General features: G+C 50.3%; 4 protein-coding genes across 19 annotated transcripts in view; 2 read left to right on the forward strand and 2 right to left on the reverse strand.

Moving 5' to 3' along the window:
- Window positions 1-6,968: 6,968 nt before the first annotated feature.
- Window positions 6,969-104,438, reverse strand: NR6A1 (nuclear receptor subfamily 6 group A member 1). Of its 4 annotated transcripts, none has more exons than XM_074890914.1 (10): window positions 104,299-104,438; window positions 30,227-30,457; window positions 25,604-25,659; window positions 23,483-23,640; window positions 22,376-22,603; window positions 21,435-21,689; window positions 16,676-16,797; window positions 14,294-14,446; window positions 14,052-14,141; window positions 6,969-13,357 (listed from the first exon to the last, which is right to left on the reverse strand). In XM_074890914.1, exons 1-10 carry the CDS (start codon window positions 104,363-104,365, stop codon window positions 13,269-13,271), a joined length of 1,449 nt encoding a protein of 482 aa, XP_074747015.1. In that variant the 5' UTR covers window positions 104,366-104,438; the 3' UTR covers window positions 6,969-13,268. The 4 variants fall into 4 exon arrangements, with proteins under 4 accessions (XP_074747015.1, XP_074747017.1, XP_074747016.1 ...); XM_074890916.1 differs by lacking the exon at window positions 14,052-14,141 and adding an exon at window positions 84,918-84,977 and having other exon boundaries at window positions 22,376-22,600; window positions 104,299-104,436; XM_074890915.1 differs by lacking the exon at window positions 14,052-14,141 and adding an exon at window positions 84,918-84,977 and having other exon boundaries at window positions 104,299-104,436.
- Window positions 104,439-105,169: 731 nt separating this feature from the next.
- On the forward strand, window positions 105,170-113,770 carry OLFML2A (olfactomedin like 2A). Its single transcript, XM_074891426.1, has 8 exons — window positions 105,170-105,295; window positions 109,616-109,879; window positions 110,016-110,123; window positions 110,811-110,996; window positions 111,176-111,437; window positions 111,571-111,804; window positions 111,959-112,144; window positions 112,365-113,770. The coding sequence occupies exons 1-8, from the start codon at window positions 105,242-105,244 to the stop codon at window positions 112,964-112,966; spliced, it is 1,896 nt and encodes a 631-aa protein (XP_074747527.1). The 5' UTR covers window positions 105,170-105,241; the 3' UTR covers window positions 112,967-113,770.
- Window positions 113,771-122,432: 8,662 nt separating this feature from the next.
- Window positions 122,433-124,359, reverse strand: RPL35 (ribosomal protein L35). Its single transcript, XM_074891491.1, has 4 exons — window positions 124,236-124,359; window positions 123,863-123,999; window positions 123,318-123,399; window positions 122,433-122,653 (listed from the first exon to the last, which is right to left on the reverse strand). The coding sequence occupies exons 1-4, from the start codon at window positions 124,236-124,238 to the stop codon at window positions 122,504-122,506; spliced, it is 372 nt and encodes a 123-aa protein (XP_074747592.1). The 5' UTR covers window positions 124,239-124,359; the 3' UTR covers window positions 122,433-122,503.
- Window positions 124,360-124,445: 86 nt separating this feature from the next.
- The window catches only part of SCAI (suppressor of cancer cell invasion), a 44,896-nt gene continuing 27,448 nt past the window's right edge, over window positions 124,446-141,893 (forward strand). For 4 of the 13 annotated variants that reach the window (XR_012631864.1, XM_074891477.1, XM_074891487.1 and 1 more), the window contains exons 1-3: window positions 124,446-125,060; window positions 125,219-125,263; window positions 140,451-140,582. Coding sequence is in view for 12 of the 13 variants with exons in the window: in XM_074891477.1 (XP_074747578.1) it covers window positions 125,008-125,060; window positions 125,219-125,263; window positions 140,451-140,582 (230 nt within the window). In the remaining variant the exon portion in view is untranslated. Of the gene's footprint in view, window positions 125,061-125,218; window positions 125,264-134,292; window positions 134,353-138,015; window positions 138,155-138,668; window positions 138,771-140,450; window positions 140,583-141,893 lie in introns of those variants that run through there. The other 9 variants (XM_074891483.1, XM_074891484.1, XM_074891480.1 and 6 more) reach the window with 9 other exon arrangements.

The raw sequence follows: 141,893 nt of genomic DNA on the forward strand, positions 1-141,893 counted from the left end.
AGCGGAGACCCTCAGCCACCACTGGCTGCGCTCCCAGAGCCCCTCAGCAGCCAGATCTGTCACTTCTGACAGCAGCATGGCCACGGGGCCAAGGCTACGGTGAGGTCTCGCTCTGCTGCCCACGGCGTGCAGAGCCTCCGTCCCCACGCCCGCTGACGGGGACGGGACGGGAAGCGGAGGCCCACGCATGGCTCCTGCTTCCTCGCCAAGCCCGGCCGCATCCCCAGCTCCGGTCTCGGCCGCCGCCATGCCAGGGAATGGCGGCAGCGGCCACCAGATGGGCAGGACGGACGGGGGGACCGCGGTTCTCCCCACGGACACATACTCACCACAAGGCAGCCGCGCGCCCCCTCGCGCGTGGGGCCGGTGTGGCAGGACGGCCTCACTCGTGTCACCAGCCACCCGAGGACCCTCCACGGGGTGCTGGGCACTGCTGCCCCCTCCACAGCGGGTTGGGGGATTTATGGGACCTGTGTCCGCTGGGAAGGTGTCGGGGCTCTGGCTGCGCACACACCGCCCTGGGCAGGACACCGGCCAATCTCCTCCCCGTGGGGGCCAGGCTCAGTCGGGATGGACCCACTTCGGTGCCTTATTGGCTTCTGTGGCCACGTGACCGCGCTGAAAAACATCATAATTAAGCTACAAACCGCTGCCCATAAACTAGCATTAGAAAGTGACAGCGGAGATAAGTGGGACCCCTGCGGCAGATAACGCGCCATGGGAGAGAGACCCCGCGGGGAGGTGGGGGGCACCGGTGGGCGGCAGCAAGCGTGCCAGCACCCACGGCCACGCTGATTTACGGCCCGGGACGGGAGGGAGGGGGCTGTGGGTGCGGGGCAGGATGCCTTCGGGAGGAGTGTGAGCCCACCACACCCACCAGCGCCGGGACCTGCAGCCGGGGCCTCCCTGGCCCCAAGGGTCTCCTCTGCCGGGGAGGGCAGGAGGAGGCTCCTCCACGCACGGGGCCCCAAACAGCACTTGAAGGAAGACGGTGCCCCTGGGCCAGGGAGGTGACGGGGCTGCCAAGCCCCCAGCAGTGGAGCTGGGCACAGTCCTGACCCACGGGTGCTGTGGTGGCCACAGGGCTCGGGTTTCCAATCACCTGGTGAAAACACAATGGTGGCAAAGCCCAGCGCCGGGGCAAGAGGCCACGTGTGAGACCTCTGGTCCTGCCAGAGCCGGGATTTGTTCCCGCCGCTGGCCCTGCGCCTTGGCCGCCCATCACCCTGGCGTGTCCCCGTGTGCTTGTGCTCAGGGTCCCGCTCTTTGCCATGTCCCACAGTGACGACAGCCCCGAGGACAGGCTGGCCACCGCGGCCCCGAGCCCTGTGCTGGTGCAGTGAGGGCTCTGCCCTGGCCGGGCGGCTGCTGGCAACCGGACCAGCGCGGCAGAACCTGCAATCCCGGGCTCAAGAGCCAGGGGAAGGCTTGTCCCCCCTCGGCACCATCACAGCCCTGACATGGGGTGACGGTGACGGGCCCTGCCGTGTACCCACGCTGAGCAGGGGGGAGCAAGGAGCCCCCTGGTGCCGCGGCTGTGGGGAGAGGAGCGGGAGCAGCGAGCTGCGCAGCCCTGCTTGTTTTTTCCTTGCTCTGCAGCTGAAGAGAGGAGAAAAACTAATGAAAACAGAGCTCTGGAAGAAGCGCCAGGCCCGGAGCGGCTTCCGCCCCAATCCCCAGCAATTATCAGCCGCATGCCAGATGTTCCGACGCGATGCCAATGTCAGAGAAAATAAATCTGTGGCAGGTTCAAGGTCCCTGCCGGGCCGGCACGCAGCGGCTTGCGGCTCAGCACCGCGTGAGGCGGGGACGGAGCTGCGGGGCGGCCGCAGCCACTTCCTCCCGCCGGGCATTGTTCCCCCGGGAAGCCCCGGCCTCGTGCCGGCCGCTTGCTATTTTTGCAGCAAGGTGCTTTCAGGGGCAAATACGTCCCTGCTGGCCTTGGGCACTTTCCTTTGCACAGGCCTTGCCAAGGCTGCGGCCCAGCTTCTGCAGCGGGTGCGTGGCCCGGGGTCAGGGCCGGCGCAGGGGCCGCGGTGCAGCCCAGCAGGTCCCGGCTGGCGGCGGGAGGGCGGATTTGGGAAGGCGGCTCCGGAGCAGCCGGGCAGGGCGGGCACAGGGGGCTTCGGTTCCGATGCTGGAGCCCTTTGCAGGGGCAGCACTGAGCCCTTGCCCGTGCTCCTGCCCTCCTTGTCTGCCTCGTGGTGGGTTTGGGCTGGGACACGGGACCAGCGGTGCCCAAGGAGAGCCTGGATACCCCTGGCAGCACGTGCCTGAGCAGGCAGGAGCAGCCAGCACAGGCAGAGCCTGCACTGAGGGCTCCCTGCAGCCCCAGGGGCCCCTGGGGATGGGGAGGAAGTGCAGACAGGGGTGACATTTTGGTGGCCACAGCACCCAGGAGGGAGTGATGGGGTGGCCCTGGGCTTCCAGCCACATGGGTCCCTGGGGATGTGCTGGGGAGGGGACGGCTGCTGTTCAGGGCTGGGGATGGGCCCCAAAGCTGCTGCCCTGCCGCAGCGCTGGCAGGACCAAGGGACCGGCGCAGCCTCCGCTTTGTGCTGCTGGCGGACCCAAGCACCGGCACGTCAGTCACCAAAGCCCCGGCTTTTGGTCCAGCAACTGTCCTGGCCCATCCCATCCCCTCCCGGCCGGGCCGTGGGTCTGGCTCAGCCGTGAGGCAGCTGAAGCCCGTGGAGCCGCACCACCCGCCATGGGTCTCAGCCGTGCTTTGGCTCCTTGCTGGTGTGTAGCCTTGATGCTCAGCAAAGCATATCTCCTCCTCGGATTTTATCTTCATCCACTCAGCTTATCGGCGGCGGGGCAGCCCTCCTGCCTGCGCCACGTTCCTGGAGCGTGCCTGCAGCAGGTGTGGTCAGCACTACTGTTTGCCAGATCTGGCTGCCTGCGCCGCCGGCTGCCCGCAGTCCCTGACTCCGGGGCCTGTGCCGATAATGCGTGCGCGGCGAGGACTTTGGCGATAGCGTTCCCGATGACATTACCTTGTCCCCCGCATTCTTCCGATGCCACGCACGCCTTCGCTCGGGGGCGCGGGCGGGCCCGGCGCATGGCGGCGTGTGCAGATGCTGCGCAGGCAGCGCCGGGAAGCGCTGGTGGTCTCTTCCCGGGGGGACTCATTGACATATCAGTCACATAGTTCTGCATAATTGGGACTTGGATGCAGCCTCTCTTTATGTTTCCTCTTGGCAGTTGCCAACAACATGAAGCACTCCTGGGTCAAAATGACAGCCTTTTGTTTACTATTCCTGCTTATGTGCCTCATTTTCTTCAAGGATAAGAGCTCTTTATAGGAATCTTTATTGTGATGAGGTTAGCAGAGAGAAAGATTTCTCTCTAGCTTTCTCTCTTTCACAGCTGATTAGCGGGGTTGGCCCATGGGGACAGAGACGTGGAGCTCGAATCCAGCGCTGGCCTCGGGGTCCCCCGCCACGAACCGCATCTGCTCCCGTGCAGTCGTACCCCCCCCCAGCCCCGCCAGCACCCAGCCCCGTGCAGGGTGCCCAGGCCGGCCCGTGCCCCCGCAGCACCGCTCCCCTCGGCTTCGGGTGGGGCCACAGGGACGGGGTGTCACCAGCCCGAGCAAAGGTACCGCGAAATCCAGCCACCCCCAGGAGCTGGGGCAGGAGCTTACCAGGAGCACAAACCTCTTGAGCATGCAGTTACTATCCCAGCCGTGGTGGTCCATCCTTTGAGCTCCCCTGATCGGTGGTGATCGACCCCGTCAGAACCGCCAAGAGCAATTCTTGCACCTGAACTTGGCAAAATGAGCAGTGAGAGACGTGTGATGCTCCAGCAAACGGTGACCCACCGGTCTGCTGCGTGCAATGGACTGGTTTTCAGGTTTGAACTCCGGAGGGACAGTGACTGGGCAAGAGATGAGGAGAGATGTGAGGGCGGTTGGTGACAAGATGGGGAGAAGCTCAGGGAATAGATGGACACCAGTGAAAATCCTTCCCCCGCCCTGGGCGATGCCCCACGGGACCATCCCAGTGGGTCCTTCACACACTGCTGGGCTGACACCAGCACCGTGGGCGCGGTGACCCAGCCTCACCTCGCAGCCCTGTCCCAGCCAGTGGCCGTGGGGTGACACTTTGGGAACAGCAACTCTTTTTAAGAGGAAAGCAGCCTATCCTTGAAAGTTACTTTCTGAAGGTCAAGAGTGGGACTGTGACAGAGCAGCCTGACAAACGCATCTCCCAAAGTCCTTGGGCCCGATAATGTATGTCCCGTGCAATGTTGACACTAGTGATCCACCAAAGATCAGGTTAACAAGTTTGACGTTAGTGACAGCGTGATTTGTTCAGCGCTGGCTCTGAATTCATAGAGCGGCTGGCCTTCGGTGATAAACTATTGCACCGCGCGCACGAGGCTGTGGCAGTTGTCACCAGCCGGAGCACCGAGATGAAAAGGAAGCAGAGCTCTAATCAAAATACAGTGGTCAGTAGAGGTTGAGCTGAAAATTAAAATGTGCTGGTACTTTTCCCTCTCCAGCCTTGCTTTCCAGGCAGCCCTTTCTGCCAGCGCGGGGCGAGGGGAGAGGCCGCCCCATCGCCTCCGTGTGGCTCCAGCAGCTCCTCTCGCTCGGTTCGAAGGTGAGGACAAACCCATCGCCCCACGTGTGCGAAGCGTCCTCTGCCACCTCCCGGGGAGCCCCGCCACTGCTGACCTTCAGGGCCCCCTTGCAGGGAATAAATCCAGGGCGGCAGGGCGTCAAAGCCGCCCGAGCTGCACCATGGAGGAGAACTGCTGTAAATAAGGAAAACCAACACACCAGAGAGGGCAGGAGACGTGAGAGGGCTCAGCAGAGGAGCGGGGCAGTGCGGCACACGTCAGGATTGAAGTGAGGATGAGATAAACCCTCTAGAAGGAGGAGGGAGGGGGTAGGCACAGTGCTGCGGCAGCACAGGGAGCGGGGACCCTGCCTGGGGGGACCGGGGACCCTGCGGTGAGCAGGGGCAGATGGAGGTGCTGGGGGAGATGGAGCCGGTCTGGGGGCAGCACCAGCAGGGAGCAGCACTGGGGGCGGTGAGGAGCCGACCAGCCGCTCTCCTCCACGTCACCCCAGCAGCCCTGGGAATGCTGCAGCCTCTGAGCCCTCCACATCAAGCAGATCGAGCTTCCCCATGGCTGGCGCCTGCCGCCGCAGGGAGAGGAGCAAAGCTTTCCTGGTGGGAAAGGAGATTTTCTGCAGAAACACCCAGAGATGGGCTCCTGAAGCAATTCCCTCCTGGAACTAGGTCTTCTCCTCCCTCTCCCCTCTGCTCAGTGCCTGCTCCTGTGATGCCCTGGGGAAGGGGACGTGCAGGGGCTGTGGGACAGCGCGAGGGCTGGAACGAGCATCCTGCCCAGGAGTGAGCTGCGAGCTGGGGACTAGACCTCAGGTGAGGCTGAACGTGCTCAGTGCCCCTTTATGGTCCGACACGTTTACTGCATCTGCTCTGAGGGATTATTGCCAGGAGAACGCTCCAGCGTGGGGGAACAACTGCTTCACCTGGCTGCAAACAACGGCCACGGGCCCGGGTCAGGGCAGAGCACGGCTCTGCCATGTCCTTGGCTTGGCTCAGGTTTTGGGACGGCTCAGGTTTTGGGACAGCTCTTCCTAGCTTCCCCTGCTCCCCAGATCAAGGCCCCTTTTTAGGTCTGAACGAGCAGATTTCTGCTGTCTCTGGAGAACAGACACTGGGGAATTTCCCAAGCACGGACGCCCGTTGCAGGACAACCCTGCCCTCGTCCGTGGACCCACCAGCTCCATGCAGGGCCCAGAGCCGCTGAGTCTTGCCTGTGAGCGTGGCCGGGGAGGGCTGAGCTCATCCGCCCGCCCTGCCCAAGGAACTGGTATTTCCCCAGGGGGACACACACCCGCCAGGGGGACTGAGGGCAGAGACACAGCAGTGCTGCTCCTCAGCCTCCCAATAGGGACGGCAGAGCTGCCGGTCACTCCCCCTGCAGCCGGGGGTCACACCAAAGGGGAAAGTGATGGAAAGAAAACACCCCAAAACTGTCCAGCGAAGGGAAGCAGACTTTTGGCCTGCACCCCTCTGCCCTGCGGCTGGGGACAGGCTCTGCCCCCCACAAAAACTGCGTGTTACAATCCATCAGCTCCGTGTTCAAACCCAGGAGCTGTCAGTGATGAAATCCTTCAGCTTCCGAGGAATACGGGGAGGGCTGTATCCCTGTGTGCCAGAAGGCAGACACTTAACTGCTGTTTCTTTGCCATACAATCTCCCACTATTAAAATAAGTGGGGAAAAAAAACCTCCTCAACGCCCTTAAGCACAAGAGCTCCTAAACATTAAAAAGGAAGAATTTCCATTTTTATGAGTTTAGCAATGCGGAAAGTGCCGGCAGCCCCGCGGGAGGGAGCAGCGGAGCGCAGGGGCTGGCTGCTCACTTGGAGTCGCCTTTGTGGCAGCGCGGCGTCTCCCTGAGTGGGCCTTAAGGCGCTAATACACGTGGAAATGTAAATACGAAAAGTGCTTCTTAGTCTTTTAACACGCACCCACCTCAGTGACACGAGAGACAGTTAAATGATTCCTGCAGTTCCTCTCTGGAGCATGCTGGTCAAGGATTCCTGGTTTGTTTGCTTCTTTGGATTATTCCTCCTGCCTGCAGCAGCCATTACCGCTCGGGTCTCCTCCCGCTGCCGGCACAAACCCTCCTCCTGCTGCATCCCGCGGCGACAGCGACCCACTTGAACCACAGTGTGTTCTGGCCATCCTGCACAGGAACCCCCTGGGGACATGGCGGGCACCTTGGGCTGCAAGGGTGCAGCGACCAGGAGGAGAAAACCCGTCCTCTTGCCTCCTCCTCGGGGCCCATCGCACGGCCAGGCTCAGAAAACCTTCATGTCTCGCCTTGTCCCCCCGCCCCGAGGCGCAGGACCCCCCCCAGCTCCCGAGGAAGAGCTGCTGCTGAAGGGGGAAGGTGCAAGCGAAGAGCAGACACCAGCGGTGCAGAACAATTCACATTTATTAGTTCATACAGCTAACACTCGCTAAACATGCGTTCAACACTTATTGGTCACATTTCCACAGGTAGTCAAGTCACAGAGCAGAGCAGCGGGGCAGGGGCAGGTCGGGCTGACACAGACCCACGCTGGCCCCGCCGCACAAGGGGGACCGGCCGTGCCCTGGCGCACCCGAGACGTGCCGGCAGAAACATTCATTTGGTCGTAGCGTAGTGACGGAATGGCAGCTCCCGAGAGGCGCCGCACGGGGCCCGCTCCCCCTCGGGTGCTGCGGGGCGAGGGTGGCGGCAGCCAGACACACTCCTCCTGCCCCGGCCCCGGCTCTGAGCGTGCCAACGGTCACCGTGTGTCATGCCGAGGCAACATCCTGCTTCCCTGATTTACACAAGGGATCGTGGGAAAAATGAAGCGTTTTACCGGGAGCAACCAGTGCCTGGAACATCAGCGGAAGGACCCGGAGAGCGGGACCAACCCGTTTGGAAACGTCCCGCAAACCAGCCATGGGCCGACACAGGCACAGGGCAGCAAAGCAGAGCCGCTCCCCTCTGAGCTGCCCAGGACGTTGGCGCGAGGCCTCTGCGAGGTCCCGGGCTGCAAATGCAGCTTCTGCAGCCCATCTGCCCCGGGACAGAGCTGCAACCGGGCCCGTGGCTCGATGGGCACCAACAAAAACCAAACCAAAGAGCCCCCGTCCTGCCGGGCTATGCAGGGATAGGCGGCTGCAGGACACTGTGAGCGGTGGCTCGGTGTGGCAGTGGCCACAGTGGTCACCGCCATGGCCCAACGCTTCCCGGGGGCCGGGCGGGCTGGGAAGTGAAAACCATCATCCGGTGCAGGAACAGGAACCACCCCCAACCCACGGGAAGGGACACAGAACTCCAGCCATCACGGCCCCTGTTCTTGGCTGGCAACAAACACTGGCAGCATTTTGTTTTTCACACAATCCCTTTGAGATGATAAACAGGATGTCACACGAGGTAGTTTTGTTATGGAAATTGAGTCAATAATGTTATCAACTATTACAAGACATTTTATAAATTGAAAGAAAACAATGAATCACAAAAGGCTTTGTTAAGGTTGATCGTCATCTGGTTTCAATTTCTGTTTCTTTTTGCCCTTGGGGGCATTTCTTCCACTGAACCATGCTGCTTCTTTCATAGACTTGTTAGAGGTCAGCTGCACAGGAGCTCTTTTTTAATTTTTTTTTCAAGGGGAAGATATTGCCTGGATTGGCCTCACCAGCTTTTCACAGGGCTGGCTTAAACTCAGATTTGCAGCTCCTGGCTGGTGAGACTGCGGGGAAGGTGGTTTTGGCCCTGCAAACTTTTGCTGACTCTTGCGGCTCGGTGCCAGCTCTGCCCGGCCTGGACGGGGCCTTTTGGGTGCTCCCAGCAGCTGTAACTGAACCAGTTTCACACGTCAGTACCTTTCTCAAGCAGCCCGACCGAGCTACGACCTTACCAGCCCATGATGGGGAAGTTGTGCTGACTGGAAATGAAGATGCTCTAATTCATAAGCAACAAACCGAGCACAGAACACCGGAACTGGCGGCCAGGGACGTGCTGAGAAATTCCCATTTTCCCCTTTTCCACGAGCACCGCCGGGAGGCTCTTCCCATCAGACCCCAGCTAAGCCTTCAGCAGGCAAACTGCCCACAAGACAAACCAAACGTTCTCCCCCCAAATCTCCATGTGGGGGCTTTGTTCAGCTTCTGATGGGTCCCCCAAACAAGTCATGAAAGAAGCAACTGTTGCAACATCAAAACTAGGGTTTCTCTGGGTCACATTTTAAATACTTATCCCTGAGCTTCTGTGTATTGCAAACAACACACCGTGAACCCAGAGAAACGCCACAGCTTGACACTGACACCCTATGTATTACCCTTGATTCACACATCATCTACAACTTAAACATTAGCTTCATACTTAAACTAGTTCCCCAAGTTTCCCCCTTTCTCCTGCCTTTTATGTGGCAGGGATGATTGCCGCTTATTATCCTGAGAAATAACAACATTTTCACAGACACCAAGCTTCATAGCTTCAAATCAAAACCAAGAAAGAAGAAAGAGTGAACGGTAAATAGCACATTCACAGGAGAATCTTTTTTTTTTTTTTTCCTCATTTTAAAAAACGTAGTAAAGAGAAAAGAAATTCAAGTTTTTTAAAAAAGGTTGGTTTGAAGGACAAGACTTAAACTCCTTAACCCGAGGCGGCTGCGGTTCTGTGCAGAAGCCTGAAGAGCAAGGGCAGGTTCTGCGCGCAGCTGAGGGAGGGACGGGCAGCGAGCGGCACCGGACGCGGGTTCGAGCTTTTGCACGGGCAACTAAAGGGCAGGGGCCCGGCCACCGGCCTCCCCCGGCGAGCGAGCGCAGCCCTGGCGCAACGCCGCAGGCCGGGAGCCCTCCTCGCCCTCGCAGGCTCGCTCGAAGCAACACCACAGCGCTGGGACAGTGGGTGTCACCGGGCCAGCAGCTCGCCAGTACTGGTTGCCCTGCAGCTGGCAATCTGACCGGCTACTGTGCACTGATCAACCCGAAAACACCGTGTTCCCCCTTTGGTCTTTGCGTGACAGGAGACAGCAAAAGCTCAGGATTTAAGAATTACAGAAAAAATCCAGAGCTGCACCCCAATGACCCAAAGCACCCAGTGCCTCCGCGCAGTGCTGCGGGCTAGCAGGCATGAGATGAGGACGACGAACGCCACTGGCATTATTAATGCTTAGAAAGTAGCCGACGTGCAGGCAAACCCGCCGGAGAGTTCGTCCCCACTGCAGCAGCTCTGCCGTGCCCAGAGCCCCCCAGTTCTGAGGCACCTGGTGTCTCCCAGCACCCCGCTCGCTCTCTGCTGCCCAGCCCTGGCGCGGGGCCGGGCACGCCGAGGACCAGGACTCGCTGCTGACACCTCAGTGGTGTCAAGGCCCAGCTCAGGGGACACAAGCCGGGCCCAAGGGCAGGCAGTGGAGGAAAACCCAGGTGCTTTCCAACAGCTTTTGTTGAGGTGCTGGGGTCTTGCCCCCCGAGCTGGGACTCGGCCCCATCAGCCGGCAGCAGCAGTTTCTGCTCCGTTCTCGGAACTGAGGGACAAGCTTCAGGCTGTAAAAGAGCAATGGGGGTACCTCGGCAGAGTCCCTCTGAGTATGTGAGCCTGAGCACTTCAAATTTATGTCCCAAATCTCTGCTCAGATTAAAAGTAACTCTTCAGCTTTCCATCTGCACAAATGCTATGAAGGAGAGGAGGGGGTCAGCCAGCCAATTTATCTTTCAAATCGGGGATAAAAATTGACTTGTCATGGCAGAAAATTCTACCAAAGACTATTATTGTTGATTGATTCCTCTATGACAGAAGGTCAGATAAGCAAGAGCAGATAGATACCAAAGATAATGAACTTCCCCCTACTAGCATTAAGCACAAATAAAATATGAGTCCCTGTAAACCGAATGTTACGTGAAGAATGGAACAAAAATTCCAACCTTTCCAGGGTGTCCTTCAAACCAAATTCACAAATACATCTAGTGACTGACCTAACGTCTCTACATCTCTAGCTACATTCCTACTTCTCATAATACCTGAGTTTGCAATGCAACACATTCACTTTACCCTGTTTAAAAAATACAAGTCGTTAGAGGACTTGGTGCAGAAGATATTAAGAACAACTGTCCGGTGAGCTAGGTTCTGCTTCGGTATACCGGCTTCTTCCTTACTTGTCAGTTTAGTAAGGCTTTTCTACTCCCTACAACAAATGGGTTATTTGTTAATGGATACTGCTGCCAATCAACCTTTGAAAATTTGCTTTATGCAACAGAAAGTAGAACATTCTTGTCCATTCATCAGCATAAATGAATTTAGGTTGTTTTGTTGGTGGTGGTGCAGCATTAGCCTTGGGAGTCTGTTTTGGATAAGCACAGAACACCTAATAGATTATTTTGGTTCGGTATTTGGCAGTAAGATGACCACTTTTATGTACACTAATTAAAACAAACTCTTATTCATCAACAGATTATAATAATTCAGTAACTGTAGAATAAAATTACTCCTATGCAATTTTAACAATTCATTGAGTGTATAAAACAGCAAGCCAGAAGATAACCCGTAATAAAAAGATCATATCAAGCTATTTGGAAATTAAACTTAAAAGCTGAGAAATACTTTCTAACTTACAAACAGATACACTAAAATCTTCCCATTTACACTTGAGGTATAGGCTGTATGCAGAAGGCTTTCCTGAGAAATACGCGCTTGTCTCATTTTACAGTCAGAAAGTAAATGAGATTTACGGAACCACCTTTGGATTGTGAAGCTCTATCAAGCTGAACTGCTGCTGGGCCCAGCAGCTGTTACCCGTAACATCCTATTTAAATAATGAAAAACGAGCAGCTAGTGGACTTCTAGAAGAAGGAACCCGTCAGGCTGGCGGCTGCCCGAGCGGGTCGGCAAAGGCGGCGATGCAGCGGGACACGGCACGGCCGCCGACCGACCGCAGGGTGTGCCGAGCCGGGGGGACACGGCGCCGCCGGGGCTGCAACCGAGGGAGCACCCGCTGGGCGAAGGGGAAGGAAAGACTTTGGTGAATGAGGTTTTTCTCCTGTTCACCGTCACATTCATCTCACAGCAGCTTCAGTCCCCTGAGCAGTACTCGCTGTGCGCCGCAGCCCTCACCAGCACAGGACAAAAGTAGCAACTGGTCCCTCCTAGCCCGAAGGAACAGAAGTTGTTTCTCAAAATATTTTTAAAACAGCATTCAAACGCTTGCTGATGAACCCTCTTGCTACATAAACATCAAATTCATATCTAAGGACAGAGAGAAGGAAATCCAGCCAGGGCGAGGCGGCTGCCTAGGAGAGTGACTGAGTCTTTGAACATTAATTCTTAATGAAGGAGATGAGAACAAGAGCATCTCATCCAACCTCCCCACCACCACCACGAGCAGGAAGCCACGAGGTTACTCATGAGAATACCCAAGTTTAGACAAACGCCAGCACTTAGCAATTACTCAGAGAGCTAACCAGCTGTCATTAAACCAGTTCTCCACGCCGTGGAGTGGTGTGGAGGTTGCGAGATGGGAAACCCAAGCCTTGCAAGACCTAGGACAGAGCAGTTTACCAAGAACTGCATTAACACCCTCTTCCCTGGTCAGAAGGGATCCCACAAGCAGCAGAACGGTCCTGGCAGGATATGACTATGGATCACACATTCCCTGAGGCCAGTAGAGAAAGCCATGCCGGAGGACACCGGAGTCCCGTACCCCGCTACACAGGTCACGCTTAACCACAGGGTACGTTAACTCTTCCCAGAAACGGGCTGCCTGGGATTGCTGCAGTGCAGAACCCTCCTCAGCAGTCAGATACCACCTTGGAGGAATGCACTAAAAGGGGAATCCTGCCTCTTCTCCAAGTGAGGTTTTTCCCGCTTTTGTGAACCTAAAATGGACGTTAAAGAAGTGATGAGAAATTACTTGCAGTTCTCTAGCAACAAGAGTACCTTTGTGTAACGCCAGGAGCCTGCTCCGAACTGCAGCCACACAATTCCAGTCGAGTGGAAAGGTGCTGCAGTGATGGTGAGAGGCCAGGCTGGGGCTGGGGGCAGAGCTGCTCCTGCAGCCCCCGGGAGGGGCCAGGCAGCTCGGGAGCCCTGCGGTCCCGCTGCGGCGCGAGTCGGGGAAACCGTGGGAGCTACCACCTGCATCTGAAAACTGCCAGGGGAAAAGAAACCAGCGGGCTAGACAGACTTTTCCTTCTTCTCCACTCCCTGCCTTTTTTAAATTATTATTATATCTAAAGAAAAAAAGCTTGGCACTTCTCTAACACCTGCTTCTCCAAAATCGTCCGTCTGGGATACTAACAGCTCTGTCAATGCGGTGAGGCTGTTTGCTCTCTACGACAAACGCTTTTGGATAGAAATCATGGAAAGAGCAGTGCGCGAACAGCATCTTCTCCTTGAGGTAGTCTTAGTCAACTCGGTCCCCAGCCCCCAAATACAAAAGAACTAACCCTAACAAACACTGTAACATTAAACATCTTCACATTCTGTAAACCGCTGGAGAATGCATCTGCTGCATTCATACAGAACCATGTGCATCGTGTTGAAGATCATACATTCAACTCTGTCGTGAAATAAATATATAGGAAAAAGAGTAAAAAAACAAAAACAAACAAAAAAGATTCTTGCTACAATGGCAGGGACGCCCACCGCCCCGTCTCCTGCCTGGATCGCGTTTGCCCCTCTCCCGGGGTGAGCCAGCTCCCTGCCTGAGGCACAGCGTAAGGCACCGGCCGGGGCCAGCTGGGCTCACTCTTTGCTCACGCTCGTCTTGCAGGAATGTAGAACGGCCTTAAAAAGGAGAGGCAGCTGCTCCAGGGGGACGTTCACCATTTTTCCTGGTAAGAAGAAAAAACAGATTTAGCAGCCACTCCTGAATCAGATTTCAGAGACACCTAAGCCAGCAACGCTGGAGATGGTTTTACCTTGAACCTCTCGGAGAAACAGTTAATCATCCTACCGCTACATTAGATATTTGATATTCATTTGGACATAACAGGATTTATTATTTACTGAATCGAAAGCAAAATAAACGGGCAAAGTCAGATCAAAATGATTTCTCCACAATGAAGCAGTATTTATAGAAACTGGGAAAGACTAAATCCCTCTCTCCTCAAACTCCCTTGTTGATCTCAATGAGTAAATTACAAGAGCTGCTCTGTGATTATTATCTAGTTCATTACAATGGAGTAGGATGAAGCATACGGAGCCTTGACACAGGGAGGCAAGTATCTCCCTTTGCCATAACATTCAGGAACAAACAATATTTTAGTAACACCAGACCTTGTGGATCTAATTAGTGACACAACTGCATGTGAAAATTCACCTGCGGATTTCAGAGGTCCAGACGAGCTGAAACCTGGGGGCTACTCTGCAGAACTGCTCGCCGCCCTGCTTATCACCTGCTCCTTAATTAGGTGGCATTGCAGGAATCTCCTTATGAGAGACCTACTCAAGCCAGGATTACGCCCTTTTGAGACAAAATGCCTCCGAGTTGGGAGTGAAAGGAAGAAACTAAAATGAGAACCTGACCAAAGTACTTAAAGGGTGGCAGGTCAGAGCAAGGTACGTCTCCCTGGGAGTAGGACATGATGCCACGTCCGCCAGTGTCACAGGGACGACCTGCAAAGAGCCGGCTTCGATCGGAAAAAGTCCCACACAAACATCCTCCACCAGAGTCGACAAGAATTTCACTGTTACAAATTAATTTTCTTTTAAAGGCAAATTTCGTAACTTGCACACGATCCCAGTGGGAGATGAGCTCAAAAAGTTACCTGCAATATATCGTATCTCTGGCAAACACATCATTAAATCCGGAAAACGGTTTGGCTGGTGTGGGTATTTGTACTCCGTGAAGTCCTGGCAAACGTACCAATACCGCTTGTTCAGCTGCTCCAGCTGGGACGCGTTAGTCAGACCCCTGATGTCTGAAAGGGAATGTGACGAGAATAATGAAAACATGACAAAAACATCCTACAAGAGCGGCAGCCTCGCACTTATTGCCATTTCTGCCGGAAAGACAAACTGATTGCTAAAACTCTAAGCTGGGTCCCTGCTTCGGAGACTGGCTTCGAGTGCCCAGTTGGGCAAATACTAAAACTTCCGTCTCCCCTCCGGGCACGCCTGCAGCACGGATGGGCCTTTCCACACATGTCTGGGTACAGGATTTCCTTCCACGGAAGACAGGGATGAGAACAGTTAATGGCCTAAGCTGCTCATCTGCAGAGCTCAATGGATGCTCTTGGAGATAACAGCTCCAGCAACCTTAAATCCCCGCCTGCCTGGTGTAAAGTAGCTGTATGTCAAGGTTTAGTCCTCACAGCGGATTCAGCGTAATACTTCCTCAGACAGAAACATGTTGATTTTAGCTATATCATCTTGGCTGAGGAAGGCGCTCAACTCTATAATTCAAGGTATCATCATATTTCTCCCCATCTGCTTATGAATTATGTCATATGAGCTTTATAAACTTGTCAACTTCTTACTTTTAAATTTAGCTTTGCCGATGTCAGGCAACACACTCAAAGGAAAAATGGACGTTTCCAAGCTCTCAAACTGGCAGGAAGTCCCACTGCCACCGTCGAGCATGATCAACGGCACCGGCACGCTGCTGGGGGTCCTGGGAAGGATCCAGCGCGCTGGAGCCAGGAAGCTCCAGACCCTCGGTGCAGGCTCAGTATTGTAAGACCATCTGACGGAAGAGGCATTTATCTACTGCCCAAAAGCTGACTTTTAAAAATAATTCTCAGGTATTTCACATAAAAAATTGCAAACTTCAACTAAAAATAAAAGAAGACAGGAAGTTAATGAAAATACATTTTGGAAAACAATGGAGACAGCTCGAGAAGTGTATTATCCAGCGTCAGGAAACTGCCCAGGGAAGCAAACCGGAACCTCAGCCCGGCACAGATTGAAGCGTCAGCACTATCTCCTGCTGGAAATGAGTGGGGGAGGAGAGAGCCTGCAGCACATTTCCACAGACTGCAACTATCTTTCACCGTACAAAAGACTTTGGGGACATTTATTTCCAAAATTACAGCTGAACACCATCCATTAAGCATTTGCCTCTCAACAGTTTTTTTCATTTACAACATGAAGAAATGTCCTGCGAGGCCCCACAGACGCGGGGCCACACCAAATGGCTGGGAAGGGGGATCCACAGCAGTGGATTGAGACAACGTACAGGACTGGAGACAGGGACAAACACCACTGAGGAACAAATCCCACCTATTCCAAACTATTTCAGCCCACTACAATTGTTAGGAAATGACCAGGATCTTCCAACACATTGAAGAATCACTCTGCATGGATTTTGAAATGTCCAGGTTCTTGCAGCAGCCTGGACTGCCGGCTTTAACACACTGGTTCATCCACAGGACGATGCAGTCCCTTCTCAGGCAGAATTCACCGCCTGCACATAAATACTTCATTCATGATTACTTTTCGCTTTGAAGAGTTAGCAATCTAAAAGTAGGAAGTCAGCTAGGTGACCTAAGTATTTATCCTGAAGGTAAATATTTAAAGACTCAGAAAAGCTCTAAAAGAAAGGGAGGACTCGTTTTACAAATCCACTCTTTAAAGCAGAAAAATGAACAAATACAGGTTGTTATGCAAATAGTCAACATTTACTTCAGAAAAAAAAGTCATGCACATCAACTGGTTTTAAAGTGTCATTTAGTTAATCACAGAATAGTTTGGGTTGGAACTGACCTTAAAGACCATCTAGTTCCAACCCCCGTGCATGGGCAGGGACACCTCCCACTAGATTTTTTAGATGACACATCTTTGTCTGATGAAGTTTGTTAGCAGCTGGTAAGTCATCACCCACCCAAACCTTTCCCAGAAAGTTTCCACCAGCCTCTCTGCTCTGTTCTTGTTCTGGCATTGGTACCCTTGGTACATAAGTAAAATGACACACTTACTGTCGTTGATGCCTATATTTAAAGGTAATAAAAACTTTCTAAGCAAATGAATTCATTCACTTGCAGGATTTCACTCTGCACAGCGGCAAATGCAAAAAGAGAGGTTTCAGAGCTCGAGCCTCTTCGTGGGTCTCGGACCCCCGCCTCCCATTTCTCATCAGGGAAACAAAGATTGCTCAAACCATTCCAGAGAATTTCTCCAGTGGGGCCGATACCTTCTCTTCATCGACTCACCTTGATTTAGAAAGTTAATGGCTTTCATACACGCGTACTCCTCGTTGCTGACCTTCAACTGGTTAAATTTGCGAAAGAGGTAGATCAATCGCTCCATCACCTCCATCCCCTCTTCACTGAATCTGGAGGATAGAGATCACACATCAATGTATACAGGGCACAGTCCACACAATAAAGGCAAGAAGCTTATTAAAATAACTTCAGAGATTTAAACATCTTGCAAGAGAATTAAAAAAAATTGTCATCAAAACCACTTCAAGTCTGCTGGCACCATTAAAGTAGAAGGAGGAAAATGACTCAGTTACAAACTTAACTGCTAGATATTTTAGCAAAAAAACATCTCTCAGGGATTCAGTTCATCACCAGCCTGCTCTGACAGAGGAAAAGGTTTGATGGAGCCAGGAACATGCAAAAAACTTCTTGTGTGCTTGCAGGCACGCTGCTTTGCCTCTCTACGCTTGTATTTCCCCAGATTTCAACAAGGATTGTGCCTTTGCACTTCACTGGGCTAATGGGAGGTTTAACTAGGCAGTTTGGGGAATGAGATGAGATTTCACAGAAATGTGGAGTCTTGTAGGACATGAAAATATCCTGCAAAACACCCGTTGTCCTGCCAGATGCAGGGGCTGGTAGGTATTTCCCCTCTGCCTGGTGTTGCACTGTGCCCATCTGTGACAGAAGGCGGCTCACAGCCGCATCACGCAGCACTGCGCCTTACTCCTGATGGATATTTTTGCAGGTTAAAAGCACCTCTAGCAATCCTTGGAATACTTCCCCCGTTCACAAGACAGGCTGCCTGCAGCAGTGTTTCACATGTTGTCCCCCTCCCCACCTCCCACCCTTCTTCAATTTGTGCTTCCCACCACCTGCAGCAGCCCAAGGGCACCTGCACTGGCCACCAGCAGAAACACCAGCGCATCCCCGGGGGCCTGGGGGTGTCCCCAGGAGCTGTGCAGCCACACAGCACCCCGTATCCCCCCCCCCGAGAGAGCTGGGAGCGGTGCTGCTTTACAGCAAACTCTGCAGCAAACACCCAACCCCACATCCACGTTGTTGGCTTTAAACAAACCCCTCTGGCCTACAAAGCTGATCCGTTCGTTTTAACCTCTGCCTACAGAATCAGCGCAATCCCCAGGCCATGGCTCTGCACAGCACCTCGCAGGGGATCAGCTGAGCAGCAGCACCCGAGCAAGGCTGCCCCGGGACTGCAGGAACATGGACCCCAGACCCCGCTGTACAGACACCGCCTCCCGGAACAAAGGCCATTCCCAACAGCAGAAGTGTCTACAGCTTCTCCTATCTGCAGAGCGCTGTTGGAAACAGCCTTGTTTTAAACCCTGACCCACACACAACAGCGGCGCACGCTTCATTTATCTGGCAGACAGGTGAGGAAGCTCACCTCCCGAAAATTCCCGGGAGTGACTCACAGGGAGCCTGCACTTCCACACAGCTGTATTTATTGCTCATTCATTATGGTTTGCTAATTTTCCTTGGCTGAGAGCTTCTGGAGTGAGACATACTGCAGGAAGGCTGGGATCCCTCTCACAAATACAAGTGTGCATGAAACTACAAATAACCGATGTTAAAGGGAGTGAAACTGCAGGCTATGGCCTAAGGATGAACCGTGCACTCTAAGGAACACACACCATTCCCTTCTAAACTTTCCCCCTCAAACAGGACGTGTGGGATGCACTGCACTTAATAAACACCTATCAAGATCCAGAAAAGCACTGCTGCCAGTGCGGACCGTCCGGGATCCTCTGCTGGGATCTGGATCCACCGCCCGCACCAGCCCTGGAGCATCTCACCAGGCACAGCCGTGCTGTTTCCGACTCTGTGCCGTCGGCTGAGAAGGAGCCGCGTGCTCGTCTCGAGCGTCCGCGCTCGCCAAGGGACGGAGAAGGGCAGGAGAGGGCACGCTGATGCACAGGGCGTGTCAATCTCCCCAAAATCTCTGGGGAAATTGCCTGATGGAGATTTTGTGGGTGCAGAGCGAGGTCCTCCTGCCGAAGGGAGCGCTGAGCTGCTTTCTCAGGAGCGCTGCCCCATGCACAACAGGCAGGAGTGGAGCTGGAGGGCGCGGAGGGCTGCTGGTGCCCGCAGGCACGCTCCGGACCTTCCCACGTGTGCCAACGGCCTCTCGGGAACACATCTCACTGCAATACCCCCCGGTTTCAAAGAAACCACATATTGCAAAAATGCTCAGAAGTGGGACAGAAGTGTTTAGGGAAGCTTCAGCTGCGCTCTGGCATTGTACACCACAAAGAATAAGAGCACAGCCAGAAAGCCATCTTTGAATAGAACAGAAATAGAACCATTTTCACTGAATAATACCTTATTTTGGCATGTGTGTTTGTTTACTTCAAAGTTATTTGTAAAATGCATGGTGGATTTTGACCTCAGAGAAGTGAAAACAAGCTATCTGAACTCCAGGTCACTTCTTCAAGAAAGTAATATTGTAAGTGATGAAAGCCTTGTCGGCTAATCTAAAGTTGTACAAGTTTTCTTGCTCTCAAGTTGACATAAAAAATCGTGCAGGTGCAAGACTGTAAAGCTCAAGAAGTTAATGAACACAAAGACCACTCAGTTGTCTGTTGGGTTTAATTGTTTTTAGAGCATGCACATTTTTACCAGCCACTCATCACTTCATAAATCCAGGAGAGCTCTTCTCTCATTCCTGCAGTTGAACTGTCTTACTTTTCTGTGCATACTTTCCTCCCCCTTTCAAACAAAGCTGTTCTGTTTTTCACAGCCCTATTTCTCTTCTCAGGACTGACTCCTCCACACACTTTTCCTTGCAGTTTACACCAGGCAAATTTCTGGCTGGGAGTTATCGGGATCAGCTGGGGAAGAGGGGGAAGGGAAGGCTATCAGGAGTGCTGGGGGAGGTCAGGAATCTATTCATTTCAGATTCATCTCCAGAAAAACAGCACAATAAGAAAACATTTGATCTAGCAGACAAACAGAACATTTAGCCAGTTGTTAGAAGTGATTAAAACACAGGGGCTGGGGAGCTCATCCTGTGCCTTCACTCCTCACCTGCCTAAGCATCAGCACTGCTCCCATCGATTTACTAAATAAGAACAGGATTTAACCCCAAAGCGCCAGACTATCACAGCTCGGTGAGATTTCTTCAACCAGCTGCGAGACCTAAGGAACTTCAGTTTGCAATGATTACTGACCAACGCCAGAGGGAACGGGGGCTCTCTGAGAGAGCCCACAGGTCGGGCACCCCTCCCTAAGAGCTCCTCTCAAATCCAAAGGGCCACGGGTGCATCGGGCAGGGGGGCTGACACCCCCGGCCTGTCCCGCTGCCGCCTGCAGACAGCCAGGCTACGGCTGAACTACCATAAAGACAACCAGGAGGGAGCCACGCAGCTTGAGACACCTCTTCCACGTCCTGCTAAATGGCTTTTTTGGGGTGCATTTTCCCATGTTCCTAATGACAACTAATGATACTTGAAAAGCTAAATCAGAAGAGACTGCAGAAACATTCCGCTCCCAAGAACACCTATTTTCATCCAAGTGCACAGATCTTCTCTGAAGGACTTCTGAGGCGACCAGCTCTGAATTGCCACTTTCTGAAGGGCGAGGATTCCTCCTTTGTCTTGTTTTCTTACCTCTCGCTCGTATTTATCGCAAACCCAAAATGAAACAAACACTTCTCTTCTGAGGCTCTGACCAGGACAGCAGGAACAAAAGGATGGCTGAATGCAGGAACAAGTGTTATTGTGGTTTTCTATGACTCTCACTGTGCCTGGCAGGAGCAGCACCAGATGCACGATGAATGGCCGGGCAGAACAGTGCCGTGGAGGAACCTGCCCAGGAAATGAGACACCTGGGTCCTGCTCTCGGCTCCTCCACAGTCTCAGCCAGCCAGCCCCTCCGCTTGTCAAAACAGACGCACAAAGGAACCTCAAAGAACCGTTAGATTCTGCGATGGCCGAGGACCACAGCAGTATTTTAAATCTCTGCTCATCAGACACTTAGATCCCCTGGTGACTCTTGCAAAATCGCCGAGCCTAGCGAGGGCAGAGCGCAAAGGGGGCAGATATTAAAGGGAGGGTGGGCAGCAGTTTTCGTAAATCCTACCTATTCTGACGTAACATCGTGAGTCTGCTACCAAAAGGAGGATCGGCCTGGCACCAAGACTACAAAACAAAACACCCAAACCAAAAAAACAACACCCTGACCAAAATGATAAATGAAAGGCAGGTTCCTCAGAGCATCAGATAGCACGTACTATGGAAAACACATGAGCTAAGTTGCAACATCTTTAAATTTATGTAATCAAAACAATGAAATAGCAATTAATAATGAACACTTTGATAATACAGACAACCAGCTTTGTGAACAACCCTTCCCCTGGCCCAAAGGGTTTCTAAATAAGACCCTCCATCCTGTATCTCAGGGTTACCCAAAGTGTTGGTTAGTTTTACTCTCATAAAAAAGGCGGTTTGTAGGGCTGTGCTGGAGGACGACAGCATTGCCAGGGGAAATTCAAACAGTACCGTGCACCTTCCCCTGCAGAAGGAAGTCTTGATTCAACACTGACTAACCATGGTGTACTTTCTAAGGCTGGAACAACCATTCCCTGAAAGTCAGAAAAGGAAAACAGCAGCTGGTGGGGTGACCCATCCCAGAAGAGGTGGTTAGTTGGTCACAGGGCCAGAAACATGCACCCAAACGCCATCCTGCCGACAGCTCCTCCATCTCCAGATCTCACTCCCTCACCCTCGGGCTCAGCCCAACGTCTCACCTGTGCAGCTCGTCGTCAGAGGGAGAGTACTTGGAGGTGACGTCCGCAAGGTCACCAAAGATCTGCTTGCTGTAAACAGTCAGCGAGGAGAGCAGGATCAGCTCCTGCCACGTAGAGCTGAGCAGGCAGGTATAGTCCTTGATGGAGAGTTCGCAGAAGAACGGCAGCTTCTTGATCCAAGCAATCTGCCTGAAAAGCAACTCATCCGCCAGACGACACAACAACGCAAACAGCTCTGCCTGAGTCACTTTATACCTGCAGGCACAGTTAATATGAAGGCATAAAAACAATTAACAACATTGAATGATGTCATCTGATGAGGCACTTGAAGAGCAAGGAAAATACCACAGGAATTTGTCTTCAAGTGCCCAACATGCTGGTGCCCAGAGGGTCATGTGGTGGCAGGAGTCGCGATGGCCAGCACCCAGCCTGCCTGGCCGGGAGCTGTGAGGGGATCCCCCCCCAACCCCTGGGGTCACCCACCCAGCCAGCACCCAGCCAGCCGGGTAAGGGGCAGCTCTCACCAACGGATGGACTATCCAGCTTTTTTCCACCCATGTGTACTTTTCCTTATTACCCCGCTTATTACGGGGCCTTTCGTACAGTTAATGCAGTCTCAGGGCTGACACCCATCGCTCCCGCGCAGGCTCAGCCCAGCCACATAGTCCAGAACCCCACACAAGGTCCGTGCGTGCCAGCTCCAGCCCCAGGTAAGGGCACAGGCCACCCATGGGACAGGGGCCAGTTTGCTGCTTGCGCTACAGCTGCATCTTCTCCCAGGGGCCACGCTCCCCGCGCCGATCGGGCCGTCAATGCACGCACCCAGCCGCCCCCCTCGCCGTCAGCGGCACGAGCTGCAGACGCGGGTGCAGGCAGGGACAGCTGGACCGAAAGGACAGGCAGGAACAGGCAGCTCCTTGCCCCGCACCGCGCACGCTCACCCGTCCTCGATGAGCATCGGCGTGCTGAGTGGCTCCAGATCCTCCGCTGACACCAACTGATTGATGAGACTGTGCGACTGGGGGTCCAGGCTGCGCGGCTGGGGGGGCAGCAGCGCCGAGTGGGCAGAATAGCTAAAAAGGTGCGGGAGGTACTGATAGTGCGTGGACACCGGCGTCCCGATGTACTGATCCCTGAGTGCAGCGAATCCATTCAGCTCCACAGACCTACTGGAAAAGGAAAAGCTTTTTAATATACCCCCAAATCTCCACCCGATTCATTAAAATGTTGCATTCAGCTCCATCAGAAATGTTAATAAAAATAGGAAAAGAAAACAGAATGGAAAATGCCTTTCTATTTAAACCCTACACTGGAAATAACGGAGAGAGTGCAGACCAGACGCCTCATGCTTGCCTCACACCGAGCCAGGCTCAGCCCTAGTTCCACGAAACGGGGGTCTGGGAAGCGCTGCTAAGCAGCCAGTCGGAGAGTAAAACAGCAACCCAACTGTACAAAGTGTTTCCACCCCAGCTTCCCTAAAGGGCCAGAATTTAGGATTGTAAATTAAGTATTTACACAGCCAGTGAGCACAAGTATCTCCTGGCTTCAGATGCAGCTGGAAGCAGAGGGAATGCAAGCCTGAGATTCTCGCCCTGTTTACAATCAAAGGCTGCACTGGGAGGTGAGCACTAACAGTAACTGGCATTAATATAACTCCATCAATTAGTAACCTAAATGGAGTCATTTATTTTCAAAATCTGAGCAGAGTGCAGAAAAAGAGCTTATGCAGAATGAGCAGTGAAAGGTAATCAAGTTTCCATGATCTGCAGAAAAAACTACCAATCTGAGTTAAGAGACCTATTTTAAATATAATTTTAATTCAACATTGCCTTCTTTTTCATTTGCTTATGAACATTTCACCTCCCAGTTCAATTCTTTTCAATCCAGTGGCTGTCTTTCTTAAAACACAATTAGAGATGTACGAATCTGCAGTATGCTCAGTCTACACAAAGATGCACTTTATTTTTCCTATGTTGGCCCAAAGTATCACTCAGGGAAAGACAGTCAAGATCGCTGTAATATGGAATTCTTCCAGGGGTCATTCCCACCTTGAAGACGGAGTAGAAACAGGTGAAGGCTGGTTGCTCTCAGAAACTCCATTTCCAGGGGAACTATGGTCACTGTCTCCGTTGTTGCTCCATGACATGTTTGCCTCTCCCTCAAATTCTTGCCCAGACATAATTCTCTCAATCTCTTCCTCTGATATCTGTCAAAACCAGGATTGTTATGGTTACTTCAGCTGAGAAGAGAAACAAGGCAGAGCCTCTGTATGCGAACACTTTGACCGTATGGTCACATCCAACAGAGCTGAAACCTCCCCGCACCAGCAGAAACGCTTCGCCGCTCCCACAGGTACGTGCGTGAAAAGTTCTATTTACAGCTAATTGTGGTGGCATCCAGTACAATTCAAGTGACCATAACACAGTAGACAGGAATGGACACATGAAAAGAGGATGTCAAATACACACAGCAACGAGCCGTAAATCAGCTACTGTCACACCGTGAACAACCCGGGAGTAGTTGAGGCCAGTTCATCGGGAACATCGCTCAGTACTCGGCGAGGTAAAGGCAAGCGGAAGGTGGGGTAGGCTCCGGTTTGATAAAGCAATTGAGAGAGGCAAGGTGACATATATAAAATAAGTCAGTAAAACATTTACAGGGAATCACTGTTCACAATTTTTCCCCAGGTAAGAACCAAAGAAGTAATCAAGCACCTAATACTTAACAAGTATTAGAGTAATATATATGAAGCTAAAATGGACTAAAAAAAGAAAATTGAGTTCACTGAAGTATAAATTTTCAAGAGAGCTCTGGGCATGCTCCTGGAGAAATGTTGCATTAGTAGTGGGGAAAACGCAACATAAAAGTTTTGGGGCTTTTTTTTAATTCTGTGCATGTCCGTTAGCCAGGCTGTCACAAAATATGGAAAGACCTTGAGTTAACACACTGCAAGAAAGTGCAGTGAACTCTGAACATCATTTTCAAGAGCCAAACATTGCTTAGACAGTTTATTCCAGTCTTACAAATGCATCAGAAAAACTCGTTGGCTTACCCAGGTACAGAATCTGAGGAGTGCCATAGCTAAACGGGATGCAATACAACAGCTAAATTTATTTCACCCCAGGAAACAGAGTTGATGGCATAACCTATGGTCCACCGCTGACCGATCACGCACGCCTCGGGTGAGCGGGGGCCCACCCTGGCTAGCAGAGGCTGCCGTTTTACCACAGCTACATCACTCAGGCAGTAAAAATTGTTACCTGGCCAGAAATGAAATGTTTGTTCTTCGATAGACCCACACAGGTTTTAAGAATCAGTAACTAATGCTGTTGTAAAGATGATGTCAGCAGAAAAGGTTCTATCATTACCAAGAGATGGTTTTGTTGTCTGGGCCAGGCTCTGATGCTGACCACCGGCACGGCCACGCTGCCTAATTCCTGCCTTTTTCTCAGTTCATGGAGGACCTTATTGAGCAGGCAGAGTGTCTGGTTGCTTGGCTTCTCGTGGTTTGGGTTTGGACTGGGGGGAGTAGTCTTTTCACAGGCACACAGACCCACAGAAAATGCTTTCAGTGTTATTTCTATTTTATTAAAATAAACAGTAAACTTTTAAAAGACCTCTTTTCTAGAAGCAAGCTGGAAATAGCCATCATTTCTCACGCGTGCAGTACAAGCTGTTGTGCTGAATTACCTCGCGCTTTACAAGTCATCTCCAGACAAGCTGCGCCATCAATCAGCGAGACATTTACTGGGTGCCCCACCTGCAACAACTGAAGGAATTGCAGCAGGCAGCCCGCAAGATTTACTGGGAGCTGCGGAGGGATGGACGTCCTTGTGTGGCTCACAAAGGACAGAGGGCCGTGACGGGCAGAGGCTGCCCGTGTATTCACACAGGCACCCCGGGACTGCGCCGTGTCCCCGTCGGGGACAAGCCAGCACCGAGCTGTGTTTACAAATCTACTGGTCATCAGATGTATTCCCGATGCTGGTGGGGAGCCAAAGCCCTGCTACGCCCGCAGAGGCACAGGCAGGGCTGGGAAAGGCGCAGCCCAACCCTGGCCCACGGCGAGCAGCTGCCACGGCCCGAGCCCACCACCACGAGAGGAGCTGTGTGTGAGGGGGAGAGCAAAAGCCGAAGGGAATCCTGGAGAAACAGCCGGACGTGCTCACCTGGACAGGTCCGATGCTTTTGTTTCTGCCTCCTGGCATGCCATCCTCTCTGATTGCTGAAAGAAAACAACCAAACCTTGGTGAGGAACACTGCTGTTCAGTATTCCAGAAATACATAAGTATTTAGTATTTTGAAACAAATCTGTATATCTTGAAAGATTGATTTTGTCCATCAAAGCAGTTTACATCAAAGCAGTTTACACAGAAACCTCCAGTGCTTTCCAGTGCATGAGGCACAGACACCCCAGAGGGCGCAAACACATCGATGGGGCTACAAGCATTACCCAGGTTTAGTTTCTTCATGTGATCCTTGAGTGACAAGTAATGAAGGAATAACAATCCTTTATCACAATGAATTCCAGGGTGATTTGAGAGATAGCACACAGAAAGCAAACCTACTTCACCTCCAGAAATAAAGCCACGAATACCCACGACTGCTGGAAAATGAAATGTAAATGCTGGCGTTTCTAACACGCAGCCCTGTGCACGCCGCGAGCCAGACCCCACCTGGAGAGACACCAACCAGAGCTGCCGACAGCCCAGACAAAGCGCTTCACTGGAAACTACTCACACCGTGGCCACTTCAGAGGGTCACACCTACAGCTGCCACGGAAAATGGAGGGGAGATGTTTTACCCAGCCAGCTGCATGCAAAGCCCTTCTTTAAAATTCGAGTTACTAGACTGAGCTACACAGTCGCATTCCAGGGCAGCCTAGTTTCTCAACACAGAGCTGCATTTTTAAGGCTCTTTAAACAATTTCTAGGGAGTTTCAGTGAAGTCCAATTAAGAGGATTATCCTGGAGCTGCCTCTCTACCTTCCTCTTCCCTCTGCTTTTCTCTTTATGGCAGAGCAGTTCTGCAGGAGCCGCCAGCATTCAAGGACCAGCCCTGCTGCTCGTGCGCCGCCTCTCCCGAGCCGGGTCCCCCTGTTTATCGGGTCCCAATCTCTTTCCCACTGCGACCTGGCCAGACTTGGCAGGAGGTTCTCCCCAGCTGCACGGTGACCTTGCTGCTGTCGGCCAGCCTCACCCTGCTTGGCACACGGGGCTGCAGAAGGCCCGCCCAGAGCAGAAAATGACACAAAATTTAAGGAAAAAATTCTGTACCAGAAAAAGCCGTGCTGCTGTTTGATTTCAGATATCCTCAGCTCAAATCATCCTCCTCTGCCTCGGTGCCACACTTGCAACTCCGGGGTTACACACCCGGGTTCAGCTAAGGCAAGTGTCACAAGGCTGAGCTACACACACCCTGCACTTGGACCTAAACTGCACGTTCCTGAATCGTAACCACCGAGGCAGGCAATGCAAACCACTACGCAAAAGTGTCCTGACGATTTACAGCTCCGCCAGCGCGTGACCAGCAGCACAGCGATCCCTGTGGCTCCCTACAGCAACACCTTACGGGGTCAGCAATACAGCTTCAACCCTTCTAATACAAACTCCACCACCTCCATCCAACAGCAAGTATTTTTATTTAAAATGCCAGATAGCATTGGAGAAGCCATAAACACAGGATATTAACTAATTCTGGTTACCTTTTACATCGTGCAAATCTGTTAAGATATAGCAAAACGTGCTCATTTTAACAAACAAGGCTGTTTATTTTCTGTGAAAGCTCTTTACAAAAAACATTGGTTTCTCATTAAAAAAATGTGACTGATGTAAAACTAAGCCATCATGGTCAGCTCTCTGATACTCCCTTTAGGTTTTTTTAACTTAATGGGATTACAGTAGCAGTTTTCCAATTTGGGGGGAATTTCTCTAGTTTTCCAAGATATTTTACTGCCAACTGTGGTTCAGAAGGCTTCTCAGCTAATTCCATTACAAGCCACAGACATGCATTGTCTTGGTCGTTTGGTTTCAAAGTGTAATGGCAGCAGACATTAGCTTACATCTTCCTTTTCTATGCCCGCACCGTTTTGCAGAACGCTGTGGAAAACACCTCTCCACAGAGTTTACAGTTCCTCTCCACCGCGGAGACAGCGTTGGTCGCCATCAGGCTAGTCTTTATTCTCTGGTGGCCTTCTGCCTCGCCCAGAGCAGGGCTGGGGCTCTGCCCTCCCACACCAGTCACCCCAGCAGGGCTGCCCCCCCACCAAACTGGTCTGATGAGCCCCCTTTCAAAGGGGCAAGGCCTTGGGTGAGCTCCTGCACTCTGACCTGACCCGTGCCACCTGCAGCCCCTCCGTGCCACGGGCAGTTGGGCTGTGCAGGTCCTTGGAGCCACGGGTGCCATTTAAACCAGAGCTCTGGCCGAGGCGTGTCCCAAGTTCACGCACGTTGGCTTTAAGACTGTTGATATTTTTCAACAGCTGGAGGTTAAATGAACCCCACGACTCTTGACGCAGCCACTGTCGCTGCCGCTGTTCTCTGCTGGCCTGTGGCTCGATGCTCTCCGGGCTGCCTTGCCAGACTCCGCAGGCACAGCATCCAACTGCAAGGTTTACACCGTGCAAACTCATTTTGTTTATTTTCCTAAGTTCTTATACCCATTCCTAGCTTAAATGGAAGAAAAACCCCCACACCTTGGAGATGCTCAGCACTACCTCGCATCTGCTGCCACACTCGACTCGGGTATCAGCAAAGACCAACACGCGTCCTGCTGCAAAGCTCAGCCTTTGTGGGCCAGGTCTAGTCCCCACTGCCTGCAGCTCGGCCTCTGAGCTCCCCCATCTCCCACACCACAGCACATCCAAAACGCTTCTCTTAAATGGGGTTTTTGGAAGTCTTGCTAGTGGCATAACCTAGCCAGGGTCTGCAACAAAACGTACTTGTGTTTTTGCAGTGGTCCACCAAAAAAAGGCTTCGGGAGACCTGGACGGTTCCCAAACCCAGCTGTGCCCTGCTGAGCGGCCTTGGCGCAGGGCCGCAGGACGGCGGGTGCCCTCCCAGCTGGTGGCCCTGCAGAGGCTGAGCTCTGCGCCTTGCCTGAGCTCAGAAAGACCCACACCTAGGCCTAGCTAGGAAGTGACTTGGCGATTCGATTATGCTGTAATTCAGGGAGAAAAATGCTCCTTAACCTAACGGCCCCGACTGCCGGTGCTGCCTGCGCTCTCAGCCCTCCTCCTCCTCTTCCTCCGCAGAGACGCTGCCTGGAAGCAGAATTCATGCGGTTCCTCGGGGAAGGCAGAGGCAGCGGGCAGGCAGCGGGCCGGCAGGTGGCGCTCCGCCCCCGCGCGTCAGCCGCCGAGCGCCTGCGGCCAGCACCGGCAGCGCGGGCAGGCAGCGGGGCAGGCAGCGGGGCAGGCAGCGGGGCAGGCAGCGGGGCAGGGCCTGCGGGGCAGGGCCTGCGGGGCAGGGCCTGCGGGCAGGCAGCGGGGCAGGGCCTGCGGGCAGGCAGCGGGGCAGGGCCTGCGGGCAGGCAGCGGGGCAGGCAGCGCTGTGCCCGTAGGTAAAAGATGAGCGGGGAAGCAGCCTGCCTTCCCCATCAGATAAAACTCCCAAAGATAATTAGTAATCAAAGCAGTCAGGAGATAAGCTTTCCATCTCGGCCCCAAGATACATTTTCTAAGGAAGATCCTGGTGGATTTGCGGTAAATTTATGGAAGTTTTAGTGCTTTTGACAGGCGGCTTTCGTAAGAACCATGACAGTGAAGGCGTCGATAGCTACATTTAACAAACACGAGATGACAGTTCTGCTGGGAGGCCAGGAAGGGGTGTCCCCCCCGCCCCATCATCCCACCTGTGCATCCAGGAGGGAGCACGAGCAGCCCCCGCACTACAGCAGCACCCGCTTCTGCTCAGAGTCCTGTCTGTTCCATTAAACCAAGAAATCTCCACTTTTAATGGGCCATTAAACCAAGAAATCTCTGCTATTAATGGCTAACATTTCCAGAGATTAAAAAGTCAAAAGATTGGAGGGAAGAGTAGAGACATGACACTGAAATAAATCCCAGTCTATTTTCTTAATATTAATTTTCTGAGTAAATGAGTAATTCTGAGAAAATGAGTAACTTTCTGATACACCTAAGATTTTCCATCCTGAAGATGATACCGTAGCATTTCCTCACCTCTGCACAGGTGGGGACTAAGAGCTGGCTGTCCCTAACCCAGATCACACATGTCTCCTCAGTGACCTCGTACCTGGCAAAACCACCTTCAGCTCCACGTGTCATCAACCAGAGACGGGCAGTAAGTGAAGACCCTCACACCTCATCCCTGGGCAGCAACTGCAGGTCTAAGCTCCCAGGACAAGGAACAGGTAAAGCCTGACTCGGATCTCTTGGGATTTTAAAAGCCTGTTTAAATGTATTCATTTTTGCCACGTTAGTGTACTGAAGCATAGAAACGGTGACCACCTCGCTCAGGATAAACGCAAGGACAGATCCACCGGGAGGGACAGTAACAAGCTGCTACTTTCCCTGAAAAAAAGGATCACAATGATCAGTTCTCCAAATATTTATATGTGCTTGTAATTCATACAGATTTTTCTTCCAATACAGTAATGAAGTAGTTTAGGAAGAATATTTTATCCATGCATAATTTTGCTGAAGTTTCACTTTTTCTTGTCCAGAATTTGAGAGGCAGAACTGCAACACAAAATGGTGGCAGAGGAAGGCTGGCACGCATTGCTAACACAGGCCCCAATCTACCTCCACCAGCAAAAAGCCCATTTTTCTTTACCTTTCCGGTTCATCCCCATCTGGAGGCATTTGAGCAGCCGGCAGTACTGGCACCTGTTGCGCTGTTTGCGTGACATGACGCAGTTCTTGTCTCGACTGCATCTGTAAACCCGCTTGTTGCAGATGCTCCTTTTGAAGAACCCCTTGCAGCCCTCGCAGGAGATGATCCCATAGTGCAGCCCCGTAGCTCTGTCCCCGCAGATCAGGCAGGTTCGCTGATCCACCCGCTCATCTGCAAGAGAAAAGGAAAGGCCTCACGGTCAACAAAACGGCTTCAATTCAATATATTCATAAGACACTAAGTCCAGAAATTCTCAACAGCGGCAAGAAGAATGACGAAAAGCAAACCCCAAGCCTGCTTAAAAACCAGCCTCTCGGAAACGCCCGTAGTCCCACAGCTGATCAGAAATGAGTGTGGCTGGGGAACAAAGCGCCGTTTAGACTGCAAGGAGCCTGTGTTACAGCCATGAGAGGCCACATCGCTGCAGAGCCTGCCCCTGCCACGAAACAGGGTCTCCCCCCTCCACGGGCAGGTCACACCCCATCACCCAGGGGCAAAACGACTCCCCGAGCGGCTTCCCTGGCACCACCTTCTGAATTGCCTTAATGAAGAACAGAGATGAGAGCAAAGAAGTGGATGATGTTTACTCATCAGCGTGGCACAAGCATGCTGCGTTGCCCCTGAAGTTTATTTTATTCCCAATTTTCAGGTTTTTCTCCAAAGGCTCCACTCGGTGCCCGGTGGGGCCAGCACCCACTGCGGGCACGCAGGAGGAAAAACCTTGAGTTTCTGTAAGGTCAGGGGTGAGGAAGAGGCAGGGGCTGTCAGGCTCGCGCGGATCCATCACGCAGCACTGGAGAGCAGCAGAGCATGGCTGCACGGGGAGGCTCCATCCTTCGCTTCCCCACACTGGGACAGGACCCCTGGAGCAGGCAGAGAGCGTGGCTCCCCCTGGCAGCCTCTGGCTCCCCCCGGCAGCCTCCATCCAACTTCATGCTGCTGTTAGCAGAGAGGAACAGGAACTTGCAGGGGAAAAAGGGTCTGAAGTGCCCCACCTCGACTGCACAGACCGGGGTGTGCAGATACAGAAATCGTGCTGGGCGGACACCCATGAACACAAAATACTGTCACACCTCGTGCATTCCTGTCACACCTCGCGCGTTCCCGGGGACAGGCAGAGGGACCCACTTGCCTCCTCCTGCAGCTCCAGCAAAAGCCTCACGGCACAAGTCACCGCCCAGAACCCAAGTGAATTACCTTATTTGTTCTTACAGAAACCACGGTACGGTTAAGCCACAACGATGTGATTTTACTGCTCCTTTTCTAAATCTTTGGAAGGGTTTTGGATGGCTGAAAATGTAAATTGCAGGACTCCCAGCAACAGGAGCCGTCACATTAAATTCAGTATCTTAAGACTCCAACATTGCCTCGGTGACAGAGCAGGGACGATGCGCAGCTCACGAGAACCTGCGACCAGGCAGTGGTCTCCAGCGATCTCCGTAGACACTGATGTCAAACGGACAGGAGAAGGTTCATGGTGGCTGGAGAGACCCCGGCAGATAACCCAGCTGGAGCCACATCACCCTGCCTCTGCACAGGGCGGCCTAAACCCTGCTCACAGAAACAGTGAGCCAGGCTTAAAACAATGCCAGCAAGTTGCACGAGCAGCTTTTCCTCTGGCAGATGTTTAGCATAGTCCAACAGCTTAACCCCTCACATGCCAGGCCAATCTGCCTTCCCCGCCCCAGGGGTTTAACCCGTTGGTATCCCAATAGTCGCCAACAGAGCTGCACTTTGAAGATGGGCGCTACTCAAGTGCGTTCAGGGGTACACACAAATCTGCAGCTTGCTTTCCCAAATGTCAAATCATCATTACCCAGATGACGAGATCCCCCTGGCTGAGTGAGGCGGAGGTCCCAAGGAACAGAAAGGACATCGCTTTGCTTTGGAGCAACAGGACTTGAGGAAGCACACTTCTGTCTTTCACTCGATTGCACATTTCCTAGGGATGCTGGTTAAACCAGATTTCTGGTATTTCTTGGCTTGAACGCACGACTGTGCAATCTCCAACGGGCAGAAATACCCACAGCTAAGGCAGGACCCAGGTGACAACAGTTCTCTGCAGCTCCCTGGGGACAGATGCTGCACATGGTTCTCCACGCCAGCCTCGTGTACCCAGAGTTTAAATTCAGTGTCTCGGTCCCTTCCCTCTGGGGTTTGTGTGATACATACATTTAATCCCATTTAGTTAAAGACAAGCTTCTTAGGAGACACGAGAAGTGCATACACTCTCCGGGACCTGCCCTGCGGACGCAGGCTGTGCTGTGTAGGAAGTTATTCCTCTGCGGCCCAACTGTTCAGAACACAGAGGAGAAACTTCTGCAGGCCTCACACGACAGCCACAATCAAATTAATGGGGGGCTCAGGAGCATGTGGCAGTGCTTGGGGGAGGCACCCCAAGGCAGTCAAGGTTGTCTCTTGGGAACGGGAAGGTGGGACAGCCCAGACCTCGCCAGCGGAGCTGGGGTGCAGAGCAGCCAGAGCTGCTTTTCTCTTCCTCCGAGACAGCAGCGAGCTGCAGAGCGAAGGCACTTGAGGGCCAGTGCTCCTTTAGGTACGTCCAGGTGACAGGAGCAGAAGAGAGTGACCCACGTGGCGCCCTGGCACATCAGCAGGGACAAAGGCTCTTTCCAGACAGCACCCACGCGGCCACAGCAGTGACTTGTCCAGGTGAGGAGGCAATTACAGCGATGGTCCGGCGAGGTGGCTGAGGGTCACACGGTGCTGGAGACGACGGGTCTCCACGGGTAAAGGAAAGAGCTTGAGAAGATGAGTAACAGGAGGTGGGGAGAGGGCAGTAAGAGAAGGGAGACAGACAGACCAGGTCAGAAAAATGTTGAGACAGTATAAGGGTCAGAAAGAATAAAAAAATCTTGAAGAACAGGAAGAAGGAAAAAAAGCACAAATTCAAACCAGAGAAATGATCTGACATGATTACTCTAAAAAAGCACAGCCAGAGCAGGAAGGGAGGAAGGAGCAGGAGATGGAGCGGGGCTTGGCCGCTGCCTGCACCCGCCGTCCCGCGCAGGGAGCTCACACCGGGCAGACACACAACCGCCCTGGTCTGCAGCGTGCCTGGCGTGTTACCCACACCCCGGTTTGTGTCACCCGTGACATGATACAGACCTTGAGAAACCCCAACCTTAGGATGGCATCGGCTTGTGAAGATGAGCTGGTTCAAACCCACTTCAGCATGACAACACCAAGCCTGGTTTTCCTCACTTAGATTTGACCGGGGAATTTTCTGAGAAAAAGGTGTTTTTATCTGCAGGATTTTTGGAGTGGCAGGAGGCAGAAGTCACAGTGAAGTCCTCTCCAATCTTGATAACGCCTAAGCAACCTGACAAACCAGTGTGTAGCTTTGTACTACTGGAGAACATGTGAAGGCAGTAGAAATAAATGAGCAAAACGCATTAGGATCAGAAATGAAACCAGTTTTCAGTTACATGAGCCAAGCAAAAATCTAAACCAGCTGCTCTTATTCACAAGCAGCTTTCTCCACAGTTTAAACCCAGTAGAAACCACAACCAATCTGTATTAATCTTTAAAAGGCTTGCTAATGCACAGCACGCAAATTTGCACTTTTCTGCAAATTTCACTGCCATTGTTATAAAACCTTAAAAATAAAGGGATGAATAAAGGAAATGCAAGCTTTAACTAAGGAACCGTTCAGGGTGTCATCACCACAGTAAAACATTCCCAGTTTTACAGGACAGACAACCTCAGGTATGTGCTCAATGAAGACTGCAGAGGAATGCTGGTAGGGATCAGGACTGGGGCTATCTGAGCATCTCCCTGAAGGGAGGCAGCTAAACCTGACTTTGTAGTCAGCAGTTGCATAATCTCTACCTTCGGCTATCTGATAAAGGCTGGGAGGGGGCCGGGGGATTAGCCTGGGACAGAAGACTCCTCTATCCGCAGGGTTTAGCTCAGACTCAGCTTAACTCCCGGCCCTCCCCCTGCTCCCACCAGCGGTGCCATAAATTGCGGGTGCTGGGGGATCCCGGGGTCAGCAGCCCCGGCCGGGCTCGCTGCTGGACACGCCGTGCCACGGCCGGGCAGGCTCGGGCAGAATTCAGGAGCCACGAGCCACACGGCAAAAGGCAGAGGAGGACACGGTGGATTGTGGCAGCACCATGGCGCGGCACCCCAGCCTGCAGCGTCCCGTGGGGATCGCGGGGCTCCCTCCTCACCCAGCACAGCCGAGGGTGCGAGCGAGGGCTCATTGCCAGGAGCAGCTTTTTTGTTGGGGGAAGAATAGGGCCATCGCCTGGCGAACATGGGGAGCCTGGGTGATCAAAGCCAGGAGGAATCCGAACCCTTCCCTCGCCGTCCCCGTCACCCCGCTGGCATGGTGATGGCGAGGTGGCGTGAATGGCCCCATCGCCACAATCCCTGCAGAAACTGGTAATTGGGTGCGTTTCCAGATTAAAATTCACCGTAGAACAGCGGCACACACCGTGAACAAAGACACGGACCTCCAGGGACTAGAGAGGTGCCCGTACACCCCGTAAACTGCCGCTCAAACGAAACTGGTAGATAAAAAATAATCACCCGCAGAAAGTCCATGAGTTTCAGAGGTTTAAAAAATCCTGTAGGAACTGTGACCAGGCCCAAGCCGCTGCCCCTGCAGCCCGCGGGTTTGCTGGCTCCTGACCTTTGCTATTTTTCACCCTACTTAATGCAAGCGCCTTGTGCAGGCGAACGGTGGGACAGCCGGGGCAGAATCGCAGTGAACTTACAGAAATGGTAAAGCACGGGCAAATTTAAAGCAGTTTTGCACTGGGGGTGCTCTGAACCCCCTCAACCTTGAAATTTCACTAGAATGTCAGAACACACAGTAAGTATAACAATTTTAAAGCGAATAAGCCCTCCCCTCCTCCCTGGCTCTGTTACCACTCGTCTCACTGATTCCTCTGGTTTTAAAAGCCATACAAGACAACACAGATTAGCAAACAAAGCAACTGATAAGAAGTTTTTTCAAATACCTTGCTCATGTTTTATTTCAGAGAGGGCTGAGGAAGCTCCCCCCCACCCCCGCCAAATCTTCCTGATGGGTCTTACATTTAACGAACTCATACACGGGATATTCCGGCTTTGTTCTCACAACCCATTGTAGCAGGGGCCACTAAATCAAACAGTTGCTGCTACGACAAAAGCACTCACAAAAATCTCAACCTCATCTTGAACCCTGAAGATTTTTATGGCTACTCCCTCGCTAACCCCTCCCCAAAGCCACATTAAAGGATGTATTGTTTTCAAAGGTCATGGTAGGTTTCATACCACATTTTAATACAATGTAAATTCTCCAAGAATATTATGATGTTACACAAGAGTCACAGAAGACAGAGTGAGAAAGAGAAGAAATCTTTCCTTGTCTACGTTTTATAAGACAAATGGTAGAAGCAATACACTTATTTTTTAAGACTTGCTTTTCCCTCAGCGAAACGAGTAGTCGTGATAATTTTATTTAAAAGAAAATTCCTATGAATTTCCAAAAGGAAATACCTTAAAATCCTGCTGAGGCACACTGCAAAGACACGTACGGAAAACACTAAAGCGCATGAATGAACATATGAAATACAGAGCAAATAAATTAAAGTACGGGGACACACGGCCAGCCCCCATCACCGCTCCCACCTGTATCACTCCTGCGGACCAACTCCCCGAGGAGGCTCCGGGAAGCGCTTCAGAGCCCGGGAGCGGCCAGGCAGCGCGGCCGCATCGCTGGAGGGGCCCCGCCGCCGGCTTCACCTCGGCAGCCCCCCACCGCTGCGAGGGATCGCCCCCACCCCTGCAGATGAGGTTTAAAACCGTAGAGCACCTACAGCTCCCTGCGCGAGATTTACCTTGGAAATAGGGCCGCGTGTCGGTGCAGCCAGCTTGTGCGACTTGTAATACTGGTGCTTTATAACGGAGCAGAAACAAAGACTTTATTTCCTAGAGTGAGGCCAAAAGTGAAGGCACAAACCCTCACCCAAGCCCCCGGAGCGGATGCTGCCGGGATTTGATCCTGCTGAAAAGCAAGAGGGAGGATGCACAAAGCTGCAATTTGCAAAGCTTCCCATTTCTACAAGAAAACGTGATTTACAGCTAAGAAAATCTTCCCTAGCTGAAAAAAGATTACAGACGACACTCACCACTGCAATTCATTAATATATTTAACATCTTTTCAACTGCGTATCAATTATTTGCTTCGTGATTAGCTCACCCTGTCACACACCCCCCCCCCCCCGCAGTACCCCTTAGCTGGGTTTCAATCTCGAGCAGCCAAACAGCAGCTGTTTGGGGAGGGGGAGCAGAAGATCTCACACACGTGTTACTTAAATCCTAACAAAATCTCGCTCGCCTCTCATGATGTCTCAAACACAAACAAATGTGTTAGGGTTTCTTTTTCTCATTATCTTTCCCAACGATTTTTTTCATTGTCAATTTTCAGTTTCAAGAAAACCGTCTTGTTAAATTCAAGACACAGAACTGGAGTAATTCCCCCCTCACTGCTGAGTGCTGCATTGTCCAAACAAGCCCACCCCCAAAACCAGGCGCGTTTGCTTAAGGGGCTTTTCTTTAACTTATAATCGATGAACACAGGGATTAAATTTTCTGTTCGGTGGCCCCTCCCTGGGACAGCAGCCACCTCGGCAGCCGAGCCCACCACCGGGCACACAATGGGCCAGGGCGTCCCGCTCCCGCTCCCCCATCGACCCCGCAGATGGGGGTCCCAGCCCCACGCTGGACACGGGCGAAGGCACCAACGTCCTGCCTGGCCAGGCCAGGCTCAAAGAGCAGATTGTGCTGCCCCGGATCAGGCCGGCCACGGTGAGAGCCTGAATAGAATTAACCCTCTGTGAACTAAAACAAAAACATTTGTGTGCCCAGCTGGGATAAAGGTTAATTTAAATGGACAAGCCTCCTCAAGTCCTTTAAAAAAAAGAAGAAAGGGAAAGAAAGAGGCTGCCTGCAACCTTATTCTCTGTACTGTAAAAAGATGTTCTACTTAGGGAGACTTAAGAGAGCATGGTTGCATTTTAAAAAGCACTGAGTATTGAAAAGAGAAACGCTGCGACAGGGAAATGGCCAGCGCATCTCAGCTTTGCTCTCCCTTTCCAGTAATTAAATCCAAAACTCACAGCCTTATTCCACACTGATTTTGTTTCTGCCAAAGAAGAGTTCAGTCAGAAAACCCTCATAAAACCCCCAGAAATCATTGGTTGCTCTTTTTCTTGGAGGTATAAATCAAGCGCGTGCAGCTGATGAAACCCATCACCCTTCCCTTCCGCGGGCTGGGACCGATCACCATTTGCATATCAAAAACTCATCTGCGAAATGCAACTTCTCCCGGGCGGGCTGGGAGCCCCTCTCCCCTCCTCACCCCAGCACCCAGCCCCGCGCCCCAGAGCACCCATGTCCCGCGGGACCCACCGCCGGCCCCGCAGGAGCCGGCCAAGGGGCGAGGGCCGCGGCGAGATGGTCGCCCCGCTCCATTGTGCGGCACAGGGAGGACGGGCGACGGGGCCTGATCCTTCACTCCGGCCAGTTGTTGCACAAAGAGTTTGGAACAAAAGCCCACGGCACCAAAATGTGCCCCCGGGGGCCGAAAGGGCGGTTCGCAGCGGCTCTAACAGGCATGAGGGTCCCACGGCCCGACCCGCGTTCACACCGTTTGCAGATCGACTCCGAGTTTACAGTCGCTCTCCAGAGCGATCAACTTTCTCTAATCCAATTTAAGGAAAATAAAGCTTTTTGCATGGTCCCCTGCCCTTGCTCCAGCACGGCCACACGCTCCAAATTGCAATCCGGTTTAGACTCTATTTTTTAAAATTGATACATTACAAAGCAGTAAGGTTAAAAACTTGACCTGCCTGCCTAAAAATAATTCTCTTGGACCTGTTTAAGTTGTCTAGATGTGCAATGACTGAGAATGATGAAGAATTAAGAAAATTAAGATTAAAGCAACAACAACAACAATAAAACCCATCAGTCCCTGCCTACAAGGAGGCAGGGCCTAAGCACAACTAAAAATAATGACTTTCTAAAATGTTCGTGACCCAAACATGCAACGTGCTTTCCTTAAATATTTTGGCCTTAGTCTGAAGAAGAGCTTTGCCGCTGTCTTCAATCTTAGGGGAAAAAAAAGCTGTAAAATATCAGTGAACTACTATTAGTCCCAGGAGAGATGGAGCTACGTTATCAAGTGCCTACATGACCCCGATACTATCAATAATTAACAATACTAAAAAAAGCTCTTCCAGATGGTCAAAGGGATTAGGAAGTTTAAAATATAAACAAATTAAGCCACAAAACAAATACCCTTTTTTTTTTTTTTTTTTTAAATTGCCTAATCCGGTTCGCAGCTGAAGGCGGCGATGCCCGGCCAGCACACGGCAGCTCGGAGCCGCCTTTTAAAAAAGGAAAAAAAAAAAAAAAAAGGAAAGAAAAGGAAAAAGCCTTCACGAGTGTTTCCCTACGGCAGCCCCGGTGCCGCTCCCGGGCCCCGCACGCCGGCCCCGGGCGCTGGGACGGGGCGGCCCCGGCCGCGGCCCCAACCCCGGCCCCAACCCCGGCCCCGGCTCCGGGGGGGCGGAGGCGGCGTCCCCGGGGCCGCGCAGCCGCCGCCGGGCGCGGCCCGCGCCGTGGCCCCGCACAAAGGCCCCGCTCACCTTCCATGCAGGTCGAGTCCCGCTTCATCCCCCCGGCGCCGCGCTCCTCAGAGCCGCCTCATGGCGGCGGGGCCAGCGGCGCGGGCGGGCGGGAGCCCGGCTCGGCCATCGCCGCCGTCCCGACCGCGGGCCGGGCCTATGCTAACGAGCCGTGATGTCAGCGCCGCCTCCGCCGGGCCCCGGGCCCCGCCGGGGGCGGGCCGGCAAGGGGCGGCCTCGCCCGGGGTCCCCGCCAAAGGCCGGGCCCCGGCCCGGCGGCAGGACGCGGCGCTGGGCCAGCAGCCACCGGCCCTCGGCGGTCACTGGCCCTCAGCGGTCACTGGTCGTCAGCAGCCACCGGCCATCAACTGCCACCAGTTGTCAGCAGCCATCAGTCCTCAGTGGTCACCGGCCCTCAGTGGCTACGGACCGTGAGCAGTCACTGGGCCATCAGCAGTCACAGGTCATCAACAGCCACTGGCCCTCAGCGGCCAGTGGTCCTCAGCAGTCACTGACCCTCAGCAGCCACCGGCCATCAACTGCCACCAGCCCTCAGCGGTCACTGGCCCTCAGTGGCCACCAGCCATCAACAGCCACCGGCCCTCAATGGCCACTGGTCATCAACTGCCACTGGTTGTCAGTGGCCATCAGCAGCCACTGGCCATCAGCGGCCACCAGCCATCAGTGGCCCTGGGGTCTGGAGCACGGCCACAACTTGGCGGGGTTCTGCCACCGACCCCCAGGCGCGGGCAAGAGAAGGGCCCGCTGAGGGATCAAAGCAACACGCGCGCCAAGCAAAAACCAGGAATTTCTAGAATTAACATCATTTCCTCAAAGCAGTACCAACTACTGGCCAAAACCTTCTGTCCAGTTGTCATCCCGCCAGGCTGTCACCCACAGCCGAAACCAAGAAAATTCCCCAAACTGACCGATAGTTTAGAAAACCGACACTGGTTATCGCAGCGCTGGGTACATGGGGGATTCCTCCTCCGAACATGCACTCCGAGGGACAAAAGCACACTCATTATATACCTTTAAAAACGAATATTTGTATAATTTCTGAGAAATACCCACCTATTTCCAGGAAATCTAATGTGTATGTTAATACGCTGCGAGGCTGCCTCTGCGCCAGCGCGCAGGATGGGCCCTTCGGCATGCGGACTAGCAAAGCTTATCCAAAGGGCCCGTTCTTGGTTAATTAACTAAATTGGTTCAGTCTTTGGTATCAAGGCGATGGGCAGCGGTGCCAGCGCCGCGGGCGAGGAAAGGCCCACGCGAGCACCTCCCCGTGCCCGCACGTGGCTGAGCGACCCCGCGGCACGGCCCGCTCCGAACGGGGACTGGGACTCCCAGTTCCCACGAGACTGGGAAGTCGGGCGCTGCCGTGGCTGCGGGGCCTGGGACTGGGGTCATCGTCGTCGTCGCGTGGGTCTGCACCAGCCAGCCCACGGGGACGGGACGCTGGCGGCCGGATGCTCACTTCAGCTTCCTCACCAGAGGAACGCATGCGCTTTGTCTGTGATAACACTGAGATTTCCTGAGGGTGAACAGCCAACACGGCACGAGCCCACGCTCTGTTTCACAGTCTTCGTTTACAGAAACGCGGTCGTTGCCAGACAAGCAGCAGCACCGCCAGCTCCAGCATCCCCCTCGGCCATGCCCAACACCAGCGCTCTGGAGGAAAGCTCAATAAACTGCTGCATAACCAGTTTTCTACCCTCTGAGGCTGCTTAGCACAGGCTTGGTTTAGAAAAGTGATTTCAGCATCAGTTTGTGTTTTTTCATCAGCCTCACAAAAACTGCCTTTAAGATTAGTACCAGACCAACATGGAAAACAAACCCGGCTCTAGAAAGAAATACCCCTGCTGAGCCGCGCTGGGAACTCGGGGTTTCTGCCTCCCGCCTGCAGGTACGCTCTGCAGTCAGCGCTGGCAGCGCCCGATAGCATTTTAAAGTTGGGATGGAGCGGGGAAAACACAAACCACTGCCTGAAGAACAGCAATAGATGGGGAAATAAAAGTTAGGTGTGCCATCAGTGGGGAGAAGGGCTCTGCAGGTCCCCGGGAGGAGCGGTGTGGCCGACGGGGACGAGGGAGCTGGGCAGCCCCGTTCCGGTCCCCTGGACCAAGCAGCGGCCTCAGGACAGCTGAGGGACAGCCCAGAGGGGAGGCCTGGTGCCCACGCAGCCGGCAATGGACGAGCGCGAGGGTGGGTCGAATGGTCGGAACTGATCAGTATGATCTACACCAGCTTGTCAGCGAGCTGGCGTTCGCTTTCCTGATGGAAATAGTTTCAGCAGCACTGTTGTTAAAATGGAGTTAAAATTGCACTGGCCACAGCTCCAGCAAGAAAACTGCACTATAATGAAAAACAAGACGTGAGACATTGCGTCTTTTGTCTTTTCCCAATCTCTCTCTCACGTAAGGCACAAATCCATGCTGCTCATCCTCCCCGAGGCAGATCATCTCTGCCTCTCAACTGGGTGGCTCTGCACACTTTCATAACAATAAACCCGTGGCTGATTCAGCTGCCCGCCTCAAACCAGGTTCCACCATGGCAGCCCTGGTAACGGTGAGCTCTCCAGCCGACACAGCCGCGGGCTTCCATCCACCAGTGAATGTCTCCGTGAAGCTCTTCTGCCCCTTCACCCTCCTCCTGGGATGAACTCAGCCCTGGATATCACGCAGTTCCCGTGTTCTGCTGCAACCACAGGATGCCCCATGACCTGTCCCAGTTGTCAGCTGGGCTTGACCAAGCCCAAACCAGTGCTCACCACACTGAGGCATTTAAGGGACTGGCCCAGTTCACCCTGTCCTCCAGATGTCCACACCGACTCCCTTCAAAAGCACAGTCTGCTTCTGTTCCTCACACTGAGGACCGCGGGGCTCAACCACGCTCTGAGACATGGCTGACAAAATAAACAAGGTGCAGAGGCAACAAAAGAGGTCATATTTCACTCGATCCCGAGCCTGAAATTTTATTGCTTTCTGGTGACATCCAGAAATGCAAATAACCCCGTGTGCACGCGAGCAGAGCTCAGCAGCGTCCTGGGCACCATGCTCCAGCTGACCCCGCTTGCACAGAGGGGTCGGACCAGGCGGTCTCGGAGGTCCCTGCCAACCCCAACCCTGCTGCAATCCCACCTAGTCCTAATCCCGTTTTTAACCCCACATTTCTGCAGGAGCAGGTGCATAACGCGGGAGCAAGATGTCACAAACCAGTCCTGCGCTGGGCCAGGTCTCCGGTTTGCTTATGTTGTAAATCTGTAAAGTTGCAGCGTGGGTCCTTGACATGCTCTTCGGATTGACCTCTCTTTTTTGACTTTGGAGGTTTCCAAAGCAGGGCGGTGTGAGGAGCCCGCTGCCCGGCCCTCGCAGGCATGGCCGAGGGAAGCCAGGCCCTGGCCGCGCTGTTTACACAGCTGTTTGCGATTGTGCCGGCTCCCAAAGCTCCGCATTCTTCATCCCATGCGAGCGCTCCGCTCGCTCCCGGCGCCCCTCGGAGAAGTGTGACCAGAATGCAGAGCACTTATTTTGTAACACCGCAGTGTGATGTGGACACAGCCATCTGAAATAAAGCAACTTAATCTCAGGATAACACGCCGACACGAAGTTGCTCACACAACTGCTGTTGGGACTCAAAGCAGAGCTACACCCAAAAAAAAAAAAAACCAAAACCCTGCTAATTCAGAAACAACTGCAAGTACGGACAAAACCTGGCTGGGTGAAAGGATAATTGGCCAAACAACCCAAACCTTCCAAATTACTTAAAACTCACATTAAATACACACGTCACAGTTTGTCCATAATAAATCCTTAAGGGCAGAAAATAATTGCAGAGATCTGGAACTGTTCTGTAAAGTGAGAGGCCAAACTAGGAACAGGCAGAGGGCAGCAGGCAAAAAGACGAGAAAGCTTAATTCCATTGTCTGAACCAAGCAGCCTTAGAGCAAGCCTGGTGAAAGGGAAAATAAAGTGACTGGTTCTTACTTTAGCCTGAATCAGCCAGTTCCCACCCCAAACAGAAAAAGCTGACACTATTGTAACTGACATCTAAAATGTTAGAATAACACCAGTTCATAACAGAAAAAGCCAAAACTGTTGCCAAAATCTGGGCAAGTGACACTGCTGTCTGCAAGGAATTTATTATCTCGACGTTATGGCCATGAGGGACGGGCACGGGAAGCAAGAGGACCCAGGAAGCTCTCCGGGGTGTGCTGAGCATTGGCTCAGCCCGTTACCAACATGGTCACTTGTCTGTGAGCAAGGACGGCAGAAACGCTGCCATTTGCTGCCGTTTGTCCCCAGCGCCCTGTGGTGCCAGGCCAAGCCGGCAGGAGACAGTGCGGGGGAGATGGCAGGTTATAAATGTGGCAGGAGAAAAGGAAAATATGCGTAAGAGTTGTGCAACACTTCAAAGAGCATCCTGTACGAATGCAGGTGTGCTCTGAGAGTTTTTTCAGAAGAACATTCTCCCTATTTGCTTTTGGGAGCACGGGTGCTCGGCCCAGGCTGCCTGTGAGAGGCGACTCTGCTGGCAGGAGCAGGGCGGGCACCACCGGGCACTGCCCCTCTGCCCGGGGGCTCCCCGGGCACACGCCGTGAGGCCGTGATTCCGGAGGGAAGGGATCCTCAGAAGTTGTGACTTTTTCAGAAATGTAGAGCCTGAGCAGTGTCATGAGCCAGCGCCGAAACAGGTCAGACACGTCCAGACCAGGGCAGCGACGTCTTCCAGGAGACTGTCTGCTGACACCGTCACTTGCCACTGCCAATCCCTAAAAACTTTCATGAAAAACCCAAATTTGGGCAGAGCGGGGCTGGCAGAGCCTCGTGGCCCCGGGACGGGGGGCAGACCTTTTCAAGCTCTCGCCCTCCCACCCACAGTCACCGTTTCATAATTCTGCGGGCTCCAGCGAGGCTTTGCCCATTTTCATGACAATCGGGGCTCTGTTGTGTCAACGCAGTTTGAGACATCGGCCCCTTTGTGGCACGAACAAAGTCCAGGCTGCGGATAACAAAACTGAGCACATCTCGGCACTGAAGGCGACTAAACCCAGAGCTGCCTCCACACACCCAAGCTTGCCATGGACCAAACTAAAATACTGAAGTGGATTTGATTTCAAGCAACAAATAGCGCATAAGGAAATACCAGACTCCTGGCTTTGTTTTTATTTTACCAACACACGGTGCCGCTGGCAGCACCCCCGTTCTGCAGCGCCGACGCTCCGGAGCCCAGGCTCAGGCACAGCAAGCAGGGAACGACACCCAGCGCCTGCGCGCCAGGACAGAGCTGGTTTGCAAACGTAGCTGAATAAATGTTATAAACTCAGATTAACGTATCTCAGCAGCCTCAGTACCGCAGACGTTACCACTTTCAGCCACTGCAGCGAGAGAACTGGTTCCAGGTAAACACATGCTTTCCCCAAAAACTCTACTCCCCTCACCCTGTGTATACAGATATTTCAGAGAAACTAAAAAAATTAAAATGAAATGTTTAGAGAAGCAATGGAAGGAACTGCAAGAAATGGTAATAAATATCTGCCTGACTTCTGAGAAATCCTGTGGTAACAGTTTAATAACAGATGGGGGTAATTCCTCTGCTCCCCAGCGTTAAACGCACCAGGAATGTGCTGTTAATAATTCTGGTGAAGGTATTCACTTGGTGCACATAAAATTAACCATCTTCCTCCTTCTTACTAGTTCAATAGGTCATCGCGCAAAATGAATCCTTCTATCAATTTCTGGTTTTATCTGTTTATTTGTATTTTTATTCACTTGGCTACTGAATTTGCCGTCGCAGTCTACTGAATTGCTTTCAAGAAGCGTTTCATTGCATCTTGCTTGACGGGTGACAAACAGTGGAGCCCAGCTCTGTGTAACAGGAGAGAGCAGGGGGGAGGTTAAGGGCTCCTTAGAGAGGTCGCCTTCAGAGGAAAAAAGGAAAACAAATGGGATTGTAGGCATGAGGAGTATATGGTTTTACTGCCTTAGTGGGCAAGTACAAGAAAGGAGAATTGCAAAGGGAAAAGCTTTACATTTCTATGAGCAAGCAATCGAGCTCCATTCTAAACCCTCCCCAGAAAGCGCTTCCCTTCCTACGGGGTGACTCTATCCCATTCTGGGAGTGCGTCTCCTGGAACTCCCAGTAACCCAAACAGGGTCACGCGGTGCCAGGTCATTCTGGAAAATGGGGAGAAGTCCTTGAGCTGGGCGACAGCAGGCCTAGCGCACCCTCCTCCTGTCCTCCCGCAGACAGTTCGTCCTCCCGCGGGGCCAATATTCAGGCACAGAACCCCCGGAGTAAAGACCGGGTGCAGCAGTGGGGCTTCGTCTCAGTAGATCCCACCTGCAGCCCCAGCGCACCCCATCGACACCAGCGCGTGCCCGAATGAGCAGAAATCTCTTCATCCAAACCTACACGGGTCCGTGCCTGGGCAGAAAATGTTTAGCAGGGTGTAGGAACGTAGGTCAGAAGGCAGAGAGTATCTCCTGGATTTGAAGAGGTAGGAAAAGTTTTCTGCATTCAAGTGGTAAACTGAAAAGCCAAAAGATGATTTTAGGCCTGACTTACATACATTGCAGTCACACCAACTACGCTGTCTGCTGCAGTTGCTGGTATTTTTAATAATAATAACAACAATAGACCAAAGTTTGTTATTACAACTGTTGTTATTGTTATCGTTCTGAGCATTATTTCCAAATAGGCAGCAACAATTGCTGGTATCTCCAGAAAAAAAACAAAACAGTGAAAGGACGTTTCCTCAAATTTCAGGTCAGATGGCAAAACAAAAAGGAAAAAATCTTCAGAACTGAAGGTGCCGATTCTGTGCCTGCATCAAACACAGTTATGACTGCAGTTGCTAATTAGCTGGTTTAGAACACTGGGCATGTGGGGCAAATCCTATTTGTGAACTAACCGACTGCTCTGTGCCTCCTGCGCCTCAGTGGGACTTGGCAGAGGGGACGGGGAGGTGGCACGTTTCTACGGCCCAGCCAGCAGCGCAGAGAGGGCCGCGAGGCTGGGCAGGGGCAGCAGCAGCTGGGGCTGCACACAGGGCTGGCTCCAAGCGAAGAGAAATGCGGGTGTTCTACGGGAAGAGAGAAAACATCGACAGCTTCTAATCCTTGGGACTTACAGCGAGTTTAAAAAATGCGCTACCCTGAAGCATCACTCTGCGCTCAAGTGAGATGGGACCCTGAGTGCGGGGGGCACAGTGCACCCCACACACCCATGCAGTGGGGCTCAGCCTGCCCCATAACCGCTGCCAGCCTCCAACGTGCTATACCCGTGGCTACAGCACTGAAGGGCCAAGTTTTCCGACCGCTATCTCGCACCCGACAGGAGGCCCCAGGCTGACGGCTGGACAGGAGAGGGCAGCAGCCGACAGACGGACGGACGGACGGAGGGACGGCGGCGGTGGCTGCAGCGGGGGGCAGGGGGTACCCCGAGGGGCACAGCAGACCCAGCTGCATCATACAGACGGTGATACGGCAGCTGCGGAATCTGCCATGTGCCACTTCAATCATACTGGAAAGCCAAGCACTACACAGACATAAACCCAGATTTTAAAATCAGGTTTTACTGTCCTCTGGAGCAGCAACCCACCAGCGCTGGGCTGAGCTCTGGGGGCGAGAGCTCTCCTGGCCACCTGCGCTGCCATCGAGGGCTCTGCCATGCTCTCACCTTCCCTGGGTGCCCCACAGATGGCTGAGACATAAATGAGTCCCATGAGCAGGCCGGTTGGCCCTTTGGTTTTCTTTTTACAGCAATTAGCTTTTCTGTTATTAGGAATAGCTATTTAAAGTGCCTTTTTTTCCCCAGTCTTCTTTGAGTATTACATTTAACTTGTTGAAGCTTGTAATATTATTTTCTTGTTTCACAAGAAAATGAAAAGCTGAACAGAAATGTCCTTCCAGAATTTACAAGAATGAGAATAAAGGTATGGAGGAGCTGTCTGGTATACCCTGACAGTACCCGCAGACTTCCCTTTTGTTCCCAGGTAAATGGAATACATCCATTCAGAAATCAGCATATTCCATGGAAAAAAAGAACATCACCAGAACGCCCAGCTTCTGTGAGAACCTCTGCCAACACCTCCTCAGCTTGAAGACTGCATGATTTACACCCTTCAACGCATCTCACCATAACCATCTATAAATCACAATTACTTCCTGAGATGATGTCAAGTTTAAATGAAATTTTAAAATGTCAAAATCTATGGAAAATATTTTTATTAGAAACACAAGGACAATTAAGGAAAGTGAAGATGACACTGGACAAGGCAGGCAAAACTCCTGTACTTAAAAAAACCTTGTGTAAATTCAACTTCCTTTCCAGAGGGAGTCGAAGCAGTAGGGAAGGACACCCAGCATGGCAGAGGTGGCACAGTGACAGACCTGGCACTGTTTTACAGCCGAGAGGGGTCAAGGCCAAGCCTAACTGCCTGTGGGCATGATTTTTCATGGGCTCTGAATCCCCTTCCGTTGTCCAGCCATAATGTGAAGCATCCAGCTCAAAGCTTCATCAGGGGCCCCTTAAGAAAGACGCTTTCATCACTTTTAAGTTTCTGCTACTGCAGATGTCAGGACAATGTTCTCATAAACCACACAGGTTGTTCTGCCTGCAAAGTGGGATCCTTACGTGTACAGCAGGCAGAGTGATTTCAACGTGATGCCACAGAGGAGGCCAGTGCTCAAGGAATTAAATCTTTGTTTTCTGTCCAGTCCTTTGGAGCAGGGTGGAAATCCGGGGCACTTCTGCATTGCTCCCGCCCTCCTGCTAATATTGCTCTCACTTTTGAATAGCACAAGAGCTGGATCCTGAAAAAATAACTGTTACCTCCCTGTCATCCCTCTGCTAAATCTGATCCTAGTCCTTTCCTTCTGAGAAACTCAATTTTCACGTCACCTCTACCAGCAGCTCCTAGGCCTCAGATACCACCCACCCCGCCGAGCACGAGGTCCCAAATTAAGATGTACGTGACTGCAAATAAGAGCCAATTTTACCAGACTAACACTAGGGGAAAAAATCTTCCATCCTCCTCTCCGTTTGTGAAGCAACACAGGGCAAACTATTCACATGCTTATTACCGACAGATAGCGAGGCTGCCACAGAGCAGGGACTGCTTCTTTGGGTGTAAAGACTGAATCGAACATGCAGTATTTAAGACAATTAGGTTTTCAAAGAAACTACACTAAACATTGCTTTCATGTGTAATCAAATTATGTTAAAGCAAACCTCATAATTTAAACCATTCCATTGGTCAGCTCCTATTTGTTTTCCCTGCACCCTCATTTTTGCTCCAGATCTGTCACATTACATTAACACCTTTCCTAGTCACTGCCTACAGAAATAACAGCCTTCGACATGCCTGCACAATCCATTTGTCCTGCTCTAATTACTTTTTGACATAGCCTCTTTTGCTGTTATCTTGCCTCTTCTGACCTCTGTCTGTATTAAAGCCATTTAAAACAATCTTTAAACTCGGTGTCTATTGTGATGTGTCTTATATGATACTACTGGAGTATCAGGCAGCAACGTTTTGTAGATCAAATATTTAAATCTGTGGTAACAAGATAAGGTACTTGAGGAGGAAAGCTACTACATATTGGCAACAGCTACGGCTGGCTGTTCACAACGTGAGTCCCCAGGACTGCAACACATTTTCAGGATGAAATTCCCGTAGCCATAAAACTGCTCTACGTAACTAGGTAGCTCAAAGATAAACAGGGTCTTCTGTGAACTAAGGAATGTGCCTTCATTTCACAAATGGGGAGGAAGGCAGGAGAAACTGAGAAAAGTGGTCATCTTGCACAAAAAGAACCCCAACAACCACCAAACGAATGGAGCAGCAGGAAGAGGACTAGGCAGGGTGCACCAGCAATGGCAGTTCAGAAGGAAGCCTGACAAATCACACTCTCCTCCAAACCCAGAGAAGAAACCAAGAATCCCAATATCCCTCTGTTTTCATCTAGCCCATTCAAAAAATGTGTCCTCATTTTCTTTTGTGGCTGATTCACAGAAGATGAGCCTCTAATTTCCAGCTACTTCCCCAGCTGAAGCAGCAGAGGATCTGCTCTGTGCCAAGTGTCTGCTTTGGAGTCAAGAACTTATTTCACATGGTGGAACTAATTTGTTGGATATGAAGTTGATCCCTATGTACATATGTCTCACGATACAGTCTAACTATCTCTTCACATGCTATTTCCACATCATCCAGCCTCATGTTAAGTTAATTGGTAGCTAGTCAATATTTTACTCACATTAGAAGATACTTCACAAACCTACATTTGCTCTGGTTCATTTACAGGGTAATTATCCAGTTCACACAAAGTTTGTTCTTCCAGATACAACCAGTACAGATACAAGCACAGCTCTGCCGGGAAAGCACAGCTCTATATTTTGTCTTCCAGATGACAGCACTATAAAACCAACGGGGGACAAAACCAGAGTCAATTAAAATACATTAAATGTAATGTAACAATGCTATGATTTGTCAGAGCCATCCAAGAGATTTTATTTCTCTGAATTCCTCTAACTCTGTCCTCAGGACATTAAGAGCCCATGAATGTTGTGGAAAGCTCTTCCCACGACACTTCCCTACACAGATTTTTATTTTCCCCTTTTTCTTTCCTGTCAGCAGCCCTGACCACAAAAGCCTGTCTCATTACAGCCTCTAAACATAGAAGGGGCCCACGGATCCAGGACCAGACCAGTCTGCTACTGGGCTGCTCATAACATCCCTTTTTGTGGAGCTCTCGAATCCTTACGTGCTGCTGAATGACACCATCAGGGGAAGCGGCGGGCCGGAGCGGAGAGGGGCAGAATTCACAGCTCTGCCTTTGTGTGCTTGTGGTGACGGCAGGGCAGAGCGTGGGCATGGACCAGGGGCTCCAGGCTTTATTTCTGCAAGATTCTGAAATGCGCTTTTTGATGGAATCATTTTTTGGTTTGTAAAGTGATTATTTTCTTCCTTCCTCATTTTTTCACATCTATTTCTCAACCTTTTTTTAATCCAGCTGTTTGAGCAGACCTGGGATGTCCATTACCCAAACAGTAATAACTACCGATTATCCTGACCTCGCTCGCGTCTGTATTAATAGTGTATCTAAAATCAATGTACTGGTCCCACGTTGTTGCCATGAAGAAGTAACGTGAACATGAGCAGGGCCGTGCTGGGCCAGACTGCGCCAGCGCCCCGCAAGCCCCGGCCTGGTCCCGGACAGTGGCCAGAGCAGATGCAGAGTAAACAACAAATTACAGATAATAAAATTGACCCTGCTTGCTTTTTAACTTGTTTTTTTAAGTAAAATTTACATTTATTTTAGAGAAAGACATTTAATTCTCTAAAATAATTCTCCACGTCCACATCCTTTCGGACCACCACCAGTGCTCTCCCACATCCTCTGAAACACAGCGCTGGCAGTAAAGCCAAATGGCTTCTCTTTACGCAGTTTGTCACCGTCTGGAGGGTTTCTCAGCCTTCACAGTTCTTTTCAAAACAACCACAGATGTTTTGGGGGCATTTGTGAATTCAGGGTGCATAAAAGTGGTTTATATTTTTAATTGATCCTTTTTAACCATAATCCTACACCGCACCCTGAATTCCCCGACAGGTTCCACTACCGACAGCATTCTTCCATTATCGTTCACTTTTTGATTTTGTTTTTTCATTTCTGACCTGGGTTGTGACACCATTACTGCACCACAGTGTTCCATATTATGGCCTGAAAGCTCAACCAGGTCTGCCAGGGTAGAAGCTGCAGGGACAGAAGAAATTAGCAGCAGCTACAGCTTAAAAGCAACAAGTAGCGTAAAATGTTCTTGATCAAATTCACATATTTGCAATTCATAAATACAAGTTATCCAGCAAATTGTATCTAGAGCATCCATGGTTAATTGGCTGATTTCTTACAGTCTAAGCAGAGGTTTATCTTGAGAAGAGAGCTCGGTGCATTTTAAGCCTCCACAGGTAGCAATTCATACACCCTGCTGGAAACCAACGGCCAGGTTGCTGGGGGAATTGATTCCAGAGGTAAGAACAAAACCATCCCAAATGAAGTACCCTGGAAGAGGCGGAGATGCTCACAGAGAGCTGTAGCTGCTTTGCCATTGATTTCAAACAGAAAGAACCCAGCCCGAGACTGGCATTCGCCGTCAGGTTCTGCTGGATTCAGGACGAGGTCCATAAAGGCTCAACCAACTTTCCAAAGTCCTACATTTCCTTCCACCAGATCCCCAAATGATGTGGAAACCATCTCGAACAGGAAAAGGAGGAGTCTGAGGTGATGCTGTGCTGGAGCACAGCTGATGGAACGGCTTTTTAAATAATACCGAGCTTGCGTGACGTCTAACAGCAGGAGCAGGTTAATGCAAGTTAATTACTGAAACAGCGTGTGTATACGGGACCAAAAGCCACAGACCACCAGACCTGGGACCGAGACCATAGAGATTTCCAACTTTTATGCCTTGCAAGTGAAGAGGCTCTGAGTTCCTCTGCACAGCCGGCAAAGAACAGCACCGCTTCCAGCAGCCGGCTCAGAAGCAGCTGCCTGGCAGAAGTCAGGGACCTTAATTTCTTGTGTGGGAGCCTCGTACTTGGAGGATATCCTCGTTAGGACAGGGATTACTTCTTAACAGATGCCTCTAAATTACCTACTGAAGGAATCCACCTTTCTCCGTGACTGCCCAGGGACAACAGCCCCTGAATTAGTGGGGTTGATTTCCCCTCATTAAGCATGTCCTGAGCTGCACTCTGCTGGAACGACTGTCCTCCAGCACTGCACACCCAAGAGAAACACTACAGCCTCACAGGACCCACCGCGGCTACCCTGCTTTTCCTCGCTTTGCTGTGGTGGGAATGTGAAAATGGCAGATTCCCTAACGCAGACAAACTCTGCCGGTTCCTCTCGGGGCTGAGGAGCGGGTGCCCGCGAGGCACAGCTGCGGCAGCGTGTCTGGGTGTGCTGCGGCGGGACAGGCAGACAGAACTGCCCTTCCACGCCTGCCTCCCGCCCTGCCAGCTGAAACCCAGCCGGCCTCGCTGCCTGCCCATGATTTCTATAAATACTCCCACAATGCAGCGCACCCGGGTTTCGCCAGAGGGATCCTCTCCAACACGAGGTGCTGTGAGACATGTGAGATGATTTTAGAGGAAACGTGTATGATGCGGATCTGAAATTAAAATGATCTGCCCCAACAACAGATCCTGGATTTCAGCATTCGATTTTTGAAATTCCAATCGTATCATATTTTCATGTTGCTTTTTTTAAGATAAGCCTACTAGTTTTTAAAAGTTAAAAATTAAAATCTGCATTAGCGTTTTTATCCTATATCTTGAAAACAAGGCAAATAAAAACCTCCCAGTGCTTACCACCAGGCATCTTATCAGCAGAAAATACGGGGCTTATTTGTGCTGTGTTGTGATGACTTTGCAGCACACATACTACAGAAAACAGACTTTGCTACTCACAGGAGACACTCTCTAAATGTTCAGATTCATGTATCTGAGCGCAGCGAGGGTGGCATACCACGTGTAAGAAATCACATCCAGCAAGTTTCTCCCCCAAATTTAGCAAGCTACGCTTGCACTACACTTGTACAAGCACATGCAAGATGTTACATAAAGGCCACACCAGAATTAAAACAGTCAATATTTGGTTAAATCAAGAGTTAGGCTTATAGAGTTCTATAGATATGAATGGCACTTAACAAAACAGAATATAAATACCCACAGGGCAGCGACCCTCCTATTTAAAGCAAAAAAGACATCCATCTTGTCCTGTGTGAATTGCCATCCTGGATATAAGCCTTGCCGAAATGTAATTACGTTATGGCTTATGATTTGTAACAAAATATAAACATTTTCCTCATGCCCTCAGACAGCAATCACAGAGGAATCCCTACACCCACACCTTAATGTACACTGTCGTGTAGACTATAAAGTGCTCTGATACAGCCTCATCCACCCACTAAATTGCTCCAAACTTTTCCTTGCACGTATTATCTGAAAGTCCAGGGAGAAGCTGCTTTATGCGATGGCAATACAGGGAGTGCAGGGTGACAGTCTAACATGGTGTCCTGCTGAGATCCAAGAATAGCAGTGCCTTAAAAGGCAGCGATGTTGAGATCACAAGGAAAAGAGAATTAGGGCACAGCTGTGGAGTTCTGTAGGCTAAAACATAGACTCAATATGTCAGAGAAAATTAAATCACAGAGCTACATGTAATTTCTAGTCTCATTTATAACTTAGCTGTAGCTGTGCAGAACCTGTACTTGGGCCACACATGTGAGTTGCTATGTTTCTGCACACAGAAATAAAAAAAAAGAATTAATTTAAAAAGAAAAAACCACAGGTTTTATATGCAAACAGCAATACAAACACCTATGCTTCGAACAATGTTTACATGCTATTGCTGCTCAAACACAGTTTGATAGCCAGTCTTCTGCCCAGCTCTTGAGGACAAACAGAAAAGCTACAGCACCACTCGTGAAACAAGCAGAGCTCGCAGCTTTACCCACAGTACAAAACAAAGAACAACTAAACCAACACATTAGCAAGCTAAACATATCTGAAAAATGCCTGTGTTTTCCTGTGGTTATCAGGCAGGGGGGAAAGAGACCCCTCCTCAAAAATGAAGGCACCAAAACTTTTGAAGAGGCTTTTTCCCCCTTGAAGAAGCGATGTTCTTTCATTTTTTGCAACAGTATCTACATATAAATTTGCTAGTATTTCTTTATGCTTGAAGTCCAGTACTAGCTTCTCCTCTAAAAGCATTCACTGTCCACAGAATACAGTGCATTATCCTCTGTCAGTATCTACTGTTGCAATCTGTGTCCAACTAATTAATTTTGCAGGATGCCAGGGTCTGTAAGCGTCGGCGTGAGAGCCGTGCTCCGAGCGGGGAGGCTGCCTGCCCTCTCCAGTGGCTTCTCCCCCGTTCCAGACAAACCTCTGACGACACCACCACAGAGGTAACAACAGAGGGTTGTTAGATGGTAGGAACTGCGGATTTGGGATGAAAAGATGGCCTTTAGGCAGTGCAGGACAGCCTCTCCCGACCAAACTTCGTCCAGCCAGGGAGCAGCTGAGCAGTGCCTCCCCCAGCCCAAGTGATCAGGCTTTACCTGGCAAGACTTAAATTATCTCTTTAAAAGGCTCTGAAGGCCAGGGACACATAGGAGAGAAGAGAGAGGAGAAGAAGAAGCTGGCAAGAAGGGAGCAAGAGACTGATTGGGCATGAGGCATACATGGAGAGCTTTCCTAAATAACTGGTACTTGAGCGCTAACGTGATACAGAACAGCAAGAAAACAGAGGTGGGAAGCTGCACGTAATTACGACTTTGTTTAGCTAAGTATATTTCCTGTGGAGCTTACAAAGCACGACTGCATGCAAAGCATGCAGATTTGTTGATATCAGCTATCCTTTGTCCCTAAAGAGGTAAATTATACATCTGATTTGTATACAGAACTGAAAAACTGTTAAAGGTTATGCTTGAGCTGCAGACAGAGCTGTGGACCAACAACCTACAGGAGCCAATTCCCATGAATTCATGGAGAGAGTTTACAAAGGGTAGAGAGTTCAGCAGCCAACAGACAGGGAGAAGCTAAAACAACCCAGCGCGGGACCCACACGAGCAGCCCGGCCGGGGTCCAGCCGGGGGACGGCGTGCAGGGGGACGTGACCCGCCGCCCCATCGCCCAGGGCGGGACTGCAGAAAAGGAGGGACGTGCCGTTAGAGCCCTCACAGGGGCCACGAGGGACCCAGAGCGCAGGGCGCGAGCAGGAGCAGGAGCAGGAGCAGGGCAAATCCCGTTTGCAGCGATGAGGGTGGGAAGGCTGTTCTGGAAGCTGCTGCTCTCGGGAAGGGTTAACAGGCAGCCCTCGAGCACAGGTACTGCACACTGGGGTACACGTGCACGCCGCAATTTAATTAATAGAGAAAATGCCTAATGTTTGAGATGAATTGCTCTTCCTAAGCAGAACTATGCATTACCTACTTTACAGCACAGCCTAGTTCATACATATGCAATGTTTTTCACAAATACCGCACGTGGTGCAGAAAACAATCCCATAAATGAGGATGCAAAATGAGGTCACTAATTCTGTCAGAATATCTTTTGAAGGAAGGCTCGTCGCAGCCACACACGTTATCCCCGTCCACGCTCGAGTCCTTACGGTGACCTGCTGCCCTCCTCGCGTGGTGGGAGCCGCCAGCCCTCTGCGGTGGGTTTGCAGCGCGGCTGCTCCCGGCGCTGCTCGCCCTGACCCACTTTCCTGCAGTATTTCTGCATAGCGACAGAGGTCCTAGCAGGACAAGTGTCACCTCCCAGCCCACGGGATTCTCCATTTCCTACTGCTTCGACTGGAAGAATGTGTTCAGCATTTACATTCAGGCACACACAAACACGCCATTACACGTAAATGTATGTAAAATGCATAAATCCCAGGAAGAGAAGGAATCAGAGCGACCAAAAATCCTGTTCTCGGTTGCAGAATATTCCTCTGACGTAGAAACAGGGCTGTGAGAGCGGCTACACGAACACCCATCCGAGGGATCCTCCGCCCTGCTCGGAAGAAGCCCAGCCGTTCCCTTCTGGCTAAAGCTCTTTTAAAGGGACTTTGCTCGTTTCTCTCGAGCTGATCTGAGCATTCCCCGAATCAACCCTGCCCCTCGACTTCAACCAAAAGAAATACTAATATACTGAGCCAACCAGAAAATTATTATTCCTTCATTACACCCAGCCAAAGCTCTGACATTGTGAGGAAACGCGTTTTCCCACCCCAAGCCCTGCACACCTCACTTACTGTCCTATTTCCTATTCCCTCAGTCCCTACAGAATTACAGTGTTATTGACTGCAGATGTAGTTCTGATGTCATCTGAAGGCTTTTGCCTTCTTTTTTTTTAGGTGAAGTGTCTATATTTCCTCTGTTCTGAAATTTTGTGCTGAAACTATAACAAGCCAAAAATCTCTTCAATGGGAAATTTCACAAACAGAGGATTATGACTTCAGCTACAGAATAAGCAGCAGGAGCAGATGGAACTCTTCAGAAACAATGATTCCATTTTCATGCAAATCTCCTTAGTAGTTAAAAAAAGACGAAGAAGAAAAAAACCACCAAGATATCAGAATGGTTTCTAAATGGAAGGTTTTTGAATGATGCTAAAAGCAAAAGGCTGGTAGCTCTCCACAATCCCAAGCATTTTAGCAGCAGCCAGGAAAAAAAAACCATGACAAACTAGAACCAGGCTCTGTACCTCCTTAGAGTCATGATAAGAGAAATGGAAAATGGAGTGAAAGTATATTTTAGTTTATAAATGGAAAATGGAGTGAAAGTATATTTTAGTTTTTATGATTTTCAACATCATCCTCGGCTTTGTGATAATGCATACTTCAGAGCTAATTCTTATGCTCTTTAAGAGCACAGGCTTCATTCATGAAGCAGCATGACAAAATTTCTTTATCCACTTGATGACTACAGAAGGTGACAGCCACCGAGAAAAAGACAGCCACAGGGACACTGTCAGAGTGCTAACCTGCAGCGTTCCTCTCTTTCAGTACAAGTGCTCCCCTGATTACAAGAATATAGACATGCATTTTTCATAGCTGAAATATGGAAACTGAGCCAATTCTTTTGTTATTAATACTGGCAGCATACCCTAAAAAACAAGTACATGCACAGGGTTAGCAGACCCCGTTTCTGGCTCTTCCACTGACTTAGTTTTGGTCTTATGCCTTCATTTTTCCCTCTTGTTTACTTCTCGAGTGAGAGAATTCAAGCTACTCCCAAACTCTCAGTGTTGTCAGGATAACTGACTTTGCACAACACGTAGTGTAACTGTCACTGCGCCATGCCGTAGTATAAAACACTACGCTGTTTTGTGTACAGAAAACATTTTAATGGTAGTACATGGGAATAAAGGCCCACGTCATTCCACTTTTGAAGGCTACTTTTTTTAACTGAGGTTTTAAAGCAGAGAGGAAGCTATACGCACAGCGAAGCAGGAATGAAATCCGCTGGTGTTTGTTAATGGTTCCCCCCTGCACGATGAACCAGGGGAACGCTGCAGCCAGGCCTCTTCCCGCGCCGTGTCCGGATGCCAGCAGCGAGCTGCTGCCCCCAGAGAGCCGGGCAGCTCCGGCCCCCGCGCCCGAGGAGCGGCCAGCTGCGGGCACGGCTGGCAGGGACAGCTCCACCCAAATCCAAGTGTCCTTCCTGACACGGTCCTTCCCAGATGTCGCTCCTGAAGTTTTGGAATGAGTCTTCATAAATTTCTATCAATTCTGTCAAAAAATTTCTATCTCCCTCAGTTTCATGCTGATTTTTTTAAACATGAATTTTCTCCTTCCCTTTTCATGCAAAAGAGACACAACGTTGGCTTTAAGTAAGACTGCAAAGAGTGTTAAGTAGAGGCCTCTGAACCATGTGGTCAGTACCAAGAATACTTCTCTTTAATCCTGTTCTACCTACAATTATCCCTTTCACCATGCCACTGGCCAAATCTTTTCACTTTGAATTTGCTCTCAAACTGAATCCCCTTCCTTCCTCATCGAGTTAGATGGATTTAAGTAATGACAGCTACCGAAAGGACAGAGCACATACAAAGTAACTCAAAAAATGGGCTCAACAAGGTTTATTTTCAAGCTTTTCCTCGCTTACCTCTTAGCAGAAGGATGTACAAGTAGAAACAATTTCCACAGTTAATCCCTCTTTGACCCAAATTAACTTTTTCTAAACTATTTTCTTAAATACTTTGTTTTATAATCTTGTCTGAATGAACTCGACAATAGGCACGTTTCAACTACCCAAGGAAAGGAAGAGGAATGGTGATGGGGAGGGATAAGAAGATAACCTCGCCGGTGTGAGCAGCGCCACGCCACGCAGCAGGGCAGTGGAAGAGGGAGGTTGTGCCGTGCAGGACTCCAGGCTCCTGTCTCAGAGCCAGGATCTGCTCACGTGGGCACAACGGCTCTTGGTTTTCCATGACTTAATTCGCACTCTTCGGAAGTGAGGGCTGAGGAAAAATAGTGACCCGGAACTTGTACTACACTACGAAAAGGATGGCACTTCCACTCCAGACTGAGCAGCAGTAACTCAGGCTTAGCACAGCCCTCAACTGCAGGAACTATTTTATAGTGAAAAGAAGCGCTGGCCTTCACGCTGAAGGCTGCTGTAACGTGTTAATGAAATGTAATCGGCCAGCAAATGGACAGTAAAACACTGTATCATTGTGAATTTGTCTGAAGGTGTCTCTTATCAGTTAAGCCCCTTTGCTTTCTCTTCACCCCACTGTCAAACCGCATCTCTGCTAAGAGCCAACTTTCTGGTTTCTAAATATTCTCACGTTTCTCACATACACTTCACCCCTCAGCAAAGTTAACACTGATGCGGATGACGACCGCAGTGAGCCAGCGTGCCCCGGTCCCGACGCCGCTGCGGTGACGGGGCAGCCAGCGTTCATCAGAAGTGTTTACAAAACAGCAGAGTGCCCTGCTCACAAATCCTACAGTCACATTAACACTCTGGATTTCTCTGTAGCTACAATAAAGACGATACAGAGGCAGAAAAAGACGAGTATCCACCATTTAAGCTCTCACTTCCTTAAGGTATCTTTAAGGACTTGAAGTATCAAGAGAAACGAGACACGCTTGACCCAGACAGATGAGTGTCAGGGTCAAGTGTGTTGGATCTGAGCAAACTTACAGGAAGATTTTTCCTTCCTCCTTCCTCTGTCTTGTCACAGCCTCTCTCCAGGACAGGAACTGCCAGAAAGACTCAAGAATAACTGGGAGAAGCTCAAGGGAGTACTGGCATTACCTCTCTTTCAGATGCCTCTACAGATGTCCACTGCTTTTTCCTTTTGACTTGGGTAAATTTTATGCAGCAAAATATAAGACAAAGTTGATTACAGCACTGTAAAATGGCCTAAGGGTCGAAAACTGTCAACCCCCGCGCTCCTCCTCCCAGCCCCATCACAACTGACAGGGTCCTGCAGGGCCCAGCTCCTGCTTGCAGGAACAGCCACGGCAGAACATCCTCGGCTGCGGTGCCCTTGCCTGGGGAGCTTGTTCTCCACCACGGCTCCAGCAGATCATTTCCAGTGGAAAATGATGTTTTCCATAGATTTAGTGAAATGTGGCTCTAACTTAGCAATCACGATGTACATCCAACTGAACAGGACCTAGTGTTTCGATAAGGAGAGCAACATAATTAGGACGAGCTTCAAAACATTCAAGCAACTTAACCATTTGAAGATCACCTCTGACAAGGGAGACAGAAAAAGGCAGCTGGAGACTGGGATACGATTATGTTTATATGCTATGCCAAGACACCATTTCTTTTTCTAGACCCTAATATTCCATATCTGATGACTTTCATATTATTTCTGCAAATCTTAAAATTGGTTTACCAGAGGACTTCTGACTCTTAGTTACCAAAGTTTTAAAATTATCACAATCTTGTATCAGGCAGACAGCAGTAAATAACTGCTAATTCAGGATTTCTAATGTCCCAAGAGCACTCGGCTGGAATCCAATCTAGGCTATAGATCTAAATGTTTTTCAATAAAATTTGACCCACTTGTTTGGGTTTTTTTAAAGCAAGTCTTAAGAATAAACATTAGCAGAAAACAGAAGGATATTACATTAAAAGATTTCATTACTCAGGCACCGCATGGAGCCTGGGAAATACAGTAGGTCTATGAAGCCATGCACCGGAGTCTGTAAAAGCTCCTAGAGTTCGGTAGCCATTCAGATGGCTCAAAAAGACCATACAACCCTCAAAGACACTCTTGCAGTTTAATTTTTTATTTTTCAGAAATAGGATCAAAGATACTGTATGCTTTTCAGCCAGCACGACCCGTAACTGACCACTCAGAAGTGCATTCACACCCCAGTATGCACAAGAACACGTATTTTAACAATAGTATAACTGCGTTTTAGAAGAATTGCCGAGTGACTCAAGAAGTGAAAGATAATCTTTGAAAGAGGAGACAGGAAGCTGCCTGGAAACTGGAGAAGTTACGAGAATGATTATTGTGGGCAGAACGGACAGCAGATAGGAGCTATCTCCTTCACACTCACGACAGGAGGTGGGAACCTCTTCATCCACATCAATAGCAGCTGTGTGACACTGATACAAGCCTGGGTCACCATTAAAGCAGCATATTAACCTTTTTTTTTTTTTTTTTTCAAATTGCTTCCTTTTGGACAAGTTCCATGTAACTGTCATCTTTCATTTCATTTTCATTTTCCATTTCTGCATTCATCCAGCCCTTGAGGGTGAATTCTACAGAAATCCATGCCAAGAATGCCCAGAAGAGACCTCTGACCCACCCCTCCCCTGCTCCATGTCCCAGGAGGGGCTGCTAATGCCAACATCACGACACGTCCAAAAATGCTCAACAAACCCAAGTTCTGCTAGACCAACGAAAGGGCACGAACCACGTTACTGCTGCAGCACCCTCCTTCCAATCTGTCACCTGCGGCCTCACCAGTGTGTGCTCACTGCCTCGGGGAGCTGGGAATGTCGAACTGCCGAAGCAGGGGAATCCAGAATCAGCAGTAGGGTGACACAGTCATTATTAGGAGTGTTTTAACAGCAGCAAAACACAGAGAGAGAACAACCATGTAGTGTTAGAGAAGGAGAACCTTTCCTATGGTGCGTGTTTCACCTATGGAGTGTAGGTTGGAAGGGACCTCAGGAATCATCTCGTCCAACCTCCACTCCAAGGACGGTGCCGGTACTTTGGTCTCCCTGTGTCAAAATGTCCTCAGGGGAGAAAGAAAGGTCAACGACTGAAAAAAGCAGAAGACTAAAAACACTGGAAAAGAATGAGAATGAGAAAATGGAACAAAACATTAACTTCTCTCCATTTATCTCCAGCCTTGCGTTCTCACTGAAAACACTTCCCAAAACCAAAGTTAGTGCATCCTCGTTACACAATTCCGAATTCCTGAGACATCTGAGTGTCTCACTTTACCGTTCCAGCACAGGGAGAGGTTACAGACAAGTCCGAGGGAACTGCTTTGAGGTCTGTTAGTCTAAAACCACCAAAACTAGCAAGTTGGTGGAATCAATTTATCGTCAGGTGGTCTCATCGGAGAACGTGCTTAAAGGCATTTTATTTCTGCCCTGCAATAAAACCAGCAGCCGTTGTTCTTGCCGCGCTCCACGGCAGTGTCGTTCCTAACAGGGACACTGGCAAACCAGATGGAAAGTCCCCTCGGTGGTATGGATCGTTCAGAGGCCGCTTTACCAAGGGGATGGGGCGGGAGATGTCCAGCCGCTCTGGAGGGGTCAATCCCCGTGACACTTTCCAGCAGCCCACAGCGTACTCGAGAAGCGCTGGGACCTCACTAGGAGCCGTTATTGCCGTTAGGTATAAATACGAAGTTGACTCACATGAAATAACGGAAAGCTGCGTTCCCCTGCTCTGCGGAGGGGCCGCACCGGGCCGCGCTGCACAGTGACCCAGTTTCCCGGTAGCCCCCCAAAATCAATCCCCAGGCCGACGGGAGGCTCGGGGGATGCTGACGAGAGCAGCCCCCGACTGTCTGCCGGGATTAGGGCCCGTGTCACGGCCCCCGGGCGAACGGGCACCGTCCCGGTGGGCCCCTGCGTGACCGGATACCGGAATCAGGGTGACAACCCCACAAAAGGGTGAGGGCGCGGGGTGGGGGGGGGCACCCAACGTGTTGCTTTGGCGTCGCGGGAGGCGCGGTGCGGCGAATCGGTGCGTCTCCCCGGGGCTGGAGTGGAGCGGGGGGGGGCAGGGTGTCATTTTGGGGTGTTTTGATCGCATTGTGCGATGGAGGGAGAATATAAATCCCTCGCCGGGTGGGGAGGGAACGCGGTAGCGCTCCCGGGGCCGCCCGCCGGGAGGACGCGGGTGGTGGTGGGGGGGGGGGGTTTGGGGGGCGCGGAGGCGGCGCCGGGCCCCTCAGACAACGCCGCCGCCTCCCGGCACCCAAACAAGCGGCCCCGCGCCCCGGCCTGCGGCCCGCCGGCGGGCGGGGGGTGGGAGAACCCTCCGGTGCGCGGGCGCGGGCCAATCGGAATGCGAGCCCGCGCCGGGACAGCGAATCAGCGTCGCCGTAACGCTCACATGACCGGCTGCGCCCCTGCCCGTCATCTGGGCCCTATATAGCGGGGCGGGGGGCGGCGGACGGGGCTGCGCGGCCGGCGGGGGCACCGGCGGGGCCCGGCGGGGGAACTCCGCCGCCTTTCCCGTGGCCGGGGCCGCGCCTCAGGTTCGGCGGGGGAAGCTGCTGTCCTGCCCTGTGCCGGCAGCAACTTTTTTTTTTTTTTTTTTTTTTTGGTGGGGGGGGGAGAGCGAACCAAGCGCGGAGCCTTTTTCCCCCGGAGCGCCCCGCCAGGTAAGGCTTTAATTGCAATTAATTGCTAACGCCGCCGGGGGTGGGGTGGGGTAGAGGGGGGGGAGGCGGGGGCCGCGCTGTGTCCCGACGTGCTGTTAGGGAGGGGGGTATTTTAATTTTTTCCCCCCAGTCTCATTTCTGCACGTGTTCCTTTGTTCTCCGACCAGAAGCGTGGTTTTTTTTTTTTTTTTTAAATATATATATATATATATACACACATCTGCTAATGTAACACAGCTGGAGGGAGCCGCTCCCTACGGCTGCCCGGGGAGGAAGGCGGGGGGGGTGGGGGGGAACAGGCGATATTCCCCCCCCCTTACACACACACCCCGTTTCCCCCCCGAAGAAGAAGGAGAAACTCGAGCGATTCCCCACCGCTGGAAGTTGCTCCCGGGTCTGGGTCGGTAACCAGACACGCGTGTCGCCCGAGGGCTGGCGGGGAGGAACTGAGCCAGACGGGGACACAAAGGAGGGGGGCAGCCCCCAGACAAGCCGTCCCCGCCTCCGCGGCAGCAGCGCCCGGCACCGCCGAGCCCCGCGGGACGCGGGGCTCGGCGGTGCCGGGCGCTGCTGCCGCGGAGGCGGGGACGTGAAGGAGGGAGATGCCCCCCCACACACACCCCCGGTGCCCCGCTTTTGTCTGGCTCCGCCGCCCCGGGGAGGCTCGGTCCTCCTCCGGTGGCACCTGCGGGGACGAGCGGTGGGATCCCGCGGGCGGGAGATATCGCGACCGGCGACTGCTTATAGCGACAGTTGTTGTGGGTCTGGGGTGCGGGGGGGGGGGGGGCTGCGGGGTTTGGGTCTGTGGCCGTGCCAGGCTGAGCTTTGCAAAGAGGGCTCGCTTCCACGAAGACTTCTTTCACTTGACGTTAATTACCGAAACCATTAGCCAGAAAAATTTAAAAAAAAAAAAACAAAAAAACAACGTGCCAGAAAATGAACCCTGATTTGCAGTATTGCTCCAGTTCCTGCTCAAACCATCACACCAGAAATGATTCTTATCGTAACTTAGTCTAAAAGAAAATTAGTGTATTTGCTCCCCAGACCATCTGCAGTTACTAACTGTGACGCTGGCACTGGGCTCTGTGTACAATAAAAGACTCGGTCAACATACACTTAGAAATCTGGTATGTTCTAAGAAAATAATTTAATTTTCATAAACTTCTCCTATCGGTTCCTTTACAAAACCAACTCATTTTTAAAGCTACGAGTAGAATTCCTCAACAAGTTTAGAAAGTTGAGGAGGGGATGATTTACCCTCCTTGTTTTGTCCAGGAATGCGAGAGAGCATATTTTAAAAGTTAATAAGTATTAAAAGCCACGAGGAGCATTAAAAGTGTATTTCAAACTCTTGTGCTTTCCGCAGCCGAGGCGCCGGGGTACAGACCCGCCAGCCAGTTAAGCATTTGCAGCCTCCACGCAGAGCAGAGGTTATTCACATGGCTGTTCGAGAAACTCCATTCATATATCTGACTACCTGGATTTGAATAGAAACCAGACAGCAATTCTTTCGTCCCAGCCACTATTCGCCCCGCTGGACAATAGAGATTTGTTAGCACACAGGCACAAGCCCTGGGACACAAAGCTGGAGGCAGCAGAGATAGGGGGGCTTCAGTGCACAGGAAATTACAGCTTTTGATGCACTGTTGGCAGGTCTGCCGGTTCAGAAAAGCAACATGACTGTGCCATGTTTAAGAGCTCCTTACTGCCATTTTTAACCACCTAGAATGTCATAAAAGCTTTATGGTCACAGTACATAAAATCATGAAGTCCATATGGTTACTTTTCAGCTGTGGTCGCTGCCCCGTGTCTGGAAGGCAGAAGCATGATCTGGCTGGAGATTTTAATTCACGTGGGGTGGGGGGATGGGGGAATTAAAAGAATTTTGAGGACAGAAAACCTCAAAGTGTTTATGAAAAGCAGCGATTTGTCTCTGAGGCAGCTGATGTCTAGCCTGAGATGTGGTGGTGTTATAATGGACTTCATTTTAATGGTGGCTGTAAGGGGATGAGGCTGGACAGCTGATTTCATCATAAAAGGTTTGAGTAAATTAACGCTGTGCATCTCCTGTATCAGTTGTCTAGGAGGGCATTATTCAGTTGTGTCAACTTGGCAAATACCAAAATAAATAAGAAAAACAAAACCAAAATGTTCAGTGTCTGGTACCTCCCATTTCCCCTACTTTCCCCCCAGTCTAGAGTTAAAATGAGAACTCCTCAGAGACTGGGCTTTAATCCGCTGATTGGAGCCAATGAGCAGAAATTATCAAGATCAGAAAACCAACCAGCAGGTTTTATTAGATGAAAAGCCTGCCCCTCACTGTGCACGGCCCCTCAGCTGAGGGACGGAAGTCAGTTCGAGCTTCACCCAAAGAGCAGGAAGGTTTGGCCTGTTCCTCCTCATTTTCCATAGATCTTACCTACCCTACCAACTTAGCACCAGATAAAATACCCAGTCCAGCTGGATATTTAGACTCCTAAAATTCGCCCAGGGATGCAGCATTAGAGAGCAGCCAGGAGTGTCTCTACATGCGAGTACTGCTACAAGCACAGCAGGAGTGACTTAGCCCTCTGCTTCACCCAGGAAAAACAATGAAATTGAGCGAATTGTGTGTTTTTGTTATGAACTGCAGAGATACAAAGTATCATAAAATACAGAAAACAAAGGCAGAGCTGTTTGCCTCTCTTAAGCGTTTTTTATCAATGCAATCCTTGTGACCTCAGAGAAAGGGGAAGAATTTTAGAGTGAGGAAAAAGGGTCCATCTTTGAAGGCACCTGGGCGATGCCCGGGCAGACTCGTGCTGATGCTCTGCACTGGCCTGTTAGGCAGACAGGGGACTTGCTTCCATTGCTCCTTTGAGCAACATAGGGCAAAAAAAGACTGGATGACTAAAACAACACAGTTTTTGAAAGAAGTTAAATCCTCTCTAAGGTGCTACTTGTAAGATTAAGAAAATATCCATGTATGTGAGGGACCAGCTCATAATTTGCAGCTGCTGTTTCAGAACATGAGAAGTAAAAATGTGAATGTAAATACTTTTCACAGGAGTCAGTTTTGTCTGAATAATTATATAATTTCCTTGAATTCTATTCCTGATGTAGTACAATGGCTTGGGTGTATAACTTCTCAGTAAAACCTAGGTGATAAGAATCAGGCTAGATTACAATCAAGCTATTTTGATTTAATTTTTTTTTTCCATGCTGGTACTTACAAACCCAGAAGGACTTACCTAAAATAAACATTTGAACAACAAAATTAAGGATATTTTTAATAAAGGTTATTGATGGCTTTACCTACAAAGAACTTTTAGATTAAATACCATGGTATTCTTAAAATACAGCAACCTCTTCTGTTACCTGTAAGACTGCTAATGCTTGGTATTCATCTGTAGGCTGATTTTAAAACCTACCCCTTGAAAGTGCTGCCTACAAAAAAAAATATGCTGGAAAGTTAAATTCTGTCCTTGCAACTGGGTCTTAGAGTTTGAATACCTGTTAAGCATATCACTTTGAATGGAAAACAGACCATTAGAGGTTGGCAAAAAGAGCTTCTGCCTAATCAAAACAGCCATAAAAGGAATGGCTGGGCATAACCCGCCCCTGTAAACATCTGCATACTCAGCTCGGACCTGGGAGCAATCCCGTCATGCACATGAGAAAAGGATGCCGAGGCCTGTTCTCGGGTGGTCAGTCTTTTTAAACTGCACATAGAAATAACAGATAATTCAAAAGTCAGTTTTCCCAACTCCAGTTATGGCTATTCCAATAGAAAGTCTATAAAGACTCACAAAAAAGAAGAAACCTGTTAACCACTAACAAACAGACTTGGAAGTTGCAGCTGATGCAAAAGACCAGCGTGTATATAATCTACTCATTAATATATAGTATTGCATTACAGGGTTAGTTGCCAATAAAAACGCATCAGGTATGCTGAAATCTAGCAATGCACTTGGCGATTTAACAAAAAAAATGTGGAATCCTAAGAATTTCATTTTATCTTAATAATAGCAAGCAGATGCTGTAATCATTTCAAAACCACAGTATTGATTAATATCACTCAAAAGTTTCAAACATCAAAAACTCAGAAGACAACAATTGGGTATTTCTATGTTAAGGACAACATGAAAGCACAGGGTTTTTCATAACAAGAACACAGACAGACAGACTGATGACATCACCTTTTTAAATACATTTCAGTCATTCCTACTTTCCCTGTATGGCCTGAAAATAGTTTGGACCATCCGCAGCTGTCCTGAACCAGAATACAAAGGAATGAACGCAATCACCATGAATGAGCATTGCACAAAACCGCAAATTTTGAGTGCACTGAAGTGCTGCATCTCAATACCAAAACCCCGTCTGCGTTAACACTAGTTGTGCCACCTAAACACACGCGTGTGTGAATGACCGCCACAATCGGCTTGAGCAGAGGCGTTCTGCCGCCGGGTACCAGCTCCCTTTCAGTCTCACCTGCCTCCCACTTGCACGCAGTTTGGCTTTGCAACACCACGTTACTCAGACCTGCGGTTAACCCGTGTCTGACACAGAAAGGCCAGGAGCGCGCTGAAGCGGAGGGGCAGGGAGCGGCACATGGGGCACCAACGTGTCTCTCCACGGGACGCTGCCGTCAGCTTCCGAGGGCTCCTCCGCAGCACAACTCACACCCGCATCACCTGCGTGTTCCGACGGCAGCACAATGAACCTCAGGAGTGACGTGGTCATTTCTTGCCAAATACAGGGACATTGAAACAGAGCTGGGGAGGTCCAGCAAACCATAGGTTGTCACTCTGAAACATTCCTGTGTACATTTACTGATTCTTAATTTGGTAACCTAAATCAGTTTATAGTTGTCTTGAAAAGTATCTTGTCACATGAGCATTTGGGGCTTTACTGCTTGGTTTCTTTCAGGGTTACTGGCAAACCATCCATTTACTTTAGCACAACAGTGCACACCCGTCTTTCCTCAGGTGTCCGTAGTGCCTTCTGTCAATAACGCTGCAGCCCCAGTCTGATGTCACGAACAAAAAGGATCGGTCTGGTCTATGAACAGAAGTGGTCAGGGTTTAACCATATATACTGTAATCTCCAGTCTCCCATATTCCCTTACAGTTACAGCTGCACACATGCCAGTGCCCGGGGGTGTCAGCAGTTTCCATTTACATAATCACGGTGCCTTTAATCTGGGCACCGCTAAGTCTTGTGCTTCGAGCTGATCTGACTAGTCCAAGGGAAGGAGAGAGCTCTTGCCTAGCCAGATGACATTGTACCTTCCTGAGAAAGTCTGGGAAAGTCTTGTCAGGGCAGCAGCGTTACAAAATATGGTTATACAAGGGACATGAAAACTCTCCTCTGGAACTGGATGTTATGAATGGCTATTCATATTCAGATTTATTTCTTTAGGTGGAGTCTCAAATTCAGATTTTTAAGATGATCAACATGTTTGCAGACAAGGTGCACATGATAAATACAGATTCTAGTTATAAAACAGAATGCATTCAAGTTTGCCATATATTTTTTTCTGCTAAAGATTTAAATATCATGTGGCTTTAGCTTTCTTTCTGTTCACTGAATATCAAGGTCAATTAGGAATGATGTCTGGCTAGTACTCTCAGAGCAGATTAGACAGTTGCATCAAAAACTAGGACCATGTATAGGTCATCTGTTACTGTGACCTAGATTTCTGAGAATCTGTTCAATTTGTTTTATTGAAAATGTGGTACTCTCTCAATTCTGTTTCTCATAGCAAACCTCTCTATAATAGCAGAAAATAGCTTTATTAGATACTTACAGACATTGCTTACTACTTCTGCTAAGACACAAAGAAAATCAAATCCATGCAGCGGACCTGTGCCTGTCATCCATTTAATTTTAAAATAACTTAAGGTTCTGAAAGGCTTATGCCTTATAATCTAAAGCATTTGGTCCACATGCCAAATACTAAGCAATCTGAAATACATAATAGCTTAGCCTCGGCTTTGTTTGCCCTATTTAATTCATTTTTTTCCTTCAGTAGCCAGTGGATAGATGCAATATTTCTGCAGTCTGCTTTGGAAATGAAGAACATACTGAAATATTTGTGTAAAGTGAGGCTATTTTGTTTGTATCATCCGTGTGAGCTTTGTGGTGCCCTCGAAGGATAGGTGGTTTGGACTGCTCAGCCTGAGAGCAGAACCAGACTTCCCTCCTAAACCCCCGGTGTTTACTTACTGAGTATAAAGATTCTGCTATCTGAATTTTGACACTATTGGAGTATATCCACCTATGCTTTCTGGGTTGTCATTCTGAAACCACATAAAAGCAGATTTCCATTTGCAACATTTTACGGCAAATTTCCTCTCCTCTCACAGCTCTTAATTGTTCCGGTTAGAAAGCAATTACTGAAACATAGATCATGCAAACACACCAGTTTGTTGGTGTAAGTATTTGGGAGAGGGAAGGGGAGAAGGTGTGTCTTCAAATACTAGAAAATATTTTCTAAACACCAATGAGTTCAGTGTAAAAGGAAAACTATAAAAATAATGAAGTGATTGCAGAACCTGCAATCCAAAGAACAGTATGCCAACCAAATTTTAGAATTATCATCATCATCAGTCTCTGTAGCTTATCATGCTGTGAGAGCTGTGGTACAAAACACATCTAGAACAGTTGTGCTCTCATCACACCCCAGGAGAAAAGATAGGTAATACAATCAAACAGCAGTAGAAAGGGCACAAAAAAAAGTGCCAGTAGATTGAGATTTGCAGATTAAAATCTCCAGTATGTTACTGCCTCATAAATTGTACTTAGTGAATCCGTTCCAATTTTTTCAAAATTCTAAAGCCAGTTCTACCAAGCCATCTGAATTTCATACTACTTTCATATTCAAACTTTTATGTGCCTCTCACAGCACACTGGGACCAATTTATTTTGTAGGCAAGATAAAACCCAGCAATATTTGGGTGACGTTATCCAAAGATCATTCTTCTAAATGAACATAAGTACATTTTCTCCTTTTTGTTTCACATGATGGCTTCATTTAAATAGGCTAAACGTATAATTCAGAAAAGAATGGCTGAGTCCTGCTCACCTGGGGGTCGTATCCACATCCATCCAATATTTAAAAGCACACAAAAGCAAAGAAATTAAATATATAAGAGGGGGGGAGGAAGTCTTTCTTCCAACAGAATATTTGCCTGGTAACCAGATATCAGCATGAACCTTTTTTCCCCCCCAAAAAATCATACTTAGTTATTCTACAAGGGTCTTTGAAGATGCTTCTATTTTATATTTTAACACCTGAAGAACAGTTACAAAGATGCTGCTGCTCTCTGGCCGAGCGGCATACACAAGCAGTCGAAAGAAAAGCATCACAAGCATTGCTGAAGTTCTCTGAAGTCAATGCTGTGTGTGCACGCTGTAGTTTAGATCATTTGTAAACAAGGCTAAATTAATTCAGTGTAAAAATGTGAACAAACAGCAGTGAAACGTAGCGGAAATTCATCATTTGCATGGATTAGACCATGTGTAGGATGTAATAATGTTTTTTCCCTGACAGCAAGGAGCGCTATACATTAAGGCCTCACACAGTACCTGCTGTGACTAAACAGGAGACCAAACCCAGAAAATGGGGAGCCAGGACCTTGCAAAAGTTCAGTGAGATCAGAGCACTTGTTCTGCGTGTAGCACCGTTCAGCTCACGAGGAAGACATACTTCTCATTGAAAGAATAACGCGCTTCCAGCTAAGCCAGATGTTGGCAAGTGATGATAAATCTCACAACGGCTGGGAGGAGGAGGATGGGGAGGATGACAGGACGGATCTTCACCTGTCTTTTTCCTGCTCATTACAATGACATCGTAATGTCATTTTCTCTTCTTCAGTTATTTACAGTTATTGGAAGTAAAAATCTTTACTGTACTGACTGTATCATGAGATGGAGTCTTACAAGATGGCAGCATAAAATTGACCCAGAGGTGCCATGCTGCAGAAGCTGAAAAAAAGTGAGATTTGAGAGGTGTTTCTTTTGAGAACTCCAAATCTTGAAGTCTGTCAGATGAGAATTGCTGGGTTATAAAGCTAAGAAACAGAAACTAATTATCTTCAAAGGGAAAGTTATCAATGAATCGGGAGGAGACATTATGATTATGAAAAGCAAATCCCTCATTTGATCCCTCTCCATCCTTACTGCTTCCCAAGCGGAGAACCTAAGCTTTGTCCAGATAGAATTGCTAGCGTTCCAAACAGTGAGTCAAATAGAAAAGTCCCAACTAGTATATGAAAAAAATCTGTATTTTTATATTGTTACATGTGGTCAGGGTGTGAACAGGGGCATGCTGCGGTAGTTGAAATGGGGGTCGTGTCACTGGTCTGGTGTCGCAGGAAGCACCTGTGAAACGTCCTGCTCAGGAACGGACCTTCCCTTCTGTAGCAGGGATCGTGTTTTAGTAGGGTCTTTAAAGATCAAGCCATAGAAAAGAAACAAACCCCTGACATTTCTCTCCTGATTACTTTGCAAGATTTTTTCCCACGTTTGTCAATTGCACATGTGGGTTCTGGGCATTTCTTCAGTATCTCACATTGAAAAATTAAAGGGATTCCTTGTAGAACACACGTTCCAGGACAGGCATTTAGGATGAGTCCACACAACACAGGCTTTGCAGCCTGCACTGGCTCATCAAAAACAAAGGAGACCTTAATCCCAAAACCCAGGATTCTCTTTAACATTATCGTCTCCAGCCTCATTATACGTTTCAGAAACAGTAACAAGGGAATCTCAGCTTGACTGTTGAGACTAGTATGAGAACAGAAGGCATTTTCTGCCCTCCCTACCCTGAAAGAGACTGGCCAAGTCCAGCTAGTTCCAAGCTCAGAGCAAAAAGGCAATTCTCTGCAACAGAAGAACTAATTTTTGTGAAGACTGTCATACTGATGACTCTGCCAGCAATTTCTAAAATGCTAAAAGGCAGAAAATAATCTCAGTAACAGAATCATCTGCAGTTAGGATCATCTCCCTCCTTTCCGAAACTGAGGCACAGGAACTATGCCTAAATTCACAGCTAATGGGAAATGTTTTTGATCTTCACAGAGACGTAGTTGCCAGCCAAGTAGAGCAGTCAGCATAGGAGTATCTTCTGAAGCAGTACTTACCCTAAATTCACCACCATAATAAATATAACACGTCCTAGGTCTAGAGCAACACAGTGTTTCAGTGATGAAGAATTGTTAGCATGTTTAATATACCAAAGGAGACAATGTTATTTATATCTCCAGAAGCTGCTTACCCAGCATTAGATGTGTCAGGGCATAGTACAACTGCAGGAATTCATCAGGAGGACACCTGAGATTCCTCTCTATTAAAAATTATGGATCTAATAGACAATAATCTTCTTGGCAACAAATGTTATCTTAAAAGATGGGGGATAAAAGTTCACAGGGAACCTGTGCAAATTCATGAAAAGAAAAATGCACTCATGGTTACTGAATGCACAGAAGCCTGTCTCCAGAAGTCTGTGTGTGTGTTGAAAAATGTCTGGAAGACAGGAGACGATTAGTAGGAAATATGCAAGTTTCTCCTCCTTATATCCTTTTCTAAACATCCATTAGCCACTGTTTTGATTTTATCTTAGAGACAGAAGTGCTTTATTGATTGCACCCAACAGCTACAATTCAATCGTGGTCCCAAACATCAAGGTAGTTTTTTTTCCAACAAAGACAATTTCTGAAGTTATGTGAAATGAGATGAAGATACACTATTATTAAGACATCCTGGGCTGAAGTAATTTTTGTTCCATGTACACTGCAGGTACAAATAGCTCATAAATGCAGCTTGCTCCAAAAACCACCCCTGCTGGGTCTGCTCAGAAAAGCATCCTGTACACCACCCTCGGGGTGCTGGAAAGCTGTTACTGTCCTGAGGAAGCTCCTTATCTCCTCCCCAGTTTGCCTGGGTGAAATTGTACTTAGTCCTTTGGAAAATCTGGTGAAGAGGCAGGCAGGTCTTGCGACATTGTGTGTCTGATCCCTTCACCTTACACAAAAACAACTTTGGAGACAGGTTAGCAAGCTGGAGTCTAATCCAGTATGATCAGTCCCGTGTAAGTAGGTCAGCGAGGAAGCTTCTGACCATGGTAATGTCTTCCAGCCCCAGCCGCCCTTCTCACTACAAGCAAATTTGACAGCTACTTCCTTTAGCAGCTAACGGGAGATGGAGGGTTCAATTCCGAGAGCTTGTGTGTTTGTTCTAAAAAGGTAAAGCACATTTTGTTTAAAAAATACAGCTATTTCACTATTTCAGTGGCTTGGAAAGAGTTCGGTAAAGTGCTTAAAAAAATAGAGGGCATCCGATTACTCAGCCTGGGATGTCAGATTGCAAGAACATCCAGATAGCTTATTCATAAATGCCTTATTTTAAAATACTACCATGTTTGGCAAAAAGAATAAAAACCAAAATAATTTCACTTCTGTGCTAAAGTCACTAGCCGAGACTTAGCCCAGTATTTTCCAAGAAGGAGGAGGGTCTAATATGATTTGTTTTGTTGCAAAATCACTTCCCTGTAGTTCAAAAAAAGCTTTCCACTCTTCCATATGCTCTTGAAACAGAAGTTCACACATCCAGTTTCTGAAGAGCAAGTTAAATCATTTCTCCCCGCTAACACCCATCTTCAAGGGTCTGTTTCCCCCCTACAAAGCCAGACCCCTTCCCAAGCCCACGGCAGCGTTGCTGTGCTCTAACTGGCTCCTTTGTGCGTGTAAAGATCGTAACCGACAGGACAAAAACTCCCTAACCTTCGCTGGTTTGCTTCCAAGAACTTTATTCTCCTGGTGACAGTCTTTCTGATGATGTAATTGCTCTACACTCACCTTTTCAGAAACCTCCAGCTCAGTGATGTCCTTAGGGCAGCCTGTACCAGAACTGGACAAAGTATCATCTCAGCAGTTACAGGAGAACTAAATGCAGATGTAGCAGCCTCAATTCCTACGCACTATTTCATTGTTTGCACAGTAGTAAAAGTCAGATTGTGCACACACATGCAGTTAATTAGCTACTATGGCAAGTACTGCTTCACACAGTGGAGCCCTTTATGTTCACACATGGTCTATATTCCTTGTTCCCAAACATGTAACTTTGACTATACCAAAGCATTCATTTATGCTTGATTTATCTAGAGCTCCAAATTTATGTCACTTTTCCATCTAAAAAACCCAAAAGGTGCTAACATCTGATACTGTGTTTCTCCCAGGCCAGTAACAGCAATGTTTTAGGACATGGCAAACAGTCACTCTAAGACTGTGCCAGCTTGATCAAGTTCCCACTCAGAATTGCATTGAGACCTACCCGTTTGTCATTTTTTAATCTTTTTAACATTTGCCACAGCAAATTTGTATCATACCAGTTTAAGTTGTCATATGGTATTAAGTCAAACGCCTTACAAAAGTCTAGGGTATGTTGCATCCACAAGCAAGCTTGTCAACTCAAAATGACATCAAAATAACTTGGTAAGTCCTCCATAAATCACTGGAAACTGGTATTAACAGCATTTCTCTCAGGTCCCAGGAGAACTCTGCATTTATTTTCTCAAGGATCACCATCACAGCACTATATGGAAGAGATCGGTACCTTTGTTCCCTGATTTCATGTATTCCCAAGACTTGTCAAGTAGTAGTCCAAGGAGCTTTTGGACAGTTAAAAAAAAAAATCTGCAGTGTTAACTGTAGAAGACTGCTGAATCTGAAGTGTTTAGCCATGGCATTGCTACTTTCAGTGAAACAACAATAACTAAAAACACGTCCTCTTGTCTCCCTGTTGCCTCATCAAGGTGTATTTGCATGCTTACACTGCTGAAGTCATTTACATCTACAAAGAAAACACATTTTTATAGTACAGCTAAAGCTTGTTACAGGACAAAGTAAACATGCTTGCACATGGCATTTCCATGGATGCTTCGAGGCTGGCGCTAAGACAGTGTGTCGTGTGCTGAGCACAATCTTAGCCCTGATTTCCATACGCCGGGGCTGCACGTCTCCCTCGTAAGAGTCACAGCTATAGCTCAGGGGGTGGAAGGGAAAGCGTAGCTCTTTTACTACCAGATGCATGTATTAAATTTATTTAGTGACACTTTAGGGCAGTGCCATTAGGATTCCTGCCCTGCTATAAATAAAAGCCTTATTGTGAGGAACTAATAGAATGATTGAATTAGGGTCTAGGAATTGTTCAGGCACCATAAATACATAAAGCACCAGAAACATCCACAAAATTAACTAAATCCTGTGCCCATACCTCAGACAATTAACAGGTTAACCTCTCTGTTTCAGGGTTTGTATGCATATTTTGAGGAAACCATTTTCTTCATACAGAAACCAATCCTCTCCACTATAAATTGAAAGAAAACCTCATGTGCTCTGAATCTACAATATTTTCATTGTAAAGTTCTGCTTCAGCAATCCACTACCTCCCCAATTCCCATCATTCCACTGATGACCTCACAGGGATTCCAATGTATGAGGCGTTCCACGTACAGTGCTAACAGAGTTGGGCTTTCAGAGACCCATGTCCTATGGTTGACTGCCTTGAGCATCTAGGGAGGGTGTCGGGTCCACTTATTGCTTTTTCCACGACAAAAATAATAATTAGGCAATTACAATAGAAGTGGCATCTATCAACTACAGGCTGGTTTCAGTGCTTCCTAGGCAAAAAGAGTCCAAGAGGAAGGTATATTGAAGATTCAGTGCAGATAACTTCTGGGGTGTGTCAGACCAAGCTAAGCAGGCCACCGTTGGCTCGGGCAACAGTCACTCAGTACAGGCTTTTCTAACTGCCCTCTGCTCACCCAGCTCAAAGCTGTTGCAGGTGCTTTGCTCCCCACTGTCGAGGCTTCCATTAAGCATCAAGACACTTCAGTAGCAAACCAAAAGAAGGGAAGAAAACAGATGAAAAAATACATGACCTGTTTTGTGATAAGACACAGGCAACAACAAGAGAGTGCTAGGACTATGTGGAAGAGAAATCCTGTCTCCATGCTCGTAGCACTCACTGTTACAGCTTTCAGACGGCTCTTGCTGTAACAAGGCAATGAATCCTCTCGAAGTCTCCTTACACTACATAGCTATATACATACGTAGGTGCATACAACACACCCCCCAAGAGAGAGAAAGGACTTGGAGAGGGAAAAGAGAACATGGATTCTGTATGCAGTTCTAGGGGTAAAACTTCCAACAACAGAACAGTTGTGAAGATTTCAGCTTTGTCTATCCTGAGCCTTGTACATACTGGCCAGTTACACTGTTCCAGAGAATTATTTTATCATTTCAGAATCTGTCCAAAAATCTAGCTGGTGGAGAGCTTTGAATTTTGCAAGAGGGAAGGAACGTGCAGACAGGATATAAAAATAACATGTACAGTTTGTTTTTAACATTCTAAGAAATTCAAGCTCTCAAATCATGAAGTGAAAAGATGAAAGTTACCAAGTTGAAGGTCAGTGGGGGTACAAAAGGATGAAGTAGTAGTGACGTGAGGAAAAAGCCTTTTTCACAACGTAGTTTAAATATAAATACACTGTTTTGGTTTGTTAAAACCAAAATTCCATGCTTGACTTGAACTTTGTTTCCTTGATTTATGTTATACCTACCACATGTAGTTACCCCTCACACTGGGACACTCATGAGGCTTAACACCCGAGGCTGAGCACTGCTTGTTATTAATTCAAATTTTCTTTGTTCTTTCCACCAGCTCCTACTCGAAAAAGATGGCAAGAAAAAGGTGAGACTAATTTTCAGAGAATTCTTTTGATTTTCTGTATCAGTTGATGTTTAATGATACCATTACAATCAGTCCATCAGCGCAGACTACAAACTGTATTCTGGGAGCAAGCTCATCTCTCAAACAGCTTACTCAATACAGTAGATTGTTTCAAGTACTTTATTAGACAATACCCTTACTGTTAAGTTACACATATCAGCTTGGAATATTCAGAGACACTTAACAGTCCCTATGACAAGAGAAAAATACTCTGAATTAAAAGCAAGTCTCTAGAATATGTGATAGATTATCACCACTAACTCTAGGCTTCACTCACAGCAAAGTTATTTCAGATACAGCAGCTGATTTCGTTTTTAACAAACTAGCTGCAAATAATTCCTCTCTCTCAAACCATGTAAGCCAGGTGGAAAAAGTGGAGATAATTAGACAGATGCAATATAGAGATTTAAAAAGTATAGATCCCTGTTTCCACTTTTCAGGGTAAAGATAATGCAATTCATTTATTCTAACCAGTATGTCCTTCAGCAGACATTTACGTATTCAGTTTGAAACTTGCAGTTAAGCTGTTCCAGTAATGTTCTAGATCATACTAAAAATGACCTGAGGATCAGGACTCCTCGCGGGGCAGGGTTTCCCACACCCTGAACGCCAGGCTGCTCCGTCACTACGGGCAACGGAGGAATCTGAGCAGAAGCCCCGCGCTAAATGCCTCTGTCAGCTTGCCCCCGGCGTACAAACTCACTGGTGGTTCAGTGATGCCCCTTCGTGCTTTCAGCTGCCACAGACAACTCTGGAAGATTTTCCTGTGAGTTTCTTGCAGCACGTAGGGCCACAACATCTCGGTAGTGCTGAGTATCAGACAAGTAAGCAAGCAGAGGGAAGAAACCCTTGGGTAAGGCATTTACTCTGCTGCCTGCCTACCCGACAGAGAGGCTGGGAGCATCCTCCCAGCTGCAGCCAATACGAAAAAGGTTCTAGGGCCAAGTTAATCCAATTGGAGTCGAGCGACTGAAGTAGCATCGTGACCAGTCCCCATCCTGCTCTCCAGCACGTAAGATGTTCGTGCCATTGAAGGGTCACCTTAGTCCAGCTGAGGATCTGTGTGCCTTAAAGCAGTGGCACAAAGAAAGCCTGTAAAAACCCACGGTCAGGAAGAGAGGGGATAGGAGCTGTAGAAACACAGACTTTACGTACTCTAGTAAGAAGTAGATCTCCCCTGCTCTCACTACTTTTGTTGGTTTGCAGTTATGGGTGCCCCCCACACTTTTTTTTCTTTTAAAGTGAACTTTATCAAGAAATCTGAAACATTATGAACACCCCTAGCCTAGCTATTTCAAATATGCATATCCACAGGAGGAAAGGCTTTTTCAACTGCAATTCATACTCAAAGCTGTTGTAAGAAACACTAAGTCAACTTCGCATCCATAACTGTAGTGTTACACTTCTGCAATTCATTAGTCCTCATGGTTCCATTCCGTAATTAAAATACTTGCAGTTTAAGACTTTACAATAAAGAATGTGCAGTCCTCAGCAGTGTTTCCACTGCTAGTCTATGGAAAACATATGCATGGAAAATATGTACAGTGCATGTATGCAGCCATCTTTGGATAGCTTCAGTGAACATTCAACGCTGTCGGTGAGTTTGAGAACTAAAAAAACCATCGACCGTTGACTGTACCTTGAGGTTTATCACAAACCCTCTGTTAAAGGAAAGCTTGAACCTTCATAGTTTTTCACATATGGTTGCCATTAACAGGTCATGATTTACAGATTATATTAAGAGCTACAGAGGTTGAGTTTTTCCAGTTCTACTTTCTCCAAAAATGAATTGGTATATAAGAAATGTTTGTTTTCTCTTTAAAAAACAAAAAATTAAAACTTTATACTCGAGTAGAATTTCTGCAGAACAAAGCATCTGAGAGTAATGGAAGGTTTTGTACGGGCAGCACAAAAGCAGTAACGTATCCACACCATATGGTCTACTTGGAAACAAATCTGAGCATGGTGTATGTTCAAAATAGCAGAATACAGGCCAGATCAGGAGGGAAACCTCATTTCCATTTGGGCTGGCAACTTGAGCTTCGTTGGAAAAAGCTTTGGAATGTCAGTTCATTTGCTCACAGGAACCTGCGCTCGATTTCAGCAGCTGCTCACCGGGAACGCTGGCCGAGGACCGGATCCCTCCCAGCAAGGTCCAGCTGCTCCTGCGACTCACGCTGTCGCTTTACAACTAGGCAAGCAAGAAAATGTCCTTCCTTTCAAAGGAACAGGAAGCCAAACGCCCAGGCACCTCAGCAATATCTACACGGCCCCCTTCCTATCCCATCTGGGTGATGAGATGCTCTAACAGCACATGCCTTCACAAGGGTGCAGGCAGTGGTTTTGCTCCCACAGGGACTGCAGAACACATAAGAGAAGACTCAAAGCACATGTCAGGGAATGCTGTCTTGGGCTGCTCTAGAAGAGATCTCGTACAATTTTACTTCTGTAGACAGTCACAGATGGACAGCACTTAATAGATACCTGTCTCAGGAGCAAGAGAAAGCACAGGCTCTTGAAAGTTAAGGCTGTTCCCTTCAAGCACGCTTTGCACCTTTATATGCTTGTAGCATATGACCTCGTGGCATTAAAATACCAAACCAGGCCTTTGTCAAAACACATCTGTAGAAGGTGGTTCAGCTGATAGTTACCTCCCCATCAGAGCCTTCCCACTGTAACGGAGGTCTGACTGCAGCCAAGAAGACGACTCAATGAGGACATAAATGCTTTTGAGTAGGATGTCTGTCATACTGGTGTAATGTGAATACTTCTGGGATGAGGCCCAGCCCTCACTGAGTTAGAGGACAATGTGCTGCTTGAGAATTTTTGGAAAATAATTTAAATGCACGAATAGGTTCAGTGAATGCATCATTTTCAAGTCCTTGGGGTACACAGAGTCAAGAACCATATAAACTACAAAACAGATGCACCACAGATTCTTGTGGTCAGGAATAAGTGGAATAATCAAGCAAAACAAAATCACCTTTACCAAAAAAAGGCAATTTATACCATATTTTTAATGTAGTTTCTAAATTGAAGAAAATTTTTCTACTACTCTCCCTGTGAAAGTGTACTTCCCAGGAGTCACCAAGACTTTAAGAAGCCCTGAAGTAATTCTATGTCCTGAGGTCAAGACGACTGCAATAGTGACTATTCCAGGTGAAAACACGGTAGGAGCGGTGTGGTCTGAAGGGCCAGCGCTGCCCATCTTTAGCGTCTAATGGCTGCAATCAACATTCATTGCTGTCGGTGGGTTTTCATTTCTATCAACTCACTGATCAATGAATGCAAACTGCGGACCAGCTAGCTAAGAGACTACGCAGTCATACAGCTTTTTGCTGAAGCAGTGCTGTATTCAAGTTCTGCCTACCAATACCCGTGTAAAGCAGGTCCATGGCTCTGCCGTTATCTCACCAAAGAAGTTCAGGACACGTCACCCAGCTCCTTCGTGAGCATAGGTGCTCTTTGCCACCTGACAGCCACTGTGAAGATTAACATCCTACAGAGCAGTACATTCTAGATAAAATAAGTAATCCTTGTAGAAAAGCAGACACTATAATGGGGCACAAACACAGCTTGAAGCATTGCAGACACATTGTTTTGTGAGAACAAGCTCCTCTTCAATTTGATATTCAAAGAGCTTCTGCAGCAGTGCAAGACCGATCCTGCCCCCCAGCCCCTCGCGCAGTGCGTTGGGCCCTCATGAATCGATGAAGCCTGTTTGTCTGCCAGGGGGGTGGTGGTCTAAATACAAGAAAATCACAATCCATCCTCAGCGTAGACTGAATTAGTCCTCCTGGTCATTTATCAGCTTCAAGAAAAGGTGCTCCCATGTCGAGCATGTTACAGAGAATACAAAAAGCCTGCTGTTTAAACACGGAAGCCTGATCAACAACTGCTGGACGTGTTTCTGTACAGGTCTGTACTGCTTACTAAAGCACATTAAAAACAGTATCTTGCACTAGGTATATTTTTGCTGTGAAGTGGGGTTTTTTTGAAGAAAATTTTGCATGTGCCAACTCAGTAACTTGGAATTTTCCTCATTTACACTACAAATTTGAACATATGCGTGACTTCCACCACAGCTTTACAGCACAAAGGAAGGTTTAACTTGAATTCTGTAGTCGGAGCACTGATATCCTTTTTTGACACCTCTCCTCTTCCTAACCCTGAAAACCAGCCTCTAGCCCACAGCAAAAGGGATCTGCAAAGGCAGCGCACCAGAACAGTTCCTCCATGCCTACAAACCACGCTCCTGTCAGAGGCTGTACTCCACAAGCACCTCCAGCCAGGTGATCTCCATCCCAGTATTTTCAGCCTTCGCCTTTAGAGCTGAAAGATGACTGTGAGCTGCTACTATGGCAGCTCTTCTTCCTGAAATTAAAGCCAAGACAGGCCCATCTGCACCAGAAGAAATGCAAAGAGAGGCTGCACTTCCGTACTGACAGCTGTTCACCTGGTCATTAGCCCCAGCCACACTTCACCATTCATGTTTCAGCCACCCACCAAATTCATTCTTCGTTTTACCGTGTGTAAGTGACAGCGATAGAGCCACCTCCATGGACAGTGCCATTACAGTCCTTCACAGCACCCCGAGCTAACAGCAAAGCCAGCCCACCGCTACTGAACAAGAACCTTCCTGGTCTGGGAAGGGGTCACATTTCTGAGGACAGTGGGTGAAAACAACGGCCTCTTTCTGTCCCTCTCCTCCTGGATTCCCAGCGTCTCTGTTCCCAATCCACACTGTGCTGATGACACACACTCCTGAAGGACCACGCTGGACTCTGCAGTGTGATCCTTCTCCCTAGAAACCCTTCCCTGCCCCACTCCGCTTCCCTTCCCTCCTTCAGGGCTTGGGATCTGCCGGTGCTCTGGGCAAGGGGCAGCTGTCAGAGCTGCTGCCTCAGCTGAAGGGGAATTGCAGGGCAGAGCAGACCCAGGGCAGTGAATCAAAAGAAGGAGAGCACTTCACAGTGGAGGCAAGCTTGGGGAAGCCCAAGTTAGTTCCAGCCAGCTATGCACACTGGAAGGCATTGAGCCCTACCACGTTATTTTAAATACTGAAGCAGAGTTATTTTTCCTAGACACCTTAGAAGTTATTTGGATAACTTGTGGTTATCTTATTTAGCCCAGGTTAAATACAAGCACTAGAAGCATGATGTAACTCTTCCTGCATGGGGATTTTTAAAGGGGTAGAAGGGGGCAGAACAGCTGACCAACTACATTTTAATAAAGATGACACCTAACTAGATAGTGAAAGTAGAGATTTACCAAAGGACTATCAGTAAAGTGTAAACCTACAGCTTTACCTGGTGATAGGAAATGAAGCTTCCTCCTGAGTGAGACAAGCTGTGGACCAACACTGGGTCCTATCAGGTGATCAGTGAGAGATGACAGAAGAATTAGTTGTGGGGCTTTGGATTGCCAGGGATAAGAGTGGGAGGGGGCAAAGCAGAAAATTTCCAGTGATTTAAGGTGATGCTGCAGAGCACACTCTTCATTGCTGTGGTGGGCAGGGCAACCTTCAATTACAGTGGGAAAGATTCAGGTGAGAAGAGCTTTGTGCAGGAGAAGTGCAGTGACAGGGCTGGAGCTGACTGCCATGGGCAGGCAGGGACCCTCCTGCCCTGTGGGTGTCCAGGGAGGATCAGGCACATCTGTCTGTAGGACAGACGTAACCATTCCTGCCTTGAGACAGAGAAGAACCACCTCTTGAGCTGTCCTGCAAATATTTAATGGTTTCCATGACACACCTGTGCCAGGAATGCCAGTCTCTGCAATACAGCAGTCAGACCACTGCACAGTAAAGCACAAGGCCCCTGCCATGCCCCCCCCCACTCTCCAAAATGCTGTGCTCAGCGAGGCTGTGGCTCAACAGGGAAAGCAGAGGCTGTTTCACTCAGCAGAGGTATCACAGTCAATGCACTGGGCAGCAAAGGGTCCAAGCGCTTTTCTTACACCTTTACTCCCCCTGTTGCTTATGGGATTGTTTTAAAGAACTGCCTGTTCAGACATGCTGTGCTGATAACCCACAATAACTGTCTCTAAGCTTGCTGTACAGTTCAAGTCAGAACAACTTACTAATGACTTCTAAACTCGAGTTAAGTGAATATTCAAAATAAATCCCTGTTTGCTTGTTCTGCTAAACTTGTTTCATTTCATACAGGAACAGCTTCACTGAGTTCAGCAGTTACAAACTAAACAGACTGAACTCTTTGTAAAACTGGGGCTTTGGAGAAAATCTCCCCTCTCCCCCAGTCAGAGGGAAGGGCTCTGTTCAGTCCCTTCAGTCACCCATAGCAAGCGTTTCCACCAAAACCCTTGGTAAGCATGGTCGTTTGATACAGAGAATAAAAGCAAACAGCCTGGAAGCACGCCTGCCAAATTGTTTAAGCATTATAAAAACTAGACAAATGACTCATTTTTGATGTGGTTTGACATTTTGCCTTTGAAATTTCAAATTTTTCAGCATTGGAAGACTCATTCAAAAGTGAGACTGCACAATTTGGATTTTTTCCAGTGGCATCTTACATGATGTACTAGAAAGCACTTGTGTATTATTTTAAAGAGACATTTCAGCCTACTGGTTTTCCCCACATACACCTGTATGAAAATACAAAAGTCCTGACAGAGGTGTTCATCTTTACTACAAGGAAATGTGAAAATAATTCACCACCATTACTCTGAAGATGTTTCAGACAAACAGGAAAAACTACAGGAGAGGAGCCATCCCCCTATTTGCTAACACATGACAAGCAAAAGGCTTAATTAAGCAGATACTCCACAGATCAAAATGCTCTGGATGCACAAATAAGCCTAAGAATTCAGTTTTCTACTCTGTTGTGAAAATCCTTATGTTTTTTGCTTTAAGCTTGTTTGGTAATGAGACAGCAAGGGAAAATTTACTGGAAGAAGGACAGGTTAGCAGACATGTTTAGAATTTTTCAAAATCCATGCTTAGGAAGTTTTAGATGTTTCTGGCACCAACTGTTTGCTCCCTACCAGAGATCGCCACCCCACAGAACTGCCTGCCCCGGATGTCGGCCAAACCGAACACATCAGGATGACGCTGAGCACCGGCACGGTCAGTGCTGCCACCACAGAAGTCAGACAGCTGGGGCTGGAGGGGTCCGAGAACTGCCCCTGCAGGAATTGCCAGGGCTCGTCTATCCACACGCTGAGGCTCTGGCAGGGCCGAGCGTGCTGCAGCGCTTTCAGGACGTTGCCCATCCATCCACCCGGCCCCTCGAGCAGCCGGCGGGACCCCAGCAGCCCACCAGCATGCCCTCACCCCGGCCACTGCAGCTCGGCCTGCCCACCAGCACTGACAGGTCGATCAAAAGACAGGAAGACATCAAAAGAACTCCAGGAGCTCAGTTTATTTAGTTTATCAAAAGTTTATATAAATATCTTCATAGGGAACAGAAGTTTGACAAGCATTTTTCAGCATAGCAAAAGATTACGGACATGAAAGCTGTAGCTAGACAAATTCAGACTAGCAATAATATACAATTATTTAAGGGGAAGAGAGGGTCATTCAGTTCATGTTAGACAGCCTGGCTTTTAGTATTTGGCAGATACATTCTGATGTGAGAATATTGTGGAAAATTTAGTTTTGTTTTAGTACTTTTTAATGCATAAGAGGCCTGAATGCAGCAAATCTGAGCTGTCAGGCTACAAAGGTTCAACAGAATATTAGACAATATATCTTCATAAGCTATACATGTGTCTAAGCAGCAACTTCAGTTATTCTACATACAGGTGTGAAATTACTTGTTTCCATGTAAAAGTGATCAACTACATGAAAACCTAGCTAGATGCCTACAAGTGTGCTTTATTAATCAACAGGCAGATAGCTACGCACGTGTTTACAACTCAGAGCCTACTATACATTCACTCCACATGACTGTTCTCATTATAAAAGGAACCATATGTTCCCCCTGTAGAGGAACCACAGTTCTCCAAAGCTTCAAAGTTCTCCAGTAAAAGTAAGTGCAAGCCCATCAGCACAATGACATACGTGTAAAGGACAGTGTCCTGATTCTGGAAACCTTTTAGCAGTTCTGAACATCTGACCATTATTTTTAAAATGAGCTGTCAGTAGTCTGCTGCATTTGAAAAGTCTGAAGACTTTCCAAAAAATTACATGAAACATTGCTTTAAATGAAAAATTTGCACAGAGCTCATCCCTCTTATGAGCACAATTGTTTTGAATTTATGCCTGTAACTTCCACAAGTCTGACAAGGGCTTGTTGCCATCTAGTGGAATATAATCGACAAAATGCATGTGGTCCTTGGACACAGCAAATACCACTAGATGGAGTATTAAGAAAGAATTCTGAATTCATATTTTAGGTGTCCAGCAGCTCAGATTTTCAGAGTCTCAAAAAGTTACAGGCCCAGAATTACAGTGAAATTGAAGAGGATTTCACCAACTGCTTTCACCTTCATCAGAAATTCCAGGCTATAAATTTCCCAAGTATAATACTGAAACACTTAAGATAGATACTTTTATGTCAACATAATTTGGCAGCACCTCAGGTGTTTCTACCATTAACATACAGGCATCTACTTTACAGCTTTCACTGATACATCTCTGGTGGCAAAAGATCTTAATGCAACCTACGTTCTCCTGGTGTCAAAAGGTACAGACCTGGTTTGCGCTACTTTCGTGAGAAAGAGCTGATCAGCTGTCAGATACAGGAATCCCACCTCCATGAGTAAGTGTTAGCTCTAAAACTCTGAGAAGTCTCTACCATGAAGCATGAATTCATATCTTTGGCTTATCTCAGAATGAGAAATTCCACCTCATCATGTGGCAACAAAAGGGGTACTTACTGCCCATGGAGTTCATAGGAAGGACAGGAGAGGAGGAACTCATCTGCTCCACATCTGTAGCTAATGGGAAAGTGAAAATTAGAAAGTTGTGATGTGCATGTTACCAAGAAGTCCTTAATTTTGAAAACTTTGTTACATTTAAATTGAATATGCGTATCTTTGACCACCTGAGGAAGCTGCTTTGAGAAGCAGTTAATTTTTAACAGTGTCATCCTTCCCTCTTTTAAGATATTTCTCACACACATTATCTGTAGATCTACTTTTCTAAGCAGTCATATTGGTAATCTGTAACTTGCAATGGTTTGAGAATATCAATGCAGAACAATTTCCAGCACAAAGAAAATCTGAATTATGTCAGCTTTAAACTGTACACAGTATCAACTTGTAAGCAGAGCACTACTGTGGAATGAAAGGACATGATGATCTGTGTCAGTGCACCTCCAAAAGATTCCTGACTGGACAGCAGTATCTTCCAAAGGCATGCAAAATGCTGGCAGTTGTTCTGGAGCAGTATCAGAAACAAGTGTCTTTAAATGCAAAACACTCTGAAAGCTTTATCTAACAGCTGAAAGAAGAAACAGAACTACCTTCCCGTGTTTCGCCAGAGAAAAGCCCCAAAGCCAAAATGTGATCTGAACCAAATGCCAGATGCCCTCTGCATTTTGGGAAGGGGCCACATTGCTGGGACCCCAACCAGGAGCAAACCATCTTCCTGTAACAGGGTCAGTTTTAACCTAAGATTAGGTGAAACAAAGATACATTCTTCAGGGCTTGATCTCTTTCTCAGAAACCCACATTCACTCTTATCACATCACCACAAACACCCAAGTCAAACAAATCGGTCTCCATCGCCATCATTTTGATGCTAGTATAGACCACATAATTATGTATTCTATAATTCTCGTTTAGCTTTAAGACCCAATAAATGCATACTACATGTTGACATTCCTAACCAAAGAATACAGTCCCAGAAGTCTAACTTCAGCCCACAGCCAGGGTTTGCCGTCAGGCCAGATCCTGCGTTTCACATTCTTACAATTCCCATTTATTCAAGCAGCCAGCAGTTCCCTGAAGACCACTGTTTACAATGAAAAGTACAGAGTTCTGCTCTAATTAGGCAAACCACAAACAAATGTAAACACTTCAGCAGACCATTTTTACAGAATGTGAAGAGCAGACACAGCACCATGCTTTGCCAAGCTTTCCTGCCACACCTAGCAGGCGCTTGGCTTGGAAGCCTACTCAGTGTTGCTGCACAAAGCCAGCAGCTTTAGTTCAACGTGCTAAATACCAGCCACAGTCAAGAACACACAATGGTGGGTCTATTCAGAAATGCCCTGGGTTATTTCTGTCCTATTCTCCATTGAATTATCAAGACATTTACTGCCTAGAACATGTAAACATTAATTTATAATCTCACTTGGCTTTTCCTTGCAGATCTTGCACCAGTGCTCAGAAAGCTGCATGCGACCTGCTAGACTGCAGCTTTTCCCACAGCCAAATTCTGGAGGACAAATCACAGGTCTCTGCTATGTTTTGAGAAAAAATTGATTTTGCATCTTCCTATTTTTCACCTTAATACTACAGTCTCCCTAATGTGGGAACTGCTAACCCTCTGAAAGAGCTAGCAGGTCATACACTATATGCATTTTTATAAGTAAAAAAAGATTTTTCATATGCAGTATAGCAATTTCTGATACCTGGAAAGGGTTCTGTATTTTCTCCTAGTTAAAGCTACATGCACTTTCACATATAGCCAAAATAACTCAAAAAGTGAAGCATTAAAGTTACTTTTATTCTTCTGGTAAGTGGTAAGATTCAGCCTGTGTAAATATCAGTGTTGAGCACAACTCAGCTTTCAGAAAGGTTGAAGTAACAGATTAGCAGATGGTCATTTAAAGGTTACCTGCTGCTCTCTGGCAAAAAGAGGTCAGCTGCCCGACAAGCCAGCCAGATGGCAAGGAGCAGGCTCCGAGCGGCCAGCAGCAGGCCAGCAGCAGTCTCTACCACTTGAGAAGCCATTGTGTGAGTAACAGTCACTTAGGGTAGTAAGCTACACCTGCAAACATCTGGAATAGTTTATCAAGTATCATTCAGAAAGCAACCAAATAACGCATGTGCCTTCTGAAGAGAAATTTCTGAGTGGTAAGGATTTAGAGAGAGAGAGTAAATTTTTTTAAGTCCTGTAGTTTTAGATAGTTTACTATAATGCCACATTAAAGGCTGTAGACAGAAGTGTAACAGTATTTCCTAGCTATACTTGGAAAGGATAACTTCATGCTTGAAATTATGTATTTTAATTACTATTTCTAGTATGTTCACCAAGGCTAACACTGTGGTCGCAGCTGTCCAGCTGTTCAAGTTTGAAGTTACTAGAATTGCCTCGATGTCCTGCCAAGTGCTGCTGTAAACCAAGCGGTGCCGCACCCAGCAGCTGGCCCAGAGCTCGCAGGCTGTGGGAACGTGGGACATGCAAGTCCACAATATCAGAAGAGTAGTAACACCCCAACATTCCTGTTCTTGTGCTACTGGCACAAGATGGGTATTTATAGCCTATTAATCTCAAAATCATACTTCAAAATCTTCTTTATATAAAAGCACCAAGTACTCATCCTACAACTTGCCTTGAATAGGTGGGTTTTAAAGTTTCTCTCATCCATGTAAATTAATATTAAAAAAATTTCAAACAGCTCTTTATGAAACATGGTAATGCTGGTTTTGTTCTCTTATCCATAACCCCTCACCCTCCCCTCCAGCCTTTATCTTCATAATTATATGCAACACATTAAACCCCAAAAAACAAGTCCACTAAGAGAGAGGAGATATGGATTAACAACCAAGATTTTGGAAACTGGTTTGCTCTAAAAGATGAAAAGGACAAAAGTCTGCTCAGCTATGAAGAACAGCTGCTGCCAATACAACTATTTACCCTCTGACCTCTCCTCTGCCCAGTAAGTGAACAGTGCCAATTGTTTTCTTGTATTATATACTGTTTACAAGCCCTGAGTGGCATGAAAGGAATTAATAATTTAGCTCATGGAGCTGATGACCTTTATTGGGGTACCCCTATTTTCTGAGCAGAAATCAGAGCAGAAAAGCTCCCTTGAAGCCACAGGGTTTCTTTAGGAGTTTTTCACTTTACAGCCTAATTGGCCACCATAACATAAATCAATTATTTCTCCTGTTTTAAGCAACAATGCTACCTATTCTCAACCCCTCGATTTCGAACTTCCCTTGTATCAAGCCAGGCCTTGTTCTTTGACTTTTACAATTGTCTAGTAAACACGACAGCAAGGACAGCTTGGAGAACTTTGCAGGATTAGGAACATTTGGGAACACTAGCAAAAAGAGGTTATGCTATTTTGAACTTCTCTTGACCTTTGACTGCCCTTGTCCCTGTTTATGCTAATTGAAGGGTATAGGGGCTGCTCCTAGAAATGAACTTAGCCTGAACCTGTGACATAGCATTGGACTTTGAAGATATCAGTGCATGAGTTTTGGTACCCCCCTCCCCACCAGTTGCCATCTGACATACAGGAAGAGTGCAGTAGGTAAAACATGGTAGCCCGAACAAATGCAGGGATACCCTAGATCAGAATAAGCAGAACATGCTGATTCAGCAAGCTGCATCATCTTCCACTCCTTCTGACCAGCTGCTAGCCTGCTGAAGATCAATCACACACCCAGATCTGTTTGGTAAAAATGCAGTGGTGCTTGTGGGGTTGCAAAGAGAAGGACACTTGCATAGTAAGAGCTCAGTAAGTTGGATAACATTTTAGTAAAGACTTTCTGAAATACACATGATAAAAATAGGAATTCTGACCTTGAAAAAATGCAGATAATGTAACACAGGATTATAGACTTCTCCCTTCAAAAGCTGAGGCATCAGAACTTCCAGGTTACAACATCCCTAAGACCTTTCAGTAGAACTATACTTCCGTTATCATTGAATAATTCAGGTTGGAAGGCATCTCTGGAGCTCATCTAATTGAACCATGCACTGGAAGCAGCCCTCGTTTCAAGGTTGGATCAGCATGGTCAGGGCTCTGTTCACTCAAGCTGTGAAAGTCTCCAAGGATGGAGACTCCATGGCCTCTCCAGACACCTATGCCAGTGCCGCATGACTTCCACTAAGCTTTTATCCCTCTCCCCAAAATGTCCAGTGGGAATTTCCTTTGTTGCAACTCATGACTGTTGTATTGGCCTTTTGCCACGTACCTTTCAAGAGCCTGGCTCCATTTTTTCCTACAGCCACTTTTAAAGAACTGGAGGACTGCCAGTTACTCCCCACTTGGCCCCCTCCAAGCTAAGCAAATGCAGTTCCCTCAGCCTGTCCACTGGGCCATGCCTTCCAGCCCCCCACCATCTCAGCAGCTCTCCAGTGGGCTCACTTCAGTTCAAGCTGTCTTCTGCTGGGAGGCCCAGAACTGCACAGAGTATTCCAGCTGTGACTCTGCCATGTCCCGGGCGTAAGTGCTTCCCTCAGCCCCCTGGCTACCCACAAGCCAGCATGCAGTGAGCTGCCACCACCACCACCTCACCCTACTGACTGGGCCCCCAGGTCCTTCCTGCAGAGCTGCTCCCCAGCCTGCGCTGCTGCACAGGGTTAGCCAAGTCCTGCATCTGGAATGTACATTTGTCTCTGTTTAACTTTGAAGTTTCAATCAACCCTTTCCTTTAGGTTATTGAGGTCCTTCTGAACAGCAGCCGTGCCCTCCAAAGTATCAATCTGGTGTCATCTGCAAGTCTGATGAGTGTACTCCATCCCATCATCCAGATGGTGGATGAAATTGCTAAGTAGTATTGGCCCCAATATTGACTCCCTGGGACAACCACAGAATGACTGGCCACCAGTTAGTATTTGAACTCTGGACTGCTACCCTTTGAGCCAGAGAACACAGCCAGATTTTCCACCTACATTTGCCTTGTAGCCCAGTTTGGCTACAAGGATGATATGGGAGGCTCCAGCAAAAGCCTTGCTTAAGGTTAATGACAAAAATTCCCCTCTCTTCATTCAGGGATCCAGTCATTTCACTGCAGAAAGAATGAGGTTGGTCAGGAGTCATCTCCCCTTGGTAAACCCACAGTAAACATTCCCCATTACTTTCCTGTACTTCAAGTGCCTGGAAACATCTTTCAGGAGGATTTGCTCCATACTCTTCCCAGGGACTGAGATGAGGCTGACCAGCCTGCAGTTCCCAGAGCAACTGCTACTCAGCAGAGCTGAGTTAAAGGTCATTCATTATCCCTTATCAGCTAAATTTTACTATACAGAGACATTCCTCCCCTTTCCCCTATATTTGGTAGAGCTTCTTGTCTCACCTCAACACTGAAAACACATGCTGTTTGCAAGGAGCAGTGGGAAGTAAGGTCATCTCATGATAAATATTTTTAATTATTTTCATTAGCATGGAAAACAATCACAGTTCCTGCTTACCAGCATAACTGAAGGGAAACATTAATTCACAGCAGTTTAATGTTCTGTGTACTTAAAGAGCTATACCTGCACTGTATTCCTCAATAAACACTATACAGACATTGTTATTTTAAATGCCTGTTTACATTCCAGTAAAATTCTGTCAGCATGGTATCTGATTTATTGATGCCATCAAAAGTCACAGGATTCCTGAAATGCCTCCCGAGACACAAAAATCAAAGCAGAAAGGAGATGCGTGTTGCTGTGGTATCAGCTTTACCACGTATGTTATGGGTTAGATTTCCAGAAGCCGCCTGTGTTTTCTGGAACAGAGCACAGTGCCCTTCTTGAAAGCTGACCGCTCCTGCTTCAGCGGGGCGCAGCGGGCTGCTCTTGTGTGAAGCGGGGTGGTGTGGCTGGAAGCGCTCTCCGAGCCATCACTCGGGAACAGCAAGGTTCAGCAGGGCTGCTCAGCCAACTCACTCCTCTAAAGGGGGCTCTCATAAATGTTCCCTCTTATTTTGGACTTTTAGGCTACAAATGGGAAAATTAGTACAGTCAAGAAGAAACACTTTTTAGAAAAAATAACGATGAAGAAAGCCTCCAGGCATGTCCTAAATGAAAAGTGACATTCAGCCAGCACAAGCCATCAGAAGAGCTCCACAAGGTGCACTGGGTATGCATTCAAAGGGGACTGAAACTACAACAATCAAGCCTAAAACCATGTCTTACTAAAACATCTAGTTTCTTTGCCTGTAAATGGAGATTTGTGTTAATCATTCTCCATAGGTCAATACTGAAATATTTTACAATCTTTTAATAGTGAAAGGAAACACCATCAAAGCATTTTATTCAGAACCGAAACTACATGTTCTGAAATACTAAACAATTCCTGCAGAAGCTGGGGTTTTCAGCACTGAGGCAGATCAGTACCACAGTGTACACTCACATTCAATTATCACAGACAAATGAGGATTTCAGAACACAGCTTTTCCCTTATTCACGAGGCTCATCTGTTTTTAAAAGGCACTCTATCCTGACCGAGGACAAAAAAAGCTACAAAGTGAAGTAATAACCAATAGTGAAAGTTACATTCAGTTGAAATTGTATATTTAATTTGAATTCGTAGTTTGTTTGCAGTCTGAATATTTATATTTGGTCTTCTCTTTAGGAACCTCTTACTATCCAAGATATTCCCTCTGCAGCTGTAATTCAACAGTGTAATTACTATCAATCTTTTTGATAAGCTGAATAAGCCAAGACCATCAGGCCATCTCAATCTTTCTGGGCAATTCCCAGTATTTTAAGATATCAGCATCAGGGTTTTATGCAGCATTACAGTATCAGCTTTCCAATGCAGCGCTGTCAGCGTTAGATAGGCAGTAAACACAAGAGTCCTACTTTCAAATTCCAAAGGACACATCAGTGCTTTTGGCTACTGCACTGCAACAACAGGCACTTTCTCATAAATACCTCTGGCCTGTTTCAGGGCCAGTGCTTCTCAGCACGCAGTGCCCCCCCAGGCATGCCCATGCTGGCTTTGTCTCTAGGCATGAGATTTTGCGTCTTCTACACCTGGAGTACATTTTGGTTGAGTAGAATATTGCCTACCAGGCAGCCCAGACTACTCTAATATTGAAAGATTAATTGCATAATTGTTCTGTAAATTTGTGGAAATTCTTTCATTACTTTTCAATCACTGATAAAAGTGTTGGCCAACACCAGGCATACTGCTATGGCAAAATCCACTTATTGAGTCCACAAGAATTACCTACATTAAAAAACTGAATTAACTGAGCTTATACAAGAGTAGAGATGCCACTGATAATCAACCCAGATTAATACTCATCTACTGATAAATAACAGCACATTATGACATATAGAATATGCTAGAAATCATGTTGCAAATCAGCCGGTGTTCCCAGAGGTGAGTGGTTCTAGACACCAGTGAGCGCATCAGGCTAGAAGCACTAGTGTAAATGGAACTTTTCACCACAGAGCAGGTAACATGCCCTTTTAATTCAGCAGCTAGTGCATGAATGGCACAAACTGGGATCCTGGAGGAGCCCTGACATGTAATGAGTCTGAAAGCAGCTTTTTTTCCTCCCCTAACCTCAAGGTTAATTAATTTAACAGCATTTCTCTTCAAATTTTAATTAGTGGAGATAATATTACAGCATCTAACTCTAATGGACTTCAGCTGCACACTGCCAGTGCCTACTAGAACTTGGCTTGCTGCACTAGCCTGGAGGTGAGAAGACTAACTAGTACTTACGAGAGGATGAATCATGCTCTGTGGGAGGATCTCGACAGAATCCTAGGATGTGAAAAATAGGTGTAAGCACTGCACATTGAAACAAGTTTCCTCGTTGTTACCACACGTACACAGAAAGACTGAATCATCCAAATCAGCCAGTGAACGTATAATCAACATTAAAAGAGCACTGGAGGGAAAAAGCTTTACAACTGCCTAGGTACAGTACATTCCTATAATGCGCAATTATGAAATGAGATGGGTTGCAGCAAATACACTCACTATCATATAAAAGCTACTGTTGCCATTCTGTATTCAAACCTACAAAGCCTTATGGTTCAGCACAAGTGACACATTTTAGAAATAGGAGCACTCTGCTCTGGGGCAGCTACGAGGCAGCACCACACACCACAGCTCAGCTGAGCCCCCGTCGGTTGGGCCACCACACACCCCACATTTCCCCCTGAAAACAGATATCAAAATGCCTGGTACACTGCAACTTTATAGCGACCTGGATCCAGCCAGCAGTCACAGCTCGCCACGACTATAACAGCTGCTGTGGAACGGACAAGTTTTACACCCTGTTAAAAACGTTTTCCTTCCATTATTGATTCGAGCATCCTGCTCATGAAGCTCAGTGATGTACAGCCTCCAGTCTCACTGAGTACTTCCCTTTCAGCCCTACCAATACCAGTGTCTTGGGGTTTCTTGGAGTGAAAAGCTCACATTAAGCATTTGGCCTCCCAGGGATGGGGATTACATACAGGCAAGAATCAAGGGAAATTTGATTCTTTCCCCCACCTACCTCTCTGCCTACTGTCTGCCATGTTTGCAAACCGTATTAGCTCCTGCTGCTTGCAATTCCAGAACCACTTCCCTTTCTCTTTGGGGTGCATTCCAACCACATCTGTCTACTGCTATAATCTCATTTTGCAAGATGCCGCATCTCTTGGTAGCTCTTAATTGTGGTAACACATCTAATCATCTTAAAAAGCACATCAGAAACCGTTCAACACCTAGAAAATATTCTTCAGGATAGAAGCACCATCCCTAAGATTTGTATATTTGTCTCCACTTGTACTAGAAAATTACCTTAAATACAGTAAAAATACCCACATTTTAAAGAAAGAAGCTCCCATTCTCAGCAGGAAAATCACTTTGGAGTGAATTCAGATTGCTCTGAAGAGCAATCTGAAACTTTAATTCTAGACTAACTTTATAAAAATACAGGAGTTCATGTTTTGCTGATTTCCATGAAAAGGCAGTATACAATTTTGCTTTTTTTAATCTCAGCTTTTAAGACATACAATTACAAGTTTTATAACTCTAAAATAATTGTTACATACTTTGCTAAGGGAAATCTATTTATATTCTTCCTTTTGAAGCTGAGTAATCTACTAGGAGAGCCAACAATGTGTAAAGATCAGCATTTTATACATTTTTTTCAAAACTGGGGTAAACGTTCAGTAAACTGTGATTTACCATTCACTTATTTTATGCAGCAGCAAAAATGCAGCTTAAAGGAATTAGCTTGTCAGTAAATCACCTCCCACTGCACTGAGAGCTGGCGATGTGAAGTGTACCAGGGTCTCCCCATCCGTACACACACACAGCTTGTTCACCAGCCGCTTCAGGACAGTAGGAGCGGGCTGCCATCCCCTGGGTGCAGCCTCTGCCCAGCCCTCCCCGGCCAGCCCGCACGGCCCCTCCTCAGCCATCGCCCCCAGCTCTGCCCCCACAGCCAAGGCCCACGCACCCACCCAGCAGCACACACTAACGAGAGATCCCCGCCAGGCCCAGAGCTGCAGTGCACACACTTCATCAGTGAGCCACTTAAAAACAAATCACCACTGAAGCTGAGGAGCAACTGTGTGACAAGGTGCTTGCGCTCTCCTGAAAGCCTCGACACGCTAAAGCACTAAACAAGCACTACAGAAAAACAGTGATTTCAACAGGCAGTGAATCAAATTAGACGTCAGGCAAAATTTCATTTGAGGGGCAATTCAGGCTGATGCTAGTCGTGTGAAGGGGAGAGGAAAGATTCAGTACTTCTTTGTATCTGCTGGGGATCCACGTGAGCCTTCCAGCTACCTGACCTGTAGCACGCTCATTGGCAAAGCCTCTCAGCACAGGGAGAGTGCACTTCAGCTGATTAGAGTCACAACAAGTATTAACATGCTTTTAAAGTTGCAGCTTGATTTTTAGTCCCCACGATAAGAACCATCAAGGGCTGGTATTCCTCTTGCTCTGCAGGTGGATGTCACAGCAGTGCTCAGGAAGGCACCAGGCAGCGCTACCCCTGGGACTGCTCCCTCTCTACAAGGCCATTCCTTGAGGCTTCAGAGCAGCCAGCCAAAGCAGGGCCATTAACTGCACATACACCCTCCAGAATATATAGTCATACTCTGCTTCTCCACAGTACTCTCAACTTCAAACAAGGAACAGAACAAGTTGCTACAGACAACTGGCATAGTTGCAGTTCAGACACCTCCACTGAATCAAGTAAAAAAAGTCCATGGCAGTGGCAGATGAGCACGCAGCAGCTCTGCCAGCTCCCAGCAGTGACTTTGCCTCCCCTCACCTACTCCATCCTTGCCGCACTTGCCAGGCTTGCACAGCGAGGTGGACGACTCCTGCACTCCCTCTGCGAGGCTCTGCAGGGCAGAAGCCCACCACAGCCCACACTTGTTCGGATATTATTTCTCTGGCAACTGTCTCAACAACACTTGACATCTTCATACTTACAAACCAGAGACTCTTGAGTTCTCGCCTCATATGTTAATTAGAAATTAATCACTCTCAAAATCAGAACACTCCCACCTCAGCACTCCCTGCTGCTCACAGATGGCCATGTTCTGCTTGGCCAGCGGTGTGGGGCAAGGCTTGTCATTTGAGCACCAGCCTACTGCACCCCCACCCCAACCACAAACCATGTCCAAGCTCGAAAACATCTTACTCAACCAAAGAAAAAATAATCCCAGTGTGACCTGATCTTTAGTAGACTGAATAAGCTGAGAAGGGCTCTAGCAGTGCCCTGGTGCTCTGGAGAGGGCCAAGCTGCACAAGGCAAGCCTGGGAACACCTACAGCAGCAGCTCCCAGCACACTTAAATCAGCTCCACTCCAGATATTTCACTTAAATTTAGTTCATGCAAACCCTCAATTTTTCAGCTATGGATACTCAAGTGGCTACAAACTTCCTAGATACAGGAAAAAAATGGATATATACATTATGGCTTACCCTTTAGCAGTTTGTCATTTTGTGAGCTACCGAGTGTTATCCTCCTTACTGACAAATACGACAACTTTTATTAGAAAAAGTTTCAAAATTCCTAATAATCAAAGCTCTGCCCAGAAGGCAATAGATCAAAAAGTCTAAGAAAGAGGGTTTCAACATTTTAGACCAAACTACTGCTGAACTAAGAAAACCTCAAAGATACCACCAGCTCCATAAGAAAGCTGCAGGGCTGGAGTAGCACCCTTTCAGAGCAACAGCCCCCAGTAATGATACTCTTGACAGTAGAGCTGAAGATGTTTAAATTCATACAGTTAGAGAACAACAAGTAACTCTGTACCTTCACTGACTATGAAAAAAAGGAGTTTGTTTTTAAAAACATTAAATACCCAGCTGAATTTCTCATTAAATAGGGTAAGCCATTACATTTAAGTCTCAAAAAAATCAAATTTCCGAGTAGTTAGGTGTGAGCATGCAGTTTTATTCTCTGGTTATTTTTAAACATGGCCCATTTTACCTTTTTTTTTTTTTTGAGATGTACTTGCAGGCATTCTGCGTGGCCATTTTGTGCCTCAACTGCATTGCAATTATTTCTGATCTTCAGTGTTCATCCAAGGCTGCCATGAAACACTTCACCAGACAGCACAGTACACCGTTGTACCTAACCTCTTTTGCAATGGCAAGAAGTCATAAATTTACTTCAAGACAGCTTTAGATTCAAGGTCATTTCAAAGCTTTTAATTACTAACCAGGATTTGGGGATTTTGTCCTCAGTATTTAAGAGCAGCTGGCAATCTTACTCATTATTAACTGTTACACACATGCATTGCAGAGAAACCATTTCCAATACTTGCAGGGCTTGCTGGCTCACCTCTGGCACCTACCAGCTACATCCCTGTGCTCCGAGACTTGCCATGTCCAACAAACCACCCCAGCATGTCATTTAAAGATGTGTATTAAACACTGGGATTTGACAAACTTACGAAAAGTCAAGATTATTTCTGATGTAACATTTCTCGAGTTGTAAGGGTTATAAATGCTCCCTCTCAGCAGATTACAGGATGCTCTGGAACACTTACTGTTATTCCTAACGTGTTTTACAGAGGACAGCTGTTTGCCAGGAAAATGCACTTAATGTTTGACACAAGTTGCTGATGTCCCAACATAACTTTTCCATGAAGACAGCGCAGAGGGGGCTGGCCGTCCCCCCCCAAACCCCCAGAAATTCCCTTGGAGGTAGGCTGCCCGTGGTTAAAGCCAGGCTGGGGACCCCAAGAACCCTCTGCCCCGCTCCAGCCATGCCCCGAGGAGCAGCTGCCGTCAGCCCCACGTGGAAGCGGGTGCACAAAAGGCTCTGGCCACAGAGGCTTTTGGCCTCCCACCACCGGGGAAAAACTGGCACTTTCTGAGTACATTTGTAAAGGACTTAAGTGCTAGATTTTTTAGTTACAACATTTGTTTCAACTTTCAGTAGCTATTGAAATATAAAACAGACACAGCACTCAAACCACCCAGCCAAATCTGTGTCACCCCCTGCTGAATGCATATTAAAGCTGAGAGCAGCCCCAGAACCAGCACCCAGGAACACCTCTGCCAGCCAGCAGCTGACCCAGGGTTAGCACTGCCTCTGCGGCTACTCACACCTACCCAAGCCAAGCTTACCCAAGCCAGGCTCAGATCAGGCAGCAGCAGAGCAACACTTAGCCAGAGCTCATTAGGGCCGTGAGCTCAATGCCTCTTATTTCCTACGAGGCAGGCAAGAAATGTTTTCCTGGTGAAGGAATTCTAGCAACCTGTTTGCCAATTATTTTGCCATAAATATTATGGCATTTCTTATGTAACAGCTATTACAGAGGTTTCCATAGAAAGAACAAAGTTATAAACAAGTCCCTTGTTCCACTTTATAGCATCTTACTAGAAAGTAAGAATTCAAATAATCCCTATCCACTTGCTACAATAAAATACCCTACAGATGTTGACAAATACTGTTTACCTATTATTGGGCAACCTATCCACATTTTTTTTTAACGCAAAAGAGGACAAGCATCCAGAGGTGCATTTCTTCCCCAGTATCAGTTTGCAATACAAACTATTTCAAACTTGAGTTATTTCATAAAGAAAGTACAAAATTTTAAAATCCTGATCCTCCTCCAGGCTGCTGTTCTTGCCGCTTATAGAACACAGATTTGGGAACAGGAGACAAAACCTTCACCTATCAGCTACAAAAAGGTGAAAAAAATCTCAAAACAAAACATAGCTCAACATCACTGGAAACAAAATCTTTAGTTCAGGCTTAAGTTGCCTATACAACATTAAACTGTTTTCTTCACAGATTGCCTTTTACAAAAGACAGTCCTCTATACCAAGGGTGTAAGTTACTACTTGTGAATAAGCACAAACACAACACTTTTGCTCTGTCAACATGAAGGAACATTTTTGGTAGAGCCAGCGATCCCCGTTCCCCACATTGTGTGATTGATTACACTCTACCCCTTAGAAGAGTTGATTGGTTTCCTGGTGCCAGGAAAATGATTGATGAATATTTCAAGCCATGGGCCTCTCTTCCTGCTGGGTGTCCTTTTCACATGTCTCCAATGGGCCTGGGGATTTTTTTCAAGACTAGGAAGTGTCATTTTTATGGATATCATCCTGTGATAGAGACAGTTCACTGAGCAGAGGCCCTATGTAAATCAAAGTGAAATACTAAAGGTCAACTCAAGTGTTAAGGTGACAGACCCATACAGCATGTATCAGGTAAGCAGTAAAATAGAAGTGGGCAAAGAAAAGCTTCACAAAGCCAGCAAGCAAAGCAGGAGGCACTGCGTAACTACACTGTTAGCTCGCTACTGCGAACTGGTAGCAGCAAGCTATTACACAACACCAGCACTGAACGCATGTTTCCTCGGTTTTCTTCCATTTTGTAAAACGCTGCAACAGGACTGTCAGACCCATTGGGGTGGGAGCTTGGGTTTCTTCTCTTTTTAGACACACACACTTACAAGAAAAAACAAACTTTAAAGCTCAGAAGAGCATTCTGGCTGGCAAGCACCAACTAAGAATTTCTAATGACGCAGCAGTGGTGAGGCTAAGCTATGAATCCCCGGTTTGCACACTGGATCAGTGTCATCAGCATAAACCCACCAGTTTTAGAAAAACCCAGACCCATCTCCAACCTTCTTATAGCTAGCATAGACTTTATTTAAAATCAGACAATGTAATTAATAAAATACCAGTTTTTATGGGTGTCCAAGAAAGTTGATTAATCTGACACCACAAGTTACCCAAATCAGTGTTTCCTCTCCAGACTGCAAGCTGCAGCAGAGGACCACAAAGCCACAGCGCTCTACCACGACTCCAGTTCATACAACACTACCAGGAAAAGCTCTTCCTGCTACCAGTTCTAGCTTTGCTGCTGTGTAGGGAAGACTCAAGCCTTCAATGACCATTACACAGGTGCTTTACACAAATGCACCAGTATGGAACTGCAGTGGCGAAGTACAGCTCTGCTGTGCCAGCTGGGAGAAAGCGCCCTTCCCAGTCCCAGCCAGAGAACACCACCTTGGAGAGCCTGCTGGGAAGGAGCTGGATGCTTCTGTGTTCAGCATTAATCCACCCCCCAAAAATACTTTTGGTGTACATAAGCACACAAAAACAATCTCAACAAATCCAGAATACTCCCCTGAGCAGTGTATAGTCATATGTAGAGATCAAAACCAAGTTCTTTTAGTACCCAAACCGCTCAGTGGATGCGAGCTGAGCACAGCAGCCCCAGCTGAACCAACACCCAGACCTCACTCTGGAAAAAGCCTACCTTAAAGATCAAGGCCTGAGCTTACATTCTACTGCAAAATAAGCCAATACTTCAGCTGGACGGTCATCCACCTTCAACCAGAGCCCCAGTAACTGAGAATGCCATGTTACACTAAGTTATTTGCAGGTAAGAACAATCTCTGCTTGTGATCCACAGAAAGGGCGTTTCTTTACAGCAGTTGTTAGAACAGGCACAGGATATGGAGTCTCCTGGCAAAAGCACACACAAGACATCCAAAGTAACAATATACATGGGAATAATTCTTGGTAAGTACTGCCAAACAACATGAAGTCACACTACAGATGTGAGACTGAATGAAGAGATTCCTGGAGAACAAGTTGGTGTTTGGCAGAACTTTCAGAGACCAGAAGTTAATCTCAAATTTTTTACTACAACCACAACAGCCATTATTTAATCACTTGGCTTCACGAGCTGCGGGCTCCACGACAATTCCCACAGTAAGCCCTGTGCTTCTCTGTAGTGCCAGAGTCAGCATCAACTAAGTAGAATAAACCCTGACATTTATAGGAGCAGCGTGCTCATTTAGAGTGTCAGGACACCCTCTCACTGGTTAGCTGACAGTACAGAGAACCCACCCCGCTGACCTGACCCGCTGCAACATGCACCTTTAGAAATACATACCGCCACTGGTATTTGTATCTCCTGACGGAATAGCTGAGGAGGTTTTATATGACAAGAGAATTTTGACATTTAGTTCCGAGGGCTTCACAATTCTGGATTTTATTTCCATGAAAAATTATTTAAGATTTCCATCAAGTTTCAGCAGAGAGAGACAAGGACATCACAGCAGTTTGCAGTCAGGACTGGCATTAGAGCCTTGGCAAATTTTTATCAGGTTTTTTTTTTCTGATGTATCCACAAAGGAAAAAAGGGCTTAAAAAAATTAATCCTTCACACTGACCAGACTTTTCAGTTTAAATTTCACCACCTACACAGGCCTGTAACTGGGGTGATTAGGCAACGGAAGGTAGACATGTAACTTATGCTCTCTGAAGGACGCGGGGTCCACCCTTTGTAAATGAAACTTCCTTATCGAAGAGCTGGAGTAGAATTCAGATACTCCAGACATATACTGCTTCCAAGATAAGTTATTGGTAATCATTTACCAATAAAGAACTTCACTGAAGCTAGCCTATCGGCGGTGTATTTCCTCTTTCTAACAAAACCTGTACAGAGTCATTTTTATCAAGACATAAAATCTGGAAGTCTACTAATTAGGTAATTAGAACTGTAATAATTAAGACTAAAGCTAAACCTCGAAGGGTCCTCTTGTCCCCCAATTTCCCTTTCTCAATTAACTCTGCAAAGTGATAACCACTCTGGCTTAAAGGCTGAAAAATGAAAGGATCAAAAGGCTAGTTTAATACAGCTGGAGGGAAAGAATGCATTTCAGCTCACTAGCAACCCTCTGATGAAACCCTGGGCCAATTCTTTATGTAAATGACTTCATTAGAATTACCAGATTACACTGCTGAAGGCTTTATTTAAATAGGCAGTTTATCAACAGGATAAACTGCTCTCATTCTCAGAGAATGCTAGTGTAAATGCATTTGTCCAAAGCTGCCACCATGTAAGAGTTGAACAGTAATTTAATAAACTGCTGCACATGTCTCCCATGAAAAAAAAAGAGATCACAAATGACTTGTCAGAGACAGGACAAAAAGATGACTCTCGCTTTCCAACAATCAATAGTCTCCTCGATGGAAAAGTTCTCTCATTTTCTATAATACAGTAACTTTATATTGTTCTATAGCAAAGCAGGGAAAAAAATCCTATTGCTGCAGTGTCACATCACACACTGCATCTGCTGAACTTACATCGCTAGTCCTGTTTTTAGTACCAAAAGGCACGCATAAACCCATTTTCCTGATTAATGATCTACAGAAGCCATCAATACCAAATTCCAACTTTACACCAAGAGGTATTTTTCCATCTTACCATCAAATCAAACTAAGGAATTTCTTCCTAAATTACAGGTCTTATTTCCCATCATAAACCTAAGCTCAGAAATCTATTATTTATTATCATCTATTATTATTTACAAAAGCAAGAGCCATCCACATTCAACAAGCCAATACTAAGTCAAAATAACACTGTAGCTTCTTGTTTATTCAGAGACATTTGACTTCAGCAGCATTGCCATTCAACAACTCAATTTGTTTTTCTTCCTAAATCTTCAAAGAAATGTTTATAGCAAGTAAACTAAGACCTAACTATATCAATGAAATAGTCTTTGTTAAGCAAAGGCTTATCTCATCAGATGCAAAGCAATCAAGCATAAAGAACCACTAAAAATGTCAGTGTGCGCCAGTAAAGTTTGCGAGCGCTGTGGAAAAGGGAAGGGATGCAAGCAGTGGGATTTGTCTTTGAAAACCTTACATTCTTTGTGCTCTTCCAACTTTCCTCTTCTCTCTGGTATGAAGTTCATCCGGATTAGTAATCTACCTATCTGAAACTGATAATTCTAAGGGAACACAAAAATCAGGCAGTTTCCTGATACTTAAATCTTTCCAAGACCACACCACACAACAAAGTGTCCAAAGTTACCTTAATACTAGATAACCCACTTTATCACTGTTTTAGTTAAAACACACAATAATTAAAACTGTAAAGGCCATCATGTTTCACTCACAGAAGAAAAAGATGCCAACTGAAGCTATAGGGAAAATGGTCCTAAATGGGACCCTGTTGGGAAATAATTGCTAGTAGTACAGGAAAAACGAATGCCCTGCTGAAATTATTTTTAAAAAGAATTAATTTTACTCATTGCCATTGATTTGCTCGATGACAAAATACATTTCTTACATGGAAAGGGATGTACTCAAATTGGTAAGGGAAAACCATCATCTTACAGCCTAAGAATGTCAAATACCTCCTTGAATAATGAGGCTGCAATTGCTGAAATGAAATCATGTAACCGCATTTCAAAGTTACTCTGAGGCTGCTTTCACTGAAGACACCAATAAACTTGCAGCAGTTTACTCGGGGTTAACACAGAAGCCACGTGCAGAGCTTAAGTTCATTAATGATTTTAACACAGCCACCAAGAATATAATCCTACTTTCATATATATATTTACCCTGTGTATCTATATATGATGTCATACAATTTTAACTGTTTTTGTAAAGAGCAAAGATGCTGCACCTCAAGGTATCAAAAGGGCTATGAATCTTCCTTAAAAAGAGGAAATGTTAAGATTCTTCACTTGCCGTTACCATTTGCAGATATTTTATAAGCCAAAGTAACAAGCCAATCTTTCCTGCTCCTCCCCCGGCCGCAGCAGGCTTTAGAAAGACTGAAGGTCAAGCAATGTCTCAACACCGTGCCAGTATTTCACATTTTGGAAGGCAAAGTAGTAAAAGGTTGTTACATCATCCATTCAAAAGACTAACCGCAGCCACAGGTACAACGTCTACCACCCGAAACAGCTCTGCAAGGCATGCACATAACACTTAAAACTAATCTGATAAATCAAAAGAGATTTCCCCCAAGCCCCATATGCCTGTGGGAAAAACAGTAAATACAGACAAAGTATTAATATTGTTGCATCACTAAGGACACCAAAGCGACAGACCCTTCCCAAATCAAGTCAGAAAGCTCAAAAAGTATTAAGGATGAGAAGTATCTTTCACCCAACTGGGGATGTAATTAAGAGAGGAATAAAGTGTTTCTAGCAGCCTCACAAAGGGACACGGTTCAAAATTGCATTTCAGGGGAATTACAGAAATACCCGTTTCTGTATTTGCCAGCACTGTGTGTGCTGGGTAAGGCTCGTACCTAGCAAATGCCAGTGATGGTGCCTGATAAGAAGCCTCTTTTGTCTGAGCAAATCCTTTGTAGCAAAAGAGCACCTCGAGATGGTAAAATGCAATCGTAAACCATAAAAATTGGCAGGGACATTCAAGTGCAGATGCGGTATCTGCATACGGGAAGTGTAAAAGCGTCCCAAATGGTGCCTATAAACGCCGCGAGCAGCCCGGCTCCTCGAGCCCTCACTCGGTGCGAGCGGAGCGGCGGGTGCCAGCGGCGGAGGAGCTGCAGACGGACCCGCCGGTACCGGGAGGTGTCACCGCGCGCCCGCCCCGGGACACACGCGTGGAGCAGCCCCGCCGCGGTCCTCGCCCTCACGCGGGGCGCACTGCGGCTTCAGCCGCGGTACAGATTTAGGTAGAAAGAGACCTTTTTTTAAATTTTTTTTTTTGTTTTGGAGAAAGGGCAAATCAGCAGGGAGCCGCTGGGTCGCGGTGGGCACTCCTCACGGGCAGGGGCGCCCCGCGCTCTCCCCGCCGCGGGCGGCGGCTGAGGGGGCGCGTTCCGCGGAGCCCCAGCGCGGGCGGCGGGACCCCGGCAGCGGGCAGGGCGGGCAGGGCGGCTCTGGGCGGGCAGCACGCGCCGGCCGGCGCGGCCCTTTGTTGTGCCCCACGACCGCGGAAAGTTGCGGCCGCCGGGAGCCGCCCCCCCCCCTCCTTCCCCCGCTCCCAGCCCCGCCGCCGCCCCCGGTGGGGCGGCCGAGGCGCGGCTGGCGGAGCCCCCAGTCCCGCGCCCCGTGTTACCGGCCCTGCCCGCGCCACAGGGCCGCCCCCCCCCCGCCTCGCCCTTCCCCGGCCCTGAGGGGCGGCCGGGCCGGACCCCGCGCTCCACTCACCGTTGCGGGGCGGCCCCTTCGCGGCGGCGCGGGGCTCCGGGAGTTCTGCGGGCGGCTCCAGCTCCATGGCGGCGCCGGGGCCGCACCGGGCCGGGCCGGGGCGCGGCGGGTCTCAGGGGCCCCGGCGGCCGCGCTGCCCCATGGCCGCTCCGGGCGCTGCTGACAGCCAGAGCCGCCGCGGCGGGCGGCGCGCACGGGCCGGGCCGCCCCGCCCTGCCGCGGGGAACGACGGGAAGCGTAGTCCGCGCGCCGCCCGGATGTACCCGCGGGACGCCACGCCCCCGTAGGCCACGCCCCCTATAGACCACGCCCTCCCCATTGGTCCCGCCCCACTCACCCCCCCCCGGTCCCGGCCGGTCCCTGCACCCCGCGGGCATCGCCCCCGGAGCGGCGGCCGCGCCCGTTTCCCCCCCGGCCCGGTGCACCGGGCCCGGCGGGGCGCTAGGGGGCACCCGCCCGCCGAGCCCCGAGCGCTGCCCGCGGCACCGGGCGGGCCCGGCGCGGCGCGGGGAACGGGCAGCCCCGGAGAGGGGAAACCGGGCGGGCCCGGGGACGGGGGGGGAACACCGGGTCCGCCCGGGGCACCCCCCTCCAGGGAGGTGGGGATCGGCCGGCCCGGGAAAGGGGCACCGGGAGGACCGGGGAGGGAGCGGGCAGCCCCGGCACGGGGCACCGGGCAGCCCGGGATACCGGAGAGCGCCGTCCGGGGCCAGCGGGCAGCCCCGGTACCGGGAAAACTCGGAAGGCCCCGAGGCGGGCACCGGCCCGCTCCACCCGGGCGAGTCGGCGCCGCTCCTGGGGCCGGTGCCGCCGCCGGGACGAGCCGGGACGAGCCGGGACGGGACGGGGCGGGGCGGCCGGGCGGGCGGGCGGCTCCTCCCCGCCGCCGGGCCGGGCCGGGCGGAGCGGGCGCTCGGTGCGGGCGCTCGGCGCCGCTCTCGCCATGCGGGCGCTGCTGCTCCCGGCGCTGCTGCTCCCGGCGCTGGCCGCGGCCACGGTAAGCACCGGCCGGACCGGCACCGGGATCGGGACCGGGGGTGCGCCCACCCGCCGTGCCCCTGCGGGTGTCCGTGGGCGGGCGGGGGCAGCCTCCCCCCCCCCGCCTCTCCCTACGGGGCCGGCGCCGTCGGGGCGGGCGGGTTCCTGGGGGGGGTCCCGGGGCGGAGCGGGCGGGAGCGCGGCCCGGCGGTGCCCCCCCAGCCGCCGCCTCCAGCCTCACCGACACGGGCAGCGAGAGGAGCGGGCGGGGGTGCCCGAGCCCCCCCGGCCTCCCCGCGGGCAGAGCGGGGCGCCCCGGGCTGGCACCGGCACCGCAACCTGCGCCCGGGATCGAGGACCGTGGCCCCGAGCCGCCCGCGCTGACGGATTTTGGGGCAGTGATGCCCCGGTGAGCCTCCCGCTGTGGGGGACCCCCCGGTGGAGCGGGACGGGGGGAGCCGGCAGAGCCCCCCCAACACCCAGCCCGGGCCCCGGAGCGTGGGGCGTTCCCAGGGAGGGCCGGTGCGGGTTTGGGGCTGGTGCGGGTCTGGGGCCGCGGGGGCTTCGGCGGAGGGAAGGTCCGGGGCTGCTCCGTGGGTTGGGGGGTGCCCCGGCCCTGGGGTTGGGGTGACGAGCTCCCCAGTTGGGAGCGAACAGGCCGGACAAGACTCCCTCGGCGGGACGCGGCGGCGCGTGGGAGCGAAGAGCCCTCGGTGCCAGCGCTCCCCACGGCTCCTCTCCCGCGGCGTTGGGGGCCGCGGCGGGTGGGGCCGGAGCGGGGACACCGGGACCCGGCCCAGAGGGTGGGAGCAGCCCCCCCCGGGGGCGCTGATGCCAGGATCACTAAAGCGTTGGAAAAGCCGAGATTTTCCGAGTCATTTAGTGGAAGGAGATGAAAACACAGCTGGTGTTGGCAACGGTTGGCTTGGGAGTGGTGGCCAGAGAGCCCGGCACTGGGGTTCCCGGTGGGGCTTCAGGGGTGACACTGCCTGCAGGACCTGGGACCCGCACAGGGCTGCTGCCCCCTCCACACACCCCCTCCCCACGCAGGTGCTTCCCGCTGCGCTCGAAGGTGTTTCGGGTTCTTGCCGTTTGGATGTGGTCCCATCCGTGGGCACTCCTGTGCCGCACAAGCGTTTCGCGTGGTCGTGTCCCCGTGACCGACACGGGACACCCGGGCAGCGCCAGCGCCCGGGGCTTGGCCACCATCAGCCACAACCCGGCACTGCCAGCCCACTCCGCCTCGGCTCCCCGCGCTGCACAACGGGTTTAACGTGTTGTGCCAAGGCAGGGAGGAGGAGGAAGAGGAGGGTGACATGGTTTCCCTCCTGTGCCGGGGACATGCCGCCCAGCAGCTGTGCGAGCGGCGCGCGGTGTGGCAGCACGCTTATCAACACGGTGTGTTTTCCCCCAAGACAAGTCCTCTGGCAGCAATCAAAGGACAGCTTAAAAGCTGGCCACGGTTCATTGTCAAAGGTCCCGCTTTCTCCAAATAATGGCACAAACTCAGGGCTCACACGGACGCTCTTGCAAGAGATCCCAGAAACGAGACAGCGCTGGGAAAATCACCCGGCTCGTAAAACTGGGAGTGAGGAAACCAGCAGCAAAGTGCAGGCAGTGCCCTCCCACACCAGCCATGGGTGCACAGCCCCACTGCGGAGCGGGGACCCGGCTCCAGAGGAGGGGCAGCACCCGCCTGCCTGCACCCTGGGCCAGGGTCTGCAGCGAGCAGGGGGGGTTCAGGGCAAGAACCCCCATGATGGTTTCTTGGGGAGCCGTCAGATTCCCACATGGAGCAGCCTGTGCAGCGTGCCGGCCTTCAGCAGGGGCTGCCTCGTGCCCCCACGCCCCGGCCCACCCGCACGCTGTCGCGCTGTGGGTCCCCTCTGCGCTGGGGGGTGCGGGCTGTCTGCTGGGGGGTACGGGCTGTCCCCCGGGGGCTACAGGCTGTCCCCCGGGGGATTGGGGCACAGTCAGGCACGGGCTGATGGACACCCGGCCGATGCACCAAGGCGGGGTGAGACCCTTGCAGAACGGACAGTGCGGGGGCCTTTTTTTTTAAGACTTCCTTGTTTATAACCTTTTCTGTATTAATAGCACATACGGTTCCTGTTTAAGGAAGCCGTTTAAAAGGCAGAACGAGGTTTTACGTTACTACCCTGCGTGAAGGCAGGCGGCTGCCCCGGCTGTTGTGCAGCGAGGCGCACGCAGCGCCCAGGAAGGGGCAGCCGGTCTCCCCCCCCCGGCCCCGCAGCCTCCACTCACACCTCGACCCGAGGTGAGCAGATTTTTCTGTTGCTGCGCGGCCGCGAAACAAAAGCGACTGCCGGGCCCCTGGGCCGCTGGCTGCCCGCCCGGCCGGCTGCCTGCCCGCCCGGCTGCCCGCGAGGCTTCGCCTTGCCCTGGCCGGGGGCCGTTTGCCGGGACGTGGGAGGGAAACGGCTTGACCCCGGGAGGTCTCTGGGGAAGAGGTTGCCCCTTTGTGCTGCGGGGGAGCCTCGGTTTGCCGGGCCCCCCCCGTGCGCTGCGCAGCATAAACAGCCGCTGGTAGGGCTGCTCCGGGTGCGCTTGCTGCGCATGGCTCCAGCCCACTCGTGCCCACCGCAGCGGGACATGCAGGGCCGCCGCGCCAGCCGCACATCCCACCGCCGTGGAACGCGCAGCCCGTGCCCGGCTGCTCCCCCGGGGACGAGCTTCCAGCACGGGCAGAGGCAGCCCTTTGCTGCGGAAGGTGCTGGCAGCAGGCAGGATTGCAGCGCGTCCCCCGATGTGCTGCGGCGGTGGCAGCTTCACTGGTGGTTGGTGCTTGGGGTGTTGCGGGAACAGGGGACCCCGGCTGGGAACTCCAGTGGGGGGCCCATGGGGCACACCGGGACATCGTGCCAGGCTGTGCACATGGAGGGCCGGAGCTTGTGGCGAGGACAGTGGCCCAGCTCGGGGGCCGGGGAGATGCCCGGGTGCGTGCGGAGGGGCCGGCAGCTCGTGGCTGGGCTGTGAATCGTCCTGCCTGTTTGCACAAGTGCCGGCATTGCCATGGGGAGGTCAGGGGGCCCCAGGGAGGTGTGAGAGCCTGGGGAGGTGGTGTGTGGGGAGGGGGTCCTGCTCCCTGCCCCACTGCTCCCTGCCGAGAGCTTGATTAGATCCTGTTCCATTTACAGCCCTCTCAGCCGCCTGGTGTTTTCCTCCCAGCCAGCAGGACCTTGGTTTCCCTTTGAGAGGCTTTTTTGAAATGCAAAATGCAGGAGGTTTTGCTGCCCTTTAGGAAAGGAAGCCCCTGGCTGGGGCTGAGGGGGTCTGGGGGTCCCTGCCAGGTGGGCACGGCCCAGGAAAGCTGCTGCCCAGGTGCCACCAGCGTGTCAGCCCGATTGGGCGCGGGAAGGATGGTGCCTGTGTGGCCGTGGGTGCTGCCCGCAGGCAGGACATCGGCCCTGTGGGCCTTTGCCCTTTCCCACGCCGCGCTGTGCTCCAGGGGAGGATGGGAGAGCCAGAGCTGAACTCATTTCCCAGCCCTGCCACCATTCCCAGGGTGAGTCAGAGTCCCTGCGGGCAGAGCCCTCTCCCTCTGGGGTCACCGCGCCGCCTCCCCCCTTTCTCCCACCCTCCTGGGTGCTTGGGGCAGGTGCTTTCCCACACCCGGGGCACCCAGCGCAGCCCGGCCGCGCTCCCCTCCAGCCCAGGCGTCCCCCACGGGTGCACAGCCAGTGGCAGGGGATGAGGGGGACCCAGCTCCCCGTCCTGCCAGGCGAGCAGCACCACAGCCCTGTTCCGAGCGCAGCAGGGGGGGAAAACAGCTCCTTATCTGCAGAAACCGGCCGAAAAGCACCCTGGGCTCTGTAGCGTGAGTCAGGGCCATGTGTGGAAACAAGGGAGTCCTTGAGCGCGCGCCTCAGGCCATTGCGGGCGTCTGGAGAGGCCGAGCTGGCCCCCGGGGGCTGCATGTCACCACGAACAAGGGTCCCTGTGTGGGCTGGGGGCTGCGGGGGCACAGAGACGCTTCTGGCTCTCCTCGCCCCGTCCCTGCTCACTCAGTTCTTGCTGGAGGCTGGGAAACAGCTACAGAGATGGGACCAAAGTACCTGGAGCACAAAACGCTCTGGCAGCTGCCGGGGCGAGCGGGTGCCTGGGTTTTGTCACCGTCACCCAGGCACGGGGTGGTGGGACAGGGTGCTCTGGGCCAGACGATGCCCCACGCTCGTCGGGGCACGGCCGGGAGCCCCAGGGGTGGTGGGAGACCTGTGAGTGTGCAGCAGAGGGGAGTCAGCCGTGGTGGCTTGTTGGGGTCATCAGGGCCGTGCGGGACCCAGCTCAATGGCCACCCTACCGCGGCCTGTCCCCGCAGGCGCTGGGCGAGGCGGAGCAGGTCCGGATGACCTCGGAGGGCTCCGACTGCCGCTGCAAGTGCATCCTGCGGCCGCTCAGCAAGGACGCCTGCAGCCGCGTCAGGAACGGCAGCGCGCGGGTGGAGGACTTCTACACGGTGGAGACGGTGAGCTCGGGGGCCGACTGCAAGTGCTCCTGCACCGCCCCCCCCTCCTCGCTCAACCCCTGTGAGAACGAGTGGAAGATGGAGAAGCTGAAGAAGCAGGCGCCCGAGCTCTTCAAGGTAGCTGCAGGCGTGGCGGGGCCGGGGGCTGGGGGCCAGAGACCCCCTCCCCATGCACAGCCCACGCTCCCCAGCCCACAGGGTGATGGAGCGGTGCGGGAGGGCAATAAAATTAGATCCCGTTCTCCCTCGGCAGCTGCAGTCCATGGTGGACCTGCTGGAGGGGACACTCTACAGCATGGACCTGATGAAGGTGCACTCCTACATCAGCAAGGTGGTGGCCCAGATGAACACGCTGGAGGAGGTGAGTGAGCTTCTTACCCCTGTGCTCGGCACTGGTGAGGCCACCCCTCGATGAGTGGGTTCAGTTTTGGGCCCCTCACTCCAAAAAGGCCATTGAATGACTCGAGTGTGTCCAGAGAAGGGCAACGGAGCTGGTGCAGGGTCTGGAGCACAGGTCTGATGGGGAGCGGCTGAGGGAACTGGGGGGGTTTAGTCTGGAGAAGAGGAGGCTGAGGGGAGACCTCATGGCCCTCTACAACTACCTGAAAGGAGGGTGCAGAGAGGGGGGAGGAGTCTCTTGAGCCAAGGACCCAGCAGCAGGCCAAGAGGGAATGGCCTCAAGCTGCGCCAGGGCAGGGTCAGACTGGCTCTTAGGAAGGATTTCTTTGCAGAAGGGGTTGTTGGGCGTTGGAATGGGCTGCCCAGGGCAGGGGGGGAGTCCCCATCCCTGGACGGGTTGAAGAGTCGGGTTGACCCAGCGCTGAGGGATCTGGTGGAGTTGAGAATGGTCAGGGTGAGGGTAATGGTTGGACAGGATGATCTTCAAGGGCTTTTCCAACCGAGATGATTCTGTGATTCTGTGAGCTCCAGCAGGCACCATCCCCGCAGCATGCCCCCTCGGGCTGCTTGGGACCATCTCGGGGTGCCGTAGGCTTCCCAAACTAGGCTCCAGACCCCTCCTCCCGTCCACACCTCTGCTCCCCTCCAGACCATCAAGACCAACCTAAGCAGGGAGAACGACTTCATGAAGGAGAGCGTCCTGCACCTCACCGACCAGATGAGACGCTACGAGAACTACTCTGACATCATGATCAGCATCAAGAAGGAGATCTCCAACCTGGGCTACCAGCTGCTGCAGAAGGATGCTGCCGCCGTCCCCGAGAGCAAGGCTCAGGTACCCCTGGGGACCCAGCCCCTCGCAGGCACGGCCGGTGCTGCTGGGCTCCTGCCGCGGGGCAGAGCTGAGCTCCCCTGGGTTTGTGCGGGTGCCGGCAGCTCCCGCCAGCGCATCAGGGTGCACCGCTATGGCAGGAGGTGGGAGGGGAGGGGGTCTGACCGGGCTGTGCCCCCCAGGACACAGCGGGCGGCCGAGAGAAGGAGGCAGGACGATACCCCAGCACCCGCAAGGCACTGGGGGACAGGGCGGCCCCCCGAGCGCCCAAGGAGAAGCAGCTGAAGCCCGAGAAGCCCAAAAGGGATAACGCAAAGGCCAGGGGGGGGTCGCAGCCTACGCCCAAGCCCAAACCGTCATCGCACCAGCAAACCGTGGTCCGAGGCATCACCTACTACAAGGCCGGGCAGGCGGGGGCATCCGAAGGGGCAGCCGGCAGCCGTGGTGAGTCCCCAGGATGGGGCAGGGGTGCAGGGGGGGGCTGTGGGCACCCTCCTGCCGTGGTGCTTCTCGGCGGGGAGGAGGGCCAGGGGCTGCCTCTGCCAACGCACCGACCTCCCGGCTCGTCCCCCCACAGAGAGCCCCGCGAGGGGGGTGGCTGCGCCGGAGCGGCAGGAGGAGAGGGGCCCCCCACCCCCCCGCGCTGAGGGGCCCCTGGTCCAAGCCGTCATGAGGGCAGAGACCACCGTGCCCAGCACCACGACTGCACCCAGCACTGCCCCGGCCCCCCGCACCACCGCCCGCAGCCCCCCCGCCACCGCCCTCGGGCAGGGGGCTGACGGCACCGGGGGCCCCGAAACGCCAAACAGAGGTGGGTGAGAGGGGGGGCTGGGAGGGGGCACCCACCCTGGTGGCCCGGCATCCGTGGCCAGGCTGGGCCAGCAGTAGCCCTGCCATGGCAAGGGGGTGGGCAGGCTGCCCCGGGGCAGGTGTAAGACTTCCTGCTCCTCCTCCTCGATACCCAGTGAAGGAGGTGGAGTGCGAAGGCACCATCGAGTTGGTGGAGCCCCCCACAGAGCACCACAGCTACGGGCGCAACGAGGGGGCCTGGATGAAGGACCCAGCGGCCAAGGATGACCGCATCTACGTCACCAACTACTACTACGGCAACAGCCTGGTGGAGTTCAGGAGCCTCGACAACTTCAAGCAGGGTGAGGGGCTGGCGGCCGAGCGGGCGCAGGGAACCCCCTGCTCCACCTGGGTGGGTGCCCAGCGCCGTGCAACGCCGGCTGGGCCAGGCCCTGGGGTGGTGGGCAGCTGATGGGGAGCACCCATGGGGCAGCGAGGGGGATGCAAGTCCCCCGGTGCTGCTGGCATGCTCGGGAGCCCTGTGCTGCGAGGGGTCCCAACGCCTCTCCCGCCCGCCCGCAGGCCGCTGGAGCAACCTCTACAAGCTGCCCTACAACTGGATCGGCACCGGGCACGTGGTGTACCGGGGGGCCTTTTACTACAACCGCGCCTTCACCAAGAACATCATCAAGTACGACCTGAAAGAGCGGTACGTGGCGGGCTGGGCGCTGCTCCACGACGTGGTGTACGAGGACACAACGCCCTGGAAGTGGAGGGGCCACTCGGACATCGACTTCGCCGTGGACGAGAGCGGGCTCTGGGTCATCTACCCCTCCATGGACTACGACTACTCGCAGCAGGAGGTGATCGTCCTGAGCCGGCTCGACCCTGGGGACCTCTCGGTGCGCAGGGAGACCACCTGGAAGACGGGGCTGAAGCGCAATGCCTACGGGAACTGCTTCATCATCTGCGGCATCCTCTACGCTGTGGACACCTACAGCCAGAAGGAAGGGCAGATCTCCTACGCCTTCGACACGCACACGGACACGGAGGCAGAGCTCCGGCTGCCCTTCCTCAACCAGTACGCCTTCACCACGCAGGTCGACTACAACCCCAAGGAGAAGGTGCTCTACGCCTGGGACAACGGCCATCAGATGACGTACGGGCTCCGCTTCGTGGTCTGAGCACCCGGCTGGCCCCCGGCCGTGCCCCTGCGCCCACCCTCTGCCCTGCCCGGCCGGGGTGCCCCAACGCGGCCTGGCCCCGGCACCCAGCTGGGCCAGAGCTGCGGCCAGAGCCCGGCTTCCACCCCAAAACCCTCCCCAGTCCCCCGCACCCTGCCCGCTGCCTCACGGAGCAGAGGGTGTGGGTCAGCCCAGCCCCCAGCCACGACAAGGTGGCCGCTGGGGCTGTGGGGCTGCCCCAGGACCAGGGGCTCGGCTGGCGTTGCCTTCCCGGGGATGCAGGAGAGGAGCCCAACCCCGGGAGGCAGCTGGGTCCGCGCCGCCGGTGAGGCAGCAGCACCTGCCCCGCACCACCACACCGAGCACCCGCTGGCGCTGCACCCAGGCTGAGCACCCACCGCACCCCACACACCCCCTGGACCCCGCGTGACCCCGCGCTTACCGTAACCACAATCTGGGCAGGGTCCCCTCGCTGCCGGGGCAGGAGGAGCAGCTGCTGATCGCTATTTTAGGAGACGTGGTTAAGATGCCTTTGCTTTTGCCGCTCGTTAGCTTATTATTTAAACGCGTTCACCAGAGCTGCCTGGAATCCCCTCTCCCGGCAGCAGGCGCAGAGCAGCCTGCCCGCAGTGCCCTGCCTGCACGCCTGCCTGCACCCAGCCCCGGGCAGGGAGCAGGCGTGCACGGCCAGGGAGCCTGCGGCCCTCTGCTCTCCACCTAAGGCAGGGCGAGGGGCCGGGAGCGCTTGGCTTGGATTTGGTCATTTTAGACGTGAACAGTATTAAAAAAATAACAGATGTGAAACCGGGCTGCCTGCGCTGTCGTTTCTCCTGAAGCCGGGCAGGCAGGAGTGGGCAGGGCAGGTGCTCCCTGTCCCCATCCCCATCCCCGTCTCAGGGCTGGCTGTGCCCAGGGGTTGCTGGCACACATGGCTGGGTCTGAGCCCAGGGAGGGCACCCCACATGCCCCCAGCAGCACCTGCCGCTGGGATTTGGCGTTTCCAGCTCCGAGCCGCAGCCAGAGCAGCAGCAGCCGGGAGCTGAGTCCCGTGGCCGGGGGGAGCGGGAAGGGGAGAGGAGAGCAGCTGAGTGTGGGCACAGCAGGACCAACTGCCCTGACTCTGCTGCAAAATTTGGCAAGTGTGGAGGTGCTGGGGGCCCCGAGGGGTGAAAGTAGCCCCTGCAGCCCAGCTCCTGCCGCTCAGCGCTGGCCGGGTGTCCCGTCGGGCTGTGGCCGGGCTGCTTGGGCTGTGGAGCCGTCACCGGACGCCTGAGCCCAGCGTCCCAGGGGCCACCTCGGCTGAAATGTTCCCTGCTGGGAAGACTCGAGGCTGGTGCGGGGCACGGGGCAGCCTGGCACAGCCCAGGAGCCGCAGGACCCTCTTCCCCAGCCCCATGCTGAGCCCAGGCCCAGGTCCTGCTCTGGCTCCTGACGGCACCGACCATCCCTGCCCCTGCCTGTGCCTCAACCCCCAAACCCCCCGCGCCGGCCGCGCGGTGCATCCCTCGCTGGGCCGCCCCACCACGAGAAAGGAGCTGGCTGACTTTTTCCCCCCCAGCTGGGTCCCTGCCAGGCTTTTATCTAGCGATCCCCAGCAAATCCCTGTCCAAACAATACGGATTTCTGACATTTTTTTGCGGTAAAGTAAACTCCCAGCACATCTCTAATTCCAGGGCTTTGTTATTCTTCGGCGGGGGCTGCCGTGGCTCTGCGCTGCCTCGCTGTGCCGGGCTGGCTGCGGGACGCCCCTCCGCTCCCCTCGGAAGAAGACACAGGGACACACAGGGACGGGGGTAATTAAACCCGCGTGGCTGGAGGGCAGCGTCACCTAATTGCAGCCGTGGGGCCTCCTGCAAAGGCCCCCCTGAGAGCGTGCCCCTCGCTGCCGCTAACACCGTGATAACGAGGAGCTTTAATTATGCCCACATGACAGACGTTTCATGAAATACATTCTGCCCCCCCACGGCTGCCTGGCCTCGTCCCCAAAACCTGCAGCTGGGCTCCCCAGCCCCCCCCCCCGTCCCACCGCAGGCCCCCGCAGCTGGGGAGGGGGTGACACGGAGTGATGTGGGGGGATGCAGAACAAGGCAGGGGGATGTGGGGGGACGTGGGAGGATGCAGGGGGATGCAGGGGGATGCAGGGGCATGTGGGGGGATGCGGGGGGATGCAGGGGGATGCAGAGTGATGCGGGGCAATGCAGGGTGATGCGGGGGGATGCAGGATGATGCAGGACAGCAGCAGGCTGCAGCCTCAGGAGGGTTTCTCGGCAGCATGGGGCCGTGCAGCGGCAGCGCGGGCTGTAAAAGCTCCAGCACTGTAAAGCTGGGGCGCGGGCACTGTGAAAGCAGCCCCGGCTTCCCCCCCCCCCCCCCCCCCCCCGACAAAACACCAGCAGCGAGTAAAAACAAAGCGGCTTTTGTTTCCCGGTGGGGTTATTGTGCTGGTCCTTCGGGCTGCCCGGACCCCCCACCGCTCCACGGCTTTTTCTCCATGTAAAGTCACCCCGACCCCTTTCTGCGCTCTCAGATGTCAGGGAATCACACCCCGGGTCGGGCCCACGGAAACGCCTCCCAGCGCCTGCCCCGAGGCTGCCGGCCCGCGGCCCCACCAGCCCATCCCCGTGGCAGCGCGGCTGCACCCGCAGCAGGACTCGGTGGCTCTGGGACACGCAGAGACCTTCCTCGCTCCTGCTGCACCCACAGGACGTGTGTCGGATGTGCGAGTGGCGAGGGAGCTCCAGCCCCAGCAGCCCTTGGCCAGCTGCTCCTTGTCCTTGTCCTGCTCCTGCTCCTGGCCGCAGTCCCGGCCCGTGGTCCCTGATGCCTGGTCCTGGTCTCTGGCCCCAGGGCCTGGTCTGCTCCTGGTCCCTGTCCCAGGCAGGACGAGGCAGGCTGGGGAGGATGGGGGTCCCCAAGCAGGACGTGATGGGGACGTGTGGGTGGGGGCGGGATGGGCTCCCGCCGCGCCGGCCGCTGCTGACTTCCAGACATTCCTCCTGTGCGTGGCCGGCACCACCTCGGCTCATAACGTGATTAAAAGATTAAAATCTCTCAGTTCAGCAGCAAGCAGCAAATGAAGCTTGAGACAGGGATGCTGAGGGGCTGCGGTGCCCGAGGCCCCCGTGACGGCAGCGTGGCACCCAGGGAAGGGCAGCCAAGGCCATCCGGGCAGGTGGCTGCTGGTGCCACAGCCCTGCCTCCAAAAATCCCCTCGGGTGGGCACAGCCGGCCCCTTGGTGAAGCCCTAATTCCCCCCCCCCCCCCTTCTCAGTTACTGCCCGGAGTTGGTTGGTTTGTGGTGGTTTGGCCTCATTCCTGGCCCCACTGACCAGGCTGGCCATCCCACTGCTGAGCTGCCCCCCCGGCGCTGTGCCGTGGTGCTGGCACAGGCCAGAGCTGCTGCGGGCCCACGGGCGAGCCCAGAGGGGCAACCAGCCTTCGGGGGGGGCAGGACACACAGTGGGGAGAGCACGGCACCAGCCCCATGCCAGGTGACATCCCAGCCAGGTCCCTCCCTGCCTGCAGCCTGTTGGCACCCGCCGAGGGTGCGCCGACATCCTCGGTCCTTGTTCGGGGGCTGGATGGGCACGTCCCTGCTGAGACCCGCCAGCTCGTGGCACCCAGACCCAGTGGGGAGCCGGGGAGGACGCGGCGGGTACAGCTCCCCCCGGAAGGTGCAGGGGTGCCCGGTGTCAAACCTGCTCGAGCGCTTCCCCTCGGCCTGGCCCGCGCTAGCAGCGGGAGCTGTTTCTCTTGTAACCACGATGAAGCTGCGGCTGGAAGCGCCGCGGGGGCTCAGGACGCGAGTCTTGACCAACCCAAACAGCGCTGGGTCGGGTGAGCAGCGGGCGCTGCCAGCTCCGCACGCACCGTCCCGGCACCCCGGGGCTGCAGAAACGGTGCGGGGGGGAAACCGAGGCCGAACCCACCCGCGGGGCCTCTGCGCCCCTCCCCGTCCCCCAGTCTGGGCTGGGGCAGGCACAGAGGGCAGGGCCCAGCTCGGACACGCTGCTCCCAGTACAGATACACTGCTCCCAGTACGGACGTGCTGCTCCCAGTACAGATACACTGCTCCCAGTACAGACGTGCTGCTCCCAGTACAGACCCGGGGCTCCCAGTACAGACGCGTTGCTCCCAGCATGGAGCTGCTGCAGGGGAGTGACAGGGCGCAGAGGCAGCCCCCACCTGCCACCCTTCTCCGGGCCATGCAGGGCACGGTCCCGCTCCGCACTGAAAATAGAGCTGATGGATTGTCCCCAGGGCTGGCAAAAGATTTCCTGGGGGCTGCGACCGAGTCGTTGCCCAGGGAGGCAGCGCAGCCTGGCAGGGAGCCTGGCCTCGTCCCGGTCCCCCCTGGGCCACTCCATCTGGGTTCCCCCTGGCACGGCAGAGCCCGGTGGTCCCCAGCCCCTCCCTGGGGAGGGGGGGGCTCAGTGCCAGCGCCCCAGCCCTCGTGCTGAGCCCCCGGCCCGTCAGCTGCCCGTGCTGGCAAGGGTTTGGTGGGAGAACACCGGCGCTGCCAGGGGCCTCGGCCACTCTCCGGAGAGCCGCAGGGTGACGCGAGGCCGCTGGCGCTGAGGCCACCGACCTTGACCGGCAGCGGGAAAGGGCCGGGCGGCAGCGGCGGCCGGAGGGAAGGGAGGGGAGCTGCGGGCCTTGGCGGTGCTGCCGCTGACTCACTCACCAGTGGAAACAGAAATCTGTTCCCAGGCTCAGCGCTGCCGCCTCCAAACCACCCCAAATGCCCCTCAGGGTGGTGGGGTGCACCCTGCAAGCGCCCCTTCCCCAGCAGCCCCTGCGGGGGCCGCTCTCACGGCTGGGCTCTGCTCGCCCCTACCAGGGGCCTTCTCCATCACCCTGCGGATGCGCAGCCAGGCTGGCGGGGAGCCCGGAGCCCCGACACGCAGCGGCCGCCCCGTCTGCTGGGAGCCCAAGGGCCACCTTTGTCCAGGAGCCCCCAGGATGGCGGGAGCAGGGCCCGGTGCCTGCGCCCAGACACTGCTCGTATTCATGGGAGCAGTGGGACCGGGGCAGCGCAGGGACGAGTCCTCCCCCAGCCCGGCCAACAAAACGGGCATTGAGGAGAGGGCGGCTGCCCCGGGCAGACCTGGGCCGCCCGCGCGGCTGGCGGGACGCAGCGCTCACAACGCGGAGCTTGTCGTCAGCCAGATGCACCAGACGCCGCTCGCACGCAGCCGTGGGGGGACGTGAGTGGAGCGGGTGGCACGGCCAAGGGCGCGTGGGCGCTCCCAAGCTTCCCCCTGCCCTGCACAGCACCTTGTGTGTCCCACCACGTGCAGAACCAGGGTCAGCCCTCGGTGTTAGCGCTCAGGAGAGCGGCTGAGGAGCCGTTCCCCAGGAGGGAGGCGACGAGAGCGATGCCAGGAGCATTAGAAGAGCTGGGGTGTGCATCCACCGCAGCAAACACCAGCCAAGGGAGGAGGAGCCCAAGCTTTTCCACCCAGACCTTGCACAACTTGCATCTGCCCCTGCCCTCTGCAGCTACCCGGACCTTCTAGCGCTGCTCAAGCAGCAGGATCAGGCTCAGGAGCGGGCTCTGCCAGCACCCAGAGCCACCAGCCGCCCTTGGCCGGAGCCTGCTGTGCCGGGGAGTTGGGGAGGGAAACATCTGGACCTGCTGAACGCTTTCCAGGGCGCGCGGCCAGGGCTCCCTGCGCGGTGGCATCGGCCCTGGGCCGTGCCCCGCCGTCAGCCAGCAGCTGTTCCTCCGTCCTCATCTCCGCCCTGGAAATTATTTATTTGCTGAAGAACAGCTTTCCCCGGGAAGTCTGCTCTAATGCTGTGGGACATCTTCAGTTACAAGGGAAAAATATAAACAGTTTGAGCCTCGGAGGCCCTGACGCTCTGCAAACACCGGTGCTAAACCCAGGGCTGGCGGCGGCCGCTGCGCGGGGTCAGCGCAGGACAGCGGCGGGGTCCCCCAGCACCCTTCCTGCACCCAGGCAGTGCCGTGCCGGGGGGTGACAGAGCCCAAGGGCTGCCCACAGTGCTGTCCGGCCCCTAGGAAGGCAGCGCAGCCCTGGGGGGGCTCCAGGGGGAGTTGCCCTTTGCTGGGGTCCCCCTCCCCGCTGCGCTGAGGCCCAGGCAGCCCCGTGGCCACGCCGGTAACTCCTCCACGTGCCCCCCCGAGCACAACTGGCACCGGCATGGGTGCAGGCTGCGGGCCAGCGCGTTTACCTTATGTTTTCTGCTCTTAGTTGGTTTTGCTCCGCCCTGTAACAGATTTGCAGAGTTTGCAGCCGGCTGTTTTGCAGCAGCAGCTTCTGCCGGGGAGCTGGGACAACACGGCATCCTCCGGGGCTGGCAGGTAAGGCGGGAGCTGGCACCGACCGCTGATGCCCTGCGGAGATGGGGACCTGGGGATACAGGCCAGGACAGGCACCCGCCTTGCTCTCACAGTAGGAACAAGCGTCCCCACCCGCACGCTGGAGGGAGCTTGTGGGAAAGGCCATCACTTCACTCTGCGTCCGGCCAGACCATCAGCAAGCTGCTCCCAGTAACTTAAAGGGCTGCTTGTCCGTGGGACGTCTCCTCTAACAGCACAGGGTGATGAAAGGGCCGGACTGGTTGGTTTTGCCACCCTGCTACGGGTGGAAGGAGTAACCCAGCCCCAGGATTCAGTGCAGTGCCAGAAGCCCCTTTCCCTCCTCAAATGGCTGTGGTGGATCATGCACAAACTGAAGCTTGAGCTGTTCCCCCCCCCCCCCTCCCCGTACCCCCTTCGGCTCTAGCATGGGGATGGCTCCTGGGCGCAGTCCCGGCTTCCCCACCAAGCCCCTGGCAAGTCGCCCACCCCCTCCCGCTGGCTGAGCACTGTGCCAGAGCCCCTCACCTGAGGGGGCTGCCCGCACTGCCCACAACCACCCTCTGGGCAGCGAGTGCCGCGCCCTGGGGCAGCCCGAGGGGGCAACGAGCTCAGCACCCTCCGGTTTGTACTCTGTTCATGTGGGGGTATAGAAAAGCTTTGAAAAAAAACACAGAATCATCAAGGTTGGAAAAGCCCTTGAAAATCCTCCAGTCCAACCATTACCCTCCCCCTGACTGTTCCCAACTCCACCAGATCCCTCAGCACTGGCTCAACCCGACTCTTCAACCCCTCCAGGGATGGGGACTCCCCCCCTGCCCTGGGCAGCCCATTCCAATGCCCAACAACCCCTTCTGCAAAGAAATCCTTCCTAAGAGCCAGTCTGACCCTGCCCTGGTGCAGCTTGAGGCCATTCCCCTCTTGTCCTACCAGCAGGTTGCAACCGAAACCCCCGTTAGATACTGGAGAAGTTGTACAAACTGAGTTACCTGCAAAGGGAGCCTTGCCCCCAGCAGGCAGCTGCAGCACAGACCTCCAGAGGAGCCTTCCAACCCCAATCCCTCCATCCGCCTGCGCCCTGTAGAACTGCAGACACACAAACACCAGCAAAACCCTCCGGCTTGTGCCTTCAGGGTGCTCAGAGGTACCAGCTTCCAGCTGCTGTTCACCTGTCCCTGCAGCTCAGGCACACAGTGCAGGACGTCTCTGGGGCAGGATGGGCTATCCAAACCTGTGACTTCTCCTTGAACGTTCAGTGCAAGCTCATTAAGGTTTTTTTTTTCCCCTTTTTTGTTTCTCCCCCTTTGTTACTGGCTCTTAACTGGCATGTTAGTGATCTGATAACAATCAGACCTTTCAGATAGCAGCTATTTCCCCTCAGGCACCCCCTGGGGCTGTCACCAAAGCCTCTGCCCTGCACCCACCATCTTCCCGTCTCCATTTTCAAGCCACCCAGGAGCAGACTCTGGAAGGCCATGAGGGCAGCGTTACCCACGTTTGCTTTTCCGCCTCAGGAGCCACAAGGCTCCCCTCGGCCGCGCAACTGGAGCAGGCAATGCCTCTCCAAAAAAAAAGAGAAGCCCAAACGCTTTTTTGTGGCCGTCCCGACGCCCGGCACGGGGGAGCAGCCCCTCTCCCAGGCATCAGGCTCCTGGGACAGCAGCGTGTGGCCCCGGGATCCTGGCAGTGCTGTGGCTCCAGCTTCTCCTGGAGGTGAAAAGCACGTCCTTCTGCTGGAGTGGCTTGCTGCTGGCAGGCTACTCAGAAAGGGCAACGCCGAAGTGTTCCATAACCTGCCTGCCTGGATGGGAGTGTGACCACGAGCCACAGGACCAGCTCGCACAGGCACCGCGCCGGCCGGCGGCACACTTCGTCAGTGGGGACAGCGCGGGGCCCGGAGGGCTGCCAGGCTGGCTCTCCCTCCCTGCCAAACGTATCGCGTTCGTATCGCGTTCGGGGCCACGCTAAGCTCCTAACAAAGCCATCACACAGCCAGCGCTGGCGTCACCGTAACGCTATCCCTCCTAACAGCTCAATATATGGGAAATTCACTCCACTGCATGCAATGAGACCTCTCTCTGGTTAAAACTTGAGGCTTAAAAATCCTTCAGATCTATGCTAAATTGAGCGAGCAGAATTAACATATTTTTTCCTAAACAGAATCTGGATCCAATCTAAGGACTCCCTAACGGGCAGGGAATTTTCCATGTTAGAATGTTTTAGCTACACTAACACAAACCACGAGCACGGCATCACAAACGCTCCAGCAGCGCTGCGCAGCTCTTCCTTCCATCAGAACCAAAAAAGGCCTTTGGAAACGCAGCTCCATCGCCGAGTTCCATGGGGCTCCGTGGGGGATGGAAAGCCAAACTGTTTAATTAGCTCAGCACTTCACAGGTGAGAGCATGGAACCCCCAGACCGGGGAGTGCCCTGGACCTTTAGAGCTAACAACTTTCTAGTTCAGCTTTTCTCAAGTCTGGTTTCCTGATTCCACTTGACCTCAACCAGTCTCCACATGCACAGAAAACCAACACTGGGCCCAAAACTATCACAGCCCCGGCATTTTCCCAGCACTTAACTGGAGCTGAGCTCCCTCTCTTCCCACCCCGCAGCGCTTTGTGCTGACGGCCCAGTCGGACCAGCCCATCCAAAAGCAACACCTGCGTGTCACTACAAACAGTCTGGGGAAACCGGGACTCTGGCGCTACAACTAGCTGTGCCAGGATCCAAAGCAAGGGCTGACAGAATTCTTCGGTTTCAGTGAAGTTTACCAGAACACCTCAGCAAGTCAGTTCATCTCTGTAACACTTAAATACCAGCACAAGACAAAAACTTTAAGCATTTACTCTTAAGCTACTGAAGTGATGAACACCGTCCCACCATAAACATCTGCATTGAGTTTCCATTTTAAATCAATCTCAAGTTAAACACTTTTTACGTGTTAAGTTGGACCAGCTTCACTGATCTGCACTCACGTGCCTGTTCTTAAGCGAGGAAAATGGCCTTAAACTGCAAGTTAAGTTAGCATTTTCATTAGCAATAAAAGTTCAAATAAACGTTCTGTGAATCCTCTAATTTTTTCTTCATAAAGCTGATCACTTCTTTATCCCACCACTACCAAAAAAACCACCAGTGACAGCTTCCAAACAAAATTCCATTTAATGAGACATACTCAGCCAACACAATTAAGAATTTTCGGCACTCTGCAGTTTTATGCCTTGATGGCGTATTTCCGGACAGGGTACAAACGTTCTTTTCGCTGCTGTTTTTTGGTCTTCAGATTTTCTTCATGCTTATTTAATCTGCGTCGCATGGCACGAGTCTTCTTCGGCCGCAGATCAAGAGGCTTATACTTTTTACCCTGTTTGCAAAAATACACAAGTTTGAGCAGTTGCCAGGCAGCAACAGGGTGCACGAGCTCACAGAGAGCCGAGCTGCCTGCAAGAACACCAGCAGTGCCTTAAACTGCTTCTTACTGGGACTGTCGTTACGGACTAGAAGTGTAAGGGAACTTCTCACCGCTGGGAAACAAGAGTTGATTCTGACTTCTGTACCAGTTGTGCTAGCTTTGATTCAGACTTAAGTAATGCTTAATCTTACAAGCCCCAGTTTTCCGGCACCTCTTGAAAAGTTCTTCTTTTCCTATTCTATATAATCCCAACCCCAAGAGGTAATATTCTAAAAGTTACAGAAACTTATTGGCATAAAAAATGATTAAAATTTAGGAAAGAGAGTATCTGCACTTCTGGAAACTGCATCTCCTAGAAAGTGTACTACACACCAGAGCAGCGATGCTGCCCAGAAGACTCCTGGCAAAAGCAGATTTGCACTAAGTGTACAGAATTTAGGGTAGTCTTGCAATAATATTTAAAAAAGAACCATACCTAGACAACTTTAAAACTGAACATAGAGTCTTGAGTTTTAAGTTGTTAAGTAATAATCTACAAAATGAGTTCCCTCCTACAAACTAGGTATTTGAAAATAGCACGAGAAAAAAGACCACTCTGCAAGATGTTTGGCCTTACCTTGTAAAACTTCCTCAAGTTCTCCTTCTGGGTCTGATTGATGACAGTTAAGACCCTGGCAATGGATTTACGCACCACACGTCTGCAGGAGGGAAAACAAGAGCATGTCTCAGCACATACTGAAAGAGAAGCACCGCAGATTTAAAACCCGGTGTACCAAAAGCGTGTACGCGCTACAGCCACGTAACTCTCGTCGTAGCAAAACACAAGCAACTTCCAGCACATCTCAGCTCCACGGGCTCCGAGCAAAGAGACGGACAAAGCGATTTTCAAGCCTACAATTACTCATTCCTCTTCCGTACCACTTTTTTTCTCGTTTTACAGCGCAAGGTAACCACCCAGACGCTGAAAGCACCTCTCGAACACAGCGCGCCGCGGCCCCCCCAGGCGTCAGCTCCCACACGGCAGCGGCTGGAGGCCGCGGCTCTCGCAGCCCCCGCTCAGGCTCGGGTAAGCTCCTCCGCGGCCTCCCCGCGGCCCCCCCCGCCGCGCGGGTGCTGACCGGGCCGGGGCCTCGCCGCCGGGCCGGGCCCGACCCCACTTACATCTTGGAGAGCTTAGAAGCGGCGCCGCCAGTCACCTTGGCCACCCGAAGCTGCGACAACTCCACCTTCAGATCGTCCAGCTGCTTCAGCAGCTCCTCCTTCTTCTTCCCGCGCAGGTCTCGGGCCTTGATCTTGGCCTGCGGGCGGCGGACAGGCCGTCAGCCCCGCTCCCGGGGCCCCGCCGCGCCCCCTCCGCCGGCCCGCTGCGGCCTTCCCCAGCCCACCGCCCCGCGGCCTCCCGCCGCCCCTCGGGCCCCACAGCGCCGCCCGCCCTCGCCCCCTCCCCACATCGCGACGGTGGCGGCCCGGCCGGCGGCCCGGTGCCCGCGCGGATGCCGCCGGATTGCGCGGGCCGCGGCGGGGCAGCGCTCACCATGATGGCGGCACCGGCGCAGCGCGGGGCGGAAAGGACGGGAGCCGGGCGGGGACAGGAGGCGGAGGGAGCTGCCGGACGGAGCCTACCAACCCGCGGGGGGAGGAGCCTGCGCGCTCTGCAACCCCCCTCTCGGCGGCAGCGCAGTGGTACCGCCCGCGGGCGCTGACAGGGGAGCGGCGGGGCAGCGCCGCCGGCCCCGGGGCACCGGCCCCTCGGGAGGGGGCTGTTGCGCGCCGCTCCGCCGTGGCGGCTCCGTGCTGCCGCCGCCGCCCCGCTCTCCCCCTCTCCTTTTGTGCAGCCGCCGCAGCGCTGTCAGAGCGGAGCCGGTGTGCTGGCGCCGGCCGAGGTGCGGCACTCTTACCCCGGCAGCGCGGGGGACGTGACGACGGGCGGGGCGGGAGCGGCCACCGCGGCGGAGCGGTGCAGCGGTAGAGCCGTGCGCGCAGGTGGCCGGGGAGAGCGGAGCGGGCCCGGTGGGACCGGCCGGGCCGGGCCTGCCCGCGCGGTGGCGCCGCCTCCCGCCGTATCCAGGCAGCCGCGCCGTGCCTCACCGGCCCCGCGCGGGAGGGGCTCCCGAGTGACGGCCCGCGCCGCCAATCCGAGAGCCGCCTCGCCGTTAGCCCGGGCGCTCCCCCAATAGGAGCGGGCGGGGGCGGGGCGAGGCCGGCCCAGACTAGCGTGAGGCGGCAGCCGCGCTCCGCGCAGCCGGAGCCTTCGCGGCGGCGGCGGCGGCGGCGGCTTTGCCCGGGAGCTGGCGGACGCGGCGCGGATGGTGAGAGGAGTCGCTCGGCAGCGCCTGCCCCGCACCGGCCCGGCCTCCAGGTGCGGGGGGGCGGAGCGGCGGCGCGGGCGGGAGCGGGCGGGGCGGCGGCGGCGCGGGCGGGCGGCGGCGGCGGCGGCTGCGGGCGCCTCGGGGCAGGCCCGGCGGCGGCGCGTCCCTCGGTGCTGTCTCGCCCCTCACCGCTGTCTCGCCCCCGCAGAGCTCCAGGCCCGGCGGAGAAGCCCTGCCGCAAGCGGAAGCCCAGGTAAGGCGGGAGCGGGCGGCGCGGCAGGTGCGGGCGGGGGCGGCCGGGGCATCCCCCGGCGGCGGGACCGGCTCGGCGGCCGCCTCAGGCGCCTTCCGGAACGAGCCGCCGCTTCGCCGGGGGGTCTGAGCCCGGTGCCGGGGCTGAGGGGCGGCGATGGCGGGGGCGGCTGCCGAGGCCCTGTGCCTGGGCGCACGGAGCCGTGCTCACCGCTGTTCGCTGCGAACGGAGGAGAGAAACGCGGTGGGACACGTCTTCTGCTTAGGCCTGGACTCGCGACGGACCTGCAGCAATTACCAAAACCGCCTCCTCTTTATGAACTTCTCATTCTCTAGGTTATGTCCCTCTCGCCTCTCCCAGTGGGGGAGGCTGTGGGTGTTTAGCGTCCAGCTGACAGGTAGCTGCATTTCTGCGTCGCCAGTGGATCCTGGATTTTACCTGAGCTGCCTGTGCAGTGCTGGATAGCCAGACTGCAAGTTCGACATAATCATCGTGGATGTGTTCTGATTCTAAACTTTTACCTCAGCACCTCCCCCTTCACCAAATTCATGTTTTGTACTGAGAAATGCTCTGGACAAGGAGTTATGTGAAATGCCCTTGGGGATAGAAGCTGGATGACTGTTACGTGGTGTCATCCCCCCAAAATTTCTTGCCCGTTACTGGCTATAAAAATGTCAGTAACCAAAGGCTGCCCTAGATAAAACATTCAGGATCAAGACTGCAGGTTTTCAGAGTCTGGATCTAATCTCCCACCACAGAATAGGACTTGTTTTTGTTAAAGTCTGAGTTGCACTTCTGTAATTTAATAACCAGGCGCCAAGCTTCCAGGCTTAAGCTGTGTCTCAGCCAAGCAATTCTAGTCCTCCAACCTGCAAAATGGGTCCCTTAATATAAAAAATGGTTAGATTTTGGAAGAGCTGTCCAAATGCAATCTGTAATTCTCGGCATCTTGTTTAAGCTAATGCAGAGCAGCTCTGTGGGACCATATGATGACTAAAATGCTAGTGTGAGTCTCCCAGCGTGCATATGCTCTCCCACCATTCCTGCAGGCGACAGAACCGTGGTGTTGGTAGCAGCCTTTGCAAATCATAGAAGATCATCCTGGTATGGATCTTGCTGGGGAGGTTTGCAGGTGTGGTCACTGCCTGGTGCATCTTCTCACCTTGTGTGAACCCTGTTGCCTAAAGAGCCGTTTCGTCCCTCGCTCAGACTGTCGAGGGAGCCGTTAAGAAGCGTGACACCTGACTGTAGATCGTGTTTGTAGAAAAGAAGGTGCTTTGTTTTCAGATCGGATCAGTCAGTCTCTTTTAAGATGTTTTGATAAATTGGATCACAATTTATGTTAAATGAAAGAAACAATGAGGTATTTAATGAGAAGCGAAGAGCTTCTGGGCTGCCAAAATAATACAGAGAGCATACGCAAATGTGATAGCCAGGTTCTTTGCTACAGAAAATATAAAAACCATTCATAGAAACTATATGGAGAGAAGAAATATTTTGCTGTGCTACGAAGGAGATTGTGATCGTTGTTTTATCTTGAAACATAGGTACAATACAGCATCAGAATTCAATTGGCAATCCACGTCCCTTACAAACATTGGAAGATTTTATCACAAAGATGACTAGTTGGGCTAAGCCCTGCGTGTGAGAACGATACAGACAGCAGCCCGGTGTTGTGTGTTCACGGTGCTGGGTTGAGAAGCTAGATCTACAAGTGATAAAATGCTGAAAGTGCTTAGCAGTGGGAGGAACACACAGCCTGCCTGTATTGTTATTCATTTCTGTGTTCTATTTGGTGGAGGGAAGTAATAAAAATGGAGAATAACAATTCAAAACATTGAGGAGCTTATAACCTGAGTCAGTTCTGCATTGAAATTAAATTGTGTTGTCCATACTGGTGCACCGGAGGCATAGATTTACGCAGGTGGGAGGATGGGGGCTGTAGCTCTCCCTCCTCTGCTGCCAGCGCCGCTCCTGTCACATGATGTGACTGCACAGTCCTCTGCTCGCACTGCAGCTGCGCTCGCCCTGGCGTGTGCCAGTCAGATTTCGCCTCTTTTTGCATCACTTTTATTCTGGTTTAGCTTTGTTGGCCTGAAATGGAATTGTCGATAAACTGCCACGGTATAAATGGATAATGGGAATTCATTTGATCGTCTGGACGTGTTACTTTCTTGGCTTATCTTTTATTCTACATGGTGCACTTTGGGCAAGGAAGGAAGAGTTCTGATGTGAAAGCCTATTCTGAGGTGATGTTATAGCCTAAAGAGCTAAAATGTGACTGTATTTTAAACAAAAAACCCCAACGCCCCACCACCAACTCCCGACAGCATGATACAGCTATCAGAGTCTTATCACAGAAATCTGTGTGTTGATGTCTTTTTTTTTTTTTGCAGAACTTTTCATAGGTTTTTTTTCATAAAAATGTTCAGTTGGAGCAATCTTTGTAGAAGGAAAATGAGGACCTGTACATGCAAGTTTTGGAATCATTTTCTTTGGTATTCTTGCATAAGAACGTTCTGCAGGCTTGGCTTTCATAGCCAAATCGCTGTCTTTAGGCACATAAGCTCTTTTCTGGATATGTAGTTTTTTTAACCAGGCTAGAAACAGAGGTATGGAAGGGGGTATGTGTTGCAGCAGAAGGAAACAGTTTAAAGGAGTGGACCAAATTGTGTGTGGGAGCTGCATGGCGGGTCAAACAGAGGTCTGTTTCTATAAAGTATGTAAGTTAGCTGCCAACACAAATATTACCTAGCGTTTTACATGTGCTGAGAGAAGGCAGCACAGCCCTGCAACAGGAATAGAATAGAATAACCATCAATCTGGTTCCCTGAGGATGTCAGTCAAGAAAGGAAGTGTGCGATGCCAAAAAGCCTGGATGGAACAGCAGGTTTAGAGGACTCGTCGTTTGAAGTATTTTTAATTATTGCTATTACTATAATGGAACACAGACTAGAAGCTGAATTTTTTTAAATATAATTACAGCAGAAGTCAGCAGAGGGATTTCTCTGCTGCGTGGCAGAGGAACGGTCCAGGAGCAGCTCCTGCTCAGGAGGGTGAATTCCCAGAGGGATGCCGTTCCCCGGGCAGTTCCCAACGCGCTGGCAGCTTACCGCCAAACGCCGTCTTGGAGGGAAGAAGTGGACTGAACGGATCAAAAAGCTTTCCTGAGCTTGTACTGCATTCTCTTTTGTCAGAGTCCGGTTCCAGTTGGAAGGCAGCCATGGACACCTTGGCTGAGAATGCTGACAAGGTGCAGAGTGTGAGGGTAACTGCCCTCCTGATCGGACGCTGCCCGGAACTGCTGTTGGGGCCATCTAGGAAATAATTTGACTTGCTAGAAAGAAGTCTCTCCATCACATTAGCATCACGCTACATTGTAGAGCAACCGTTCTGTTTTGAATTAATGAGTGCACATCAAAGAGTTAAAACATCAGTTGTTTTCTGAGTAAGGAAAGAAAAAAAATCTATCTTGTAACTCGGATGCTTTTCAGGAACTTGGCCGCTCTAGATGCAAGAGGCATGTGCTTTTCCGCCCTGCTTTAGGTGATGGCTTAGTTCAAGGGGGCCCAGATTTGGCTCAGTCAACAGTTGTGTTGGCGTTTTGCCATCAAATGTGCATAAAATGGAGCTGACTGCAATTCCCTCCTCACTCTAACATGGAGGGGCAGCCCGGAGAGACCTGAGGCCCTGGTATGCCTTGCTGTAGGTTGACTTGGCTGCGAGAGTTACACTGGGATGTGCGATCCCTGCAGCATAAGCTGGTGTATTGTGATTTGATCGTTGCTTTCAAGTCCCTGGACTGTATTTTTGGTGGCTTGTCATAACTAATGCATTTCAACCCTTGTTGTGTCTGTGTTTCCAAAATCTTTCTCCCTTCTCACAGTGGCTTACATGCTTTTCCAGATGTACGAGGCTCATACCTCATTTGCAGTCTCTTCCTATGATTTTGTGGCTTATGTGCAGTGCCATAAAATCAAGATAAAACACAACTGGCATTTTAGCTGCTCCAAGAACACCGTGTGTAAATAAACCACTAAATAGTTTAGCTTGTGAAATGTAAATACACACAGCTCAGCCCGCCACAGCTGATGGTGTTTTTCTATCTCCCTTCTTCCCCTCCCACCCCTTCTAAGAGGAGGCTAGCCTGATGTTCTCTTTTCTATTGCTCTTTCATACAATGCAAATGACTGCTAAGTACCATGTAGGTGGCATGCAGGCACCACCACAGATTCAAGATTTGAGTTTGGATGAAAGGAAACACTTGTGTCCCTTTCCACATTTCTTCTGAACCATCTTCTGGGGATTCCTGGACTCCAATGACCCAGAAACTCTGCCTTGGTCTGACTTTGAGCTTGAGCTCATTTTTAGTAGCGAACTAGTTAAGTCAGTAGAAGAGTAGAGGCCCAACTGTGATGACATTTTTAGCCTTTGCCCTTTGTTCATCCTATACACAAAAGGTCATGAACTGCAGTGAAAGAGGGATCACAGAGGGCGCGGAAGGGACAAAGGTGGAACAAATTGCCAGTGGCAGAATCATAAAGAAGAGAAGCAGAAGTTTTGTGTTATGAAGGTAATTGAAAAAGGCCACGTGCATCCCGCGGTGATATCATGACTTGTATTTAAAGTGAGTCCGCCCATAGTGAATGTAGAAGACTCTGCTGGTAAGGTGTGGCTTAGATGATCTCAATGCAGAAGGCAGGAAGGGGCGACACTCTGTTTCCATGGTGTGATGTTAATGAGCAGCTCGCGTTGTTCTGGGAGAAAAGATGCCAAAGCTGCAGTCCTGGATACAGACAGGTGTGCTTTAGGCAATAAAAGGATTTTTAAAGGTGTGTAAAACAAATTAAAAGCCTGATTCTATAGACTAAGCACTTATTTGAAGCTAAAATAATAGGATTGGCACTGCATGCTGGATATTCAAACTCGTTTGACTTGGAATGGAGTTGAATGTTTGGCGTTGGCTGTTTCCCTGCAGGAAGCCTTGAGAATGTTCCTGCTGAGGTGTCAAAGGTAATGCAGAGGTGGCAGCTCACATTAACTCTGAGGTCTTAATTTGAGACAGTGTTTGCAGATCTTCTGGTCTTCTGGTATGCTGAGGAATGAACTACACATCCATGTGAAAGTATTAAACTTTAAGTTTGCAGTAATAAAATTCTTGTATAACTGTGTGTGCCTGCTATCTGTCACTTCCACTCGCTATAGCAGTGTGCATCTGGAGAATTGTGTGTGTGTGATTTTATCTTGTTTTCTTATATATCCCCTTCCCTCTCTTTTCCCCTTTTTAGGAAACAAAGTTTTTGTAATTGCACAGTCAGGTTTCCTCTTTTCTCATCTTCTCCAAGCAGCCTTTAAATCACTTGTCTGATGTAGCCAGTGTTGCTGTAGGGAGAGAATGGTCCTGACGACTATCTAGCGAGTAATTTTCACAGAACTCGAAGGAAGCTGAAGGAGAGCGACATGTTTGGTGCATCTATTAAAGGGAAGCGCAGACAGAAGAGAGTTGTTGTTGTGTAGGAGGCATCTGGCCAGCCACTCGGCGCGTGGGGAGTCCCGGGACAGCTGAAGCAGTTCCCTTTGCTGGGCGGGAGAGCTGGGGTGGTTGTGATGGGGAGGGAAAGATCCACAGGGCATGGACAGGGCTTCCTCTTGCTGTGAAAGAAGATGGCTGGCTGTGCACAAGTGTATGGGCTAGTGTCACAGGCTCAGCTGGGTTTGTATGTTTTTATTATTTTTATAAAATGTCTTCCCTCTTGCTTAACCTTTAGAGATAGTACTACTTTTGCAAGTTAGCTGTAAAAATGGTACATTTTAGTAGAAAAAATACTTTCGTGGAGAATTCCCAGTAGGAGTAGAACCGGTTGCGTTTGCAGGTGATTTTCAGTCAGCCACCCTGGAATTTGTTTACAGAATACAAGTTTTTCAGCCCCCTAGTTCATGCTGCATTTCTCCTTAGTGCCCTTTTGAAACAAGCAAACATCCAGGCAGAGAGAACAGGATTTGACCAGCGTTATCAGCTAAATAAAATAGCTACTTGTTTCTCTTTCTTCAGTTACATTTTCAGTTGCTTTTTATTGTTGCGTTCGAACAAAAAAATGTCTCCAAAGCCTGGGCTCTGCCCAAGCCCTTTTCATTGTGTATTCTGTGTGCATGTTTATCCAGCAGTGAGCATAGCTGGTACAGAAACGCTCTAGTTGTTAAGCTAGGCCTGGGTATTGCTGCCCTTCTGGACTGCTGACCCTACCAGGAGCCCTGGCGTGGGCTCAGCCTGCTCGCAGATGCCTCCCGCAGCGCCCGAGCGAGCTACTGTAAAAGGAGCTTGGTAGGTCTGAAGAGCTGCAGCCACTGCAGTGCAGACGTGCCCCGAGGTGAACAGTGGTTGGGGATGAGAAATGTCTGTGTTTGCTTCCAACTTTTACTAAAAACCCTGGAATAATAAAGGACTCCTTTTTTTTCTTTTTTTTTCCCCTCATATATTTTATAAAGAAATGGTCTGACGTGTAACTGCTCCTTGTTGTTCCCTCTGAAGTACTGACTCCAGCAGGCTGAAGCTTTCAGTGCGTGCACGCTCATGTGCATGGTGGGGGGGTGTTATTTATTTATTTCAGTGTTTCTTGAGTAGAACCGAGTGGTGTCTCGGGAGCTTCGGGACAGCGGCTCTCAATGGAGAATTAGGTATTCTGGCGAGAGGAACGAATTTGGGTTCTAATTAATTTTGTGTTGTCTGAGGCTCTGTCAGGACTAGCACTCTGAGCAGATTACATGGAAACGCACAGATGGCTTTCCCAAAACGTGCAGTATAGCTTTGAAAGAAAACACAGGAGGCGAGTATGCCAGTCTCTGTAAGAAAAGGAGAGGCGAATAGAGAGCAAAGGTAGACATCTTACTTGATGAAGGTAAAATCGGGAGTTTCTCGGTAGAGATTTGAGACATGATGGTTCCAGGCTTTGGGTATGACTGATCAACGGCTTAGTTTTATCTGTGTTACTAATTTATGGATAAGAGGTAGATACCAATGGGGCATCTGGCTTTAGATCACATCCCCTTTTGGCAGTGATGCTGTTGGAGATGTGTCAGGATGAAAAGTGAAAAGAGAGCTGGTCTCCTTGACTCAAGGTTTGAGACTTTTAAAATCCTGTACATTGGACTGTATTTTCCACTACTGGTTTCTGTGGAGAGCAGTTCTAATAACGTCTTAGTTTGGGGAAATTCCTGTATCAACAAGATAGACATAGAAAGTGTGTTTGCTTTTGCTTTTTGGTTACCACTTGCATCTCTAAGTAAGGAGTGGGAAGCATTTGAAAAACAGTTTATATTTCTGTGCTGTGATTTCCTGATTAAAATGGTAAAACTCTCCATGGAGCTGTGAATCAGGATGCAGCCATCACTTACCCTTATCATTAGCTCACTTGTCTAAACACATACTTCCTGCTCAACTCCAGAATTTTAATAATAATCAGAGCCTCAACTGTAAACATTGTATCTGATGCAAGCAATGAAACTCCAGATCAGCAAGAGTTTAAGTCTTGTAGTTGGTATGGCAGTTCACTGTCCTGTATTACATCTGTCACAGGAAATTCTGATTCTCAGGCTAAAGGTTAATCAATATGGTCAACGCACCCTAGTTCACTGCTTGGTTTTCAGTTCTCTGTCTTCAGGCGGGTGGCTGAAAGAAACAAGAGCATTTCTTCCAAAAAAAGAGAATGTTCTTCTTCTCCCTCTTATCCCCGTCCCCAGCATTAACCGTCCTGGGTTGTCCTGTTGGGTTTGCACCTGCTGGCCTGTTCAGAAGGTTGTGTGTGGGTTATGTAAGGCACAGAGCTCAGTGATCAAAACAGCTGGAGCCTGAAATAAAATACAGATTCTTGTTCTAATTTTAGCCAAGAAGCTTCACTGGGACACGTTGATCAGTTCTCTACATTGTAATAAATTTGTTCCTGTGCATAGTGTGAATGTTTAACATCCAGACTTTATCTTTGGAGGGCTGGAACACCCTGGTGATCAGTATTTGTGAGGTGTGTGAGGTCACCTGTTAAATGACACAACGAGTGACGTGTTCTCATTTTTTGGAAGACTTGCTTCTGAAAGATGTGCTTATACTTACAAAATCATACTTTTTTTTTTTTTTTTCTGAAAGTGATAGTTTAAAGTATAAATGTATAAAAATTTAAGACTAAATTCTTCTGGTTTTGAAGTAAGACAGACGGGTTGTGTATCATGGTGTGAAGTATCTGTGCTCCACACTGCTTGTGTTCAGTAGCACAGACTCTAATTTCCTTGGTAAAATACCAGACAGAACAAATACACCGCTAAAGTCTTTGAGATTGTTTGCCTCTAGTAGTACAAGATGAGAGTTTTAAGTCTAATGCTGATGCTCTAGTGAGAAGAGAGTTGTTCTTTCAATTGACTGTTTAGGTGACATAGATAAAATGCTGCTAATAGGTACTCACAGCTTTTATCCTCTAAATACTCATGTGATGAGACTGTCCAGGTTGACTGGAAGGCTGGAGACACTCAAGATTCCACAACTGAGCAGAAGCCAGGGCTTAAAAAAAGACAGATGGGTTGTGCAAGTGCTCTGTCAGGAGGTCAAGGCGCCGCGTCCAGCCAGCTCTGCAATGCAGCTCAGGGAACTGCCCCTGATTCTACCTGTCCTTACTCAACAGAGTTCCATACTCCTACCTGCCACCTGTGCAGTATGCCATACAGTTGCAGTATCACTAAATTTTCTGTGGAATGAGGTTTTATTTGCTTGGAAGCGCTAGGTGTGAATTCTGACCACCCGCTTCTAGCAGGCAGCTGAAGGGCAGGTTATGGTGATCCTAAGTAATAAATCTGGCTAAGGGGGTGCGTGTGCAATACAGTTATTTAACACATCCATGCTTGACTGTCGTTGTCAGCCTGATTTCCCTGAACCAGAGTATTCTTTCACCGTTCACAAAGCGTGCCTCGCTTCACAGGCCTGAGTCCCAGCGTAGGGCCGGTGGGGAGTGCATACCGTTGACTTCAGCACTCTTTTTCCCTTCCAGCTGAGCCTGGAAAACCTTAGCCAAAAGACGGCAAACCACAGGGAAGTGGAAACGTGTGATGTAAGTGACACATAACTTTAAAAATACTGGCTAGCATCATGAAACTTTCATCCGTTTCCCATACCCCTCCTCCTGCTGCCTGTCAGCTCCAGCTGCTTTGCACGGTGTTGCCATCCTCTGGGGTGCCTGTAAGCTCTTCTACCCTGGGTGCTGCAACGGGATGAATTTGTAGATTCTATTAATGTGTTGTACTGAGCAAACCTGGAATTGTGCGTTCTGAGAGTGTTGGAAAGAACCTGGCACACCAAGTGCAGTGCTTGGCTAGCACAATTCTTCTGCCTTGTATGGCCTGAGGAGTTGGCAAAATCTTTGAGAAAATACTAAGTTCTGCTGGAAGTCACCATTTTCTGACTTATTTTAACAGTCTTTTAAACCAATGTTTCAGTGTCTCCTTTTGCAGACTCTGGAGATCATTTTTTTAACATGTGCTACTTAAGAAAAAAGAAGAAAAATTGTCATGCAGAACAGCCCAACAATTTCTTTTGCATGACAGAAAGCAAAAAGCATCAAACACAAGAGCAAAAAATTAAGTAGGTGATATTTCTGGTATAGCTGGGCTGTCAAAACTGGGACAGCTGTCTGTTTGCAGAAGAGAAGCACACATCTGTGGAGTTTCTTCTAGTATCACAGAGAAGGAGAGGTCCACATTGTGGATGCACTACTGGTTGCATTTTATTTATATTTTTCATTTGGAGCTTAGCAGTCCCTGAGGAAAGGGCGATGTCAGTAGCTATATTCCTCCCTTTGCTGTGCCCACTTGCTGTTTCTAATAATAATTCTTTCTCCTGTCTGTAATGCTGCTGCATTACAACAGCCTTTAGTGCAGGGAAGACCTCCTCCTTTCCAGAGCTGCTCGTGATAGTAGTTTGTTCTTTGTACAGCACCAAATACCACCCCCTCCAGAGCATGACAAGCCAAAACCAGTGCATGAGAGAACTGTTTTCCTTCTCTGGAAAAGCCAGCTTCACATATCATTTAACGGCTCCCGTTGTCCTTTTTCTTTCCATCTTCCCTTCCCATCTTTCCTTCATATTCAGGCATGTGCTGTGGCTGAGTGAAACCAGGGTTTAAATTGCAGCAGCGCCTGTCTCATGTCTGTAACCAAAATGCTTCTTTGAGTTTGAGATGTGTAGAAAAATTACCTTCTGGCAGCTTTTCTAAAGATATCTCCCAGAGGGAAATTGTCATGATTATTACCACTCTGCTTAATTCTTCACTGCTTTTATTTCTTTCTTGGTTGAAGCCCTTATTTCTTTTCCTGATTATTTTTTCCTATAAGGAAGACTTCGCTTGCCCATGATGTGATTCAGTCTGAATATTTTTTTATAATGTACTTTCTGATGGTGTTATTTTATAATCATTGTGAAGATAAATTTGATGTGTAGTGAGTAAGAAACCAGTCCATTCTGAGCAGGACTCGTGCTTACTTTTAAAGTGTAACCTTTAAGGATTTTCAATAGAACTTTCCAGTACACCATGTACGTGTGTAAAGACACTGGATATATAGGTACTGCTGTTTTCTGAGTGCTGTATGTGGCAGAGGCAGAATATGCCTTAAATTATCCTGCAAGAGAGTGAAACTTGATCTCATTCATCGTCAATATCCAAAGTTGGTTATTTGGAGCATACTGGTCCTGTCATCCCAGTGGTGCTGTGGCTCTTGCCTCTGTTCTGTCCCACAGGCAGTTGTGCTTACATCTTCAGGTCATTAAGAACAGAGATAGTTTCATAACTGTGTGGGTAACTAAGGCTTCATTTCATTCTACTTTTAACTGTGATTTAGCTGTTTTATTATAAAGTAACCCAGAAACAAAGAGGACACATTGAGGCTTCTGTGTTTAATTTGTTATGTACTAATGGAATTGTTTTTCAGAAGCACCCAGAGTCTTCTCCATTCATTCTGATGTCTTAGATTGAGTGTCTGGTCACTCCCCTCCCTCTAAAAGTGTCCCCTCCCTCTAAAAGTGTCCCCTCCCTCTAAAAGCGTCAGTAGAAAATGAGATTAATATTTGCATTTATCTCACTGTTTAGGTGTTTAAAGTTGAGTGAGAGGGATACACCATCACACTGTTTGACAAACGATGAAGTTAGGCTAAGCATGTCTGAAAAGCTGGCAGATAGTTTTTACTGACCGTGATACAGGGCAGATATTTTTGAGTTTCTCACAGAGATTTCTGTTCACAGACCTTTTTAGAATAAGCATTGCATGTGTAATTCAAAGCATGCTGATGAAAGTATGCATTCCGTGTTTTATTCCAGGTCTAACATGCAAGTCTTTCTTTTATGTCATATGAAATACATATGGCAATCCAGATGAGAACCAGGTAGAAGGCGTATTTGGAATGCTGAATGGTAGGGATGTTTTCACACAGCACCTGTGATGAGTTTTTAGTTTACTACTATTAGCTGTATTTCAGTCTTTTTTGTATCAACATCCTATTGCTGAGTATTGGTTTTCATGGAAATTAAAATCGTGGACAAACTTCGAAGTTTTAGCAGAAGGTCTGTGAAAATTTTGCCATCTCACACACACAGAGTTTGAGCTGCAGTACCTCAATGATATAAGTACAGCTCTTTGTTTTAAAGCACTGTTTTGGTCACGTTCAGTAACAGTGCTTCACAATGGTAACCTTCCCCAGAACACTGAGAGCATCCCCTGTTTGTGATGGCCATCCTCTGCTTAAATCATAGAAAATGTAGGCGTACTAACGTGCAGTGGGACTGTTACATTTTTCAACACAGTCTAGTTTTTATGGTCTTTGCTAAGTTCAGGGGACATACAGTTGTATGGGAAGTCTCTTATCGTTGTAGTAAGACTGGCTGGCAGGCAGGCCCTCTGTACATAAAAACCAAAGTTGTTCTGTGCAAATGAACCTGAACTTTTTCTAAGATTACTTATTTTACAGGATACAGGGTTTTGTTGTCTTCCCCCTGAACTAATAATCTATCTCTGTATCTAATTAATTTTTTGTTCTCCCATCCCTTCCTTTCATATGTGTGTTTCTGGTGCTTCACACTTCTTTTTTTTTTTTTTTTTTTTTTTTAGGTCTCTGCTTTTTGTGCTTGTGGCAACTTTACTTTAAAGTGGAACTTGATCAGACATTTGTTGATATTTTGATCTCTAAAGCAATACAAGCTAAAGTCCTGATGTATATATGTTGGTGTATGTGGTTTTTTAAGATGTCAGCTTATGCAGCTGTAAAGTGAAGATGTAATGTTGCAGGTACTGTAGTTTCACATCTTGTGTGGAACAGTCTGTTTTACCAGTAGGGATTCTTTTCTGGAGATAAGTTTGAGTGACTGAGACTTAACATCATGTCCTCGCTTTCAAAAAGTAAATCCCTGACTACTCTAAGTGTGCTCCTTTTGTATGCTTCTCCATGTAAGTCTCTGCCTCTTACTCCTCACCCCAGCTATTTAATACCACGTTTTAGCCTGAAATCAGGCTACTGGTTGCCTTAATACCATCTGTGTGGCTTGATTGCAACAATCGTTTTTTCATTTCTTAACCTGTGAATAAAGGAAAAACTGAATGTGCTAGCGGAGCGTCTCCAGGGTATGCTAATCTTTCAGGTCTCTGTGCAGTGTCAGAACGTGCTTAAATGTGGTTTGTTTCCTAGGCTCCTCATCAGCAGTCTCGGATGAGAAGACAGGTTGTTCCCTCTGCTTTTGGCAGTTTCCTTCCATGAGCAGAAAAGGTGCTTTTGCCCTCTGCTTCAGTAATAGGTCCAAACCCACGTGCCAACAGCCGTACAGGAGGCTGACCGTACAGAATATTCTCCAATGTATTGTTTTCAGTTTGGTAATCTTTTTTCCTCTTCTTCTCTCTTTTCCTTTTATTTTTTTCCCTCTTGATTTTTCTTTTTTTCCCAAACTAATATTGTGCTAAATATTTAGGAACTGTCAGGACTTGGAGTAGGCTTTCAAAATACACCTTAATTGTCTATAACCTGAAGGAGGTCTTTCTCTCCTTTCTCTGCAGCAAGTATTTTTCCTGCCTTCTGATACCTTTCAGGCCAGCAGGCAGTGAATTTTCTAGCATATCTTTTATCGATTGCATAAGTGGCCCTCTTTGCCGTGGCTCTAGTGGCCTCCCTCAGTGCAAGAACTGCAGTTGGCTTTACTTGTCTGCGCCAGGGCTAACGCCAATTCAGCTGGCCAATGTCAGCAGCGGTTGGGGTAGTTGCATAGTACAACTAAGCGTAGCATAAAACAAAATTCACTTTACCATTAAATTAAAGGCATGCTATACAGGCTGTATGAAACATACTTTGCAATTTAAGCAAGCTCCTCAATTTTTGAAAATGTGTCCGAAGCTGCTCTAGAGTGCCTGGGCTACCACAGTGGAGCGCTGCAGGATCCGAGGGCATCGCCACAGGATTTAGGTCACCCTTGCTGCGGAGCACACAGGACCTGGGGTACTGTCCCTCTTCCTGAAATTCCCGACTCACCTCCTGGCTACTTCTGACATCGCTTTTTCAGCTCTCACTGTTCACTTTGATTTCATATGTTGTGCTTTAAGTACTCGGTGTTGTTTGTTTTGTGCTGTGTGAATGTAAATGTTGAGAGATTTCAAACACAGGCTGGTGCTTCACAATATTGTGTTCTGCTTGCGAGGCTCATGCCAGCAGCGTTTGACATCTGGTTGGTATGTTTTGACCTCCCTTACGCTGTCTGGCACCCATATTGTGGTTACCTGACAATACCTAGATACTTCCTACCTTTTTCTGGAACTCCTCAACAAGCGGTTTGTGCCGCGCGCCCCTTGGCCTCGCACTAGTGCTCTAGTGCCCTGGCACGTGGGTGTGTCAAGACAAGTGAATGTGTGCTGCATCTTGTCTAAACTGGGAGATCATGGAACTGCTTGGTGGGCAGGCTGTGCTCATGAATTTATCCCCAGAAGCTGGGCAGGAATGCCAATTTCTGCTGTATTTGGTAGGCATGAAGTGTTTGTTCAGGGAAGTGTTTCTAAAGTCGGTTTGGTTATTGTGAAGGTTTTCATGACAATTGATGAAAGATGCTTCTGGGTACTTTCCAATGACTGTAAGGAGCTAGCTCTGCCATTTTCTGGCTTGAATTGGGGCTTGTAGGTAATTATTTGTGCAAATAGCATCCAAACAGAGCTTCTGCACAAATGGAAACTTGTTGCTTAACAAAAGTGCTTACCAGAACTGGTAGAGAAGTTGCTGAAAGTAAAAGCTGTGCATTTGCCCAGTTAGAGGTGTGTTTATCCTGCACTAAAATTCTTAGAGAGCGCAGAAGAGCTGAAGACCTGGCAGCCATTTTCAGAGGAGCATGGTTTGTGGCTGCAGTTGAGAAATCTGTTGCTCACTTTTGGATGATCAAAAGGATAATTTTGTATCTGTATGTTTCAAGTAAGATTTTAAAAGCCACTCTGCCTTTATAGGCTTTCATATTCCCTTACTTATTCAGTACTAGGATTATCTACATTATATCTTAGTTTTTGTTCAGGTGATTACTGTACAATATGACATTTTGCTCATATGAACAGTAAAAATAGATCTGCAGGCATAATTTTGGGCAGTGCAAGCCATGGAATTAAACAGTCATGAGAAGTAGAGAGGAAGCAGGATATTTTTTAGCATTCTGTCTAAAATTGCTGTGTTTTAGCAGTAGGAACCAGTGAGCTACAGTTTTCAGCAGTTACAGAAGAAAATGGCATGTAAACAGAACTGAGGCTAGTCTCTCTAAATACAGCTGCAGGATAAACACCTCGGCAGAAAGGCAAATTTAGAGAGGATTTCTTTGTCCAAGTATGAAACCCAAGTACTGTTTGTGTTACAGTCTTTTTGTTGGCAGTTTTGTGTTTGTGAATACAGTCCTCGGAGTTATTTTATTTTATGACTCTTGTACCACTTTTATTTTTAATTTTGCTCAGTTAACTAGTGCATTGTGCAATAATTAGTCCCATGCTTTGATTCTCAGCTGTTATTTTTAATGAGTGTTGAGAAGAGTAACCTGTGGGAGAATTGCATGCTCTTTGTTACCATCCCCATGGAACTGTACGTGCATCTAATCTGGATGAGTTCATAGTAGCCCTCAATTTTTGAGTAATATGGCTATTTTCTTCTTCATAGGACTGAGTTTGCCCTAAAAGAAATCATGTCATCAGGAGGAGCTGAAGATGATATTCCTCAAGCAGAGAGGAAAACAGTGACAGACTTTTGCTACTTATTGGATAAATCTAAACAGCTATTCAATGGCCTAAGGTTAGTGCATTTTTGACAGTATTCCTTCAGAAAAGCACTGGAATGTACACGTTAGTATGTGAGTGATGCTGCAGTCAGTTGTACGATGAACATTGTGAACTCAAACCCAGTAAGTTTATTTAGGAGAGAACAACGTGCACCTATGTATGGGTAGTTTTGTACCGTGCACGTAAGAATGAGGGTAGGAGTAGAGGTTTACGCATTTGTTCTGAGACAGTAAGGAAGGAAATGTGAGAAAGGTAAGCCGAATGTCTCAGTCACGTCAGGTAACAGCAGACTAGAAGTTGGAAATTCTGTGAAATTGATAGAATTCTGACCGAAGTGTTGTGTGTGAAGTACACAATTAGGGACTAGGTGTGGCTGTATACAGTCAACAGCATTCAAGTCCAAAACCCCACAGTCTCTGTACCAAAAAAAAGGGATGAGAAGAATTGACCTAGGTAGGAAGAGAGCGGGAGAGGGAATATTTTTGGGGAAGAAATTTAGGAAGGGATAAACAGAAACATCCAAACCATAGCCTGTATGTGTCTGGTGAAACAAATGCTTAATCTGTACTGTGGAGAAAGGTAAAATCTGCATTTGCCTACAAAACATCTGCAATAACATCTAGAAAGTCTAGCTGTTTTGTCAGCACCAATAAGAAGGGGAATAAGAGTAAGGGGAGTTCAAGGAAAATAGCTGACGTTTGGACAGTGATACAGGCATCCTGTTTATGTCAATATATGCCAAGTTAAAGGTTATGTATTCAAGAGCTGTTTTACTTCTTTGCTGTAGAGTCTCTTCAGCAACATGGTTTTTAGCTCACAACTTGTTGGCAGTTCAGCCTCTTACTGGTCTCTGAGTAATACTGTATGTTTGGGCCCATATAGCTTGCTGTTATTCAAACACAGATGGTTAGCAAAGATGTTTTTAATTCCTTCCCCCCCTTCCCCGCCACCCCCCACTATTGATGATCCTTTCATGTGCTTTAGAAATTGATTACCAAATCCAAAACAAACAGTTTGGGCTCCAAAATCTGAATGGTAAATGGGCAGTAAAGACAAGGAGTTCTTGGTGATTGTATCTGACACCCCATGAAACAGAGTGTAAAGCAAAAGGACTGAGATCTTGAGGCCAGGACTTCCAGGACCATGTATGCCATTACATTGGCTTTCTGGTACAGCTTGCTTGAAATTTTGGCCTGAGTCCCTGACAGACTGCTACAGTTCATGTCTGGACGCGTGATGCTCAGGTTCAGCTCACAGGGATGGCAGAGGAGCTACAGCCATTCTGTGTTTTCCTTTGGGCATGCAGGGAGTTACTACTTGTATC

The sequence above is a fragment of the Strix uralensis genome, chromosome 21 (assembly GCF_047716275.1).
Source record: "Strix uralensis isolate ZFMK-TIS-50842 chromosome 21, bStrUra1, whole genome shotgun sequence".
NCBI classification, from domain to species: domain Eukaryota; kingdom Metazoa; phylum Chordata; class Aves; order Strigiformes; family Strigidae; genus Strix; species Strix uralensis.

Coding starts and splice junctions, on each gene's coding strand:
- OLFML2A (XM_074891426.1), top strand. CDS start 105,242: ATGCGGGCGCTGCTGCTCCCGGCGCTGCTGCTCCCGGCGCTGGCCGCG. Junction 110,997..111,175: donor TCCCCGAGAGCAAGGCTCAG/GTACCCCTGGGG, acceptor TGTGCCCCCCAG/GACACAGCGGGCGGCCGAGA. Junction 111,438..111,570: donor AGGGGCAGCCGGCAGCCGTG/GTGAGTCCCCAG, acceptor GTCCCCCCACAG/AGAGCCCCGCGAGGGGGGTG.
- RPL35 (XM_074891491.1), bottom strand. Junction 123,400..123,862: donor GCTTCTAAGCTCTCCAAGAT/GTAAGTGGGGTC, acceptor TCCCTCCTGCAG/ACGTGTGGTGCGTAAATCCA. Junction 122,654..123,317: donor ACTTGAGGAAGTTTTACAAG/GTAAGGCCAAAC, acceptor TTTTGCAAACAG/GGTAAAAAGTATAAGCCTCT.
- NR6A1 (XM_074890914.1), bottom strand. CDS start 104,365: ATGGAGCTGGAGCCGCCCGCAGAACTCCCGGAGCCCCGCGCCGCCGCG. Junction 25,660..30,226: donor GATGGGGATGAACCGGAAAG/GTAAAGAAAAAT, acceptor GTTTTCTTTCAG/CAATCAGAGAGGATGGCATG. Junction 16,798..21,434: donor TCTGACGACGAGCTGCACAG/GTGAGACGTTGG, acceptor TCTATCCTCCAG/ATTCAGTGAAGAGGGGATGG.